General features: G+C 38.9%; 1 protein-coding gene across 4 annotated transcripts; it reads right to left on the bottom strand.

Moving 5' to 3' along the window:
- Positions 1–8,743: 8,743 nt before the first annotated feature.
- Positions 8,744–94,327, bottom strand: NR1H4 (nuclear receptor subfamily 1 group H member 4). 4 transcript variants are annotated; one of them, XM_012469252.2, is made up of 11 exons: positions 94,040–94,327; positions 78,340–78,474; positions 77,324–77,456; positions 58,380–58,745; positions 36,521–36,661; positions 34,419–34,552; positions 32,847–32,945; positions 32,410–32,509; positions 28,623–28,769; positions 10,589–10,702; positions 8,744–9,363 (listed from the first exon to the last, which is right to left on the bottom strand). In XM_012469252.2, exons 3-11 carry the CDS (start codon positions 77,400–77,402, stop codon positions 9,125–9,127), a joined length of 1,419 nt encoding a protein of 472 aa, XP_012324675.1. In that variant the 5' UTR covers positions 77,403–77,456; positions 78,340–78,474; positions 94,040–94,327; the 3' UTR covers positions 8,744–9,124. The 4 variants fall into 4 exon arrangements, with proteins under 4 accessions (XP_012324675.1, XP_012324674.1, XP_012324673.1 ...); XM_012469251.2 differs by having other exon boundaries at positions 36,509–36,661; XM_012469250.2 differs by lacking the exons at positions 77,324–77,456; positions 78,340–78,474; positions 94,040–94,327 and adding an exon at positions 65,893–66,029.
- Between the last annotated feature and the right edge of the window lie 24,992 nt (positions 94,328–119,319).

Below are 119,319 nucleotides of genomic sequence, written 5' to 3' on the forward strand. Positions count from 1 at the left end.
CCAGGAGGGAGGGGTAACTAGGGGTAAGAATTGCTTTCCAGGCAGAGGGAGCAACAAAGACAAGGTTCCAGAGATGTGAGAGCACATGAAATGTTCTGGGAATACTCATTTTGAATGACTAAAATCTGCAGATTGAGAGACAGATCAGGCGGGAGAAGTCGACACCGATGAAAGGCCTGGTAGATGCTGAGGAATTTAGTTTCTTTCCCACAGGCAATTGGGATGATTATAAAGAAGGACTGGTATGAACGGATTTGTGTTTCAGGGGAAAAAATATTTTCAAAGATGTTTGAAAACAGTAGTAAGACAGGTGGCAATCCTTTAAATTAAAAGATGACAGTTACCTAAATTATCTCAGAAGGGTTGGTGAGGAAGAGGTGTCTGGTGTTACCTAAGAAGCTGACTCATCTCATCTTAGTTATTATGTGATTGATGGTGGTGCCGATCTAAAGGATACAAGGAAAACAGGCTGTAGGGGGAAATAATGCATTTTGGTTTGGAGTGTGTTCAGTTTGAAGTGTGAGAGGAATGTGCAGGTAGAGATGTTCATAAGATTGTTGGAAAGTTAGACCTGAAGCTGTTTAAACTGGTCCATGTAGGAGTTGTAGATTTGATGTAAATTCATCAAGTATTATTGAACACATCTTCTGTGTCAGGCTGTATCCTAAGCACAAGAAATCCTACTGTCATGGAGCTTACATTCTGGGGTGGGGTGGATAAGTGAAGAGGGTCAACTGTAAATTGACATTTAAGTGATAAATGAACCTGAAGCCAGATAGTGGTTGCTCCTTTGAAATTGACTCAATAGACCCAACCATAGAAATTGACCGTTCTGGTCTTAAAACTTACCTTTGTTTCATCTGAGTTCTTTCCTTAGGAAAGGCTCTGTAGACCTCTCAAAAAATATCTAAGAACTGAAACTCACAAGTTCATCTCAGCAAGACAATGAAAGCCTGGCCCCTCATGCATCCTGATTGCTTCCTTGCCCCTCCCTAGTTCCTGTTTTCTTACACATTGTTGCATTTCTTCCCTGATATATAAACCCCTAATTTTAGCTATCAGGAAGATGGCTTTGAAACTGATCTCCCATCTTTTCAACTGCAGCAACTGATTGAAACCTGCTGCCTTGGTAGTACTCATGGTCTCAGTCATTGGCTTTCTGGGCTGCAAGCAGCAGGACCTAGACCAAACCGCTGGTGTTTCAATAACACTTTTAATATTACAATCAATCCCAGAACACTTTGCTGCTCACATCACCACAATAGATAGATACTCGCCGGACCTATTGTTCAAATCTGTGTTTCATAGTGTTTCTGTTTAAAGGGCAATTTGTATACCAGCTCATTTAGCCAAATTTTGAGTTGAATTAAAGCATTAATTTTGGATTTGTTGAACCCTAACATCAAAATATGTGCATTTCTCTACAGAAACTTAAGAATAAGTAAAATGTGTTATAAAGATCTTATTGAATGAGTCATTAAATGTCAACTTTTTATTTTTTATTATGTGCATACTATATGCCTAAACATTTGAATAGGATTTATTAAAACTTGAAACTATGCTAATGAGATATGGACACAAAATTTCTCTGCTTCACGCACACACAGACACACACATGAACACACACTACTTAATATTTCTAAACCCTTCACTAAAATCTTGTCAGTGTATTTTTATGATAACTTGCTTTTTATTCTCACTACCTATTTTATAACTTTGTAACTTCTCTTAGTGACTTCTCTACCTTATTAAAGGCATAAGGACAGTATAGTGGCAAGTGAATCCTGCGTCAGGAAATCTGTGCAAAACACTTTTCTCTAAGCCTACATCCTCCACTGATTAAATGTGGGGATTAGGTGAGGAGTTCTCCTCTAAATTATTTTAATTCTTGTTGCTTTTCTCCTCTGTATACTGTGTATATATGTGTGTCTATCTATCTATCTATCTATCCATCTATCTATCATCTATCTCCTCACTTTTACATTAATTCCCAGTCGGTACCCAACTATCTAAGTACATTTACCTTACCTATCTTGATTTTAAAACTATAATTAGTAATTGAGGGTTTCATCTCATGAGCTGCGATCTACTTTCATGTGTAGGCTTTCTAATAGGTGGTTAGGTTAATAGCCATGTTTTAGAGGTCGTATATCTTTACATGAAATTGGCATAGTTATAAAATGCAAAACAAGACTCACCAGTTTGACTTTACAATTGTGGAGATGTGCCACACTTTTAAAGAAAGCACCATGTTTGGAAATCTAAATTTTAAGAGTTATTGCACTAGGAATAATCATTAATCTGCCTTAAAAGCTGTACAGAATACAGAAGTGTCTGTGATAATCAAATAACCATTGGGTTTGAACTATGATTTGGCCTTTTCACAGCTATGCAAGAATGCTTCTATTGTTTAAAATATACTGTAATTATTGAAGACTTTAAAAATTTTTGATTTGTTAGTGCTTTTGTTCTGCATTGTGTTGTTTTAGAAATGTTTTTAATTTTGACATTATTGAATGTCAATCTATGGATTGTGCCTTGTGTAAAGTACTGGATGAAATATTTGAGCAGTAGAGGTATTGATTCATTCACAATTAATTAAACTATCTGCTCAGCTGATAATCTGTTAAGAGCCAAGTATTCTAAAAATAATACTAAGTTCTATCTTAAAAGAATGCTACTGATTTGTATTAACAAACAATATGTACAAATAATTCAATGATATGAAATTTTATAACAAGTTATGGTTAATACTAAAATGCTGTGTTTAATTTATATAGTGGATTGAATAGTGCCCACCCAAAATTCATGTTCATCCAGAACCTCAGAATGTGACCTTATTTGGAAATTGAGTCTTTGCAGGTATAATTAAGGATTGAAATGAGATCATATTGGACTAGAGTGGACCCAAATCCAATGAGACTGTTTTTACAAGAGACAGAAAAGGACACAGAGGGAGAAAGTCCATGTAAAGACAGAGGAAGAACTTTGCTGCCACAGTCAAGCAATGCTAGGAACCATCAGAGGCTGGAAGGGGCAAGGAAAGATTCTCTCCTAGAGCTTTAGGAGAGAGTTTGGTCGGCTGACGCCTTGATTTTAGACTTCTGGTCTCCAGAAACATGAAATAATATAAATGTCAATTGTTTTCAGCTGTCAAATTGGTTATAGTGCCCTTAAGAAACTAATACAATTTCTATCTGGAGAAAGAGAAGTAAAAATCTAACATCCTAGCAAGAATGATTACATTGAGCTATACTCACTAACCCTCCAGTTCATCTATAAAACGTCTTCACAAATATTAACATTGTAGCCATGCCAGGCTCTCACAGAGCACATGTTATTTCTAAATGGCTTACTGTCCAAGTATGATTAAGTTTCTATCACATTTAGTTATATTTGATAGCAAAAAAAATCCTCAAACTCACTTAACAAAAAAGGGCAGGTAATTGGCTCTTGTAATGAAAATCCCAGGATAGAACTCTCTAACTTTAGGCTAACTTGATCTAAGATTTCAGATAATGTCACCAAAATCCAGTCTCTAATGGCTCTGATTTTCATGTTGACTTTATTCTCAGGTTCCTCCTGTTTATATGATGGTTTCCAGAAGCTCTAGTTCTTCATTCTCTTAGGTTTGATTCTAACCGAAAAAAAAAAAAAAAAGTGAATCATTCTACATAGTTCTTAAGTCAGAAAACACAAACCATTGTAGGTGCATCAAAAAGCAGGAACTTAACACAGACTTGGTTTTGCAAAAGAGTTGAGAAGGTAAACAGGAGCAGGTAAAACAACTCAGAGATTAGTAACAGTAGGAAGCCACTGCAATTCTAGGGCCTAGAGTTCAAAAGAGGAGTGTAGAAACCAGGGCCATCAGCACTGGGTTGGGGGTGGGGGGATGTTCCCAGTGGGACTGGGAGCCATGTAGGAGATGCAATCTTTACCAGAGATGCAATCTGAGGCAAAGAGAGTGAGGAAGAAATATCCTGGCTTTTCTCTTCTCCTCATCCTCCAATCTCCCATCAGTACTTTCCATTGATTGAAACTCCCCAAAGCCAGTTAACAGAGAAACCTACAAAATGCAACCCGTCAGGGATTAGCCCTCCCCACCAGATGAACAGAGAAGGGAAAGAAGGGAACAGATCTCAACACAAATAGGATATATTAGCTAGACTTCTGCGGTGATAATGCTATATAACAAACAACTCCAAACTTTCAATGACTTACAGTACTAAAAATTGATTTTTCTTGTTTGTTGATCTGCTTGTTAGCTCATGGTGGAGGGGAGGGATGCTGCTTCAAGCTGTAGGTTGGGTTTAGGTGTACACCTTCTGACTGATTCTGAGACTTGCGACTATCCAGGGCATTCCCTTCTCATGGCAGATAGCAGAAGTGCAAGAGCAGCAGCAGAAACATGTGATGTCTCTTAAGGCCATAGCTCGGAAGTGACATTCTCACTTCCACCCACATTCCATTGCCAAAGCAAGCCACAAGGACAAGCTCAACATCAGTGGATGGGGAAGTATGTTCTGCCTGCTCTCGTGAGAGGCACTGCAAATTCACGAGTCATTCTGATTAGCTATCCTGAGTCACATTTACAACTGGAGGTTGATGTGGAATCAACTCCACTTAAAACATATGGACTAAGAGACGGGAAGACGGTGATTCCCCTGAGGAAATCACAGTACTCTTACAGAAGTAAAGGCAGCGGATTCTGAGTGTCCAAAAATAAGTCAGCTAACACCCAAATGTGATTAGTGTACTGAATTTATTATTTCTTATGATAGGGAAAGAAGAATAAATTGTAATTTTATAAAAATCTGAGGAAAAGTAAAATTCTGCTGCTATTGGATCAATAAGTGAAATCAGTTTCGCATTCTGAACAAAAAAGAAAACAAAATTTCAAAAACAGTTGCTCATATTCAGTATTTGGATTCACTAATAAAATGGTTGTCCACAATATTGGTTATGAACTAGAGAACCACCACCACAAGACTTATGATGAAGCTAGATGCTAGATCAGGTCAAGAGAGAGTACAGTGTAGGGGTCATATTTTCTTTTTATTATTTATTTATTTATTTATTTATTTTGAGACATAGTCTCCCTCTGTTGCCCAGGCAGGAGTGCAGTATCTCAGCTCACTGCAACATCTGCCTCCTGGGTTCAAGCAATTCCTGCCTCAGCTGAGTAGCTGGGATTACAGGCACATGCCACCACACCCGGCTTATTTTTTTATATTTAAGTAGAGACAGGGTTACACACCATGTTGGCCAGGATGGTCTCGATCTCCTGACCTCATGATCCGCCCGCCTTGGCCTCCCAAAGTGCTAGGATCACAGGCGTGGGCCACCGTGCCCAGCCGGGGTCATGTTTTCTTGGGATATCCTATGGTCTGAATATTTGTGTCCTCCCAAAATTCATATGTTGAAATCCTAACCCCTAAATCGATAGTATTAGGAGGTAGGGCCTTTAGGAAGTGATTAGGCCATGAAGGCAAAGCCTCATGACTGGGATTAGTGCCCTTATGAAAGAGACCCCAGAGAGCTAGCTAATGCCTTCCACCATGTGAGGGCGCATTTAGAAGGTGCCATCTAGGAATCAGGAAGCCCTCACCAGACATTGAATATGCCAGTGCCTTCATCTTGGACTTCCCAAAACTGTAAGGAGTCAATTCCTGTTGTTTATAAGCTCCCAGCTTATGGTATATTTTTACAGCAGCCTTAATGAACTAAGACAGGATAGGAGAGAGTGGGGTTTCTCAACCTAAGCACTGTTAACATTTAGGGCCAGATAATCCCTGGGTGGCGGGGGTGCTATTCTGTGCATTGTAGGAAGTTCAGCAGCATCACTAGCTCCCATCCACTAGATTCCAGTAGCACCTCTACCTCCAGGTTATGAAAACCAAAACTGTCTCCAGACATTACCAATTTCCCCCTGAGACACAAAATCACCCCTACTTGGAGCCTGGGGTGAAAGGGAAAAGGAAGAAAACAAGCAAACACCTTTATTTTCCCTTGTCTCTATCCTTTCTTTCTCATTTGGTGTAAGAGAAGATAAACCTCTGGGGGACGCAATTTATTTGGAAGCCTAGAGTATAGCTGAGGCAGGAGACAAAACCTGTAGGATTAGATAGTGGCGGCAGGTGCTGGGTGGGGAAGGGGGTCTCAATAGCCAACTGCTCTCCCAAGGAGCTCCGGGTCTCTGCTGAAGCCAGTGGGAAATCATTAGGTGGGACGGGGAGCCTGTAACCAGATTTGCATTTTAGAACAAAAAAAACACTCTACTAGTGTGGAAAATGACCCATAAAAGTGCATATCAGAGCAAGGGAGATACTCCTCTTTCGTTTGTATTTTATTTCCACCAAGAGATGTTCTTATTACCCCTACCACTCAGGAAATCCCAAGGCTTTTAGAAGCTGTGTCAGAAACCAGGAACAAAAATACCATATGTATTTCTTATTGTTAGGTGCATCGCTCACATAAAGAGACCACTAGGCAGGCTTTGTATGGGCAAGGAGGCCATTTTATTTTGCATTTGTGCAAGCAGGCCAAGTCCAAGGAAGGAGTTAGGTGAGGGGTGTAAAAATGGGGACTGGTTATATTGGGGCAAATGGTCAGTTAAAGGTGGTAATCTATTTTAGGGAGGGGGAGGGCATCATGGGATGCATGGTCACAAGGGTAGGGGTTATCTATTACAATTAGGCATGGTCATGAGGGTGGGAGTTACTGGTTGCAAGTATAGTGAAGGGTGTGGTAGATTACATAGTTACAGGGGTGGGGGCTTGAGAAACCCATTGTCTAGGGGGAAATTTCGCAAGGCTGAGCAGGAACAATGTTCGAATGTTGCAGGAGGAGAGCAATTAGTTGAGGCAGGAACCAGTTGTTTCGTGTGTCTTTGTGGCCATCTGGTTACTTCAGACTTTCTGGCTCCTGGAGACCATCAGGAGGTGTATGTGCAGGTCACCAAGGCTATAATGGCCAGGCTTGGACTTGGAGGCCTGACACTAATAGTATCACTATGAGTTTTCCATGTGATGAACATTATTGTTTGCTATTACAGGGTCTTAACCACTTGAATAAATCCAGACCTATAGGATTAACCTTCTTGCTCTGCCTCCAGTGCCCCACCAGTTCTGGGCTCATTTCTCAGTGCTGTCTGCACAGATGTCATGAGATCTGGAGACACCAAACTGCACTCAGCTCCCATGAACTAGAGCTACCTTTTCAGGCATTCAGAAATTTACTTCTTTTTTCAGTGTCCTTTTCTCACCAACCCTCTTCCTGGTGGACCTGCTACTTCCCACTTACTTTTGATTAATAAGGTAAATCCCCTTAAGCAGTAAGCATTGATCTCTGCATTTTACAATGGTGAGATTGAAATTTAGAAAGAGACTATGCACCCTCCCTCCCCAGATTATGTATGGTCTTTTAATATCTGTATAATTCATCATCTTCTTCCTTTTGCTTCTGCCACCTCTTTCACCTTGAACCCCTTCCCTCCTACCTGGACCCACTGAATTTGGGGCTATCCCTTGAAGCCCAGCAGAAGTACCATCTCCTCTATGAAACTTTTCTGGGTTGCAGGGTAAACCTACAGCAAGTTCCACTGCAGCCTTTTTTTTTTTTTTTGGAAAACGGAGTTGTTCTGTTGCCCAGGCTGGAGTGCAGTGGTGCAATCATGTCACAATGCAGCCTCCAACTCCTGGGCTCAGTTAATCATCTTGCTTCAGCCTCCCAAGTTGCTGGTACCACCACAGGTACAAGCCACTGCACCTGGCTGATTTTATTATTTTTATTTTTTGTAGAGATAGGGTTTCCCTATGTTGCCCAGGCGGGTCTCAAACTCCTGGGCTCAAGCAATCCTCCAATCCTCAAACTCCCAAAGTTCTGAGATTACAGGTGTGAGCCACTGGGCTCAGCCCTGTTACTGGGTCTTAACCATTTTTGTATCATCCATGGAATTTAGCAAATGAATCTTGTATGGGGAACTAAAGACATTTTTGTTGTATCAGAATCCAACTGATGCTAGCTGTAACCCAATCAGTTTTCCACTGACTGGTTATTTTTAGAATTCCAGGGTTGTCCTAGTATTTTGATATCAAAAAAACAAAAAACAAAAAACAAAAAAAAACCCTGTTTGCTAAACATGCTCCACTTTGGCTAACTTTAGGAGAAAGGGAGATATAAGCCCATTACTTATAGAAAGTGTTTTATTGTATTCACCAAAGGATAATGGGGAGAAGAATGCAACAGTGTAACAATGAAGGAAGGAAATGAACTAATTCCTGCTTTGGGGGAAGTATACAGCAGCTGTGCACCCAGCTATAGGAATGTTATCAAAATCAAAAGGAAATAGAAATATGATTAATTGGATACAATGAAGCCAATGGTGAGCACTTTTAAGACAGGAAAGGGAAGGTCCCATCACTGCAGTTATCTGCATACTCTGAATTTGTGAATCCTTTCTCAAGACTATGCCGAAAGGGATTGCTTTAGGGAATATTTTGTGTGAAAATTGTTAACTTTTCTGTATGCTATTCTCTTTGAACTTCAAAGAAAAGAAAATGATCAGAGGGCTGTTACAAATGAATTATTCACCAGGACTTTTCCAGGGATGAGAAAAGTGCCACTGATGTAATGAGAGACAGTATCTTTCTGCAAATTATCCCCTCAGATTCAATAGCTTGTCTTTCAACATTTAAAGAAATGAGTTTGTATATTTATCAAATTTTATTCCCAAAGAAAAGCCTATTGTCATTATGTCTGCTTTATTGCCAAAATTGAATACAACTCTTTAATAAAACATATGCAGTATGGTGAGATGAAGAGCAAAATGAGATTTTCCCTGGTTCAACAGATAGAATTGAAGTAACAATCAATTTAATTAGGCAAACAGGGCTTGCCAATTAGAATGCAGGATTCCCTGGAGCCTTTTAAAACATAATGTAGAGAAAGTTGTTCTACCTAGCCCGGTATTTACAGTTGTGGAAGTTATACATGTAATTACAACATAAATATTCATCAAGATTTCTTGAGTGAAACTGAGTACAAGTGAAATAAAGGAAAGTTATACATCAGGTTAATATTATGAGAGAGAAAAAGGAGCTAGACCCCTCCCCTGTGATGCCCATCACTGCACATCCCAGATTTCACAGAGAAGCGGGGTAAACTTGTGATCGTTTACTCTCCATGACATCAGCATTTCAGCATGGTGATGATTGAATGTCCGTAATTCAGTCAGGCGACCCAAGAGACAGGCAAAGTGTTGAGGATTTTCAGGCTGGTGAATTTTACACAACTTTTGTAGCACATCAAGAAGTGGTTCCTGAAGCTTTTCTACTGCCTCTCTATCCTTTATGTATTGTCTATCTGTTTTGAAGTTTAAAATAAAATGACAAAATTAAAAAGCGGAAAAGCATGAATTTGATATAATTATAGCAACGTCAACTATTTTGAAGTGTATGTTTACAAATGTTGTACACAAAAGGTAAAATTTAAGTGTTCAACCTGACGAATTTTTATGGACACACACATGTAATTATAACGAGATCAAGATGCAACACATGTGATGCTTCCCAGAAGCCTCCCTAATTTCCCTTCCAGTCAAAACCCCTGTGGTGGATGTGAGCATCCTTTCTGGCGAGTATATTCTCAGAAGTGAAATGACTAGGCCATAAAGCATACCCATGCATAACTTTAGTAGGTTCTGCTGAATAGTTTTTTTAGTCACAAATCATCATTTTTATGGTAAATCAAAGTAACAACTAGCTTCTGTCTCAATATAATGTATAAAATGGTCTAAGGCTAACATTGTAATTATGTTTTAGGAATCATGAACATGGCATCATTCGACTCCCAAATTATTAAAGTAACCCAAAAATATAGAAAAAGTTATAGATAGAGGTATTCATCTCAACATTTTTTAGAAAAAAAAAAACCTGGAAATATCCTGAATATACAAACATTTGGTAAAGATTAAGTAAATGATTATATATTCATACAATGGAATATGTTGCACATATTACAACAAACTTTACCAATGTAATTTTTAATGACTTGGGAAATGACTTTTGAAGAAATATAAATTCAGAAAAAAGTTCCCTATTATGTTAAAAAGTATGTAATTTCATTTAGATCTCTGCTCCAATGCTACACACTAAGAAAAGCCTTCTGTGACCATAGATTAAAATACCATTTTCCTGCCACTCTCTTTCTTTATATTGTCATTATATTTTTGTAGCATTTACCACCTTCTGAACTAATATTTTTGTTTTTTCATTTATTATCTTTCTCATCCTACCAGAATGTCAGCTGCATGGAAGCTGTGTCTTGTTGCATCCCCAGTGTTCCACACCATGTTTATTATATAGTAGGTGTTCAATATACATTTATTGAATGAATAAGTGTGATTTTTTTAAAAGAGACTGAGAAGAAGTGCACTGAAAGGTTAATAATGGTTCTATTTGGATAGTAAAATTATAGACCACTTTACTTTTTCTTTACGTTTCTGTGTTTTCCAGACTTTTTTCAATAAAGATTCTTACTAGTATACTGAAAAAATGGCATAAAAATTAAAATGTAACATTGAAATTACCTGGAGAGAGGATGACAATTGCTGTAAGCAGAGCATACTCCTCTTGAGTCATTTTCAGTTCCCCAATACTTTTATAAAAACTAAACATAGGTGTTATGTATTCATCAGAGATACCTATGGGGGAAAGTTGCAGAGTCATCATAAAATTTTTGAGTGACTAAACAGTGTAAAACAAGAAGCACATTATACATATACACACATGCCAATTTTGCAACCAGATGCACACATTCAAATAACTACTGTATATTTATTATATTTATTATATGTCCAAAGGAAGGACATCGCAAAGACAGTCAGTTGACAAAATTCTCAAAATATAGCCAAAGCAATGAGTATATGTCTAATTTTGGCAGTGTCTTTGTTTCAGACACTACTGAATAATCAATGATAATGCTCTTGAATTGCCAAAAGAATCTCAAAAACATCTCCATTTTCCAGGTGGAATTTAGTGAATCTTTTGAATATGACTATCGATAATTAAGGCAAAGATCACCCACATTATTGCCATTGGTTATATGATGGTTTCCAGAAGTTCTACTTCTTCATTCTCTTAGGTTTGAGTCTAACCAAAAGAAAGTGAGTCATTCTATATACTTCTTGAGTCAGAAAACACAAACCACTGTAGGTGCATCAAAAAGCAGGAATTTAGCACAGACTTGGTTTTACCAAAGAGTTGAGAAGGTAAACAGGAGCAGGTAAGTTGTTAGTTAAACAACTCACAAAAAATAGTTGTTCTCCAGTCCGGAAGTATAAACAGCTTCATTTCTAAATGGGCAAGGTTTCTTATCAAAGGGTTCTGATCTCTTGCTGAAGCACCAAGCCTACTTATCCATTGCCTACTAAGCATCAGTACTTGACTGTTCTCTTCAAACCCAGTATGTCCAAAACCAAAGACACCATGTACAGAACTAAGCTCCCCCATATTTCTCCAAATCCATTTCTTTCCTGGCATTCCCATTCTTGGTGAGTGGTATCCTCACCACCCAGCTGCCGAGGCCTGACAACTGAGATTCAGGAACTCAGGCCTGTGGCTTCTCCTGCTCACTCTCACCTAATGCTCTCTCTCCTCTTTACTGCACCTGGCATTGACTTAGTTTAAGTTTCCATTTCTCTTATCTGGATTACTACAGTTGCCTCCTCACTGGCCTTCCTGTCTTTAGTTTGATTCCCTTTGATCCATCTTCTGCTATCCAGGTACTGGAATAACCTTTCTAAAAATCAAATCACACACTTTCTCCTTACTTCTTAAAAAACCTTCTAAACCTCCCCATGGCTTTCGGCATATAGTTTTAATTTTCTTCCTTTTAATGTAGAAGCCTCTGGGACCTGTCCCCTGCCTATCTCACCATTCACAATAACAATATTAATAGTAGGAGTACTCTGTATTGTGCAATATTTTAACCATTTAAGATACCATAATTCATTTAATAGTTCTAAACCCCATGAGGTAGATACAGTAAGATTGTATATGACTAGCCCAAAGACACTCAGCTGAAAGAGGTGGAACTAGGATTCAAACCAAAGCTGGCAGGCTCTAGAGTCCTGGCAGTGGCTGTGGCTAAGCTGCACTACCTCTCTATCACACTGCCTTTCCTCTAGCCACCCCCAGCCACTTGTAGTTTCCTAAACAATTCACATTGCCCAGTTTTTGTACTTGTTATGCTCTCTACTTGAAATGCCCTTTTTCTCTTTTATCTAGCTCACTCCTTTTTGTCATTTAAGACTTCTAACCAGGTGCAGTGGCTCACGCCTATAAGCCCAACACTTAGGGAGGCCAAGGCTGGAAGATTGCTTGAGCTCAGGAGTTTGAGACTAGCCTGGGCAACACAGCAAAACCCCATCTCTACAAAAGCTACAAAAGTTAGCTGAATGAAGTGGCACATGTCTGTGGTCCCAGCTACTCAGGAGGCTAAGGTGGGAGGATCGCTTGAGCCTGGAGGTTGAGGCAGCAGTAAGCTGTGATTGTGCTACCGCACTTCAGTCTGTGTAACAAAGTGAGATGTTGTCCCAAAAAAAAAAAAAAAGACCCAGCACAGTGGCTCACACCTGTAATCCCAGCACTTTGGGAGGCCGAAGTGGGTGGATTACGTGGGGTCAGAAGTTTGAGACCAGTATGACCAACGTAGTAAAACCCCATGTCTGCTAAAAATACAAAAAAAAAAAAAAAAAAAGCCGGGTGTGGTGGCATGCATCTGTAATCTCAGCTATTCGGGAGACTGAGGCAGGGGAATTGCTTGAACCAGGGAGCTGGAGGTTGCAGTAAGCAGAGATTGCACCACTGCACTCCAGCCTGGGTGACAGAGAGAAAGAGAGACACTGTCTCAAAAAAGAAAAAAAAAACCTGCTGGTGCCACTTCCTGCATTCAATAAATATTACTTTGGTGCCTGTTCTGTACATTGCTTTCTTCCACAAGAGCTATTGGATGGGGAATCGTGGTGACAGAAAAATAAAACAGATAAAAAACCTGTGATGTAACTTACGGGTTAATTGAGATAAGGATGTTTCGCAGGATTGGTCCAGATGAGAATAGACCGCTCTATTTCTTCCAAAACCAGATCCAGAGCTAAGAGCTTTGGCTGAGCAAACCAGAATAAACTTGGATTCCAGATGCTAAAGAGTACAATTATCATCTAATGGTATACCCATCAGAAAACCTGAATTCTCACTTTTAGAAGAGTATCAGAAGTGAAATAACTCAGAAGCAGGAAATCATATACTGCGCATTCTCACTAAACAATGGGTACACATGGACATACAAATAGAAATAACAGACATTGGCAACTCCAAAAGGTGGGAGGGTGGGAGGAAGGTGAGGATTGAAGGATTACCTGTTGGGTACAATGTTCACTATTTGGATTATGGATGCTTTCACTAGAAGTCCAAACCACATCATTACACAATATATCCATGTGAAATAGTTTGGATGTTTGTCGCCTCTAAATCTCATGTTGAAATGTAATCCCGAGTGTTGGAGGTGGGGCCTAGTGGGGGATGCTTGGGTCTTTGGGGCAGATCCCTCATGAATGGCTTGGTGCCCTCCTCACGGTAATGAATGAGTTCTTACTCTATTAGTACTGTGAAATATGAACATTTAAAAGAGCCTAGCATCTCTCTTTCTCCCTGTCTCACCATGTGACATGCCTGCTCCCCCTTCACCTTCCATCATGAGTAAAAGCTCCCTGGGGCTTCCCCATAAACTGAGCAGATGCTGGTGTCATGTTTGTATAGCCTGCAGAACCATGAACCAAATAAACCTCTTTTCTTTATGAATCACCCAGTCTTAGGTATTCCTTTATAGCAATGGAAAACAGACTAACATACCATGTAACAAACCTGCACATGTACCTCCTGAATCTAAAATAACATTTAAAAAAATTAAAACGAATACAAAAAGGGAAAACATTACTTCTAACATGCATGGACACAGCTTTCATTTTCTCTACCTTAAAGTGATGCTAATGGTAGTAAAAGATCCCGAAGTACACTAGGATTTCTTCTTTTCAGTAATTACACCGATCTTTTCCTTGGATATAGGATTTCATATTTTTCAAATACATAAATGAATTTAATTCTGTATGAGAATCCTGTGCAGGAAGTACTGATAAGCCAGTATTACTATCCCCATTTCAGACTTGAGAAAATAAGTCTCAGAGAGGGTAAGCTTATTGAATAAGTTTACTAGCATAATAAATGGAAAATCCAAGTCTACATTTTCTGAATCTTGATCCAACACACATTCCCAAATTGCCTTCAGTGAAACATATATACATGCCACGAGACAGGTCTCTCAGGCAGCTGTAATCATGGGTAACCTGCTTTGAGAAAATCTTAGCTATAAACATTCAGATAAAATAAGGGGTAAATAATAAAGGAAGGTGATGAATTATTTTGTACTTTATAAAGAGAGTTACATGATTTATTTAATTTTTTGGATTTATTTAACTTTTGAGCACAATAAATGTTTAAATATATTTTTTAAAAAGAGTCTTCCCAAATTAAATCATTGGCCTTTTCCTCTCTGGTCAAAATACCACCCTTTTCTCCCCTTTGACTTTGATTCTTTAATTGACCCCAGTGGACTCTATTAACAACAATGTCTTTGTTGAACAATTTGGAGATTACGTCATGTGGAAGATCCAGCTGCTACAGAATGAACTAAATACCCATAACCCAACTAGATATAACTTAAAGTTCAGAGGATTGGAGAATGTGAGCCTGGGGAATACCAGTCCCGACTTCCAGCAAATCTAGTGGTTAAGAGGTCATGAGCCAGTTCTGAGTTTGAAATCAAAGTCCACGACTTGGTCTTAGAATATTACTTAAACTCTTTAAGCCTTCCTTTTCTCATCTGTGAAATGTTGTCACGTGTAATATAATGTGCACTCCATATAACAATAGTGTTATATGAGATGTATAGAGAGTGCTTAGCAAAATGCCGGGTTCACAGTAAGTCCTCAATAAATGTCAGAGCAGATAATTTTTATTATCATTATTCAGGAGAAATGAATCAGCGCATTAGCCCATCTTAATCTCAATTCGTCTTAGTCTTAGATTAAATGTGTGAATTTTTTTGTCTTTACAAAGCCATGTTGGTTTTTAAAAAACCAACAAATTCTGCAAATTACTGGGAATAAATACAAACTGGCTGACCAATGATTTGCCTGGATATTTTTCCAGGTATTAAAGCTAAACTAAGTTCTCTATTTTCTTGGTAAGGTTATTCTTTTTCATCTTCAAAAAAATGTTAATCTTTATGCTTTTTTCAGCATTCAGAGACTACACTCATTGGTTACCTAAAATAATACTTTATGTCTATGACATATTAAAATTTTAAAAAAATTTCTTTGATTACCAAATTTCCTATTTCATTTGCCTTTCTAAATCCCCTCACACCCTCCGGAGATGTTACCTCCATTAGCTATCTGATTACAATTTGGTAATATTTGGGGAAAATAAGGTTAAACTTTTAACCTTATTTTTCTAGAAATTTCATCTTGTGCATGTTGTAAAAGCCAAGAGTGAATATAGAGAAAATGTAGAAAACAAACAATAGGAGAGTTAAAAAATAATTTTCCTACAGGATAGGTAAAATATAAATCTACTTTTGGAATTAGAGTCAACCATCACAATTAACCGTGCCAACATAAACAAAGGGCTTGTGAACCGGCAATTTCTAACAGAATAGCTGTAACACTAACGTCATCCTGAAGGGGACAGCCTTTTCCTGTTTTCCTGCTTCCTCCTTCTTCCTGACGACTTGCTTAAAATTTGCTTCATTTTTGCTTGAATGACCAATTAGCTGATTTTTGGTCACAAGGGGGGGCTATTTTCTAACTTAACCACCAAAGACGTTGCCATGGAAAAGTCTGAAAATGCAAAAATAATTTTATGTTTCTGCTCCTGTTTCTTATTTGTTTTCTCTTTCTTAAAAGAAAGAGGTCTGTGATGAATAAATTATGTTAAATAATCAGAAATATTCTTTGAGAGAATAACCATTTGATAGAATTAACAATATACTATTTTAGGTATTTTAAATGTTAAGTCTTTTATTTCCTAATTAGCTTTCTGGTCATAATTGGGAACAAAAACTAAGACAGGTGTGTGTGTGTGTGTGTGTGTGTGTGTGTGCGCGCGCGCGCGTGCGTGCGCGTGTGTGTGTGTGTGTGTATGATTTAGAAGTATACATATTACATAAGACCTATTTCCTGGTATCTTAAGTACCTATATATGACTTTTTCTGATGGTGTCCTCAAGGTGGACTGAGCATCTGGTTAAAAGTGATACTATTTCCTTAAAACCATGTAACTTGAAACTTTTCTAGAAATGACATCACCCATAGCACAGAGGTCAAGGTATAAGCCCCTAACATGACACAAGGCTACATCTGCCTTCTGCTTTCCTTTCAAACTAAGCACTTACCAGCCCAGTAGTATCCCTAGGAACGAATGGCACTGATTCATCTAAGGCTCCTAAAGCTGATTCAGCTTGTTGCCTACACAGCCTCCCTTCCTACTCCCTGCTTCATGGCCATACACTGTGATAGAGGCAAATCCCAGCTCCAGCCCAAGGTCCAGCCACTATTGGTCTCATTTCCCACATCAGAGGTTGATGTAGTTAGGAACAGCAGTGCAATTCAGGCCCATGCGACTAAAGGGGACTCTCCTAGGAAGTTCCCAAGAAAAATTTCCATATTCAGAAAGAGAGCATTTCTTTTTCCTTTGACCAATGTTTTGCCTAGACATAGTGCCTGCAACTGCTGTGGCCATTAGATGACCAGGAAGACAGCCAGTCTGCGGGAAAGTCCAATACATCAAGAATAGCGAAGCAGAAAGATGAGAAGGATCTGTGTTTCCAATGGTGGATTCTACCCCTAAATTAACCAATTCTGCTGTCACCCTTCCTCTGGGTTTCTTGTTTCAGCTAATACATTTTCTTACTTTTTAAGGCCATGATGAGTTTATTTTCTGTAGCTATGAGCCAAGAGCATTCTGACAGCTCCCCTAACAAGTGAGATACACTTTTTATGTCTTCATGCTTTTTGAAATACAAGGCAGGATCCTTGTCAGAATAAGGCACCCCACCTATGTTTCAAGGCCAAGTTCAAATTTTGCTTCCTCTATGGAGCTTTCCTTGTCACAGAGAAGCAGAATCAGTTACTTCCTTTTCTAGATTCACTTATATTGCACCTATCACAATTCATATCTCTCCTTCCCACTGGAGTGTGAAATACAATATACATTTTATACGAGTGGGAATTAATTACTGTATCTCTAGTGCCTGCCTCATGCTGCCTGACCCATAAAGGGTACTCCATAGACTCGTGTGTGTGTGTGTGTGTGTGTGTGTGTGTGTGTGTGTAACAGAATCTGGCTCTGTCACCCAGACTGGCACAATCATGGCTCACTGCAGCCTTGAACTCCTGTGGGGTGCTCAAGAAATTCTCCTGCCTCAGTCTCTTGAGTAGCTAGGACTACAAGTGTGCACCACCACATCCAGATATTTTATTTTTTTGTAGAGATGGGGACTTGCTATGTTTCCCAGGCTTGTCTTGAACTCCTGGTCTCAAGCAATCCCCTCACCTCGGCCTCCTTAAGTGTTGGGATTATGGGAGCAAGCCACTGTGACTAGCCAGATGTTTCTTATTGACCTCTGCATCTCTCTCTAATAACTAGCATCCTTCTGAAGACATGGTAGGAGATTAATAGATGCTTGTTAAATCCGGCAGTAGTATTTAAGAATTAAGTAGTATTTAAGTATTAAGAAAGAACTAGTAGTTCTTTATGATGAAGGTGACATAGTTGTGAGAGGTGATGGGGACAAGTGATGCCATTAAGAAATGGAAATGTTCTTGTGGTGCTAAGAGATTGGACTATGTCCTCTATTTCAACTGCTAAGCTCTTCCCAGGGAGTCATTTGTGCCATACTCTTGGCCCTAAGTAAATAGCTGCCGTCAAACTAGCAATTCAGAAAAGAACTACTTTAAATATAATATTATTTAATTTAAAATACATAATAAATAATATACTTCCCATTAGTCCTAGTGGCTAAAAACTATCTGACCTATGTAGGTCTCACCAGGGCTTAGGAGTTATCAGAGTTTGGACTGTCAAGTTTCAGATTCAGTTCAATGAAATTCACCAATATTTGTATTCCTGCTGTGTGTCAGGCACTATATTAGTGCTGGAAATCTGGGAATGTGAAGTCCTTATGCAGTTAACAGGTTAATGGAAGAAGCAGATACAGACAGCTCTCTGTGTGTTCTGTATCCATGGATTCAACCAACCACAGATCAGAAATATTTGGAAAAAGTATTGCAACTGTAATGAACATGTACAGACTTTTTCTTGTCATTATTCCCTAAACAATACAGTGAAACAACAATTTATATACGATTTACATTGTATTAGGTACTACAAGTAATCTAGAGGTGATTTAGAGTATACAAGAGGATGTACATAGATTATAGACAAAGGCTGTACCATTTTATATCAGGGACTTGAGCAGCCATTGATTTTGGTATCCAAGAGAGGTCTTGGAACCAGTCCTCCATGGATACCAAGGGGCGACTCAACATAAATAAATACATAATATCTAAACCTGAGCAAATACAAAAAGCTTGGCAAATACAGCTTAGGAACAGTGGGTTCTGCCCAGGACCAATGGAAAAATCCTCACTTGTATTTCTTTAATGTTTCCTCTTAATTTGAGGAAGGTTTCTTCCTATAATTTGAGTCTCAAATTTGCCCATGCAGAAGTTATCATGTGACCACTTTCAAAAGCAAAAGTAGAGGTGTTAAGATTTCTAAATTTTAACTTAAGCATTTACCCTTCTTATAAATATTCTATCATTTGTTTCTTTACATTTCCAACCCCTCTCAAAGACAGTATCCAAACTGATAATCATCTTAGATTTGCATCTTTGGAAAATGTAATTCTGGTAACTGTTTTCATTTTGTGCGAGCTGAAAAGGCTAAAGCAGTGAAATCATATAACAAAAATAAGCACAGTATACTTTAGTATGGTACTACTAAAGGCTACAACTTCATCACTCTAACAAGGTTTCTCTGACTTCATTGTCTCTATTCATTTGATCATTGACCTAAAAGCGACTTGAAATTGCTAACTGCTGCTTATACTTCATCTGTCAACTGAAGGGCAGGAGTCATGTTTCACTTTATATTCCCTGCTTGTCAATAAATGCTTGTTAAATCAGGCAGTACTATGTTTTGGTAGTTCTTTATGATGAAGGTGACATAGTCGTGAGATGTGATGGGGACAAGGGATGCCATTAAGACAATGGAAATATTAATTGTCTTGATGACAATGAATAGTTGGGCAGATAGTTGGACAAATACTAGACCTTGGTGAGTGACAGGTGCCACATATAGTAAGAATACTGGGTTCTGAGTTAGAATACCCACCTAATTTCCTAGCACTCTTTTGGTTAGCTGTATGACCTTGGGCAGGTCATCTTGCCTCTCTAAGCCCATTACTACATCTATAAAATAGGAGTGTAACACACCTAGTGAGGGCCATCGGGAGCTGCACTAACAAGATGATGCATGTGAAAAACAAAACATTGCAAAATCACAAGATATATTGTCATACTGGTAAATTCTTACTGAATTGAATATTTTATTTGTATCTCTTGTGCAGATGAAAAAAGGTCCCAAACTACTACAAATGTCAGGGGTTATTTATATTTGAAATGAACAGAACAAGTTGCTTTGATCTCTGAGAAGTTATTGCTAATTTCCTTGATGTTAAAATATAAACTTGGGCCAGGTACAGTGGCTCATGCTTGTAATCCCAGCGTTTTGGGAGGCCAAGGTGCTGGATCACCTGAGGTTAGGAGTTTGAGACCAGCCTGGCCAACATGGTGAAACCCCATCTCTACAAAAAACTACAAAAAATTAGCCAGACATGGTGGCAGGCACCTATAATCCCAGCTACTCGGGAGGCTGAGGCAGGAGACTCGCTTGAACCTAGGAGGTAGAAGTTACAGTGAGCTGAAATTGCACCATTGCACTCCAGCCTGGGTGTTAAGAGTGAAACTTCATCTCAAAAAAAAAAAAAAAAAAAAAAAGTAAACTCATTCAGTGTTAGCAGACCTATTTTAGTCCTATAATATTTTATATCTTATGATTATTCCTGTTTTTACTAACAATTCCAAATTAAACCCCTAGTTTGTATATAATGCTACACTAGGAATAAAATCAATGATACATTAGAATTGTATAGAAACAACTCAACCACAAATTATATCAGATATATGTTCTAAAGTCTCAATTAACATAAATAAACACTTTCATTAAAAGCATCTCAGAGAAAGTTATCTTTGTGTATGTGATTTGAATTTAATAATAGCAAACAAAAGAGTGTGAATTTGAAGAATAAGAAAATAAATTTCACATCATATTCTTTAAAGAGTTCCATAGGCATAAACAAGGTAACTTTGAGACATTATGTTACTCTGGAATTAAATGTACAATAGAAATAAAAATGAATTGTATTAGCATAAGAATAAAAAGTTAGTCTGAAAGGTCATGTTGCAAGATCAGGTTTTTGTATGTTGTGTGGAAGAGGCAATGCTCTGAAAATCCACTGGGAGAAGCAAATTCATAAATATTAATAAATGAAAGCATTATAGATAATAAAATATGCAGCAGCATGTGAGTTTGGATGGTTTTTATTGTCACAATATATGGTTGATATTTGGGGAAAGCATCTTATTATAAACTGGAAACATGCATATTTATTTAAACAGATCATATTCTGAAAAACTTCATTCTCGAACTTTTCTGAAACTTGAAATATCACAAGTTCTGAAACTTATGAAATTACAAGCAAGGTTTTTTTCTTTTTGATTATGTGTATTCTAACTGGCAAGACCATCATCATTTCTCACCTAGTTATTGCATTAGTAGTTCTCTTTACAGGTCTCTTGTCTCAAGGTGCAGTGAAGAAGTTATGTTCTTGCCAATGGAATGCCAGTAGAAGTTATATGTATCACTTCAGGATTATTCACTTACAGGGAGGATGTGCCATTCTTTTTTCCTTTGCCCTCCCTACTTTCTGGAATGTGCTTTTACCAAAATGGTGGGGAGCCATATTGGGCCATGTGGATGAAGTCAACTCTCTGTGGATGGATGAGCATGACATCCATCCATATGGATAGAACGGTGACACAGAGGAACACTATGAAGATTCCCTATTAGTCCCATTCTCCTCTTGCCCAGACTATCATAAGATAGAAATACATTTCCATCTTGTTTAAGACCCCTTTATTTTTTGTTTCTGTTACAGCAGCCAAATCTATGACTTAAATTATGCATAAAATCTGTTGTGATTAATTCTTTTTCATATATATTTCCCCTAGAAGACGAAGTCCTTGAGGATTATGACTTTATCTTATTCATCTCTGTACTGCCAGTAGCCAGTATACTTATCCCATAGAAGTACTCAATAAAAGCTTGTTAAAAAAATAAGTGAACAGATAAATACAGGTCCCAGTGGAAATGATCTTCCATTGCTACTAGACAGTTACCCTAGTGGCAGAATCAAATGAAAATGATAAGATTCAAAGCTGACTTAGGGTCTCATCAAGTGAGAGAAGAGGGGCTAATGAGTCACCACCCTGTGAAATATGAGGAGATATTCTAATGAGAGATAACATGAATCAGAAAGGCTTGCCTGTTCTGAAGGTTTAGGGCATGTAAGTTATCTCTACCCTACAACTGATCGTCAGAAGTAGTCTTTAGGCAAAAAACAAGTGTTTATAAAGTACTTAATTTAATAAAAAGAGAAATAGGACAATTGTTTCTGTTAGAGATAGCTGATTTGTGACAGAGAGGCTCTAGAAATATGTCGTAGCCAGAAATCATGGGAGCCCCAAGGTGTAACCTGCCTGACATTAGTTTTTGAAGCTTTTGTGTCTTCATGGCTAGAACCACACCACTTGCCTCAACAGGCTCAATTCTTGCCCAGACTCAGAAAACTCAGGGGAACTCTGTGAATACCACTTCAGGATTATTCCTTTAAAGGGAGGGCATGTCACTCTTTTTCCCCTTTGCCCTCCCTACTTGCTGGAATTTTACCAAAATGGTAGGGAGCCATATTGGATCATGTGGATGAAGTAAACTCTCAGAAACCTGGGAGCTCTGTGTGCATCTAATTCTAGGAACCTGGTTTCAGCTTTGTTTCTTGTGACAACCCCTGTCTGACACATTGATTAAGTGGGAGGAGTTCATCTTCCTCTAAGCTTGATCACATTTCCCTGAAGCTGGGGTTTGACCATATATCCTTGAGTCCCAACCCCTATGCCATGTCCTTGAAATATACCTTTTCTCAACAAAGTTATAGTTGAGAATTAGTGGGAAGACATGTTGGAAATTTGAAGAGAGAGAAGGTACAAGACAATTTTCTGTAAGAGTAAGAGTGAATTGACTAGGGAAAAGGGATACATGGAAAGTGCTGAGGTCCACTTGAAATGTTTGATCGTTAACTTTGGGTAAGCCAGTCATACTGTTTCAGTTCTCAGGTTCAAGCATACAGTAGGTAAAGAGTTGCATTCAGTCAGGTAGAGGGTTTTCTTAGGTGAAAGAAAGACAAAGAGTTGAAGATATCTGGTGAATGATCCAAGGAAATTATCATATTGATAAACCACAAACACTAAGCCAAGTACTGAGGAAAATGTGGTCAGGCAAAATGGAGTAGAGTCAATGGCTGGAGGGTTAGTGGGTGGAAGGAAGGTCAACAAATGGAAATTATTTTGGAGCAAAGAATCCCTAGAGTCAGGGTACTGGATGGGGGCAAGCTGGAGAGTTAAAGGGTAATATCAGAGGGAACAGATACTTGAGACTGATATTTTGTTATTGGGATTAACAGGGTCTAGGTCTGGCATAGAATTGATAATATCTACCTCAAAGTGCTACAAAGAGTAAACAATATTTTTTTGTGAAGCAGAATGTTAGCCATAGAGATGATCCACTCAGATCACCCTTAAAGAGAGCCCAAAGTGGGGAGTGTGGCTGGCTGATAGCCTCCGGCTGCCACCCTGTGAGTGCTGAAGACACACTTTCACCAGTCATCTCTTAACTGGTGACTGAATATAGTGGGTATGTTAGTGCTGGCTCATTCAGTGGGCAACTTGGACTAAGTCCCTCTCCAGTGGCCTGAGACTTTCTTAGGACTGTGCTGTGATCTAATCCTCTTCATGCCCAGTCATGCCTTCCTGCTCCCCTTTCACAGGTGTCAGATCAGCATGGTGGTATAGAGTCTCCTGGACTCCACCTACCTCCTCTCCCTTTATTCTTTAGAGGCATTTCCCCCAATTAACTTATGACACATTTAGTCCTATAGTGATATCAGCTTCTTGTAGGACCCAAAGCTCACACAAACACTGAGAATACAGCCTGATACACAGTAGGTGCCAAATAATTGTCACCTTTCTGGTGCTATAATTAATAGATCCAGACATTATGCAAATATGCCCCTTTTTTTGAGACAGGGTCTCACTCTGTCACCAGGCTGGAGTGCAGTGGCAGTCTCAGCTCACTGCAACCTCCACCTCCTGGGCTCCAGCTACCCACCCATCTTAGCCTCCAAAGTAGCTGAGATTACAGACCTGTGCCACCATGCCAAGCTAATTTTTTTAACTTTTTTGTAGAGATGGGGTCTTGCTATGTTGCCTAAGCTGTCTCAAATTCCTGGGCTCAAGCAGTCTTCTTGCCTTGCCCTCCCAAACCACTGGGATTATAGGTGTAGGCCATCAAGCTCAGCCTTATATATGCCTTTCTATAAACATAATTTTCCTCTTAGTAGTCTTGTAAACTTTTTTGGAAAACCATTTTCCCCCTCTCAGCTGAACCAGGGTGGAAAGGATTTTCCCCACCTCAACCAGGCTGGGGAAGAAATCTGGTACTAACCCAGTGATCATTATGGAAATGGCAGCAACTGACTTAGCTCAGGACCCAGGAGATCTGATGGAACCAGGGAAAGATTTTTTTTTTTTTAAAGGAAGCTGAGCATCCAGGCGAGAGAAAGAGACATGGAAAGAAAGATAAAACCACCACTGGATAATTCTCTTTCAGATGTCCTCTCATCAAAATATTTCAATTCATATGGCAGACATTTTACCCCTCTTTTTTGTCTGCCACCTGAATCAACTTTAAATGACTCATCTTTGAGTAGGAGGAGGAAAAAGAATACAACAGAAACTTCCATATCCAAACTGTCCTTTTCCTTTTCTTACACTCAAATGTAAAAGAAATATCTGTTCCCCAAACTGACTACTACAGGCAAGATCTAGAAGAATGTTTAACCAACTTTTTGTTGGTTTCTTGTCAGCTTTGGACATAAATAACTCTGATATTTGGGGAAAAACCATCTGAAAAGTAAATAAACAGACCAGTTTTACAGCTCCAGACAAACCTCCATTCATTTTTCCCTTTGTTCCACAGAATTTTATTGAGCACTCTGTCCAAGCCAGGCATGTGCTAGGTGCCTGGGATAACTTACTGACTCAAAAAGGGAAATACCCTGTTGTATTAAGTTTTTATTCTCAGACTTCAGGCAAGACTGCAGAATAAATATTAAAGTTAAACATGATTTCAAAGAGATCAAATTGGTTATGGGTCTATTTCAACAGCTTTAAAAAAATTGGACATGCAGCTAATAAGTAATGGAGCCTATAGTCAAGCCAGAGTCCACAGTCAGTAGTATCCTTAATCACCACTGTCTCTTGATGAATAAACCAAACACACATTGGGTATAGTAGAGACCTGTCTGTAAAATGAATAAATTTTGTCATGAGTCATCATTCCTTTTTATTTTATTAGCTTTGTAAGGATTAGATTAGACTGATGGATTTTCTTTAAGGGAGCACTGCCACAGTCCATGGAAGCCAGAATCAAATATACAGCAAAGCTAAGCTGCTGAGGCCTTGCCCATCACAGGTTAAAGCCACTATAATTTTCTGCATAAAGACAGAACCACCAGTGTATGTTCAATAGCCTAAACCAACAATTATGTCCATACATGTGAAAATTCAGCCTGTCCTTTAATTCTTTCCTAAGCTGAACTGTCAATTATTGACTGTGGCTTTAAATCAGGATAGTTCAGTAGCTGGTTGAGTGACTAGCTAAACCACCCTTCAGGAAAATTGAATTAGTTAAGAGAAGAAAAGCAGTAAGACTTGCAGAACTGAATAGTGCCTTGGAGGTTACCTGATTCAACCTTTTCCCCTTAGGGACACACACACACACACACACACACACACACACACACAGAGAGAGAGAGAGAGAGAGATACATAACACCAAAATCCAAATGTCTTGACAATATAATGTCTTTTGAAGGTTGATCAGCCACATTATATCTTCCAAATCCTTTCTTTTCTTTCCATTTCTCCTGGCAGCAAGCATCACATCTTTGAGACTTCTTGCCTCCTAAGAGGTGACTTGCGTCCGGCTTACCCTAACACTGCTAGAATATTTGTAAAGCTTGATTTTGACATTTTACCTCCTCTGTTCAAAAAATCTTCCATGTCTCCTATTACTTAGGAAATAACAAAATCATTAGCCCAGCATCCAAAGCCCTCAATCATCCAATTCTCTTTCTTTTCTTTCCATTTCCCTTTAATGTAATCCTTAATCCAATCAACTCAGCTACTCACCCTTCTTTGTGTGCATTCCCTGAGTTTTCTTGCCTCTTTCCCTTTGCTCCTGCTGGTCCTTCTCTCCTGCATCTCCACCCTGGGTATCCAAATCAAATCTCATTCAAGTCCCAGCTCAAATGCCAATTAAACTTTTTCAGAGCCCTCTCAACTAGGAGTCATCATCTCTCTGTTTTTCTCTTCCATATTTTATCATAATCATGGACAGTTAATCTCTTCCCACTAGACTGTAAGCTTCTTAGGGGAAGGAACATGCTTAATTTCTCTCTTCACTGCCACCATAGTACCTTGCCCTTAAATATTTGTTAGAATGGTAAATTAATGAATATATTAAAAATAATGCATCTTTTAAGGGGTGTGTGTGTGTGTGTGTGTGTGTGTGTGTGTGTGTGTGTGTGTTTTGAGACAGAGTCTCGCTCTGTCGCCAGGCTGGAGTACAGTGGCGGGATCTCAGCTCACTGCAACCTCTGCCTCCCGGGTTCAGGCAATTCTCCTGCCTCAGCCTCCCAAGTAGCTGGGACTACAGATGTGTACCACCATGCCCAGCTAATTTTTTTTTTTGTATTTTTTTAATAGAGATGGGGTTTCACCATGTTGTCCAGAATGGTCTCCATCTCTTGACCTCGTGATGTTTTTTAAATCTACCAATGATGCTAATTATACCTTTTGTTTTTAACTAGAAAGAAAAAAACATAAATGACTGTGAAAAGACTGCCTTTAAAATAATTTTCAATTTTTAAAATTATTTCACTTATATCACAGATACAGAACGGCCTAAAAACATTCCCTCTAATCTCTATTCTAAAAAATATATATATACATGTGTGTATATATATGTATATGTACATATGTGTGTATATATACACATATATATGTGTGTGTTTATTATATATAATAAACTCCTTTTATTGGTCTTGAACTCCTGTCCTCATGATCCGCCTGCCTCGGCCTCCCAAAGTGCTGGGATTACAGGCGTGAGCCATGATGCCTGGCCCTAAAATATTGGTTATAAAAGTCTTTAAATTTGGCTGGGCATGGTGGCTCACACCTATAATCCCAGCACTTTGGGAGGCTGAGGCAGGTGGATCACAAGGTCAGGAGATTGAGACCATCTTGGCCAACATGGTGAAACCCCATCTCTACTAAAAATACAAAAATTGGCTGGGCATGGTGGCTCGTGCCTGTAATCCCAGCTACTTGGGAGGCTGAGGCAGGAGAATCGCTTGAACCCAGGAGGTGGAGGTGGCAGTAAGCCGAGATCGCACCACTGCACTCCAGCCTGGCAACAAAGCGAGACTCTGCTTCAAAAAAAAAAAAGACAATAATACTTAAGAAAGAAAAGATCTTAAGTAGTCAACTCATTCAATCCATATATAAAATCTCTCAGGAAAATAAGAATTCATCCTATCTTAAGGATCTCCTAAGACAAATTGCACAGAATTCTTGGTATTTCATCTCAGTGTCTCTTGAGCTTCCCTGTCACAGTGTTACTCCATAATAAGTTAAATATTGAGTAACTTGTGCTATTATTTCATCTCTCTTGAGAGGTAGTATCACATAGTGGTTAAGACACAATTCTGGGATTACAGGTATGAGCCACTGCACCCAGCTGACACAAAGTTTCTGAAGTGAGACTTCCTCTCTGCCATTGGGAAAGTTATTTAACCTTTCTTTGTCTCAGCTTCTTCATCTGCAAAAGGGAATGATAATAGTACTTATGCATAGAATATTTGAGAATATTAGATGAAATCATATATATATTTAGAAAAGTGTCTGAAACCAGCTGGGTATGGTGGCTCATGCCTGTAATCCTAGCACTCTGGGAGGCTGAGGTGGATGGATCACTTGAGGCCAGTAGTCCAAGACCAGCCTGGCCAACATGGTGAAACCCTGTCTCTACTAAAAATACAAAAATTAGCTGGGCATGGTGGCACATGCCTATAGTCTCAGCTATTCGAGAAGCTGAGGCACAAAAAATCACTTGAACCCAGGAAGCAGAGGTTGTGGTGAGCCAAGATCACACCACTGCACTCCAGCTTGAGAAACAGAGCAAGATTTTGTCTCCAAAAATGAAAAAAAAAAGTTAACTTTGGTTGGGCATGGTGGTTCAAGCCTATAATCCAGTACTTTGGAAGGCTGAGGCAGGCAGATTGATTGAGACCAGGAGTTTGAGACCAGCCTGGGCAACATGGAGAAACCCTGTCTCTACTAAAAATACAAAAATTAGCTGGGTGTGGTGATGCACACCTGTAATCCCAGCTACTCAGGAGGCTGAGGCACAAGAATTGCTTGTACCCAGAAGATGGAGGCTGCAGTGAGCTGAGATCACACCACTACACTCCAGCCTGGGCAACAGAGAAAGACTCTGTTGCAAAAAAAGAAAGAAAGAAAGAAAAGAAACAAAAAGAAAGGAAGGAAGAAAAGAAAAGAAAGTGTCTGAAACCTAGTAAATGACATATAAATGTTGCTATTAAAATGTTTTCTTATTTTATTTTGATACAGATAGATAATAGCTGGATACTTAGTCTTTCATACATGAAAATTTTAAATAGTCTTTTTCTTGGCTGAAGGATCAATTCCTTTGTGCTATTATTTAATAATCAGATGAACTTTCTAATGTTTACAAAAGTCTTTTGGCTCTTCATCTTAGTGCAGTAAAGAGGGTCATTTTGGTATTTTGTTATTACAACAGATATCTTTGAACCAAGCCTCTAGAAGTCTTATCTATTTAACACCTATCTTCATACTAGGCACAACAGGCATATAACATTGCATAAGATTGGCAAGGGCCCTGCCTTCATGGAGCACACCAGTTTTGCTCATAGAAACAAACTCTTTACCATTAACCAAATCACTTACCACTATTTCGAATTCTTTCTTCCAATAGGTCAGAATGCCCAGATGGAAGTTTCTTATTGAAAATCTCAGCTGAACGAAGGAACATAGCTTCAACTGCAGACCCTTTCAGCAAAGCAATCTGGTCTTCATGGTCCAAAGTTTGAAATCCTAGGTAATGGTGATAACCAAATTGGTATCAAGAAGTAACAATATTTTATGATCACCATCATTGCCATTGATAAAACATTTTCATCAAGTGATTTTGTAGTTGTTTTACAATTGTGTGGTCTAGTTGAGTCCATTTGTACTCGCCAACAAAATACAGGCTTTGTCTTCATTGGGCAGAATTTATTAAACAAATTGAGCAAAGGGAAATGTCAAGTCCAAGCAGATGCTATATTATGGCATAGACAGTCTGATTCAGATGGAGAAACCCTCAGAAACTAGACACAGGCAGATTTTCTTAGAGTCATTATGTTAGTCACATCTGATGTGACAGGGTCAACTCTGCAGATTAGAAGCATCTACAAGCCAGAAAAAAAAACTTTATATGCACCCAGATTGTTTGGCTAGCTCATGAGTCTTTCTTTAGTCAATCTAAAGAATGGGTAGTATTCCCCCTCTACCAAAAAAAGGCCAGTCAAAGTCACGTTGATATATCTGCTCTGAACTCAGTACTGCAAAACACAGTGGAGGAAAATCAGAAAAATATGGGAAGAATTGCCAACCTGATGGAATATAACACTGCCTGGAAAATTCAAATTCCTTATCTAGGCTTATATGGTACAGTCCCATCAGCCTTTCTGAACTCATTTTCTACTCCTCATTCCCTCTACTCTTTGTGTTCCAGCCACACTGACCCCCTGGCCCTGCTGTGAGCGCACAAGACTGTTTTTGCCTCAGAGATGAATGTTCTTCCCAGATATTTCCATGCCCCACGCCCCACTCCCTCCTGCAATCAAGCCTCTGTTCCAGCGTTCCCCAATCTAAAATACACTCCCCAGCACTACTAGTCCCTACCTGCTTTATTTTAGTTTATAGAACTTATCATCACCTGAGATGATATTATAGATTTATTTGCTTATTTGTTAACTGTCTGCCACCTCTACTGGAGTGTACATTTCTTGGGGGCAGAGGCCTTGTTTTGTTTTGTTTACTTTTGTATCCCCAGTTCTGGTACATAATAGGTACCTAAGAACTATGTGTTGGATAATTGACAGACTGAATGAATGAATGGGAAACAAAACACAAGCTCATGTGCATGCTGGCACACACACTCACGTGAATAGAGATAACACCATCAGGGCCTAAATGACTTAGAAAAGAACTAAACAGCAAAGAGCGCATAGAGAAGAGAGTAACACTAAGGATTGAGCCACCATCCTAGAGAATCTAAGAGCTTCTTTGAGGAAACGGACCCTGCCTTATTCCCCTCAGCACCCTGGACAGTGCCTGGCACAAGGTGTGCTCAAGGAATACTGAATGGAATGACTCAATTTAGTTTTTCACAAAATATCCCTTCAGTATTGGTATTATATCACTAATATTACTACTTATAATAATGCTATCTCTGTAATTATTATCATTTTTTCCTTCTCAAGGGTTTTTTGCCTTGTATTTCCTTCCATATTTTAAATTTTTTTCCTTCTGCTTTACTCATTGAATACACTAATTGTACTCTCTCCCTCAGGAACTAGGCTAGGCATTGAGAATTAAGAGATGCTAAGATATTCTTATTGCTTTCAGATAACCTACCTTCTTATGAATAAGGTTTTTATTTGTCTTCAATTATTTCTTGATTCAAGACCAACTGACCATTAGAATTTTAAAAATATTTTCCCATAAATAACCAAAAATACCTCGCCTTTCCAGTTCTTTCCCCTGCAGTTTTTATGCTGATGTAATCCAATTTTTTGATTGAGATTGCCTTCAGCTTAATTAGCATATAGTAAATTAAGTTCCTCTTCATTTTTAATAAAGCAATGAGAGCATATTAGTGTTTCAATGATAGAACCTTCTCCTCACACTTTATGAGTTTTATGCAGGTCTATGCCTATCTGTGACACATTTAATAAAATAATAGCATAATGCTGGCAAAAAGAAGGCAAATTAACATGTTTAATTAAAATCCTATGTCAGAAGTTATCCTTTGTAATTTAATATAACAGTATTATGCTGCTATACAAGGTATTTATTATACTCTTCTAGACCATGGGATTTCAATACACCAATACTTTTATAAACAGTAAAACAACTGAAACCCATTAGCTTAGATAGCATTAATAATGTGGCAAAAGGAATTTGAGGCTGGGATGTAAGAAGACTCCCACATTCTAGTTTCTATACTGACACCATCAGAATGACTGTGGACAAGTAAGCCCCTCTCCCTCAACTTACATATATAGCTGTTCCTCAAGCCCTATCATTTTTTGAATCTTTTTTCCTTTTGTTTCTTCTTCTCTTCCCTATTGCTATTACTTTATTTCAAGCCCTATTGCCGGGACTTGTGCAGTAGCATACTACCTGATCTTCCCTGCCCCAGGCCATTTCCATTCAAATTCATCTTATATAAACCTGATTAAGTCATTTCTGTATACAAAAATTTCATCATTTCCCTCTGTTAAAAAAAAAAAAAACACCAAAATCTCTATACTATCCAGGGGACACAGACTAAATTCCTTAGTTAGGCCTTTGTCAGTCTGGTACCAACTTTACCTTATTGTCTAATCTAGGAGCCCACCACGGACACTATGCTATAACCATACTGAATTTTCTCTTCCATCTCAAATAATCCTATTCTTGTTCATGCCTCAGTGCATTTTAACAAACAGATGTCTCAGCCAGGCATGGTGGCTCAGGCCTGTAATCCTAGCATTTTGGGAGGTCAAGGCAGGCAGATCACCTGAGGTCAGGAGTTCCGAGACCAGTCTGGCCAATATGGTGAAACCCTGTCTCTACTAAAAATACAAAAATTAGCCGGGCATGGTGGCACCTTCCTGTAGTCCCGGCTACTTGGGAGACTGAGGCAGGAGAATTGCTTGAATCTGGGAAGTGGAGGTTGCAATGAGCAGAGATCATGCCATTGCACTTCAGCCTGGGCAACAGAGTGAGACTCCATCTCAAAAAACCAAATCAAAACAAAAACAAAAAAACAAGCAGGTCTCTCAACTTGGAATGCCCCTTCTCCAAGCCAACTGGAAAACTTCTTTTTCTTTTAGACTCAACTCAAATATGACTCTCCCTGAAGTCTCTCCATCTTTTATAGACACAATTAGCAACCAGTTCCCCTCTGTTCATACAGCACTTCATGTGTATGTGTATGTATGTGTATTTACTACCATTATTATTATCACCTTTAACCACTCTCCCTGAAGGTAATAGCTAGGCACTTAGTATGGAGTAGGTATCAATAACTGCTTATTGAAGGAATAAATGGGTGAATGAGACTTTGCAAAGTTTCAATTTTTAATCTATTGATTTGGAAGAACTATTATAAATTATCTTAAGTAACCTTTCCAGTTCTAATATCTTATGTCTATAGTAATTAGACATGTTAATTTAAATCAGATATGAGATGATTTTCATCTTACAAAGAAGAGACCTGCCTGTCTCAATGTCACAAGGCTATTGTAGAGTATAGCAGCGAAATAAGTACATGTGAAAATACTTGGCAAAAAAATACTGAAAAGAGATCTGATCTCACAGGAATGTTTTGAAAATTCAACAAAACACTGTATGTAAAATAGGTAATCTAATCTGTGACACATATTTAAACTCTCAATAAATATTAACTTTTATTAAAAAATACCTGGCAGCTTTTTGGTGAATTCTACAAGAACCTGTACATGATTGGTTGCCATTTCCGTTAAAATGAGAAAATTTTCTTCTGCATTGAATTCTTCTTTTAACTAAATTTTAAGAAAAAAACCACAAATGATTAATAAGTAGATAAGAAAATAATAATATAAAACCATTAGACTAAAGAAAAACTAGATTTAGATGCTAAAATTTGAAAACCCATCTTACTATTTCTCAGATCTTTGGAGAGCAATTACCATTATCAAGAGAGATAGGAGACTTCTTACTCTTGAATTGTTTAATATTCCTAAGAGTTTTAAAGAATTCTCAGCTCTAATCATTTCAAAGTAACATATTCATATTCATATATAAATTGTATCTCCAAGGCAATAAGAGCTCCAGAAAATATTAACTTTAAACCCACATATTTTCAGATATTATACATACAATTTTATTTGTTATTTCCTGAGGCATCCTCTGTTTGCTATATGAATCCATAATATAATGTAGAAGATTCTGTTGATCTGGGGTGAGTTCAGTTTTCTCCTACACTGGCAAGAAAATAAAAGGTGTTAGGGAAGGTGTGAATAAAGCCTTCTTTCTATATGTGCATTCATCAGGAGGGACCTAATAGTAGAAATTATTGAAAAAAATCCATAAATGCAGCAGCAAATATGAGCTTTAATATAGTGTATAATTTCTTTCTCGGAATCCTCAGGGGTGCTATATCACATTTCACTAAATTTTCCTATATGTAAAATAGTGATAATAAAATATTCCACTTGTATATTTCTTAGGAGTAAATAATAGTCTGGATATGAAGACTATTGAGCTCATTTATGTTGAAAGTCACTTAAAGTTCAAGCTTTAATTATAACCAATGAAAGGTTCTCATATAGTATGACTACTATGGATACTACATTCATATAGTATTGTACATGAATTCCATCCAGAGAAGTCATCCAAGAGTATTCATGTAGAGAAGGGATCAATAAACTACAGCCCATGGACCAAATTTATTGGATTTTATAAAGTTTTATTGAAACACAGTTACACTTATTTGTTTGTATATTGTCTATGCTACTTTTGCACTAAAGTGGCAGAGTTGAGTAGTTGTAGAGACTATGTGGCCAAAACCCTTTAAAGAAAAAAGTTTGTCAACCTCTAAAATAGAGAGTCAACAATCTGGACAATTCAGACCCCAAACATCTCTTTCTCCCTCTATTGCATCTTTTGAAGAGTGTGAATAATTTTGTCAACTCTTTGCTTTCTTATACCAAAGTGTTGATAAATCACTATAGCAAAATAATGCTTTTATATTTTTTCTTAAATACAAAATTACATATTTGTAAAACTAAATATGGATAAAGTTTTCTTTGTCAATAATGTAATAAATATTGAGAAGGGTATGGTTTGAACAATCATAGCTTATTGGTTTTTCAGCTAATAGCAGAGTAAAATTCCATCAAATGTTCTGTGCATTATCACAATGTGTTTGTCTAAACATCTTGGAGGCTGTTCCCCTGTTTTGTCCTAAGTTGCTCAATGGATTTCTTGAAAAATTTGTGATCTCAGTGAGTAGGACTTTTCTCTACTGGTCCACAGATGTGTATTGTATTCATTCTGTTTTATACATTTATAAGAACTAATCTACAACCTCTACTGAGACCACATCCTTCCCAGTTTGAGCCTTTCTTCTCAAAGAGAGGGAAACAATGGTCATCAAAACTCAGTTGGAAAAAATCCATTTTATATACCAAATCATTCCTGCTGGAAAATACTAGGTAGTAGGACTGGAATGAAGTCAAAGAGAAGGAAAACTTTCACTTTTTAGTTTATGCAGTGCTATTATTTGAACATTTACATTAAAGCACGTATTCGGAATCCATTTTAATGAACAATTGGACTAGAAGTTTTGCTGTGCCTGTGGCTTTAATTTGAAAGCCTCCTGGCCAGCTCACTATGTACCTAGAAACTCAGTTCCTGCCAGTCTTGGCAGACACCATTGCATATTATTACCCTGCATGACTTTGTCGTTGAGGTCACTTGTCGTAAGTCACGACCTTCACTGTCTTCATTCGTGGTCTGATCTGCATGCTGCTTCACATTTTTTCTCAGTCGTTTAGATTTACACTGAATTTCAGTTAACAAGCCTAAAAAAATAAGCACAGAGACTTCACCAATCACAGAAAGTACTATTGGGTGTGTGGTCACAAAACCACTGATATTACCTGGCCCAGAAGATCCCCTATGCTATGGCATAGAATCGACTCTAGCCCTTTATGCATTTTAAAAAGAGAAGGTGAAGGTTTGAAACTTAACCTTGAATAAGTAGTTTAAACTCTGTGAGTCTCAGTTTCCTCATGTGTAAAATAAGAATAATATCTACCTCATAGAGTTTTGTGTAGATTAAATGCAATCAGGTCATGTTTTTAAATGGGCTTTATGTAAAGAACTTGTGATGTGAAAGCATTGTACAAATGCAAGGTATTCAGTCAATGAAAAGGTGAATGACACTCACTCTGTTCCTGCTCTAGGGGACCTTGAAAGTTTGTGTTTTAAAACATCCCATTAATATTATTTTCAGCCATGTTTACATACTGTACCACAAGAAGGATATTGAATTTCACATTAAACACATATAAATTTATTGAGAAAAACAAATGTTAACATCCTTTAGGGAAAATTTTTAAATCCTGTTAATTTTCAGAACAGTGCCAATTCTTGAGAATATAGTTAAAAATAAAAATAACCCGCTGACTTTAAAAAATGTCTTTGAATGATCATACAATCAACCTCATTGATTTACACTTAAAGAGAGGTATAAAAAATAATGTAAAACAATCTTCCCTTCATCCCATTTAACATCCTTACTCTTCTCTCAATGCCAATAAAACTAAGTTCCAGGAATTTCTTTCTACAGGGAATTTATTTTATAGAACCATAAAATATCTGCATCAGTTACTGTACAAGTTTGTGTCTGTAAATATAGACTGCTACATGTGGCTTCATGCAAAATGTCCTCAGAGTCCCAGTTGGAACAAGTTCATATTTAAGTGATAAGCAATATGAGCTGTGTAGGGTCAGAGTAAGTGTTTCCATTGCAAGATTGGATTCCAGCAGCAGCCCCTATTGCAGGCTCTCATTTCATGTATGCTAAGATGAGATTGTGATCAGCTACTATAAAACATTCATCCACCCAGAGCTGAATTATTTACACAGACCTATTTTCCCCAGACCTGGACACATTATTTCCCTGGGTCCATCCCAGTTGCCTGTACAATTTGGTAACAATAGAATTGGAGTCACCTTATGAAGGCTTTTATTTCATGTGGCATTCCCTGCCTGAATGCTGTTATCCCCTTGGTGACATTTGTTTGTCTATTTGCGTTTTGAGGAGAAACAGGACATATCGCAGAATCTGAGTGGTCTGTAGAATTTTTGCGGAATGAAAAATTAATTATGTTATATACTCGCATGCATTCCAATTTTTGATGAAGATTACAGTTCCTCACAAAGTCAGCAGTTAATACAGTGTCTCGTTATCAGATAGAAGGACAAAATTATATTAAAACTGGGAGTAGTTAATTTCCGGTGTAAACCTATACAAATTGGTTCAAAGCTGCACTAAGAGAAGACAGATTCTTAATAAAATGACTTGGTTTAAAACTCTATTTAGACAATTCAGATGCAGTTATACCTTATAAAGCATTCTTATTTTTTTCCACAGCAGTGAATTTGTATGTTAATTAAGCAATAAATAATAAGTATATTAAAATCAAATTTAGAGGAAATATTTAGACGGTCATTCTTTGTAGCTCATTAAAGCATGTTATTTTAACAGTATGTTAATGCCACTGGGGTCCAAGTATAGTTCACTGCAACAAAGAACAACAACAACAAAAAAAAACAGGCATTTCTTTTGTGTGACTAAAATGCTCTTTAGTTGACAGTTCGGACAATTTCAGTGGTTCATTACCCTTTTCAAGAACTTGGAAGGCTTAGTAGATTCCTTCTTTAATATGTGAAGTAGCACTCTCGTGATGAGTTACCTGACATCTGCCTCCTTAAGAGATTTTTAGTGAAATGTAATTGCTTGAAGTGGATACCTGTATACATACATTCAGCCAACATTCCCATCTCTTTGCATTTCCTTAGTCGACACTCTTGACACTTTCTTCGCATGTACATATCCATCACACAGTTGCCCCCGTTTTTACACTTGTACACAGCGTTTTTGGTAATGCTTCTCCTGAAGAAACCTGTGGGGAAAACACTGAAAAGTATAAAAAGTCCTCTTACAGCTTCTCAGGAAAAAAAGCACGTTTGGATTGGGAGATGCCAGGACATTTTCTCATGAACTGCTAGAGAGCACCCAGGCCATCCTTGAGCACACCAGTGACAAATACTTTATATGACACTGTGTTGTCGAGAAGGCTGCTGTTTTTAATATCTCTCAGAAATAAAGACAAGTTTGAATTATAGCCTCTCTTAAAAAAATGTGAATTTGTTTTCTAAGATAAATTGCTTTCATAGATCTTTACTGGGGGACAATTCAATGCCAATGAGTACTAAGTGTTGACGGCACAAAGGCAAACAAGAGTTTAAAGCCTGGCTGAGGACAAAGACACACAAACAGCTAAACAAGTGAAATTACATGTTGCATGGGCCCTAAAAGCTGCACTGCGGCAAAGCAAACACACAGACTCCTCAGTTTGGGGTGAAGAGGTCAGGATAGCAAGTGAGCATTGAGCTAAGTTTTGGAAGTTGCTGTTAACCAGGCATTCAAGGAGAAAATTGCATTCAAGGTTTCAATTCAGTACTTAATATGCCATCCTGGCCTAGTAATAAAAATGCCAACCTTGAGCTAAAAGCAAACATCTCCCCCGAGAAGTCATAGCAGCCTGTTAACAGGTAAGATGCTGAGAGTGAAGACGGGAGGTAACCGGCTTCAGCTCTGCTTCTGTGTTTCCCCAATTTCTGCTTTTTCCTCCATCTGACTAACCACACTTCCTGACACTTTCAGAGTTGAGGAGGCAGTGTTGAATATTGAGAGGATTGTGAGAGATAAGAGAAGAAATGATAGGAAGGCACTTACTTGCGTAGTATTGCTATAAACTGGTTTGTGCATAGCAAGTTTTCAAAGTTGACTTTTTCTCCATTGGGTTGGGTCCTTTAGAACTTTTTTTTTTTTTTGAGACAGAGTCTTGCTCTGTCGCCCATGCTGGAGTGTAGTGGCACAATCTTGGCTCATGCAGCCTCCACCTCCCAGGTTCAAGTTATATTCTTGCCTCAGCCTCTGGAGCAGCTGGGATGACAGGCGCCACCCACCACGCCCGGCTAATTTTTGTATTTTTAATGGAGATGGGGTTTCACCATGTTGGCCAGGCTCGTCTCAAAGATCCGCCCACCTCAGCCTCCCACAGTACTGGGATTACAGGCGTGAGCCACCGCACTTGGCCTCATCTGAACTTTTTTGATGAGGGCAAATACGTCTCTATTCTAGCCTATGGTATGTGGTCCCCTTCAGCATCTAGTAATTTGGCGATTCACTCCACAGTTTTTACACTGAGGTTCTTTTGACATGGACCTATGATAACCCCATAATGGCTTTCTCTGATCTAACAATCTCTGCGGAGCAGAGAAATCTCTCCCACTTATCCACGAGCAGTCAGCCACCTGGCTTTCTGCCTTTCAACTTCTCAGGTGAAAATCAGACACAAAGTCCCCATGTCTGTCAGCTTCAGGGGATACATGCCAACCTACTCAAGTGATCGTCTTGAAGACTCTTTCATTGGGCTTGGGGCAATAGGACCTCCTTTAGTATGTATTTTGGAAGCAAGAGGAGAAACCATTTTCCAATTCTCACAAAGTTACTACACATTCCAGTGGTGGTCTGAGGGATAGACACTCCCACTTCCAACACTCTCCTTTGCAGTAGGGATGTAAGATTCACACAGCACACTAGTCACATGCTCCAAAATCTTTACAAGACCTCTCTTTAATTTCCAACTCCTGATCTCTTCATTCCCTCAAAATAAGTGAGATGTTTAACTGGTTCTTGAATATTGAATATTCACTGTGAAATTTCTGCCAGGTAGGCTCACTTTGGAATGTAGCCTCTAGTGTCTTCATGCCTCTGTCAAAATTGAGACAAGTCCTTCCTATTTTAACAGACTGTTGGAATAATATCTAATATTTATTAAGCACTTAGTAGCTATTGTTTGAACTACTTTACCTTCATTTACTGATTTAATTCTCATATCAATTTTATGATGAAGATAGCATTATTTGTCCCCATATTATAGATGAAGAAAAAAAGGTACAGAGAGTTTAAGTACCTTGGCCATGATCACATGGTTAGTAGTCGGCTAGGAAGGTTCAAATGCAGGCAGTCGTGCACTAAAGCCTGTACTCTCAACTACTACATTACAAATGCCACCCTTGGATCACAAAAGAGTAAAATAATTCACTGTTAAGTACGAACTATCTGAAAGCTGCATTCTCTGACCTGGGAAATACCAAGATGAATAAGACATTTTTGTCTTTAGAGTTGCATACTTAATTGGAATAAACAAAAGTAAATTTACAGCATAATACAAAATATGAGTGGTAAGATAGTCAAACAAATAATAAATTATTGGAATGTAGAAGTAGGTCCACACCATATCTTTGTAAAGATTGTACCACATTTGAGGAGGAGAGGCAGCAATTGCATTGCACCCACGTAGAGCCGCATATTTCTTATGACAATTTCCCAACAGAGGACACTTAAAAATTGTTCTAACGAGATAAGTATAATGTGATGATTTCCCAACTGCTAGAAGTCAAGCACATTGTATAGACTGGGAGTGATCCTGATTAATTCAGAGTAGCCAGACAGAATCAGGGAAGGGTCTGTGAAGGAAATAGAATTTGATCTGGGCCTTAAAGAATAAGTAAGGTTTTAGAAACATAGCCCATGAGAGAGGAAAGACATTCAGAAAAATGAGCAAACACAGGTGTTATGAAAATTCCAAAAAAGGGTAGCTACTCCATCTTGGTGGTGGTAGGGTAGAGTATGGAGCGAACTAGTGGGAGATGGTAAGCAGTTGTAGTAGGAGCAGAATGTGAGTAAGTGTCCTTGAATGCAAGGCAAAGACGTTGAGTCTTTACCATGTTGAAAGAGAGATGCTATTAAAGGCTTTGACAGGGGAGAGTATGACCTAACCTGTATGTTAGGAAGCTCCTCGGAGCAAGGTGAAGAAAGGTGGAATGGGTATTAGAGACTAGAGACAGGAGACTATTGCCATAATACAACTGAGAGGCAACAAATGCCTGAACTGAAGCAGGATAGAATAGAAAGGAGGAAACAGAGAGAATATCAGGTTTGTTAACTCAAGAAATATGAAAACAGAGGCTTAAGGAAAAGTTAGAGCTGTCAAGGTTAACAAAGTCATGGACTTGCTTGTGAATTTGTCAGCTGGTGTAAATTTCAGTAGAAAGATCTTAACATTTTCCTAAATGTCAAATCCAACCAAATAAAGTCTAAAAAAAGACTTTGTGCTACAGATAAGTGTTGATATTGAGAGAGCAAATACCAAAGCGTGCATTTTAAAAGACTAAAAGCAAAAAGAGGACTGTTTTTTTCCTGATACCAAATCATGACCTCAATGTCCACTTGAGCCTACATGAGTCAGTCTTCCTACTAATAATCTTCTGCCCCTCCCAGGAACGATTTCCTTTAAAACTGTCATAGATACTGACAGACAGCTTAATAGTTAACAGAATAAAACTCTTTCTTCCAAGATGAGTCAAAGGAACGGTGCGTAGAACCATTCTGCAGGGTTTTTTGACTCTGGTATTAACTGAAAAAGAAATCATTATCATCTCAATAGCTGAATTAATTAGCTTTCACTCTGAGATAGCAACACAATATTATCATTATATCATTTAAATATGGGCACATATACTGTATTTATACTTATGCAAATCTATCCATACACATACCTCTGCTTCTGTCTTGCTCTTTCTTGTGCATATTCAACAATGCTCATATCAGAAAAGTCATTTGAAAATGAATGGAAAGGAAATTCACTGAGGAACAGAGACTTGCTGGTAATACAGGATGAGTAGACAGGGTTGGCATTGCCATCTGGGGAATGTGTAGCACCAGTGGGATCCCTGGGGTAGCAAGCAAATAGCTAGAGGATGGTATTTCTACATGCATTATTCAATTCTGCAGAATATTGCACACTCTGCTTTTCTCTTCTTTTTTTTTTTCTGAGTTGAAGTCTCGCTCTGTCACCCAGGCTGAAGTGCAGTGGTACAATCTCAGCTCACTGGGTTCAAGCAATTCTCGTGCTTCTTTATACAGGTGGAAGCCACATACCATACCCTATTCTCAAGTCATACACACGTGTGTACATACACATCCACACACCAGACTCCAGTGACTGATACTGGTAGCCACTGATACTAGGCCACCCATTACTTTGCAATCAATAAAATATTGAGTGATATTGCCAAACTTTAAGGGTCTACGAGCTTTTAAAACAGTAGCAAACACACAGAGGTGAGTAGCTAGAGATCTTTCCATACAAGATGACCTAAAGAGAAATAGTTTCTAGGTCTGTCTCCACTTATATAGCACTTATTTTGTGCCAGACACTGTTCTAAAACGGTAAATGGTAATTCATTTCCTATTCATAACAATCCAATGAGGCAGATACTATTATTATCTCTTTCTTACCAAAGAGGAGACTGAGTTACAAAGAGATTAATTTGCTCAAGGTACTGCAGAGAGCAAATGGTAGAGTTCAGATTTGAACCTTGATGGGCTGACATTCTGTGCTCTTTTTATTTTTTATTTTTTTAGACAAGGTCTTGCTCTGTCGCCCAGGGTGGAATGCACAGTGCAATCATAGCTCACTGCAGCCTGAAACTCCTGGGCTCAAGAGATCTTCTCATCTCAGCCTCCTGAGTAGCTGGGGACTATGGGTGCACACCACTATGCCCAGCTATGAATAATTTTTAAATTTTTTGTAGACACTGGGTCTCACTCTGTTGCCCAGACTCATCTCAAACTTCTGGTCTCAAGCAATCTTCCTGTCTCAGCCTCCCAAAGTGTTGGGATTACAGGCATGAGACACCATGTCCAGCTTTCTCTGTGCTCTTAACCACTGTCTTATCCTGTCTTTTTAGTAGAAAGTTTACATTTAAAAAAAATTTTCTTGAGACATAAATCTCCCCGTGTTTCACACAGCATGGCAAAGTACCCAGCTCACAATAGAATTGTTACCTTCCCCAATTTGAGTTCATTAATGAGTGTTTTGCGATAATTGTAGGAACATTAAGATGAAATAATAACTGATAAAGGTATTTATGTGTGCTTTGTTCCTGTTCCTAATGCTTTTTCATTTTCTTTTCCATCCCAAGAGGGCAGAAACTCTTGTTCACTTGCTGGGACAAAAGCTGCAATTTTTCTGTCTCTCAATAAAGATAACTCTCACATAGGATTTTTGTTTTCAACCTCTAATTTAAAATGTTATATTGGATCATCTCAAAGATATTGGAGGTGGAGATCAATGCTTGTAGAATTGGGGGAACCAGAAGCTTAACTAGAAAGGGGTTTGGAGAACTTTCCCAGAGCCTGGGAATGGGATGCGTCTGATAGGTTCTGTGAATATTGAACCAGCACTGATAAAGAGCCTTTAGAGGGGTGACAGATACAGCTCTGAGATAAGAACCAGGAAGACACTGAGAATCATGGCCTGAAAACCCTGGGATGAGATGTCCGTGCTGGACTGTGCCTAATTTCACTTTCAAGGGATCAATTCAAAGTTGATCAGCTATTATCATTATACCATTTAAATATGGGTATGCTGTATTTATACTTAGGCAACTTAATTTAAATATAAATATGCTATATTTATACTTAGGCAACTTAAGTGTTCACTTTCAAGGGATCGATTCAAAGTTGATCAGCTGTTATCATTATATCATTTAAATATGGGTACATATGCTGTATTTATACTTAGGAAACTTAAGTCGTTCACTTTCAAGGGATCAGTTCAAAGTTGGACACAATCCTGAGGTGTGTGCATGATCCTGGAGGAAGGAGTATTCTCAAATACAGACCAAATGAATTTCACATCAGCCAGGAGAGTTATGAGCTTAGAAGAGATTAAATTTGATTTAGAGAAATATAGGAATATAACATGTCTTACACCTAGTCCTACCAGTTCGAATCACAGAGGATTTCTGAAGGGTTATGCATAATGCAAATAGAAGACATAGAGGTGACTACCTAAAGAACTAACTGAAAATGAACTAAATGGAAATGAAAATACAATTTATCAAAATTTATGGGATGTGTCAAAAGCAGTGTTTACAGAGAAATTTATAGCATTAAAATGCATATATTAATTAAGATCTAAAATCAATAATCCAAGCTTTCAGTTTGGGAAACTAGAAAATAAAAAATTAAATCCAAAATAAGCAAAAAAAAAAAAAAAAAAAAAAAAGGTAAAAATTACAGCAGAGATCAATGAAAGTGAAAGCAGGAAAATGACAGAGAAAAGCCAAAAGCCTGGTTCTTTAAATAGATCAATAAAAATTAATAGATTCAATAAAATATATCTATAAAAGTAATAAATCTCCAGCAAGACTAACCAAGAAAAAAGAGAGAGAGAAGGCACAAATTACCAATATCAGAAATGAAGGAGAGGCGCATTGTTACTAATCCCACGGACATTAAAAGGAAAATAGGGCCAGGTGTGGTGGCTCACACCTGTAATCCCAGCACTTTGGGAAGCTGAGGTGGGCAAATCACGAGGTCAGGAGATCAAGACATACTGGTCAACATGGTGAAACCCCATCTCTACTAAAATACAAAAAATTAGCCGTATGTGGTGGCGTGCACCTATAGTCCCAGCTACTCAGGAGGCTGAGGCAGGGGAATCGCTTGAACCTGGGAGGTGGAGGAGGTTGCGATGAGCCGAGATTGCACCATTGCACTCCAGCCTGGGCAACAAAGTGAGACTCCATCTCAAAAAAACAAAAACAAAAACAAAAATGAACAACTCTAAGCCTGCAAAGTTGATAACTTAGATGAAATTCCTGAAAAGATATACCCTACCAAAACTCAACAGGAGAAATTGATCATCAAAATAGGCCTATACTTAAAGAAGTTGAATCAATAATTAATAACCTAAAACAGAAAGCAAAAGGCCCAGATGGTTTCACTGATTTATTCTGTCCAGCATTTAAAAAAGAAATGATATCAATTCTGTACAATCTCTTTCAGAAAATAGAAGCAGAGGGAACACTTTCTAACTTATTTTAGGAGGCCAGCATTATCCTAATACCAAAACTACACAAAGACATTATGAGAAAGGAAACTTACATATTCATATCTCTTTTTCTCATTTTTCTTTTTAAATTTAGTGTGCTAGTATTTGTTTTTGTTTATTTTTATTTTTTCTCTGGCATTGTGTTTTGATTCCATTGTAAAAATTAGGTCATCAGGTGGACTTTGAAAGTTATATATTTTTTTCTTTTCTTTTTTTTGACGGAGTCTTGCTCTGTCACCAGGCTTGAGGGTAGTGGCACGGTCTTAGTTCACTACGTCCACCTCCTGGGTGCAAACGATTCCCCTGCCTCAGCCTCCTGAATAGCTGGGACTATAGGCACACACCAGCACATTCAGCTAATTTTTTTAATTTTAGTAAACACGGAGTTTCACCATGTTGGCCAGGATGATCTCAATCTCCTGACCTCATGATCCGCCTGTCTCAGCCTCCCAAAGTGCTGGGATTATAGGCGTGAGCCACTGTGCCCAGTCAATTTTCAATAAATTCATGAGATATACGTAGTTTATTTCATGTAATTTCCAGAATATAACTTCCAGCCAGAAGTTATATTCTTTTGAGATGATTTGGACCAAGCTTTTCATCAACTTTTCCCAAATTTGAGTCTACCTTGGAACACCTCAACTCTAAGCCCTATCATCCAAAATACTGCAGGACCTCTCAGACATCTCTGCTGAGGATACCCATATGGACAACTACTGGTTCATCAAGACCATTGACAAGGGTAACTGGGCTACCATGAAGTTGGCCTGACACATCCTACTAGGAAAGAGGTAGCTGTGCAGATAATTGATAAGACCAAATGGAATGCCTTCAGACTCCAGAGACTGTACAAGAACTGCATGTTGCTGTGCATGCAGCCACGGCAGGGCTGAGAGAACTCTATGCAGTGGAAGATGGAGGTATGCAAATTGCTTTAGAGATAGCTCAACCAGTTTCCATTTAAGCATATATCCTGCACCTCCAAGTCTTTTAAAAGCACTGTCTCCAAAAAACTTATGAGTTTAAGCTTTGAAAGGCTGTCAGGAGCCATGTGGGAGACAAGAGGAGGGGCAGCCATCCTCCCCATATCTCCAAGCCTTCCACCTCAACACTCCCTCTTCAAAACTGCAGAGATTGGAGAGGTGTGTCCCCCGGGGCATTCCTTCCGACCAGGCCCTTCTTTTTTTTCTTCCATGTTTGTTGGGAAGGAAGATGGTACTACAGAAATAAATAAAGACTATCCACACAACAAAAAAAGAAACAACAAAATACTAAAAGCAAAGAAAACTGAAGTGGTTCTTAGGGGTTGCCTCTAGGAGCAGGTGGAGAGGGTAGGTGTGGGGCCTTTTTCTAATGACATGCCCTTCTTACTGTTTGACTTTGGAATCATGTACACTCATTGCTTTGACAAAATGCTTATTAAGTGATGAAGGAGTCTAAAGGAGTAGAAAGCAAAAACCCACTGACATCGTCAGACCTACTGGGTGTCTGCTGAGAGGATGAGGACAGGGGTTACGATGCTCTGCTGGAGCTTGACTTTGCATATCTTCAATGACCATTTAAAGTGCCAGGTAGACAAACCCCCAGAAGCTGGTGGCTCACAGTGACCAGCACTTGCTCCCCAGCATATTCCCTGGGGTTCCTTGGGGTGTGCTGGGTTCCTAATAGGTGAATTCCAGCACTGGGAAGTGCCTCCTGCTGATTGTAGCTGCCTGAGCCCAAGTGGATTCGTTTGCTCTGTGGGGTGAAACCCTTCACCTCCAAACTGCTGCTTAAATGACTATTTCCATTTTTTCTTAGGTGTAGATTTGTAACTTTTCTCATTTAGTAATTTATGCTTTAGGAACTTTCTTTTAATCATTACTTATACATATTGCTTATATGTTTACTTTAAACATTTTTTCTTGTTTAAATCTAGTTTTTATCATCTTAGTTTGTCTTGCCTCATCACCTATGTGTTTACCTGAAATATCAGTTAATATCTACCGAAATCATCTTGTTACCATTGCATTTTTCTATATATTCTTTTGAATACTCTTTTATTGATTTTATATTTCTTAATATCTTTGTTTGCTTGACTGTTTTCTCTTTTTATCTGTTTTAGCTCAGTTATAGAGATTGTTTTCCTGCTTTTGCTTCAAATGGTGGCTATGAAGGTAAGAATTTGGTCTGGTTTGCTCACCAAGGCATCTCCTAAGCTTAGAATAGAGCCTGGCATACAAGTTGGTACTTAATAATATTTGCTGAATAAAGAATTGGCCTAATTAATAGGAAGAGGGAGAGTTTTGAAAACAGTGTATGACCCAAACTGGGGAGGCTGGATGAACAGAGGAAAAAAACATAAGAATTCATCAACAAAATAACAACATCTAATGATTACTGAGCACATAAGAGTGCCAGGTACATCATGACTAAAACCCCAAAAGTGAATGCAACAAAAACAAAAATAAATAAATAAGTGGGACCTGATTAATCTAAAAAGCTTCTGCACAGCAAAAGAAATAATCATCACAGTAAACAGACAACCCACAGAATGGGAGAACATATTTGCAAACTATGCATCCGACAAAGTACTAGTATCCAGAATCTATGAGGAACTCAAATAAATCAACAAGGAAAAAAAACAAGTAATCTCATCAATAAGTAGATAAATGACATGAACAGACACAAGAGTTTCGCTCTTGTTACCCAGGCTGGAGTGCAATGGTGCGATCTCAGCTCACCGCAACCTCCGCCTCCTGGGTTCAGGCAATTCTTCTGCCTCAACCTCCTGAGTAGCTGGGATTACAGGCACGTGCCACCATGCCCAGCTAATTTTTATATTTTTAGTAGAGACGGGGTTTCACCATGCTGACCAGGATGGTCTCGATCTCTTGACCTCGTGATCCACCCGCCTCGACCTCCCAAAGTGCTGGGATTACAGGCGTGAGCCACCATGCCCGGCAAACAGACATTTCTTAAAAGAAGATATACAAATGGCCAAAAAACACATGAAAACATGCTCAGTATCACTAATCATCGGGGAAATGCAAATTCATCACAATGAGACACTACCTTCTGCAAGAATGCCCAATTTTTTAAAAAAATCAAAAAATAATAGATGTTGGTATGGATGTAGTGAAAGGGGAATGCTTAGACACTGTTGGTGGGAATGTAAATTAGTACAACCTCTATGGAAAACATAGGGAGATTTTTTCAAGAACTAAAAGTAGATCTACCCTTCGATCCAGCAATCCCATTACTAAATATCTACCCAAAGGAACAAAAAGTCATATGAAAAACACATATGCACATGTATGTTTATTGCAGCCCAATTCACAATTGCAAAGATATGTTACCAACCTAAGTGCCCAATGAGTGGATAAAGAAATCATCGACCAATGAGTGGATAAAGAAAATGTGGTATATATATACCATGGACCGCTATTCAGCCATAAAAAAGAATAAAATAATATCTTTTGTACTAACTTGGGTGAAGCAGAAGGCCATTATTCTGAGTGAAGTAGCTCAAGAATGGGAAACCAAATGTCATATGTTATTATTGGGAGCTAAGCTATGAGTACGCAAAGGTAGACAGAGTGTATAATGGACTTCAGAGATTCAGAAGCAGAGAGGGGAGAGAAGTGTGAATAAAAAGCTACATATTGGATAAAATGTGTACTACTTCAGTGACAGGTACACCAAAATCTCAGAATTCATCACTATACAATTCATTCACATAACAAGAAACCACTTGTACACCTGTACCCCAAAAGCTATTGAAATTTTTAAAAAACACTTTTTAAAAAGAGCGCCAGGTACAGAGCTAGATATTTTAAAAACAATATCCCATTTTTTAAAATTCACAACAACCCAATGATCATAGTAAGAATAGCAGGGAATTATTGAGGATTTACCATTGGGATGAACCGTGTTAAGTCCTTTATACACATCAATTTATGTGACCCTCATGAGAGTCTATAGATACCTGCTTCAAAAGACTGTCCTGAAGATTAAACAAATTAGTACATATAAAGACCCCCAGAACTGTCCCTCACATAGTAATCACTTGATATAGGTTATCTATCAACATGATTATTACTATCATCATCACCACATCACCAACATTGCCATCATCACCATCATCATCACCATCACCATCACCATCATCTCCTCATCCTTATTACCATCTTCATTGTTGTCCTTATCTTACAGTTGAGGAGTCTAAAGCTCCGAAAGGTTAAGTAGTTTAGGACACGTGGGAAGAGAATCAGCTGGGATTGGAATCCATATTGTTTGCCTTAAGGGTCCTTCTCTTCCCATGATTTTCACAACACTTACTGCAAAAGGCTTCCAATGGAGTGAAATAGTTTGGATCCCCATCTTACATCATACTCCAAGATAATTTGACCTCTAGAGTTCATTAGGATCATTATTAAATTGTATAAAATCAGACCTCACTTGATCTTAGTTTATATAAAGATAAGGGCTCTTCAGCTTTCACAAATGTCCATAAACAAAGGATCCTTTGGAAACACTACATCTATTCTATACTGGAATAGTTTCAATAATTTTGGAAGCTTTTTTTAAAACTTCAGAGCCAAGTCTAATGCTGGTTCATGATCTTATACAAAAATATACTCAGAAAGGCATTAGGGTCACTCATTTACGCAGACAGTATCTTTTAAGAATTCTACCATTCTCTCTCTGATATGTGTAGATTCTCTTGGCATTGAAACGTATGTGACAGACACTGACCTATTTGGAAATGTGGCTATTTGAATTTCAGTCAGATGCTGACTGGTTTTGTTAGCTGAGGTTTGAGGTTTGAATAAAAGTTCATTCAGACATTAGCACACTTCCATATGCTGCATTGATAATTGAAGGCGAAAGAAAGCTCTTGATTTAATCTAGTGCTGAGAAAGTGGCAGTCATTGTCACTCTATGTGATGCTCGTGCTCCCAAGTTATTACTTAAAAAAATTGAAAAACATAATTTCTCTCATTGATGCCATAAACACTTATGACAAATAAAAACAGAGAGACAAGTTAAAATATTTTTAATAGAACCAGATAAAGAGACCAATGAAATGAGGAAATTGAACGCTGATCTTTGTTTTGTTTCTAAGGATTATTTTTTAACTTCTCTTGTGTTTTATTTGTTTTAAATATCACAGGTCTGACAGAGCTTCAGTGAAATCCTAAACCAAGAGATCTGGTAAATTCTAAAATACAATGTAAATCTTGTACAATCCACATAAATACCCTGCAAAATAGATAATACCCCCATTTTGTAGATCTCAGGCTCAGAGAAAGTAAGTGTTGTGTAGTCTTAAGGATTAGCTAGCTTTATATCTACTGCACCTCCCTTCTAGTCTAGTGCACATCCTATTAACAAAGAGGCAGGAAAATAGAACATAACCTTGCCCAGACTCCCTTTGCAGCTAACATGGTGGATATGATTTAAGCTCTGCCATAGAGATGCCCTTGTAAGATGTTTGGAAAGGAGAAGCAAGCTGTTCTTCTGTTGTTTCTACTGGTAAGCAGGATTGTGGAGTTTTGCTGTGGCAGCATCCTGGCTTCCAGTTGCTAGCTTTGGGGGTATTGAAAGGCAGGGTGCAGGATATTCATTGTTTGTAGGTGCAGATATGGCAGGCAAGTCCAGGCTCTGGAGTGACTGCAGTAAAGGCAACTTCAGATCCCCAGATGGCAGCTGAGGTGGTGTCTTCCCGGAGCCAGCAGTCCTGAGGTGGCTTCCTGAGTCCCCAACTTCTTGATTGTGTCAGAAGAGCAACCGGCAGGCCAATTCTGCAGTGTGACTCTGAGCATCTCCTAGAAACTTAGCACAGATCCTGCTACTCTGACTCTTCCAACTTCTGTATTAATTCCTTTCTGCTTGAAATGTTGGTTTCTGATTTATTTCATTGAATGCTAACCAGTAAATATTAAGTAACTTGTTTATTCAGCCAAGAAGTATTCAATGTGAGCTTGTCTGCCCCCAAAGCCCATACTCCCTTTGATGGAAAGTTACAGAGTAAAATTCACTTTGCATCTGCTGAGTGCAGACGTCCAAGAGATATGCACAGGGGAAGTGGGTGGCAGGGTGGTCGGGGGAAACCAGGTTGGCTGAGCAGCTCTCACAAGACCTGCAGGTATGAGACATTGGTCCTCTCAATGGGCACTCCACCCTATTCTGTCCTTCCCCTATGGTTTTTCTCACAGCCCTTCCTCACGCCTCCATTCACTAAGCTAGGATAATTTTCATTTGTTTTCACAGGAGAACATATAAAGAACATAAAGGAGCCTATTTTTCACCAAACTTAAGCCCCCAATTCCTAAAGACCAGATACAATTTATTCAAGTTGGGAGGAAGCAAACAACAAAACAGGAAGTCAAAGAACTAAGACATATTAGGTACCTGAGAATGTCCTGAGCTCTGCCCCTCCCAGACAGAATCCTCAGAACCCTCTCCCTATCCTCAGACAGAATCCTAGGATGGGTGGATTGAGAGATGATAGAAACTCCATGTCATTTGGGATCCTAGAAGATGGGGATTCTTGTGCCCTGTCCTGGGTAGAGCTGGAGAAATCCCCAGGGTTCCCTGCAGCCAGCATGACATAGAGCAGATGAAATGGCTACATGGTTTCTCTGGGCAGCCAGGCATCCCAACACAGCACTGAAGTAACATCAAAACCCACCTGCCTGAGTTGAATGAAGGAGACAGACAGGACCAGACGTAATGGAGGAGTGTGCTCAGGACCTAAGGATGATACCACAGAGACCTTTCCTACTGGAGGCTGAAGACCAAATAGAAGAGCACTCCAACAGATTTCAGACTGTGTCAACAGCTGTGGCACCATGCCCCACCCAGCCCCACAGCTGTGGGACCAGAGCACCACTCCCCAGTGCCCAATCCCTCCACAACCCTACCTTAATCCTGGTACTTAGACGAACCCCCAGAAGAATTTTGGTGGGGGTGAATGGAATGATCCTGAATAAAATGAAATAAAGTTTCCACCAGAGCTTGAGACTGAATTAAATATAATTTTACAAAATAAGATTACATTTCTCTCATCGATGAGCTGTGAGCTGAGTCTTGTGCTCACTCACTATACAGCTTCCAGTTAATTCGTATGCTGACTCTTTAGAGTCATTGGTCAAGGCCAGGTGCGGTGGCTCATGCCTGCAATCGCAGCACTTTAGAAGGTCAAGACAAGAGATCACTTGACCTTCTAGGTCAACAAGACAGGAGTTCGAGACCAGCCTAACCAACATGGTGAAACCCTATCTCGACTAAAAATACACAAATTAGCTGGGCATGGTGGCAGGTGCCTGTAATTACAGCTACTTGGTAGGCTAAGGCAGGAGAATTGCTTGAACCCAGGAGGCGGAGGTTGCTGTGAGCAGAAATCACGCCACTGCATTCTAACCCGGGTAACAGAGCAAGAGTCTGTCTCAAAAAAAAAAAAAAAAAAGTCATTGGCAGCAAACTGCAGTCAGCCCACTGCCTGTTTTTTTATTTTATTTTATTTTCCTGCCTATTTTTGTAAGAAAAACTTACTGAAACATAGCTAAGCTCATTTTCTATGTGGCTGCTTTTGCACTCCGGTAGCAGAGTTGATTAGTTGCAGCAGAGGCTGCTGTGGTGTTAAGCCTCAACTTGTTACTGTCAGGATGTTTACAGAAAAAATGTGCCAACCTCTGGTGTAGAACATGGGCCCTGCCTGGCTCCAACCCGTCCTCTTCCTTGCATACTTGTCCTTTTCCTGACACCATGGGGACAAAGTCTCAAATCAAAATCAATGGAAAAATTCTGTCTTTCTCCTTCCTAAACTTCACCAAAGGTTGGCTCTCTTCTGACTACTGTCTCTGTCTCCTTGCCTTCTGTGATCCTGTACTTCCTTGTAGACTTCTATCTGACTTCTTTGATTCTATATCCTTTGTGGGCTTCTCTTCCCCTGGCCACCTTTAAGATAAGTGTATTCTAGGGTTGTCCTTGGACCACTGGTCTCAGTATATTTACCCTGCCATGCCCCAAAACTCTTCTCAGGTGGACCAAGTTTCACTTGGCCATAAGCACAGTTCACAAGACAGAAAGACAAATTCACCTCTAGGTAAGCCATCCAAGGTTAATGACTTTAGGGGTTCATTCCCTTGGCTGAAACAATACTGATACCTTAACATCTAAATGGACTGCTTGGTTTTCTTCCTCTGGCCACTGAATTAGTCAATATCACCACTGAGCAAACAACTGAAGGGTAGAACGATCACTTAGTAAACAACCAATAAAACGCATCATAGCCTAGTGGTCAATCATGCAGGCTCTGGAGTTAGATTACAAGGTATAGTTTTAAAGTTCTTATTAGCTATGAAAACTTGGGTAAGTAGATTAACTTATGCTTCAGCTTCTACTTCCATAAAAATGGGCATAAGGAGCTCAACACTGCTAATCATCAGGGAAATGCAAATCAAAACTATACTGAGAGTGGCCAGGCACGATGGTCACACCTGTAATCGTAGCACTTTGGGAGGCCAAGGCGGGCTGATCACCTGAGGTCGGGAATTCAAGACCAACCTAACCAACATGGAGAAACCCCATCTCTACTAAAAATACAAAATTAGTTGGGCGTGGTAGCACATGCCTGTTATCCTAGCTACTTGGGAGGCTGAAGCAGGAGAATCACTTGAACCAGGGAGGTGGAGCTTGTGGTGAGCAGAAATCCCACTATTGCACTCCAGACTGGGTAACAAGAGCCAGACTCCATTTCAAAAAAAAAAAAAACTATTATGAGATATCATCTTGCTCCATTTAGAATGACTATCAAGAAACCAAAAGAAAACAAGTTTTGGCAAGGATGTAGAGAAAAGTAAACCCTTACTGCTGGTGGGAGTGTAAATTTGTATAGTCATAATGGAAAACGTATGAAGTTTCCTCACAAAATTAAAAATGGAACTACCATATGATCCAGGAATCCTACCACACGGTATACCTCCAAAGGAAATGAAATCAGTATGTCAAAGAGATATCTGCACTCCTATATTTATTGCAGCACTATTCACAATAGCCAAGACAGGGGATCAACTTAAATGTTCATCAGTGAATGAATGGATCAAGAAAATGTGGTATGTATACATAATGGAATACTATTGAGACATAAAAAACAGAATGAAACCCTGCCATTTGTGATAACGTGGTGAGTCCAGAGGAATTACATTAAGTGAAATAAGGCAAGCACAGAAAGACAAATACCACATCATCTCACTTACACATAGACTAAAACATTGTTCTCATGGAAATAGAGAATAGAATAGAAACTATGAGAGGATGAGGAGGATGGAGGGAGAAGAGGACAGTGAGATTAGTCAACGGGTCCAAGGGTACAGTTAAATAGAAGGAATATGTCTGATGTTCTATTGCATAGCAGCGTGACTAGAGTTAACAATAATATACTGTGTATTTCAAAATAAGAAGAAGAGAGGTTTTTTAATATTCTCATAATGAAAATATAATAAATTAAGCTGTTAGATGTGCTAATTACCCTGACTTCATTTTTACACATTTATAAATGTATCAAAATACGTTGTACCCCATAAATATGTAAAATTGGTATGTCAATCATAAATTTAAGAAAATAAAATGGACATAAGGTATCAGAATTAATACATTTATTATTAAAGTATAGTAAACATGACCAAGTGTGGTGGCTAAAGCCTGTAATCCCAGAACTTTGGGAGGTCAAGGCGGGTGGATCACCTGAGGTCAGGAGTTTCAGACCAGTCTGGCCAACATGGTGAAACCCCATCTCTACTAAAAATACAAAAAAAAAAAAAAAAATTATCTGGGCATGGTGATGGGGGCCTGTAATCCCACCTACTCAGGAGACTGAGGCAGGAGAATCACTGGAACCCAGGAGGCTGAGGTTGCAGTGAGCTGAGATAGCATCATTGCACTCCAGCCTGGGCAACAAGAGCAAAACTCCATCTCAGAAAAAAAAAATATAGTAAAACGCATCACACAAGTTATTAGCACTGGCATCCCTAAATCTTAGCTTGTTTTGGGAGTGATATGCTTATTCCTTACTTTAAAATAGGCACAATAATACCAACTTTCCATAGTTGCTGTAAAGTCCAAAGAAAAAGTTTCTAAAATGCCTACCATAAGAATTAGCATGTCATTAGCACTGAAATTTGTAGGTTCAAAAGTATATACATTAAAATTTTTCTTCGAATCAGATTTTCAGAATAAATTATGCATGCTATTTTCTGCTTCTTTCTCTCCTAGCAGGAAAGAAGAGTTAGATTAGACTTTGTGTCTTTCCAGTTCAGCTTTCAAGACTACATTTTATTCTACTGAATTGTGCTTTTGGAGGGAAGCATTCTTTCTGTTCTCTTTTCTCATCACAGTCACAGCATACAACCAAGATGCTTGGCCAGATGAGTGGCCTTAGGTGGCTTTTTGGATATGATTTGTACCCCAGTATTCTCAAACTTTAGCATGTAGTGCTTGTTAAATCACAGATTCTTGGGCCCCTTTTCCAGAAATTCCAATTCAGTAAGTCTGAGGTAAAACCCCAAAATTCTATAAATTCTCTAGTGATCCTGATACTGCTGGTCCAGGTACTATGCTTTTAGTAGCATTGGTCTACACAGACAAGTTGAAGTGGCTGTAGGTAATCTGAATCTATGTCAAATAAATATTGTCAAACAACTCACAATGAATTGGGCATCAACATTTACCAATATAGGCAGAAAATACTCACACTGCCATTACACGATACATAATTCTAGGACCGTAACAATACAAACAACAAACATTTATTGAGTTTTGACTATGTGCCACAATTTTTTCTAAGGCCTTTACGCATGCTAAATTTATTTTTTACATTTTTATTTTATGACAGTATTTAAAAAACTAACAATAGCATTGTCTGGATCATGTCTATGACCATCTTATACTGACATTCAAACTAATCACTCTTAGTTTTGTTTGTAGCCATTAGCAGCAAGAAGTATGATTTGGTTGTCAAGAGCTATGACAGGCTAGGCGCAGTGGCTCATGCCTGTAATCCGAACACTTTGGGAGACCGAGGTGGTGGATCACCTGAGGTCAGGAGTTCAAGACCAGCCTGGCCAACATGATGAAATCCCATCTCTACTAAAAATATAAAAATTAACCAGGTATGGTGGTGGGAACCTGTAATCCCAGCTACTCGGGGAGGCTGAAACAGGATCACTGGAACCCAGGAAGCGGAGGTTGCAGTGAGTGGAGATCGCACCATGACATTCCAGTCTGGGTGATAGAGCAAGACCCTGTCTCCAAAAAAAAAAAAAAAAGCTATGGCAAAATGGCAAAGGTAAACTTCATATGCCCAAGATGTACCCAGCTCAGGGATGGTCAAATGGAGCTCTGTGTGAACAAAGGTTTGGAAGAATCAACTGTTCAAAGAGAGAAAAGCAGTGGAGAATTGAGGCCTCCTATGATACATGGTCTAGGTATACCAAACTCAGAAGAACCTAAGTTGTGTAACATATTGAGCAACAAAATTATATGATCTAATATTATTTTATTGGTTTTGTAGTTTTGTTTGTATGTAATTTTGTAAATTTGTTTTTGTTCTTTTTTGTATAGAAATATTTCAGTGTATAAAAGATGATACACGATATAATATAGCTTATGCTGTAATTGCTTAATAACATAAGTAATTCATTAAAAGTAATTTAAGTCAACATTAGAGGCACCTAAGAAATATTATAGCTTCCCTCAAGAAAGCTCCATGTGTGGCTCAAGTTTGAGAAGCTCTATATTATACTTTTCACTGAATAGTCTCTCAGTGATTCTCAACTGGGGTAATTTTGCCCCCGAGAGGACATTTTTCAACGTCTGTAGACACTTGGTTGTCACAAACTGAGGGTTGCTACTGGGATCTAGTGGATAAAAGCCAGGCTACTGCTAAATATCCCACAATATGTACAAGATATCCCCTCACAACACAGAGTTTTCCAGCCTAAAATCTCAATAGTGTCAAGGTTTAAAAACCGTGGTCTATCTTTCCCTTTCATCAATTCATAGCAATAGGAGGGAGTACATGAATTACAGATACTTTTCAACTTAGGAAATTTACAAACTTGCTTAGAAGAAAAAACAGGCACGAAATAATTAGAATATTATAAAGATGGGTACTACAGATTCAAAGGATTTAAAGAAGGACTTCAGAAGCCAACTAATACTGTGTCCCATATAACATACTAATTTCCTGTAATGGGAGCACCCGAGCCTGTTCATGTAACCTCTTTTTGAATTCCCATAATGATGAGAAGAAGTTCATTACCACCTAAGGCAAAAAGCCAATCTCATTTTTGGGACAATTCATGTTAGTGTTAAAAAATTAACTCTTGAATTAGGCCTCAAAACATGCCATCCTATAAGCTTCAGCTTTTGGTACTAATTTTGCCCTCCAGTGTAAGAGCCCCAGTCACTTTTTGACTAGAGCTACTACAAAGTTTGTTCATTTTCTTTTACGTAGATGAGCAGTTGGTTTCTCAAACCTATCTGTAGAAGTTTTATTTTTGTTTACTTTAGTTCCAGTTTCAGGTCTGTCATTTGGAAACTATTTTATTTTTTCAGATGGAGTCTTGATCTGTCACCCAGGCTGCAATGCAATGGCACGATCTCGGCTCATGGCAACCTCCGCCTCCTGGATTTGAGCAATTCTCCTGCCTCAGCCTCTTCAGTAGCTGGGACTACAGGTGCACATCACCATGCCCAGCTAATTTTTGTGCTTTTAGTAGAGATGGGGTTTCACCACGTTGGCCAGGCTGGTCTTGAACTTTTAACCTCAGGTGATCTTCCCACCTTGGCCTCCAAAAGTACTGGGACTTACATATGTGAGCCACCGCATCTGGCCTATTTTATTTTTCTAACCAATTAGAAATGTTTTCCTGCTTTAATTCCATCCCACTTTAAAATCTATAACATAAGCAGATTTTGATCTCCACAATTCTGTCAGCTCAAAAAGATCTTTCATTTCATATAGGAATTGAAGGTAATATTTACTTTTTATCATTTGGAGATGGGGAAGAATTCAGTATTGTAAAAAAAAATTTGAACGCAGTTTTACAAAGTAGAGACTTATTAAGTACCAGTGATGAACATGGTTTTTCATTGTGTCATTCAAAAGACATTTACTCCACATTTCCTATGTGCCAGGCACTGTGCTAGGTGTCATGAGTAGCAATACAGGTAGAGAAGACGTAATCTATGCATTCAAAGAATGTGTAAGTTCATTTACCTATTCAAACGTGACTCTCCACAAAAAGGTTAAGGACATTCTGAAGGTCATAAATGGGATCTTTTAAGTTTTCTTTATAGATCTGCTTTAGTTTTTAAAGTTGGTGTATTAATGCTTCTTATTTAAAAAAAAATTCTAACAGTGTCATTCCCAGTTTTTAAGAAATGACTAATATGGCTTTACGCAATCTGATCATTTGAACTTTCAAAGGTTTGAAATGTCTTTGAGCCGTTCTTATGTGACTGGGTCCTCTGTTTATTTTCATAGCAACTATCGGCAACTGAGAACCCCAATGTGGCACACCATCCAAAAGATTCTGCTCAAGAGACAGTTTTTATTCAGTGTTCAATGTTCTAGAGGCTAGCAGAGTGCCTAGCTTATGGTGGGTGTGCCCAAATATTTGTTTAATGAATAAATACAACAATAAACAGATGAACCTATTAGCCTATCCTGTTCTTTCCTCTAAAATTTTACAAACTTACTATCTGTGCCATAGTTGAGACAGTAATCACATGGGACTTTACATTGTCATTTTTATATTTCATTTGTTATATTTTATCCATCCTAAATGGATTGCAATTTTCTTATGATTGCTCTACAGCATCTCTCACAAATCTATATTACTGCTAAATAAAAAATATATATATATATATTTTGAGGCAGGGTCTCTCCTGTCACTCAGCCTGGAATGCAGTGGTATGATCATGGCTCACTGTAGCCTCAACCACCCAGGCTCAGGTGATCCTCTCACCTCTGCCTCCCAAGTAGCTGGGGCAACAGGCATGCTCCATCACACCTGGCTAATTTTTGTATTTTTTGTAGAGATGGGATTTTTCCACGTTGCTCTAGCTAGTCTTGAACTCCTGGACTCAAGTGGTCAACCCGCCTCAGCCTCCCAAAGTGTTGGGATTACAGGCATGAGCCACCACCACCAAGCTAAATGAAATGTTTTTTAATATAAGCTATTATTACTTTGCTCTTTCTTTCTTTATCTCTTTCTCAATTAACTAAAGTACATGAAAACGTATTTTTAAATATTTATTGAATAAAGTTGTATTCTTTATCTTAATTTTAAGAGATGAGTTAAACAGTTTCAACACAAAAGCAAACAAAACCTACAACAAGTTAAATTTAATCACAAGTTGTCTTTAGCTTTGTGTGAGGTTTTGAAAAGGAACAATATTACCTCTATCTAAGCTAAATACTCTTAACAGTCTTCCTATAGCTCTATGACTGCCCAACAAAGATGAGGAGGTAGAAGCAGAGGAGGAGAAAATGGGGAGTTGCCTGGGGAAAGAAAAGCATCTAGTCCAAGGGATTTCAACAACCAATATAGTAAAACCTGAAGGAGAAAACTGCCAATCTGGAGAAAACGCTTACCTTTGCATCCCTCACAGGTCAGTGCATTATAGTGGTATCCAGAGGCTCTGTCTCCACAAACAACACACAGCTCATCCCCTTTGATTCTCCCTGCTGATGCGCCCATGCGGGGCTTCTTTGTTACAGGCATCTCTGCTTCCTCAGTCTCTCCCTGGTAGAGAGTCTCAGCTGGCATTCGCCTGAGTTCATACATTCCAGGAGAGTACCACTCTTCAGGCTGCTGGGGGTAGAAACCCAGGTTGGAATAATAGGATGATGAGGAAATCTGTGGTTGAACTTGGGGAAACTGAACATTGCTGTATTGTGAGTATGGCTCCACTTCCAGGTTCTGTCCCAGAGGACCTGCCACTTGTTCTGTTAAAACACCTGAACAAAAGTGACAATAAAACTGGAATGAATGTCATCATTCTGGAAATTAGACAGGCAGTTTAGCATAATGGTTAGGAGTGTGGGCTCTAAGAAAAGACTGAAACATTTAACTACATAAAAATTTACACCTTTTTACAGTATACACATAATATAATTAAATGACAAATTAAAAACTCAGAAAAATATCTGCAACATAGAGGACAGACTCATCATTAATGTATAAAGAGCTCTTGAAAGCCAATAAGAAAATATTTGAGAACCTATGGAAAAAAGGATAAAGGAAAAGAATCGTCAATTTTAAAAATAAAAACATGAGTGTTTTGTAAACAGAACAATGTACTCATCTTTGTCAATAATTAAATTTAAATTGAAACTAAAACACTACAGTTTTCATCTTCAAATGTGAGAGGATTTAAAAAGTTTCATAATACATACTGTTAGGAAAATAAATATTTTGGGGGGAAAATTTGTCAATATTTTCCAGTTTTTTTAAACTTCAGTGTCCTTTTAACCCAGCATAAATTTTCCACTGCTTGAAAATTTATTTCAGAAATATGCTTAAACCTCTATGAAAAAGTGTTTTGTAAAAATATTCACTTGTAGCAAATTTGCAAGAGCCATAAATTAGAAACAATCTAAATATTCATCCATAGGAGTCTACTTAAATAAATTTGTTACATCCATACACTGAAACATTAAGTAGATGTAAAACGATTATTTAGATTTCTATGTGCTGATATGGAAAAGTTTCTACAATATGGTGCTATATGAAAAAAGTAAGCTACAGAACAATGTGTATATTCACTTGGGTATTAAAGAAATGCTGTGTGTGTGTGCACACACACGCACGCATGCACAAAGGCAAATTTCTGCATGATACAAAAGAAAGTAGGTGGTAGTGACTGTGAGAGGTGGCATATTTACATTATATTCTGGAATAGAAGACTGCGTAATTTTTTTAGCGTTTGTAATTTTTGTCATGTGTATATGTATGTATTATTTTAATCATTGTAAAACACAGGAGGAGCTTAAAAAAAAAGAATGCAGTGCCTGCAATCTATCTACTGGATTCAAATTCTTGCTCTGTTACTTACAATCTGTGTGCAGTTGGCAATTCCTTAATGTCTTTAAGTTGCAGTTTTCTCCTAATAAAACAGAGAATAATAGTACCTACCTCACTGGGTTGATGTAAGGATTATATGAGATAATGTGTGCCAAGTGCTTTGCTAAATGTTTGGCGCACAAGAAGTGCTTGATACATTATAGCTGACTTAAAATAGGAATAATAATTATTATTCTTACTACCATCACTTTTAAAGGAGCCCCTTATTTAGAAAACCTCTAGGTAATAGAAAACCATCAGGTTATGAAAATGCTTCTATTTCCTGAAAACATCAACTATGGCTCTTTAGAAAATAGAAATATTTAAATTATGCAAATGCTGAAAAAATATACATAAATAAGAGATAGGAAAGTTTACAAATGTCTCTCACTCTTCAAAGTGTTGTCAGATAATTTTAGACCAAAATTCCAACTCCATCTCTGATGAACCATGGGACTTTGAGCAAATTATACAAACTATTGATAAACCTCAGTTTTCATGGCAGCAGGCTTGGGATGATAACATCAATATCAAGGGATAGGCTGAGGATTGAGTGAGATTATACAGATTCACAGTTCCTTATCTGAAACGCTTGCAGTCATATGTGTTTTAGAATTCAGAATTTTCTGGATTTTAGAACAGAATACAGTGCTATTTATATCCCCCCCAGCGCAGTCTGGAACAGAACCCAGAATCAAATACAGCAATATTTTCCACAGTGAAACTAATGAATATTCACAGTAAGTGCAATACGTAAAGACCATAAATAGTTTCACATTCATTCAGGTCAGGTTCTGTCACCAAAATAAGTGTGTGGCAAACTTTTAGAAAAACATGGTTTTTCGGGGCCTTGGGGATTTAGAATTGGCAATTAGGGATTGTGGACTTATGCATGTATACATGAAGAATGAATGCTCTTTGCTGTGCTCAAAAGATGGTTGAAATGATTACTATAATTATTATGATTACTATATTTTGCAGAAAATTTTTATAGAGTTCTTCCTAGTGGCAGGCACTTGCATATTCTCATTTATTTCTCACAAAACCCTATGAGATAGGTAACATTATTATCCCCTACTTACAAATGAGTACCATGAAGCACAGAGAAGTTAAGCAACTTTACATCTACCTACCTAAATAGATGAGATGTGAGCTCTAGAAGTCTAATCTCAAAGCTCATGCACTGAATTGCTGCTCTCTGGGGGTAATTTCAGGTGTGTGATGCTTCAAAACATGATAGTCAAAGCCTTTTTCTCCTTCCTCCTACTCGCGTTTGTAACCCCCTTCTCGGCCTCTGCTTGCACATAACCTATAACTGGGCCCGCAAGCTTCTGCATGTCCCTACCCTTGCTTTCTTTTCCAGCCACTTTCTGCGTTCTGATGTCTCTCTTTCTTGAATGTGCCTTGATGCTTCCAGACTCAGGACTTCTCCCACTTGCTGCTTCCTGAGCCTGGAATGGTTCTCAACATAGCCAACCCCTCCCAGGGCTTCATCTCACTAATGTCACCTATCTCTAAATTCCCTGTAGGTATTGCTTCTCTTGGGAAGTTTTCCCAATAGAAGAGGTCTCTAGGTCCCTGGGAGTCATGTTCCTGAATCTAGTTATATGGCATTTAAAAACCATTACTTACGCTACCTGGGTCTCCCTCTGTTCATCTGTAAAGAGAAGACTCCATCCTAGATAATCTTCTAGTTCTTTATATCTAAAAGTCTCCATAAGTATGTGACTAATAGCTTATGAACATTAGAATTCAGGGCTTTTCTACACTGGCAAAGTGCAGAATATACATATTACATGTTGAAAAGAACACTTTCTGCATTAACCCAGGAAATGAATGACAGAGCACATGGTACACAGTATCTGTACAAAAATCAATTTCCTTTCCTTCTGTCTGACTTATCCATATAAAAACAACATAAAATGAGTATATCTAGCAGTTAAACATTTTAGAAATGGTTCTTTGTCTTATGACCACAAAATGGAAGGGGAAAAATATGGAATTATTACACAAAAAGAAAAGATAAAATATAAGCAAAATCCTGATCTATTTCATCACCAAATACTATGAAAATTTCTGGAGTGAACAGAATTGGAAATAACTAAAAAGTATTAAAAGCGTTAGTTTCACTTACACCTAGATTTTGTCCTCCAACCTATCTTATTCCCTTAACTCCCCTTCCTCCCTCAGCCCAGTTTCTCTCTGCCACAGGGCTAGTAAGAATTAAGTAATTTGCCCAGGGTCAAAACCCAATAGTATCTGGATTCTGTAGAATCCAAGGAAATGTGTATTTTTTTTCTCCTCACATGATAATTCTAAAGTCTCTAAGCATTATTTCAACAAAACAAATATTTTCATAATCAAGAAACACAATGGAGTCCAACTCAAGTTAGATAATGGTAACACTGTCATATCACTCCTTGGAATGACTTAGATCAAAATGGAGAGCTTTCACAGAGATATAGATAATATTATGCTAAAACAGTAGAACATCAGTAAAAACATGAGAACAGTACACAATAATATTAAATAATACTTCTATTCTTGGCTGAGTGCAGTGGCTCATGCCTATAATCCCAGCATTTTGGGAGGCCAAGGCGTGTGGATTACCCGAGGTAAGGAATTCGAGACCCACCGGACCAACATGACAAAACCTTGTCTCTACTAAAAATACAAAAATTAGCTGGGCATGGTGGTAGGCGCCTGTAACCCAACCGCTCAGGAGGCTGAGTCAGGAAAATCACTTGAACATGGGAGGCAGAGGCTGCACTGAGCCAAGATCATGCCATTGTACTCCAGCCTGGGTGACAGAGCGAGACTCCATCTCAAAAAAAAAACAACAAAAAAAAACACTTCTATTCTCAAAGCACATCCACTTCTAGTATTTCATAGTGTGTCCCCTAAATCTCCACAAATAGAGAGGTAATTACAAAGGCACCTTACAACCAAAGAACCAGCATGGCCAACATATTCCAAAATGGTTGGACTTCCACCATTAACTGACTGTGACATCTTAACTGCCTAAGCTTTTTCTATTTCAGTGTCTTCTGTAAGATGGGACTGTTCCTATCTCAGAAGGTAATTCTGAATATAAAATATGGTTGTTGAGAAGCAGTTTCGGTAAGTTGAGTGTCATTAAAAGACATGTTGTTTTCTAAAGAACCTAGCAAAATCATTTTAGTGATAGTTAATTGATAGTTAATAAGTAATTGTTAACACATAGTCTGTCTTGATGATGTAGTATTAGGATAGTGCTTTCATTACAAATATATATTTATAAACATATGCTCACGCTCTCTCTCTCTCCCTCTTTCTCTCTCTCTCTCTGTGTGTGTGTGTGTGTGTGTGTGTGTGTGTGTGTGTATGATAAAAAACACTTGTTATTCAGCAGTCACTGTGTTAGGGTGTGAGGATATGAAAGTAAAAAAGACACATATAAAGGCTCAGCCTTTCTCTTGTTTGTGTGTTTTGGGAATTGGGGATGTCTAGGGTTGGGACAAAAATGAGTAAACAAGTAAGCAACTACACATTGTCTGACAGAAAATAAGATGTGGAGGGAGTAGAGGCAGTTCGACTTTAGAGTATGCTTTCTGAAAAGGTAAATTTATTTCTATTTTGATACAATTTAAAAGGGAAAACACATATTAAAATTTAGATTTAGGAATTTTTATTTTGGAAATAGTTATGAAAGAGCATGATAATTAGGATTCCTTTGTGACAGTTCTCCATGAGAGTTTAGGGAAGAGTTCTGAAATGAGAACACATGGATGGACTCCAGGGGAATCTGAGAAGCCCTGAGAAGAAAGTAAAATTCTTCTGGATGGACAGTCTCCAGGTTTCAACACCTTCTCTAAAGGAGTGCCATCTGAGGGAGCTTTCTGAGGTGACAGAAACGTTCTATACCTGCCAACATGGGAGCCACTAACCACATAAGGATATTGAACCCTTAGAAAGTGCTAGTGATACTAAGAGGCTGAATGTTAAATTTTATTTAATTCTAAATTAAAATTTAAAGTTGAAGAGCCACATGTGGCATATTAGCCAGTGCAGCTCTAAGGAGTGTGGGACCAGAACCACTGTACCCCCAAATGGGAGATCAGGTTTGCATAATGGCAAGGGCACTCTCCCATAATCTCACAGTGAATTTCTGATGCTCCCAAGAAAGCATCCAGGTTATATCGGGTTTTTCATCCCTGGCACAATGCTGACCATAGTAAATGTTTAATGAACGTCTGGTGAACTGCAATATGTGGAAAAATTGCTTTTTCTGCCTTCCTGTATTTCTTAATCCATGGTTTCTTCACTAAATGGCAGGGCTTTACTTGTGGAGTTGTTTGCTGTTCCTGGCATTGGGCCTTTGTGAAGTTAGTGCCTCTCCCTGCCTTGTCAGCTTATCACCTACTCCTAATCACCTACGCCAGGAGGCCTGCCCCAGTTCCCCCAGGTGGAATTCACCTCTTCTACCTCTGTACACACGTCTAATGTGAAACGTATTGGAAGCCCGTACAATCATTTCTTTTGTTTACAGGCTTATCTTCCATGCTGAGCTTGAGATGGTATGAGATACTACCTAAGAGTGCCCTCTGAGCGAACAAATCTGAATTCAATTCACCCACAACTTGTTAGGTATATGAGCCTGAAAAACACATTGAACTTCTTTAAGCTTCTGTTCCTTCCTTTACAAGAAATAATGCAGTGCCTGCATGAGAGGCTGTAATAAAGATGAACTAAGACAAAGAATGTAAGCTGCTTTGTACCTGACACCACATAAACATTCATACCTTTTTGTGATTGTTGTGGTTAGGCCGTGAACTCTTTGAGGGAAAATACTAGATTGCATTTTCTTCTTTACAATCCTGGCATCTAACACAATGCCTGACACATAGTAAATGTTGATTAAATTGAAGTGAATGGAAAATTTGCTTCCCCAGCCTTCCAACTAATTTCTATTTCTAAATACGGTGTCGGTCACTTTTAAACATCACATTTAAACATCACATTTGAACAAAAACATGTTCACAATTATCATTATTATAAAAATTATTCAAATTTTTTCTTGTTGGAAATTTTTTTTTTTTTTTTTTTTTGAGACGGAGTTTCGCTCTTGTTACCCAGGCTGGAGTGCAATGGCGCGATCTCGGCTCACCGCAACCTCCGCCTCCTGGGTTCAGGCAATTCTCCTGCCTCAGCCTCCTGAGTAGCTGGGATTACAGGCACGCGCCACCGTGCCCAGCTAATTTTTTGTATTAGTAGAGACGGGGTTTCACCATGTTGACCAGGATGGTCTCGATCTCTTGACCTCGTGATCCACCCGCCTCGACCTCCCAAAGTGCTGGGATTACAGGTCTTGTTGGAAATTAAAAGATGAGTTTCTGTTTTAAAAAAATATTGAAATATTCTTTACATTTTACTGTGTTTTAATTATAATCTATGTTGTCATTCAGAGAAAACAAAGAGCTTCGGCCTAAAGCTCAACTCTGTGTTCATCTGATTTTTCATAGACTGTTGGGAGAAACCTGCCGTGAAACTCGTTCATTAGCTTGTGTTTTCCAAACTCTTAAATTTCATGAAATATCACTTTACTTCTTGTGGGGCACTCCGATATTTCTGTTCCATTATGTTCTAATCCAGTTTTTAATGTCAGTCACAAAACACTAAATAGATGTTGTGATCCCCTGGGATCTGAGACTTGCCATTTTAAAAACACTGCATTAAATGATGTATATTAAAATGTTTTTCAAGTGTTCATTGATATTAGTTAGAACTGTCTTAACATTTGGTTTGAAATAATGGTGCTAATTTGACATAATATTCTATGAAAAATTTTAGGGGAAACATCCTTAGATTTTCATCCCCTAAAAATATTTGTTTAGAACCCTTTAAAAATCACCCCAATCCAAACTCCCACACTAGTCTTCTGGGTCTGACTGAGCCACCATCTTTGACAGACATCTGTTGCTGTCATTTCCAATCAAAGTCCCCAGATTTCCTCAGTCCAGTTGCAAGAGCTCGACCTGAGAGCACCTGTGAACGGTGTCCTACCTTTCGCAGGCTTCATACTCATCATTTCTGTGAAAAATCCTGGCGGCGTACAGCTGCAGTGAGGACTAATTTGAATTGGATTTTCTAACCCCTGAAACTGCATTACCATTCTTAGCTTATTCACAGCAACTGAAAATGAGACTAGGTAAGGAGTAAGAGAGAGGCCAGAGGTTGTGTGGTTTACTGATTAACTTCATTACAGAGCACAATATTTGTAAATGTTTATGAGAAAAGTCCTCAATGCCAAATTGCCTAGTAAGCTGGAAACCAGTCTCTTAGATAAACATTTTTGGGGAACATTTTTACAATTTAAGAACTTTTAGAGGGTGGGTTTCTGTTCAGTGGCTCTAAAACTGGACTTGGAGGTCAAGTGCCATGCTCTGGGTCCTGACATTTGTTCCCACCAAAAGGTGGCAGAATGGTATAATTTTATAATATCAGGAAGCATTTTAAAGCATAATGCTTGATATGGTTTGGCTGTGTCCCTACGCAAATCTCATCTTGAATTGTAGCTCCCATAATTCCCGTGTTGTGGGAGGGATAGGTAGGAGAAACTCGAATCATGAGGTTGGTTCCCCCATACTGTTCCTGTGGTAGTAAGTCTCACAAGATCTGATGGTTTTGTAAGGGATTTCTCCTTTCACTTGGCTCTCATTCTCTCTTGCCTGCCACCATATACGATGTGCCTTTTGCCTTACCCCATGATTGTGAGGTCTCCCCAGGCATGTGGAACTGTGAGTCCATTAAACCTCTTTTTCTTCATAGATTACCCAATTTCAGGTATGTTTTTATCAGCAGCATGAAAATGGACTAACACAATGCTTAACAGTGTGATGTGTGCAGGCCAGATGACCCGGCCCACTGTTGTATACAGAGTTACAGGTTGAGTTGTTCCCACCCCCAAATTAATACAGGTGCTTCTTGACTTATGATATGGTTACATCCCAATAAACTCATCATAAGTTGAAAACACCATAATTCAAAAAAGCATTTAATGCACCTACCTACCAAACAGCATAGCTTAGCCTAGCCTAACTTATATGTGCTCAGAACACTTACATTAGCCTATAGTTGAACAAAATCATCCAGCACAAAGCCTTTTTATAATAAAGTACTGAATATCTCATGTAATTTATTGAAAATTGCCAGGTGCAGTGGCTTATGCCTATAATCCCAGCACTTTGGGAGGCTGAGGCAGGCGGATCACAATGTCAGGAGATCAAGACCATCCTGGCTAACATGGTGAAAACCCGTCTCTACTAAAAATACAAAAAATTAGCTGGGCATGGTAGCACATGCCTGTGGTCTCAGCTACTCAAGAGGCTGAGACAAGAGAATCACTTGAACCCTAGAGGCAGAGGTTGCAGTGAGCCAAGATCATGCCATTGCATTCCAGCCTGGGCAAAAGAGCAAGACCTCAAAAAAAAAAAAAAAAAAAAGAGAGAGAGAAAAGAAAAGAAAAAAGAAAACTACGCTGAAAGTGTCTCTTTTACACCACTGAAAAGTCTAAAAATAGTAGGTTGAACCATTGTAAGATGAGGAGGTATATATGTTGAAGCCTTAAACCCCAGTACCTCAGAATGTACTTATTTGGAGATAGGCTCATTACAGAGAAAATCAAATTAAAATGAAAGTCCAATATGACTTTTATCCTTATAAAAATTGGAAATTTGGTTACAGAGACAGAAACACAGAGAGGGAAATTGATGTGAAGACACAGAGAGGAGATGACCATCTGCAAGCCAAGCAGAGGGGCCTGGAGCAGATCTTCCACCCACAGCCTTCAGGAAGAGCCAACCCTGCTGACACTTTGATTTTGGACTTCCAGCCTCCAGAACTGTGAGATAATTTCTGTGACATAAGTTACCCAGTCTATGGTACTTTGTTACAGCAGTCCCAGAAAACTAATACATCCAGGTTCTCTTGGCAATTACTGGCTATGTGGACAATGGAAAAATTCCTGAACCATTTTCTGCCTCAGTTTCCTTGGTTGTAAAATGGGGCTGATAACTATACAACCTCCAAGAATTATATGTGATTATTAACTAAAATAATGTTTATAAAATTCTTAGCACAATGGGTGGCTGCCTATCATCATTATGTTTATGTTATGATTGCTCAGCTTTGGACCCATATTCTACCTTGGGTTGCTTATTGAATAGGAATAATTCTATTTTTGATCCTGCAGCATAACTTTTGGACATCAAGCTTCAGTCTATTGGTTGTGTTTTAGAAATGAGGGCTTTGGACTTTGGGAGGCCGAGGCAGGTGGATCACGAGGTCGAGAGATCGAGACCATCCTGGTCAACATTGTGAAACCCCGTCTCTACTAATACAAAAAAATTAGCTGGGCACGGTGGCGCGTGCCTGTAATCCCAGCTACTCAGGAGGCTGAGGCAGGAGAATTGCCTGAACCCAGGAGGCGGAGGTTGTGGTGAGCCGAGATCGCGCCATTGCACTCCAGCCTGGGTAACAAGAGCGAGACTCCGTCTCAAAAAAAAAAAAAAAAAGGAGGGTTTTGGAAGGAGACTCAGTTGATCCAGGGTGGAACTCGAGCACAATGTAGCCAGATGCACTGTGTAATCTTAGGTGAGTTTCTCAGCTTCTGTGGGCCCCATTTGCCTACATCAATAGATGGTAAAACATAGATAATAATTCCTTCCCTACTTAAGTCTGTTTTGAAGATAAAATGAGATAGTAAATATGAAAGCAGTATTAAAAGGCAAAGGTGAGCTGTACAAGTGGAATAATCGTTCCTAAGACATTTCTATAGCCTTCACAAGTTTACAAAGCGGTTCCATATGCATTATCTCATCAGATCTTCACTTGTACCCTTTGAGGGAGGTATTACTTGTGATATCCACTATCTTTAAGCCTATTTTTAAACTCAGTGAGTTTCAGTAATTTGTCTATAGTCATCCCATTAGTAAGGAATGAAGCTGAGACTTTAACCCAGGTCTTCTGACTCAAAATCCCATGGTTGAAAAACTAAGGTACACTTGCCCTAATTGCCAAAAAAGAGGAAAAGAGTGGTGGTCTATGGGTATATTTCAGTTTGAATTGCTTGATCAAGGGTCACCATCTGCAAAGCCATTTTCAGTCCTCCGTTGTTTACTTCTGACCTCATTCTCCCCTCTTCACAATCCAAGAGCTATCCTTGCCTTGAGAGGATCGTAGGTGAAAGAGCTACCCAAAGGATATGAACCTAGATGAATGATTCTGAATTTTCCATTTCAAGAATTCTCCACTGAGTTTTTCACTGGCCAAAATAAATGGACCTGCCTGTTGCCCTCAGAAACATCCATACTAGATAAGAGCAGGATAATTTAGCTGACCCAGGAAACCCTTGTTGCTGAGTGAAATTCACACAGAATATTCTCATAACAAGACTGATTGGATCCCTTTGCATTTCTCTTAGAGATAATCAACTGCCTCATATTATTTTTCCCTAAAAATAGATTTTTTCCCCTGAATAGCTCTGCTGTCTGAAACAGTAGCCACTAGCTATGTTTGGCTATTTATTAGTCTGTTTTCACACTGCTATAAAGAACTACCCAAGACTAGGTAATTTATGAAGAAAAAAGGTTTAATTGACTCACAGTTCTGCATGGTTAGGGAAGCCTCAGGAAACTTACAATTATGGTGGAAGGTGAGGGGGCAGCAAAGCATGTCTTCAAAAGGCAGCAGGAGAGTGAGAAGGGAGAAGCACCAGACACTTATCAAACAACCAGATCTTGTGGGAACTCACTCACTATCACAAGAAGAGTATGGGGAAACCAACCCCATGATCCAATCACCTCCCACCAGGTTCCTCCCTCAACATGTGGGGATTATAATTTGAGATGAGATTTGGGTGGGGACACAGAGTCAAAGCTTATCAGGCTTTTTAAATCAAGTTGAATTAGAGTCAGTTCCTCAGTGACACTAGTCACATTTTAAGCGTTCAATAACTATATGCAAATAATGGCTACTGTATTGGATGAAGAAGATCTAGAACATTTTCTTCATTACAGAAAGTTCTGACAGCACTGTTCTGTATAGTACTCAAGAGCACCGTGACTGTTGTACCTCTCATGCTGAGTGGGGCACCAGCTATGAAGGCATGAAAAAAGGGAGGTCCCAGAGTAAATGTTGGCAATGCTTTTTTTTTTTTTTTTTTGAGAACATTCTTGAGACCATACATGGTCAGCAGACTTTCAAGTAAGATAATCTTATTGAAAGACCTTCCCAGTTGAGAAGGTGAATAGGAGTATACTCTCTTAGGCTGGAGACTTAAATGTTGAATTTTGTTTCCTTGTCCTGATTATATTTCAATTGCCTACTTACTAATTATGATATGTTAAGCAGATTATTTAACATCACTAAATATTCATTTTCTCACCATAAAAAGGGAATAGTAATGGTATCTACCTTATAGGAGTGTTGTGAGAGTTAATTTTAATGGCAAATAGAGTAGTTGTGATGTGCCAGGCATTCTTCTTATCACCTTATTAAATAAGGCAAGTAACTTGCACAAAGTTAAGGAATTTGCCCAAGACCACAGAGTAGTAGATGGCAGAGACTGGAATCAACCCAGGAAATCTGTTAACAAATCTAAAACGTACTTAGCTTGATATCTGACACATGAGTTTCTATAAAGCACCCAAGAAATAGTAGCTGTTGCAAGTTAATACATTTGCAATACGATTTTATAGTCAATCTTTTTCAACTTGGTGCCCTTAAAAATCTGTTTCTTAGTCTTCAAAGTTGGGAGCTAAGGCCTAGGCTGCAGTGGAATCACCCCCAGCTGGCCAGCTCTCTGACTCATTACACACCTTTTCCAAACTCCATATGCCCTAGCTGAAAGAAGCAGTAACCTGCTTTTGTAATAAGAAAAACCTCATTCAATATTTCTTTCCTTCTGTCATTTCTTTACTCCACTAACAAGAGAACCAGAGCTGTGATTCACTGGGAAAGCAAAAACCAAAGTCACAGTGAATTAAATGCCTTAGAGACTACTCACAGCTATCGGAGAACTGTGGAGAAGAAACAGCAGTGACAAAATATTTCAAGTATGCTAAAACAAAGCTTCATTTTATCTGAGCCAATGTATCTCTCCATCTTTTGGAAACTTTCAACTTTAATTCACCCAAGAAGTCAGAACTACATTCACTTGAGTTGAACTCAGTGAGATGGAAAAATACCTGAAATCAAATGTCAGAAATACTCTACAAAACTGCATCTCGAAAGCTTTAATTGTGTTTTAAAACATCTGACTGATTCTGTAACATCTGGAAGATTCTTTTAATTTAAGCATAAGACATTGGGAAGAACTATATTTCAAAGTGAGTGTCTTCTGATGAAAATAAAGTATGAGGAAGCTAAGGAGGGAGGATTGCTTGAGCCCAATAGTTTGAGGCTGCAGTGAGCTATGATTGTGCCACTGCACTCCAGCTTGGGTGACAGAGCAAGGCTCTATCTCTACGAAAATAAAAATAGCACATAAAAAGAAAGAAGTAAAGTACATCCTGAGAAAATGGGCATACACGGCTGAGTGAAGCATAAGACAATGAGAAATAACCAAAGGAAGTGAAAGATAAGTGAGTGGGTTTGTATAGGATCTACCTCCTGACACTTGATAGGCCTCAATCAGAATAGGACACTGTAAAGACTATTAAATACAATTAAATGCAATACAAGACATGGATTCCAAAGCTGTTGTTAGCAATGTAATAATGCAAACATGAGACAGAACATGTGTTCCCTTCCTTAGGGTATCCAGAAATTTATTTACATTTCTTTTTTTTTTTTGGAGACTGAGTCTCACTCTGTCACCCAGGCTGGAGTGCAATGGCGTGATCCCGGCTCACTGCAATCTCCACCTCCTGGGTTCAAGTGATTCTCCTGCTTCAGCCTCCCGAGTAGCTGGGATTACAGGCATGCGCCACCACGCCCAGCTAATTTTGTATATTTAGTAGAGACGGGGTTTCACCATGTTAGCCAGGCTGATCTCGAACTCCCGTCCTCTGGTGATCTGCCCACCCTGGCCTCCCAAAGTGCTGGGATTACAGGCATGAGTCAACTGCACCCGGCCTTATTTACATATTGTTGATTCTTTCTGGCCCCTTGAAAGTTCTTTGCACTCCACAATGCTGAAATAAACAGTACTTCCTTCTTTTAACGAGTGGAATGGTGTTTATCATTTCAACAATTTAAAATATAACAACTGCATTTCAAACTCTGGATTAATTATAATATTTTAGGATACCTTGCAGCGTACAGAGCACTTTCCCACACAGCCCATTCCTTCCTCCCAACAACATGTGAAGTGTGACATTATTATCCCCATTTTACAGAGGCAAAAACTGAAGTTCAGCGAATCTCCCTTGCCTCTGAGATTTCATTTCCTTCTATTTTATTCCTTATTTCCATTCCCAGTGTCACTGTGCTTAGTGAATCAGGAACCACTGTACCGGGAACATTGAGTGTGGGAGGATAAGACGGTACTTTCTTTTGTTTTTCCTGTCTTATTGTTGGAATGCTTTGTTTCTTAATTTAGTCTTTACGTTTTTGTAATTTTTGAGTTTTTAAACCCTAATTTGCTAAAAGTAAATATAGACTTTAGTTAATATGCCATCTGCTATCTTATTCACTGTGTCAAATAGTGGGAAGCTGTGGACTTTGTCATTATTACTTTTTATTATGCATTAATTGCATAAAACCTTGCCTTCTTCATTCATCAGAGACGCCTTATTTAATCCACTAAATTAATCTTTGACCAAGCTTCCTGGCTTGCAGGATCTCCCAGAGGAAAGGAGACGAATCTCTGTGTGGTAACTGTGTCCTTCCACCCCCAGGCCTCTATGTGGATTCAGTTACTGACAGGCTAGATTCCCATCTGGGTTTGTCAGGGATGTCTGGCCACAGAATAAATTAAAGGACCTCAGAGAGGTGATTCCAGCCCCCATCTCTCTAATTCCATTCTGTCCAAGCTTCTTTTCTTCTTTTTCTGGTGATGCTGTGACATCCCTTCAGCCAGTCTCTGACCTGGGCCATAGATGTGGCAGCTGATCATACGTGAGCTCGGATGATGACCACACGCTGACCGCCTGTCATTTCAAGAGCATGCTGCACATCCCTTTGCTTTCTGCCCAGAACTTCTCTAATCCCACAGGAGACAGCTTGGCCTGAGCTCAAAAACAGTCCAGAAGGGCAGGGAGTTAATGTCCCATGGGGTGACGCTCAACTAACGAGAGCCAGGGGCCAGTTAATATTAATATATGCTCCAGTCCCTGACCCCTCCGCTGACAATTCTCTATGCTACTCCCAGTGGCATCAAGTTGGCCTCACCCACAGCAGGGATCTTGACAACTTACCTCTTTGGTTTTCCCTCCTTCCCTGAGGCATCACCCACTCCCTCGCCTCTGCTCCCCCATCACCTCTCACATAAACTGCTTTCACAGAAGTCCTCATTTGGGCTCTGTTTTTTGGAATAAACATTTACAGGGGTGAAGATATTTCCCCTTCACCTTAAGCATAGCCTGTGAAGAGTGAGGTGCCCATGGTCACCTCTAGAAGAAGCTGCAAGTTATCACTGAAAAGGTCATTAGTGTCTCCAGCACCCAATGGTGAGTGCTTGTCAATATTTGTCTTCAGGTCACCTTCTAAATGCCTTAAAGTTGGAATTGAATTATGACCTTTATAATAACCTGCAGTGAAGAGGGCCATGCCCAGGACAACTTTAAAAGGACTTGTTGAGCCGTGTACCAGGTGAGTACCATTGAATCACCACTTCCTGACATGGACAACTGCAACATTTTTATGGACTCAAATGTTTAACCTAGATGGGGTCCCATCTGATTATCCCAGCCTGATAATTATTTTATTCCCAGCCTGATTATCTACTTTTACCATTTGAACTTGAGGGAGTTGCTCAAGGCTGCACAGCTGGTTAACGGGAAAGAGAACTCTCTGGGAAAGCAGTTGTCTACCCCTAAATAAAAAATGAGTAGAGGCCGGGTGTAGTGGCTCACTCCTGTAATCCCCAGCACTTTGGGAGGTCAAGTAGGGCAAATCAGCTGAGGTTGGGAGTTCAAGACCGGCCTGACCAATGTGGAGAAACCCCGTCTCTACTAAAAATACAAAATTGGCCAGGCATGGTGGTGCGTGCCTGTAACCCCAGCTACTTGGAAGGCTGAGGCAGGAGAATCGTTTGAACCTGGGAGGCAGAGGTTGTGATGAGCTGAGATCGCGCCATTGCACTCCAGCCTGGGCAACAAGAGCGAAACTCCATCTCAAAACAAAGCAAAACGGCAATAACAACAACAACAACAAAAAGAAAAACAAGTAGAAGGCAAGGCCCTTCCAAGTCCGTTTCATACTTTGGGCCTCTATACTTGTTATTGTCTTCTCCTGGAATGTTCTCTCTGGCTTCTTGTCTTTCAGGCTGAGCTCAATTGTGGGCTCCTCAAGGGCCTTTCCTGACCATACCACTTAGAACAGCCCATCCCTCCAGATACTAAGGCATCACCCTGTTTTGCTGCTTTCATAGCACATATCACTACCTTGGGATCTTTAGGTCCAAATAAGTATAAAAATGATATTATTTTGCTTATTGATTTATTTACAAGTTTATCGTGAGTTTGTTCTCCACTAGGATCTTGCCTGTCCTATCCCCTGCTTTATTCCAAGGCCCAGCAAATTGTCAGGGCCCAATATTTGAAGAGAAGAAATGACAGCTATCCATAGACTATTCCACTAACCTCATTTGCTGTTTTGAATACACAGTTAACCACTGGAAAAGAGTCCAGCTTTCTGGGTAGTTGAACCCATGGATTAACCCTTCTGAACCCTTGGCATAGCTTAGACCCAGGAGTACTGAGTTAGGCCTGTGGACTACTCATTCATGGTCCAGTCTTTTTTCTGGTACTTTCCACCCTAAGCACATGAAAGGGTCATAGAAGCCATCAATGTCATCATGACACACAAGACTATAGGGAAGGGAAATAAAGGAATCAAATTTTCTTCGTCCTCCCCTTTGGCGTACCTTTAGCTTGGGTATGTTAAGTGAAGTGAGACCGAGGGCCTGGAGGAAAGAGATTTGAAAATAATGCTTAGCCTGTAATCCCAGCTACTTGGGAGGCTGAGTCAGGAGAATCTCTTGAACCAGGGAGTCAGAGGTTGCAGTGAGCTGAGATCGCCCCACTGCACTCCAGCCTGGTGACAGAGTGAGACTTTGTGACAGAAAGGAAGGAAGGAAGGAAGGAAGGAAGGAAGGAAGGAAGGAAGGAGGGAGGGAGGGAGGGAGGGAGGGAGGGAAAGGGAAGGGAAGGAAGGAAGGAAGGAAAAGGAAGGAAGGAAGGAGGGAGGGAGGGAGGATGGAGGGAGAAAGGGAAGAAGGATGGAGGGAGGAAGGGAGGAAGGATGGAGGGATGAAAGGAGAGAGAAAGAAAAGAAAAGAAAAGAAAAATACCTAGACCTGGCTTTACAGCTTACTGGAGAAGCGGAAAAGGTGTCCTAATGGTCACACATGGTAGATTAGCTTGCCAGAAGAGGGAACCAGATAAAGAGTTGAGGAAGCTGCTCTAGCCAAGAATTATAGCTGTGCATTGCAGCTCATGCAGCTTGTGCTACATATTCTCAGAAACCTCAAATGCAGTGTTAGGAAACAGAATAAGAATGTGGTCTGGCAAAAGAGAGAGCAGAGAACCACACCATAAAAGCAGAAGGCACAGTGCTTCCTTACAATTATTTTTAGATGCTTCTAACCTGACGGCATTGTCATAGCTTTTTCTGTATTTACTGACATCTTTTTCACCTTATGGCTGCTGAAGTCACCTTGAAATCTTGTGTGTTTGCTGAAAATTAGGCTAGCTTGTAAGGAAAACCCTACAATTTTTTCTCTGTATACAAATTGGAGCTGAATAGATTGGTTTAGTAATGATGAAGCCTAAGCTCAGAGATCTCAACCAACAATCATAAAATTTTACAACAGGAAATGGCAGTTTTTATTTGAAAAAAAAAAGTGAAACTATCCTTCATCTATGGTATGTGCCAACAATTCTAATAATTCTGTGAGTTCTGATTGCTAGAAGAAAAATTCATTAAGATATTTATACATTGATTTCCTTCTGAGGAACCATAGAAGGGCCAGCAGTCCAGAAGCAAATGATCAAGTGGGTAGACATGGAGGCAGGGCCTCCCACTGCCCTTGACTGTATCTACAGGGTGAAGATAAGCCAACTGGAAGAAATACGATGCAGCAAGTACTTGGAAGAACTGGCATTTAATAAATAATTACCGCTGCCTTTGGTCTCTCGGAGAGTTACTGATCAACATCTGCTTTTTCCCTAAAGCTCTTTTTCCTTTCCCTTCTATTATTTACTACTGGACTCTTATTTATCAAATGCATACTAAATATGCACTGGATAATAAAAGATTAATGAAATATGGTCACTGTCCTTAAATGCATTTGTACTGTGTGGAGGCAGGTAGACATGTCAATAATTATTACATCCCCATAAATAATGACCCCTTTTTGAAAATGGCCTCATCAACTATCACACACTGAAGTGCTAATGACTAATAGGTAACAGCACAAATTATTAACAGCTCATAGGAATATCAGCAACCAAATAAGGGGTCATGCCTTCATGCATGGAACTTTGAGGAACTTCTAGTGTTTGTGTTTTCACTATTATGGTATATCATAGCCCATATATTAATGTAGGGTGAAAACTGGGAGCATCCCAGGCTCCCGGGAGGGCTACTATGCAGAAGAGAATTATTTTAACACTGGCAGAAAGGCTCCCTGCCCCACCCAAAATATTGCCTTGGCTGACTCTTTGTTAATGTTCTCAGTTGCAACTCTTTATAATGAGATGCTTTTCATAAATGCATAAAGTGGAGCAATATATCATTTTATGGTATCATCTAGTTACAGATCTACTGAAAACAGCTTAGTACAATTTGTCCTCAATCCAGCTTAAATGACTAATCCTGACATTGTGCCATATATCCCCCAGTACTGGAGGAACTGCAAAAGGAAATCTACCACAGCTATAACCTAAGTAAACCCAGCCTTTAATAGGTATCATATTAAGCCATAAGAATCATGATTTCATAGTTTAGTACCTGCTATAATAATATTGGAATTAGCCTTAGAGCGGGAATCACGTTCTACTCCCTGCTCTGTTAATTATCTAGTCTCATGGCCTTGAGCAATCCACAAAGCTCTTGCAGTCCTCATCTATAAAAATGAAGACCATTAGGTCCCATGAATCCAAGGTCCGATCTACCTCTTACTTTGCAGAGCAGCTAATGTTGATTGAATGCTTAGAAGGAACAAAAACTTGTTGTTTACTCTGGGTTGGACTCATCACTAGGCATTTCCTCATGTATTTCCAAATTGTAGTTTGTTTTTATTGACATTCAAATGAACTTGACAACTTACCAAATAAATTTTCAGAAAAAGAAAATTCATCTGTGGCAGGTAAATGGGAGTGTTCAATGAGATTCATTTTTGATCCCATCCAAATTTTTCAATTGAAATGCACTTTCTTTATGGTAGTCTTCAAGAAAAACTCCTGAAAGGAAAATACAGAGTTTGTAATTGTGGAGATGGGAGAAAGGGTTGGTTAGGAGAGGCAGGGAAGAAGAGAGCGAGATAGTTTATAAAAGTACAAATGGCTCCCTTTGAATGCCTTTTACTGTAGCCTTTCTGTGTGTAAAATGCCTTTTACTGTAGCCTTTTCTCAATACTTATCATTTTTATACCTCATTTGGACCTACGAATGCCCAAGATACGTGCTTTCATAAGAGATACTCTCTAATTTATCTGAAAAAAAGATCACGAGGTCAAGAGATCAAGACCATCCTTGCCAACATGGTGAAACCCCATCTCTACTAAAAATACAAATATTAGCCGGGCATGGTAGCACGTGGCTGTGGTCCCAGCTATTCGGGAGGCTGAAGCCAAAGAATCGCTTGAACTCAGGAGGCGGAGGTTGCAGTGAGCCGAGATTGCGCCATTGCACTCCAGCCTGGCGACAGAGCAAGACTCCGTCTCAAAAAAAAACACCATATGTTTTCATTCAAATTTCAGCCCTTGGGAGATTTGGGCAAGATATGATGACATTTTGACTCTGTCTCTATTAGAAAAACGAAACAAATATAAAGGCCTTGATTTAAAACGAGATGAATCCCTGATTTATTATCTTAAACTTTATTATAAAGTTGAATAGGTTTTTATAAACATTAATGGTAATTTAAAGCCACTTCCTGCTGGAATGTTTTTGACTATTTAGGCATTATATCAGCAGATCAGAAAATCAGAGATCCTCTTGATTTATGCCTTTTTGAGGAAATTTCAGGGGCTTTCATTTTCACTGTTGTGATCCACGTTGGTCATGTATTGATCTGGGCTTTTTAAAAAGATACAGTAAAAAGAAAAATAATGGTAAATCTCACCGAAGTTTCTGAAGTTTCATCTTGAGGAAATATCCAGAAGAAATCCAGGAACCCAAGAGAAGCAGTGTTCACTGTGAGCTACGTCTCTAGGTCTTCTTTCCCTCTTTCCTTCCTTCCACGATGTCTTCTACTTCCCTAAGGAAGTAATTTGAAAGGGTAAGTAATGAAAAATGATAATGTGCGCTGTCACAATCTCTTTTCCCAAGCTGTTTTCTGAGTATAATTTTCAAAGGTTTTATTCTGTATCCAACACGAAATTGCTTTATTTATAAAGAAATAGCTATCTGTATTTGCTGCTATGGAAGAGAACATAGAGGGTTTTTTGGGTAAGTTGTATTTCATTAGGATTTCCTTACTGTTCATGTCTCTCTTTCTCTCTCACTCACCAAATGTTCCAGCTCAAATAGAAGTGAGTTTCAGCTGCCCTTGGTTGCTGGGAAGATAGTCCACCAGAAACCTGTTTGCTTCATTCATTCATGTTTCATGCTTGCAACAAACATTCAGTGAGCACTTATTCTGCACTAAACTCTGTGCTAGATATTTGACGATAAAATGGCAAAAGGGAAAAAGAATTCATGATTCATGACATCAAGATTAATGAAGAATAGATATTAAACTAATAATCACACAAATACATAGATGATTATATATTATCATGAAAGCTGTTTACGAACGCAAAGACCAGGATGCTGCAGTCAAGAGGTTTGGGTGTAAAGAGACAGGGAGTCAAGAGATAGGGAAGTAACTGAAGGAGGATGTAGCTTCAAGGGCAAGTTTTAAGATGGGTGATACTAGAGCAATCTGCATTGATGGGAAAGCACCAGAGAGGAAGCAGCTGAAGAAGCAAGTATGAGGGAGAGTCTCCTGAGAAGAGACACAAACTGTGTCCACTGTGGGGTCCAGGCATATCTGGGTCCATCTGGTAAACCAATGGCATAGTCCCATCAAATTCCACCAAGCCTTACTGCCAAACTCTACTATCCATTAATATAAGGGGCTTGTTGGGAGAAAATCCATTCTAAACCTAGGGGGAGCTAGGAACCATGAACTTCACCGCTAAAGAAAAGCCTTAGCCATTATAGACACGTGTAATTTTCAGTGTAGCTGTGTTTGACCAACCCATACTAGATTCAGGAGACCTTCCTACCATCCAGAGGTGAGAAGGAAAGGGTTGTAAATAAAAATGAAGTCTGGAAACATTGAGGTATAAGGCAGATCCTTCCAATTCAACAGGCAAGAGAGAGCTCATTTCAACCTCATCCTCGTCCTCAAACAACTCTGCCACCTATTACAGTGGATCTTTGAACCTAAGAGGGCTCAGAGCCCTTCTAGGGCAACTGTGAAACAGCACTGGCACTGCCATAACCCGTGTAGAAGTGCTCAGCAGAGGAATCAACTACTGGTTGGGCACTGCTCTGCCCCATGGACACAAAATGTGTCTATGGAAGGGACAGTCAGAGAAGACCTAATTAGAAATGTGAAGAGGTCCCAAGGCATTCCTGAAATAATTGGGGAGTTGTGGAGGAGGGAGATTTTGATAGAGAGCTGGAGGTCCTGAAGAATAAGCCAGTAAAAGTTGAGTTGCTGGCTCAACACAACTTTACAGGCTAATGCCTGTAATCCCATCACTTTGGAAGGCCAAGGCAGGAGGATCACTCAGGCCCAAGAGTTTGAGACCAGTCTGGGCAACATGCCAAAACCCCACCTCTACTAAAAATTTAAAAATTATCTGGGCATGGTGGTGCACATCTGTAGTCCCAGCTAAGCTACTCAGGAGGCTGAAGCAGGAGGATCACTTGAGCCTGGGAGGTTGAGGCTGCAGTGAGCTCTGATCATGCCACTGCATTCCAGCCTAGATGACAGAGTTGAAATCTCAAAAAAAATAAAATGTTGAGTTGTTGCTATTAACAGGATCTCATTCATACTCACAAGCTAGCTGAGAACTAGGGAAATTCAAATTTCAGTATGTACATATCAATTGTATAAGGATATATATAATGTGTATATATGAATACATATATGAATCATGATGCTAAATGTGTGTATGTGTCTGTACATTGTATAATAAATGGGCTTAAACACCCCCACTCCTGGTCAAAATTTAGGCAATTATTGTTCTAGAGTTCCTCCTCTCTCTGGAATAGGAAATTCCACAATTTCCTGTAATAATATTTTCCAGGAACCCACAATGTGAACGGTCAGAAAGTTTTTCTAAAATTCAACCCAAACTTATACTCTGTAACTTAAGACCCATTTCCTCTGGTCTTTAAAAACTAGGATATTACAGCTCTGTGACTCTGACTTCAGGTTTCCCTCTGTGCTCTCCTTGTCTCACATCTGTTATTTTTAACCTTGAGCCATGTTCAGCAAGCTCCCCTGTCCTTCCACCGCACATTACAGCTTTTTAATATTTTCCAGGCACACTCATCTTCCGTTTGGATTCCTGTGATATATTTTCTTCAATACATTCATATAAACTTGGCACCTTCAAATCAAGTGCCTGGCATACAATCAGCTCTCAAGGAATGTTAGCTTTATTAAATTATCTGCGTTTATTGTTTTTCTTGCTTAGTTCTGCCAAATTCTATGACATTTGACTTGCTCTTCCTGGAGAAATGGTATAAGCCCTATTGGCACAAAAGCTTAGGACATAATTTATCACTTGCTCTCCCAAATGAAAAGCCCAGTTCCCTTAAGTCTGCACCATTTAAGGTATTATCCCTGACTGGAGAGCCACCATGTGAATGCTCTTAATTAGCTAATGGCAGAACTCTCTAGAATCCAGATAGTTAGCAGGATCCACTCAAGTCAGATTCATTGGGTTTACAATTCTTGAATGGACCTTAAAAAATGGAAACTCTATTTTTGAAATGGTAACACAAGCACAGGGTAAACAATTCAAACAGTATACTGAAAAAAAGTCTTCCCAGCTCAGACACCCATTTCCCTTACCCAAATACAATTACCATGGCCAGTTCCTTGTGTATCCTTCTGGAATATTATTCTCACTCTTCAGTATAAAAGGGCCTTTAAATACCATGTCTAAAACCAGAGGTCATAAACTTGCCTGCAGGCCAAAGCCAATCTGCTGCCTGTTTTTGTGTAGCCTGCAAGCTTAGAATGGTTTCACATTTTCAGATGGTTTAAAACACCAGAAGAAGATTTCATGACACATGGAAATTATATGAAATTCATATTCAGTACCTATAAACAGTTTAATGGTACACAGCCACACCTACTTGTTTATGGAATGTCTATGGCTCTTTTCTCCCCAAAGTAGCAGAGTTGAGTACAGTAGTTGTAACACAAGACTGCACAGTTCAGAAACCCAAAAATACTTGCTGTCTAGCCTTTTACAGAAAAAGTATGTAAATCCCTGCCTTAAATAAATAACAGAAGGGATTCAAACAAAGTAGCATTAGAGGTAAACTATGAATAAATGTAAAGATTACCTTGGGGATATAAACCCACTTAATTAAATATATCTCATAATAGTCAGATTTTCTTTACCTCTTAACAGCTTCTTACTGAATTAGCAGCTTTGGCCTATTTGCCAAGAGTTTCCATATACATTATTTGTCTAATTACAGTTACTTCAGTGCCCTTCTTTCTCTAATACTCTTCACTCTCATGCTGGGGAAGGAACTGCAATAGAAGAAATCCCAGAGACCCTTGACTTTAGCTCTGAAGTCTTTTTTTTTTTCCTTCAAATCCTCATTTCCATATAAGGAGTCATTTTATAGGTTGAGAATAAGTAATGGGTATTCTCTACACTAGAGGTCTTTAAGTACTTTTGCTCATTTACCTTTTGAAAGACCCTTGAAAAACAATATGCTCCTTCAACACAGTTTTTGGGTTGACATCTAATGTCTTTCACTAAAAAATAAAATAGTTGCAAGAAATATAATTTCTGACATATTATGAAAATTGACATTTTTACATGTTGTTGCATTACTTTTAAATAATTTAATTAAATATTAATATCATAGCAACTTTATGCCCTCCCTTATCCTTTTAAGAAATAGATGAAGATATTCTTTAACAACTGGAAACTTTTTAATCATTCCTGTTCTTCCTCAAGTTTACATTTCATTCCATTCCACTTCACTGCAGAATTTTATCCTAAGGTAGCATATTTCTACACTTGAGAGTCCATTATTGATCATTTTATCATATTTTCTGCCACTAAAATAGGTATATAAATTTGAATTTTTTAAATTTATACTGACTTTAAGATTTTAAACATTTTTTAAAATTTCAGGATTGAGTGTATTACTAGGTATTGTGAATACCCATTTAATCAAAACTATGCCTTCTCTATTAGACTGTCTCTACAAATGGAGCAGCTCATTCTCCATGCCAAAGGGCACAAGTAGAGAGGGCAGTCTATTGTGGAGGAGAGAACACCTAATCAGAAAGAGAAACATTATGGCCAGGCACAGTGGCTCATGCCTGTAATCCCAGCACTTTGGGAGGCCAGGGTGGGTGGATTACTTGAGGTCTGGAGTTCAAGACCATCCTGGCCATATGAGGAACCTCCTCTCTACTAAAACTATAAAAATTGGCCAGGCGCAGTGGCTCACACCTGTAATCCCAGCATTTTGGGAAGCTGAGGTGGGCAGATCACAAGGTCAGGAGTTCGAGACCAGCCTGGCCATCATAGTGAAACCCATCTCTACTAAAAATACAAAAATTAGCCAGATATGGTGGCACATGCCTGTAGTCCCAGCTACTTGAGAGGCTGAGGCAGGAGAATCGCCTGAACCCGGGAGACGGAGGTTGCAGTGAGCTGAGATTGCACCACTGCACTCCAGCCTGGGCAACAGCATGAAACTCTGTCCAAAAAAAAAAAAAGCAAGGAGGAAGGAAGGGAGGAAGGGAGGAAAACAGGAAAGATGGGAGGGAGGACAGGAAAACAATATTGTCAGGTGACAGCCATGATCAACAGCTGGCAGAACACATGAAGTGGGGAAGCAAATCTCCTTAGAAATGCAGTTAAAGGCCAGACATAGTGGCTTACACCTGTAATCCCAACACTTTAGGAGGCCGAGGCAGGCAGATCACTTGAGGTCAAGAGTTTGAGACCGGTCTGGTCAACATGGTGAAACCCTGTCTTTACTAAAAGTACAAAAATTAGTCAGGCATAGTGGCTCATGCCTGTAATCCCAGCTACTCAGGAGGCTGAGACAGGAGAATTGCTTGAACCTGGGAGGCAGAGGTTGCAGTGAGCTGAGATCCCACCACTGCACTCCAGCCTGGGTGGCAGACCAAGGCTCTGTCTCAAAAAAGAAAAAGAAAGAGAAAAGAAAAAAAGATTCAGAGTGGGTAAAGAAAAAGAAAATGTTTATTTTACTGTATTTGTAAAATACTGTAACTTAAGTCTTAATTTAAGGACCCAGGAATAATTTCAGAAATGGTATGCACTGTTTGTTTTTATTGTGATAAGACACATAGTTACTGGTAGCGTGGACTCCCACTTTCTGGCTATCAATATTTGCTTATTTAGATACTGTGTGTCAAGGGAAGTTCATGCTGTATGGAGCTCCTCTGATTTAGCATAAACCATTTGCAATCGGAGACCTTGGAAAGACACTGCTGCAATTAAGTAACTTTGACTCTGATTTAGAGGAATCTCAGTTCTTGGAAGATGAAGATAAAAACTGATTACATGTACCGGTTCACTCTGAACTCTACACATCGAGGCACCATCCTTGGTGACATTGTCTCAAATGAACTCAGTTGTTGATAGCAAAGTATACACTTTGTTGGATATCTATGTAATCCATTTTTAAAGGGCAGGAAAAAAAATGAAGGTTTTATAACCATCATAATTTTATGCTCAGGGGAAGCCTTAGATTCTGCCCAAAACCAGCTGGAAATATATTCTTTTATATATATATATGGAGAGAGAGAGAAAGTCTCACTCTGTCACCCAGGCTGGAATGCAGTGGCGTGACCTTGGCTCAGTGCAAACTTCATCTCCCAGGTTCAAGTGATTCTTCTACCTCAGCCTCCAGAGTAGCTGGGATTACAGGCATGCGCCACCACATCCAGCTAATTTTTGTACTTTCAGTAGCGACAGGGTTTTGCCATGTTGGTCAGACTGGTCTCAAACTCCTGACCTCAAGTAATCCACCTGCCTTGGCCTCCCAAAGTGCTAGGATTATAGGCGTGAACCACCACACCTGACCTGGAAATATATTTTTAAGGAAAAAGAGAAAAGAGTTCTAGAAAAAGAAAAAACATTTTATTTTTCCATATATTTGGTCTTCCCAGTAGCACTCAAACTGAAGTTCTTTCCAGGAGAGAAATACAGAGTTAGAATAAACAGATACTTCCCAAAATCCATAGACACCTCAAGGACAATGTATGGCCAACGAGTATGGCTGTGAGCCAATACGGCCACTGGACCACATCATTCTGAAGACAGGGCTCTATAAGAACCAAACAATTTTTATTACTGTCTTAGTAACTACTACATAGTTTTTTTTGGTGATAGATTAAAATAAAATTTAATATTTAAATTAATTTTTAATTAAATTTTTAAAAATAAAATTAAAATAACTTCTATGAGTAGGCAGGTTCTGTATGATGTTATCCGATTTAATCTATCATAGGCTAAGTACCGGCTAATATAAACACTTCATAGATGAGAAAACTGAGGCTCAAAGAGATTAAGCAATCTTTCCAAGGTCATGTTACTAGTAAGAAGCAGAATGGGGATGTAACACGTGTCTAACTCTAAATCCATGCTCTCATGCAGCTCTCCCGATGAGACTACCACCAACCATCCGCAATCCTTAGTGAAGGTCACTGGGCAGTTCTGTAAGGTCACTTCTGCTAAGGCATTCAGCATTAGCTGTTCACATGCACAAATCAATCAGGTAAGCCAGAACAGGGTTTACCCACAGTATTATTTTGTTTCTTCTCAAACTTCTTTTGCTGTTTCTAAAATCTCCATTGAAAGGCATACTTCCTGCAAGTGCTATATACCAAAAATACCTGCATCAACCAGATATCCACAGCTTTTGAAGCTTCTGTGCTCTCTGCAGCTTACACAATGGTGCCCAAACAAGAGCTGACCTTTATTTCCAACTAAACATAGAAGAAGCACCTGGAGTTGAGGCCCCTAGGGTCAGGAACCTGGGAGTAAATGTCTCCTTAAATTTTGCACCCTCAGCTCTGCTTCTCAACTCCTTAACACAAGCTCCAGGAGACTTTCATAGCCCTGGGTACCTCTTCTTTGCAGTGCTGTCACTATTATAATTCAACCTTTGTTTTTGTGGATTTGGTTTTCTGTTTCTCCCATTAAACCAGCAGCTCTGGGAGAGATTACATTGGCTCTCCAATGCCTAGCACACTGCCAGCCAGGTACATCTTAGATGCACAATAAATTTTTGTTAACTGAGTAAATGAATGAATGGTTGGATGAATAAATAAACTAATATAAAAATGAGTGAATGTATACTATACCTTACCAGATAACCACCTTTAGAATCAGTCTTGTTTGGGCCATAGGATGGAAATTAGTGAATAGAGGCATACAAAACAGTACACACAAGAGCCGAAGAAGGACTTTTTTGTCACATTAAAAAACCTAACAACTAAGTCTGTTTCCCCGCAATGTAGACTAATGCATGAATGGTAGCCATTTTTACTGGAAATCTCTTAAGCAATAGGCTTTCCAGTCTCCCCATGGGAACCATTTTATACATTAATTGACCACCCAGGAAATTGTTTTGTTTTGTTTCAGGGTTTTGTTTCAAAGAAACAGGGTCTCTTTCAAAACAACTGGGCTGGAGTACAGTAGTATGATCTTGGCTTACTGCAGCCTCAACCTCCCAGGCTCAAGCGATCCTCATACCTCAGCCTCCCGAGTAGCTGGACTACAGGTGTGCACTACCTGCCCACCTAATTCTTTTATTTTTTGTAGACACAGGATTTTATCATGTTGCCTAGGCTGGTCTAGAACTCCTGAGCTCAAGTAATCTGCCCACCTCAGCCTCCCGAAGTGAGCCACCATGCTGGGCTGGAAATAGTTTTAATAAATCTCCCAAATTTCCCATTGTTAATTTCTCTTAGAAATACCAGGAATAGTTTTGTTGCTGTTGTTGTCTGGTCTTCCTAATGGTCATTCTTCATAATCAGGAAAGTTTATTTTTTCTTTTTCTCCATTATATACATTAGTCAAAATGATCAAGAAGCTATTTGTTTAATGCTTTCTCTGTGACTAACTTGTCATCTTTTTTCAAATACTTCATTGGATCTTCTGAAATAGTATGCCTCTTACTCATGCCTTCTTTCCCACACACTCTTACAATGTGAGTTTGCCACTCCTCCCATCGATGCACAAAGTCTGTTTCCCTAATCCTTGGACCTGAACTAGTCTAATAACTTCCTTGACCAACAGAATGTGGTGGAAGTGAGGTTATGGGATTTCTGAGCCAGGCCTTAAGAAACCTTGCAGCTTCTGTTTTCCACACCTAAGAATGCTGCCCTGAGACTGCTATACTGTTTGCAGGTATCCCAGATTTTAAAATCTCATGGAGAAAGAAGTCCAGCTCTTCCAACTATCCCAGCTGACAGCTACACCAAGACCCCAGACATGAGTGAGGCCATCTCGGTCCTTTCATTCCAGTTGATCTCACATTTGAATGAGCCACATTCATGAACCCAGGCATAACTAGCAGAGAAGCTTCTCAGCCACGCCACAGAACTATGAGAATTAATGGGTCATTTCCGTTTTATGCCACTAAGTTTTGGGATGGTTGTTACAAAGAAATAAACTGGTAGAGAAATCAGTACCTAGAATGAGACGCTGTCTAAAATAACCCTAACACGTATATATGGCCTGGGCTTTGGGATTGGGAGATGACCAGAGGCTAGAAGGATGGCGAGGAGACTGTTAGTGAAAACCGGAAGAGCAATAAGAAAATCCCCATAGGAGGTGGGAAGGCGATGGTTCTGTTTATAATCATGAAACAATTGGCAAACTGTCACCTGTGGTAACTTGGAAGATAGAAATGTTTCTAATAAACTTACAAATCTAAGATTTCCCACTAGTATGGTGGATATGTCAGTTGGTCTCTTTAGCTATGTGTGATAAGGTACTGACTCTTTAAAAATGGCATCTCAACATCAATTTTCCCATTCATTCACTCATTTATTTAGTCAGTGTACGTTTATTGACTCTATGTCAGGCACTGGACATAGTAAAAAATATCGTGATTTTTCAGGAAGCTTAGTAGAAAAGTCAGGCAAGGAAAACCCAGTGATGGTAGTGTGAGGATTGCTACAACAGAGCTAAGCAGAGGTCTCGTCAGAAGCACAAGCAGGGACATTCATTCATCCAGTATTCATTAATTCTTTATTATATACTAAGTTTCAGTCTAGGTTTTAGAAATACAGTGGAAGATAAGACGGAGAGCTTACATTCTGGAGGGATAAGTGAATAATACATAAGTCAACCAATAATAGGATTTCTGATGAGGATAATAAGCAAGTAGAAGAGGTTAGGATAGAGTGGTATAGTTGGACACTATTTTGAAGAGGGTAATGAGAGAAGAGCTCTCTGAAAAGTGGACGTTTGAACTGAGATGTGAAGGGCAAGAAGGAGTAAGCCATGCAAAGAGAAAGTAAGTTCAGGCAGAGCGATCAGCAAAAGCTAAGGGCCTGGGCTTGGAGTGTTGGAAGAACAGCATGAGCTTGGTGAGGCTGGAAAGAGTGAGCCAATGAGGGGCTGTAGGAGTTGAGGTCTAAGAGTAGGCAGCTCTTACATGGCCTGTTGGCCATGATAAGGAGTTTGGATTTTCTTCTAAATGGAAGTCGTTGGTGAGTTTTAAACAAGGGTATAGCAAGAATGAGGGAAATCTTTCTGAGGGTGGAGGTTGATTCTTAAACTTAGTCTTGAAAAAGTAGACATTAGACTAGGAAAATGGCATGCAACAGGGATGGCTATTGGGAGGGACGATAGCATTCTGTGTTCTGAGCAATGCTAAATGGTTGTCTATGCCATAGCTAGTGGATTCAGCTCAAATCAGTGGAAGAAGTGTGACTGATTCAAGAAATTGTGGCCAGAAAATTCAATATGATTTGAGGGTAAAAATAAAGATATCTTTATGCATTGTTCTTGGAAAATACATCACAGATGGATTAAAGACTTTGAGAATTATAAAATTATTGGGAGAAAATATATTTGTGATCTTCATAAATTTGGGGATTGAGAAGGACTTTATTAAATAAGAAGTAAATAGGAAAGAATACATTTGACAACACTGAAATATAAGACAGAAGTTAAGGCATCATAAACAAAGCTAAATATATAAATATAAAAATGGATGAAAATATTTACAACATAAATAACACCAAAAATATTAGTACAAACAATATATAAGTGATTCCTATAAATAAAAACAGAAAGGATAAACAATCCAAGAGAGAAATTGGCAAAGGATACGAAAAGGAAATATACCAAAGTGGAAAAACAAGGGCCAGTAAACACAGAAAACATCTGAAACAATAATTAGAAAAATGAAAATTACTATAACTAAACATCATTTTTGCCTATCAGATTATAAAAAATTTTAACCTTGGTAATATTCAAATTTGGGGAAAGTATATGAAAATATGTATTCTTGCATATTGCTAGTGGGGGCATAGGTTTTAGTCTTTTGGGAGGGCTCTTTAGCAGTGTATGTTAAAATAAAATGCAATTTTAATTCCTAGGTATCTTTCCTGGAGAAATCTTTGTCTGTGTGCACCAGGATATTCACTGCAGCATTGCCTCTAAGGCAGAAAGAGGGCAAATCACCTAAAAATAACCCATCAACATTGTAATGGCTAAATGAACTGTACTCTATGGGATCAAATATTAGGAAGTGGAATTAACATTGAAAGAGTGAAGTAGAGAAGCATGGGGCTAGGGAAGGGGTCAAAAAATATTTTAGACTTAGCTGTAATGTTGTAACTTTTAACACAATGACTACATTAAGATATGTCAGTCTCTTAGGATATCATTTCCTGTTCTCCATTTTGCCAATTATATACTCAGATGCTATAAGCAGGTATATTTAGAGAAGGGTTTTCCTTGTTTTTAAAAATAATTTTAGAATTTTGCAGCATTTTTGAGCTTCAATGAAAATCATAAACCGCTCTCTAAAAAAGACATATATAAAATACACAGACTTTTCTAAATTAATAAATGTTTAAGAGAAGTTTTAGGTTCACTATAAAATTTAACAAAATGTACAGAGAGTCTCCATTTACCCCTTCCCCCACACACATGCACAGCCTCTTCTACTTTCAACAACCAGCACTAGAGTGGCACATTGTTTTTTAACAACTGATGAACCTATGCTGACACATATTTATCACCAAAAGACTATAGTTTACATTAGGGTTCAGTCTTGGTGTTGTGTATTCTACAGGTTTTGACAAGTGTATAATAATATGTACCCACCATTGGTAATATCATATAGAATGATTTCACTGCCCTAAAAATTCTCTGTAAAATGCATACATTTTTAAATAGAGTCTCAAGGGACCCTAGTCCCCTGACACCCAATTATAGCCTCAGATTCAGAGTTGGGATTCTAGGAGAGCAAGGATCTTACACACAATCACTTTGGAATGACATTTCTTTGTCCTGTCTCTGCCCTGCAAATTCTGGATGGCAACCAACTTTTGCTCCTTAAGTCCCAGCTGGTATCAACTTTGCATCTACACTGGCAGCTTCCATAGCTCTCTAGGAAATGGCAGCAAATAGTTCTCTGCTTAGTTAGGAACAGTCTCAGCCCAGAGCAGTGTTTTTGTTTTTTGGTGTTTTTCTCTAACCAGCAACATCCTACAGCAGGACTATCTTCTCCATTCATAAGTATATTATTTACCATGTTTTCCAGATAACCATGTTAAATATATTTACAGGACTTGAAAATGCAAAGCCATGCCATTTCTCCTTTTCTTTACATTAATGACATGAATTAAAGTGGAAGAGACCTAGGTTATCTCATGTTCATTGAGACCTAGAAAAGGCTGTCTAAATCTCTTTAAAATGGGAAGCAAAATCTCAAAGTTTTGTTAGGATTTTATTTTAAAACATAAGAATTAATAAAAATTTATTTTATATTTCTACATATTTATTTTAATCACCAGAACCCTGTTATATTTCTTAGACCTAACAAAGAATAAATCTTATTTTTTTCCTGTGCAATATTTGCAATTTTACTTTGCGATCAAGTTGCATTATATTAGTGTCCTTTTAACACAAATTTACAAAGCAGAGAGAGTAGGAATAGTACATCTTCTTTTATGGCCAAAATTGGAAATGGGCAAACTGAGGGAGAAAATAATTTACTGTGAAGAGCAAAGGGGTTAGGGTATTCTAGAGCAGGGTGAGAGAGGAAAGAGAGAAGAGAGAAGAATGGATATTTTTATGTAATAATTTTTGTCTCCTCATACAGCTTGGTGACTAAGGACACTCATATGGTAATGCCTTTTAGCTACGTTGTCACTGGTAGAAACTACTGTGACAATAAGAAATACCTGGGAGGAAAATTGTTCCTATTTCTTATTTAAAAAAAATTTTTTTTGAGGTGGTGTCTCACTATGTTGCCCAGGCTAGAATACAGTGGCATGATCATAGTTCACTACAGCCTTGAACTCCTGAGCTCAAGCAATCCTCTCACTTCAGCTGCCCGAGCTGCTGGAACCACAGGCACTCATCACTGTGTCTGGCTCATTCCTATTTTTTTATTCCCCTTTATAATCTGTGTTGCTAGAGATTAAGATAAAAATGAGACTGAGAACAAAGAGAAGGGAAATCTCTATCAAGAAAAGAACCTTTTCTGTCTCTTATGCACCCACCTAATGACAATGTGAGCCTTTGAAAATCTATTACATCATGATATGTATTCTCACAGTATTCATAACCCAGAGACTGTGAGCCACAGCAGTTCTGAGCTCCTCTAAGGTGTTCCTAATCACAGGAGCACTGTGGTCTTTAATTAAATGCTGATAACTGAAATGTGCAACCAGCTATCCTGGACTGTTCTCTGGGTTAAAACAAGTAGTGCTCCAAACTTTTCACTATCCCTCCTGATGGTGCAATCACTTGAAAATGCCTATGCAGAAGGTTTAGGAATCATCAAACTAGGGTTTAACAAGTCAGCCCTGTCAAGCTGAAATGCTTGACAGCTGGTCTTCCCCGCTCCCCCATCATTCCTCATTTCGAGTTTTCCCAGCCTCTGCCAATGTCAAGGTAACTAGGAAGAGGCTTTGGAGTCAGAAAGACCAACCCTCAAATTCAGGTCCTGCTACTTCTTAACCATCTGCCTGTGGATGGGTTACTTGTCCTTTTTGAGTCTCAGTTTTCTCATCTGTAAAATGAGTATAAGAACTCCTGGCTGGGTGCAGTGACTCATGACTGTAATCTCACCATTTTGGGAGGCCGAGGCAGGCGGATCACGAGGTCAGGAGATCGAGACCATTCTGGCTAATATGGTGAAACCCTGTCTCTACTAAAAATACAAAAATTTAGCTGAGGCATGGTGATGTGGGCCTGTAGTCCCAGCTACTCGGGAGGCTGAGGCAGGAGAATCACTTGAATCTGGAAAGTGGAGGTTCGGAGAGCCAAGATTGTGCCACTGCACTCCAGCCTGGGCAATAGAGCGAGACTCCTTCTCAAAAAAAAAAAAAAGAAAAAGAAGAAAAGAAGAACTTCTGACTGGGCAGGCACGGTGGCTCACGCCTGTAATCCTAGCACTCTGGGAAGCTGAGGCAGGTAGATCACCTGAGGTCAGGCGTTTGAGACCAACCTGGTTAACCTAGTGAAACCCCATCTCTACTAAAAGTACAAAAATTAGCTGGCGTGGTGGCATGCACCTGTAGTGCCAGCTAGCTATTCAGGAGACTAAGGCAGGAGAATCACTTGAACCTGGGAGGCAGAGGTTATAGGTAAGCCGAGATCATGCCACTGCACTCCAGCCTGGTGACAGAGTGAGACTCTGTCTCAAAAAATAAAAATAAAAAAATAAAGAAAAACTCCCATACAGGGTTGTTGTGAGAAGGAAACAGGCAAATGAAGTAAAGGCTAGGACATGGTAGTAGACATTGAAGAAAAATTAGCTCCATCACACACTCATGCATACACACATTTCTTTTCTTTTCCTTACAGAGTACTGAGGGCCTCATAGCCATTGGGTATTCCATTACAATTGGCCCTATCTCGGAGAGGTGGAAACAAGAGGAAGGACGAGGATTTCATGACTTTGCCTCTCCAGCTGCGGGGAGAGGGCAGAAGTACATGGTGGAAAATTGCTGCAAATCTTGAGGAAGGGTCCCAGGACAAGAGAGCTTTGTCCCTGGCCAAAACTTTATCAGTTAACCAGGAGTTGCATCAGTATTTGTTGCAACATCCTCAGAAAACAGAAAAGTCCATGGTACAAATGGCACAGATCCATAATTTGGAGGACTGGGGGTAAGAAGGTAACACAAGATAAAAGTGTCTATTATTTTATAAAATCATAGCTAGAAACAAAATAGTGGCTCCCTGAACATCTTTCCCTCTCTTCTCCCTTCCTTTTTTTGGAACAGAAAAAGAAAAGTATATATATATTCACAACCACTTTATTGAGGTGTGACTGACATATAAAAGTTGTACCTATTTCATGTATACACTTTGATGAGTAGTCAAAAGTAGCCAAAAGAGTGTATACTTTGATAGGTATATACTCATGAAATCAGCAGCACAATCTATGCCATAAACCTATCCCTCCCCTCTGAAAGTTTCCTCCTGCCTTCTTATTTATCACTAATATTATTTCTAAGGGTCCCTACTCCTCTTGTCAATACTCCTGATGTGGTTTCAAGACAGCACCAGAAACAGTATTAGATTTCTTTAAAGCTCAAAACTCAGGTGTGAGTTCCTTAGAGAAAGAATTCAAGGTGAGTTGCTTGTCATTCCTTCCTGCCCTTCCCTTCTAAATAAAAACCCAATTAAAAGAAGTAAGTCAGGCTCTACAGTTGCCCAATTCACTATATCAGTAAAGAGACATAGAGATCTCTTATCTATAGATTTAGTCCTTGGACAATTTTAATATTAAAGTTCTTCCTCATGCATTTCTATCTTTTAAAAATATTTCCATCTGATATTTCCATTTGATATTAATATTCAAAATGGAAGGCAATAGAAGAGTTTACAAGCAAAGTCAAGAAGGAACACTTTTTCCACCTACTCTTCTCCTAGGGAAAACTTTCATTCAATTAAGCATAGGTTAAATGTTCTATTACTAGTTCCTGAGTCATCTGAAATGAGCAATATTCCCAAACTCACATCAGTATTTGACAAATCACCAAACTATAGCGCACTATATGGGTCAAATTGTCTATGGAATCAAAATGGAAACATTTCTGGAATGTACTGTCTCCAGCGATTCTACTCAGGTGACCACAATGTTAAAAGGATATTTCTAAATAAGTTTTCAATAGATAAGCAACGGTTATACTCATTAACTTCTGCTTCTGCTTCTTTTTGTTTGTGAGCTTCTTTCTTTTTTTAATTTTCAGAACTTTATATCGAACTCTACTAACTTAGAATTCACTTATTGACAAAAATTACTGATGTCAAAGAGAAACTTTCATGTGACTATTTTTCCTCTGTTGCCGTGAGATAGACACCCCACTACCAAAAGAATTAAGTACTTACTTGGATTGTTTAGGGTCAAAGATGAACTTTCGAGACCCTGAGAGGATCCTGAATCCAGTCTTCCTCTCCAGATCCCAGCAATTTTGCTACAAATGCTCAGAATCCAATTTTGCATTAGGATAAGTCGGGGAGACAGTGAGGTGAGGAGGAGGAGAGAGTTCTAGTGTGCTGTGCATGATCACAGGCGGTCTTCCGGGCTAGCAGCAGCATCCCTTCCTTGGCTCTGTGCCTCATGGACACAGATTAGTCATTAACAATCCTTCCCCGCTAAATGATATAAACATAGAAAGGAAATTTGGGAGAGCCTCGAGATTCCCAAGACAAATCCGCAGAGCCCCAGAATGAGGAATGTGACAAAACCAAGGAGCCCTGCAGATTGCCTTTTAAAGCACTTCTCCACTAGCTGTTTTGCAGGCTCCTGGGCACCTGTATTTCTGTAAACATCAACTAACACCAAACTGTCATCTTCCCTCCCTCTCACTCCAATTTCTTTGAATAGCTCTATCACTTCCCAGAGACTGAATGAGAAACTGGAAGCCTTTTTGACTCTTCTGTCTGCCCAGCCGCCCATATCAAATAATAACATATTCAGGTTGATTGCATCTTTGGAATGTCTCTTATTTCCAACCCACGTTGTTCTTCTCCTACTTTGGGCCTATCATAGCTTCCTTTCTGGATGACATTGGTCCTATAACCCCTTTCTCTTCTCTCCCCTTCTGTTTTCCAAATTGCATGGCAGTGTGGAAGCATGGGCTCTGGTTAGATGCCCACTCTTTAGTCACAACCTGAGCAAGACACTTGGCCTCTGTGAGTCTCAGTTTCCTCCTCCGTAGAATGGATGTGGAGAAACCATCTCATGGGCTGTGGTGAGAATTACATGAGTAGTTAAAATGTTTAGAAAAGTGTCTGGCAGATAGCAATCACCCAATAAGTTGTGGCCATTATTATTTCCTTCATTAGTTGAACCATCATTGATTGACTGTCTACCTACTATGTACCCTGCAACTTGCTAGGTGCGCCCCTCATCAAAAATCCCCAATGTATTCTGTATGCCTAAAAAACAAACACAAAATGCATAACATTTAAAACCCCTTCCACCCCTGATGATCTAGCCCTAATGTTGCTAGGATTTTTCTCACATTCTGTCTCTTCAGACAACCTCTGCCAACCTATACCAAGCTCTTCACACCTTTGCACAAGCTCTTCCTTCTACCTCAATTACCTTCTTTTCATGCCCATACGTCTTCCAGGCATAGAACAGAAGCAGAGTTCTCCCTGAAGCCAGCTCCATTCCTCATCTGCCCCTACTCTGCCCACCAAACTACTCTGATCTTTTATTTGTAGTTCCCTTGCTGTCCCTTAACTCCTCTGACCTTATATATTATAGTTTTCTACTATAAAAGAACATTTTACAAAACTCTTTTACAAAAACATAATTTCCAGAGGACCAGGCACGGTAGCAGACTTGTCTTTGTATCTATTCCTTGACTTAGCGCATTTTCTCTCACGGAAAAAGCATTGTGTAACTCTTTGTTAACTCAATGAGTGAGCTGAGAAACAACTTCCCAAAGTAGCATGGCTGCACATGTGTGTGTGTGTAATGTGTGCATTTTCCATCTGTGATGTGTGTCATTTGTTTCCAATCACAAGGTCAGCTAGTGGAAGATCTATAAGCAAACCTGTTAGAAATGTTATATTTTGCTTCTATTATAAAATAGTATTTTTGTAGGTCCTATAGGCTCCCACTTCCTACCTACTTCTGGGGATTCCTAATGTACTATGGTCCATCCTCTAGCCCCTCTAGCCCCATCTAAGCAAAGACCATGATGCTGCTAAACATCCTACAATGAACAGCTTCTCCCTCCACAACCAAGAATTATGCAGGCCCAAATGTCAACAGTGCCAAAGTTGAACAGGCCTGCCTTAGACAATCTGGACAATTGACAATACAATAAATCAGGTCTTGATTTGTAGATTTTTTCCATGGTGTAAATATTCTAATCTTGGCCAATTTCCAACTACCAATGTAATGTCACCTAACAGTGGTCCTGGGGAGCGATACAAAGTGGCACGCATTATATGCCACCACACAGATGCACTAGGCATAAATAACCAAGGGCATAGAAGATCGTAAAATAGTAAAATAATTAGGGCATGATAAATTTTAAGTGTTTATTACTTTTGTTAGTTTTAATGTCTTTAATTATAAGTGTATAAAATTTATTTTTTTTTTTTTTTGAGACAGAGTCTCACTCTGTTGCCAGGCTGGAGTGCAGTGGCACAATCTTGGCTCACTGCAACCTCTGGCTTCCTGGTTCAAGCGATTCTCCTGCCTCAGCCTCCCAAGTAGCTGGGACTACAGGCACCCACCACCACGTCCAGCTAATTTTTTGTATTTTAGTAGAGATGGGGTTTCACCATGTTGGACAGGATGGTCTCGATCTCCTGACCTCATGATCCGCTCACCTCGGCCTCCCAAAGTGCTGGGATTACAGGCATGAGCAACCACACCCCGCCTATAATTTAATTTTTGATAAGGGTTATGTTTAACAACAACCAGCTCAGAACGCCCTGAAAATTTAACAACTGACTCTCATGAACCAGGGTAAGCTGGCTCCAGGATAGTACTGGGAGAACAAAACCTTCTTTCACTTAGTCCATACAAGTTAGCAGCTAGACAGTATTATCTTCCTTTAACAAAGGAGGAGACTAAGCCTGAGATTCAGGCAAAGACACAAAGACTTATGCAAAAGAGACAAAGCAGGGGCTTTAAATACAGGTTTGTTTTCTCCAAAGCTGGTAGACTTTCTCCTATCCTGTACTACACTATCAACCCAGGCAAAGTGAGATCAAAATAATCACTCTGTGAAATGCTTATCAGTACTGGAACATTTTAATTAATTGCTGAATAGAATAGAGCTAGAAGTCCATTAACATATTGTTAGTGATCAACTCCGGTATAATATTAGGAATATAGCAGAAAGGCCATTCTGCCAAAAAAGATTTGCATCTGTAGAAATTATTATTGTTTTTATTAATGTTCTGACTTTCTTACCCTCTCCAGGATTCTCTCTCTTTTAATTAAACATCTGCACTCCTCACCTCGCCCTTCTCAGTGAATTAGTTCATAACAGGTCAGGAACTGTAAGATTCTGAAACAAACAGCAAACAACACATAGGCAAACTTTGAATACTGGTATATCAAGGGCGGGGTCTCTGCTGGACTCTGAGGGCTGGGTGAGCACTACAGTCAGAGTACAGAGTCAGGGCATTCAGCTTCATAAGGGGTGGCCACAAAGGGGGCACTGAAATGAACAAGGAGAGGGAAGGAAAAAGAGCATGGGTAATCCAGCTGGCCTCTGTCCCCACTGGCTTAGGCTTGGCTGTGAGTGTGAGTCTTTGTTTCAACATGGAATCAATCTATTAGAAAGTGCTTGGTGGCTGCAGCTCTGAGTTCTCAGAACCAGACAAAATTTCCAAGACCTAAAGGCAACATGGTAGGGGTTGTGCTGAAAACATGGATGTTAGGGTTGGGAACCTGGATCTGAACTCTGGATCTAAACCAGAGTATGAACTCTGGTCTGATCAAGTGACTTTAGGCAAATCAATCTCTGGGACCTTAGTTTCTTCATACAAATATATATATATATAATAGTAAGGAATGAATTCCTATGTCATAGGGTTATTGTAAGGATCAACCTGAAATATCACATGAAAATGTGTGGTAAAAAACATCAAAGAGAAGAAAATGGCATGCCCTATTAGATATGAAATCTTCCAGAAACTAGTAGCCATACGGGAGCCCCATCCACCCCTGCCGTCAGCTGGGTTTTTTTGTTTGTTTGTTTTTTAGAGACAGTCTTGCTCCTTCACCTAGGCTAGAGTGCAGTGGCACGACCATAGCTCATGGTAATCTCAAACTCCTGGGCTCAAGAAATCTTCCTGCCTCAGCCTCCCAAGTAGCTGTGACTACAGGCATGAGCCACCATGACCGGCTAATTTTTGTTGTTGCTAATTTTTAAATTTTTTGTTGCCCAGGATGGTCTTGAAATTCTGGCCTCAATAGATCTTCCTGCCTCAGGCTCCCAAAGCACTGGGATTACAGGTATGAGCCATCACACCCGCCTGAAATCAAGGTTTTTTAAGTGACTCACTGAAATCCCTGAGTCCAAATTGTGGAGAAACTCTTCTACAGATGGATGAAGAATGAAGCTGAAGCTTCATCAGAGCTTGGACGGCCAGTGCTAATGATTAGAACCCTTAAAAAGAAAATATTCACAAGCTGTTTTATTGAATATGTAACCCAGGAGCTAAAATAGTACTGTATTGTAGTTAGACAGTCCCAAATGAGTTTTTTCACTTATCCTACATCAAATGCATGTTGCTTTCATTATCTTCCCTGCCCTACTCTTCTTTCTGGAGGAGCCCTTTGTTGGTTATTTTTTTTATTACGTAAGTCATTTAAATTTAAACTACACAATGGTCATTGCAGAAAGATTAGAAAATTAAAAAGGAAAGAAAATAAAATTCCCCTATAATCTTACAACCCATAAGCTATAGATTAAATAGTGTCTCCTCAAAATTCACAGGTTGAAGCCCTAATCTCAAATGTGATCATAGTTGGAGACAGGGCCTTTAAGGAGATAATTATGATTCAATTAGGTCATAAGGACTGGACCCTAATACAAATAGGACTGGTGTCTTTATAAGAAGAGGAAGACGAACCGGAAGTATGCATGCACAGAGGAAAGACCATGTGAGGACACAGAAAGAAGGTGGCCATCTTCAAGCCAAGGAGAGAAGCCCCAGGAGAAAACAAACCTGCGAACACCTTGACCTTAAACTACCAGCCTCCAGAACTGTAAGAAATAAATGTCTATTGTTTAAATCACCCGGTCTGTGGTATTTTGTGATGGCAGTCCTACTAGACTAATACACCATAGATTCAGAGAATACACTGTTAATAGTTGATATGTTTTCTTCTAAATGTTTAAATACAAATTTTTTTCTTTTCTTTTCCTTTTTTTTTTTTTTTTTGAGACACAGTATCACTCTGTCACCCAGGCTGGAGTACAGTGGTACAATCTAGGCTCACTGCAACCTCCACCTCCTGGGGTTCAAGTGATTCTCCCACCTCAGCTTCCTGAGTAGCTGGGGCTACAGGCATGTACTACCACACCTTGCTAATTTTTGTGCTTTTAGTAGAGATGGGGTTTCACCATGTTAGCCAGGCTGGTCTGGAACTCCTGACTTCAAGTGTTCCAACCACCTCGGCCTTCCAAAGTGCTGGGATTACAGGTGTAAGCCACTGTGCCTGGCCTTAAATGCATACAGATGTATATAAATCCTTATCTTTTTCATACTGACAGTATCTGTATCTGCTTTCCTCAATTAATATATCATAAATATTTTATCACTAAATCTTCCATTATACATATGACTTAATGGCAGTACATTCAATTCATAGATACGTGGCCTCCTTTAACTAATTCTCTACTGTTGACCATTTAAGTTGTTTCCAGTTTTCCTCTATTATACAAATGATATTGCATTGATCATCCTTTGTAGCTAAGTCTTTGTCTACATCAATGATTATTTCGTTGGCCTGATTTTTAAAGGTGGAATCACTGAGTCAGAGTGATTACATTTTTAAGACTCTACAATAAACTTAACAAACTACTTTTAGAAAGGTTGTGCCAATTTAGATTCCCCTATTAGAGTCCACATGTGTCTATTTCTTGCCCAAATACCAGCACATCTGGGCCTTGGTGGTTCTTTTTCTAGAGGAGACTTTCTGTGAAATGCCCCCAAGCTTCACCTACCACTCTCACAGATAAGCAACATAGACATTCAAGCAGTATTTTTTGAACTGTGTGATATGACACATTAGTGGTTCATAAAATCAATGTAGTGGGTCATGCCTGGCACTTGTTTTCAATGAAATTGTATATAAAAGAATAGCAGAGCAAATATTTGCATTGCAAGTAAAAACATCTATTAATGGAGCTTTTATTTACTTATATATGTGTCTGTTGATGAGACCTAGATTTCAATGTAATGCTGTTGTAAGGTCACACTTTAGAAAGTTTGAAAAGTACTGGTGAGTCAAAAGTTCATTGAATCAGGGCTCAGGAGACTTGGACCCAGGGCATAATTTGAAGGGGAAGGAAGGTACACAAAATTAGCTACTAAAAAACATATACCATAAGTCATGGTTTATAATAGAGGAAATTATAAATTTAAAGGTGTGGAAAATAATATGCACCTCCCTTCTCCGTGTATTTTAGTCACATTACATCTATGACTGCAGAGCTGACTCTGTCTCTCCCCAGCTGTGTTTAATACTCTGTGATCATCAGTTGAAATTGTTAATAATTTTAAACAAGAGGTCCCATGTTTTTATTTGCATTGAGCCCCGCTAATTATGAAGCCACTCTTATCCATGAATTCAGACAACATGCCATGGTCCTGACAGAAAAGTGGAATTCTTTTCTTTAGCAATGCTGAGAGCTGAAGCAAGAACTCTCAGCTTTGGTGGATAAGGTAAGAGCTACTGAGACTTTACGACATACACTGTTGCAAGGAATCAGCTGTGCACTAGACCACACACAAGGCAATCTGAAGCTGTTTAGAACTTTTGTTCTGCCCAAGGCTTGTGTTCAGTTGTTTCAGTCCCAGCTGGAATTTGTCCAAACTGCATTCAACTTTTATAAAAAATAGTCTTAAAATAGGTTGACCCATTTAATACTGTGTGCTGATATACGGGTTAATTGGATGTGAAACATTCACAGCAGGTCCTCAATAAAAGATATAATAGAAAGATGAAGGTTATTGTTGGGCCTGAGTGCTATATTATGTCCAACCAGCATTGAAAACCCAAAGGTTGCTAAATGATTATTAATAGGCAAAACAAAGTACCACATTTGGGAATATGGCCTGTTTTATATTTGGAAAAGCCCCCATCTGTTTGTTAAATTTAGCTGATAGCTCAGTGGTAAACTATCTTTCTTCAACAGCGATAAAGCTACTTATCATCAGAAAGGTGTGAAGTTAGAGCTGTCACAGTAATGGTAATGACATGTTTACACTATTCTTTGCGTGGTTCAGGGGCTGGGAATAGGTGGTAACTATGGAGCAAAATCAGATATGACAACAATCAGAACACTGGCCTCCTTAGAAATGAGTCTGAAGCAGGGAGCCAACCAGACACTTACCCATAGGAGTCAATCAGTCTTTACACACAAAACAAGTATTTATCAAGCATCTACTACTCAAAGGCTTTGAACACCCTTTGCAGAATTCCTTAATCAGACATGGTTCATGCAGATTTTCTCTCCCCTCTGTGCCCACGCTCACCCCTCTCAAAGCACTTTGTATTCGTTGTTAATGTTTGGTTTTTTTTACCTGTCTTCTTCATTAGCCTGCAAGTTCTTCGAAGGTAAATACTGTGTTGTTGTTTTTAATCTCTGTATCCCTATTCCTGGAACAGCACTAAGCCTGCTGTAGGTGCTCGATAAATTTGTATAGTTAAGTCAAGGAACGAATGGCATATGATATATAAAGAGCTCCTACAAATCACTATAAAAAAAGACCAACAACATAAAAGTGAAATGGGTGAAGCATATGAGAAGGCAGTACACAGAAAAGGAAGTGTAAAGGACTGCTAAACACATAAAAAGACATTAAAACTCAAGCATAATATGAACCATAATAAAAGACAAAAAAAATGTGTAAATGACTGTTAAATCTTTTTTTTTTTTTTTTTTTTTTTTTTTGACAGAATCTTGCTCTGTTGTCCAGGCTGTGTGGTGGTACGATTTCAGCTCACTGCAACATCTGCTTCCTGGGTTCAAGTGATTCTCATGCCTCAGCCTCTTGAGTAGTTGGTACTACAGGCGCACACCACCACACCTGGCAAATTTTTTTGTATTTTTAGTAGGGATGAGGTTTCACCATGATGGCCAGGTTGATCTTGAACTCCTGGCCTCAAGCAATCCATCTGCCTTGGCCTGCCAAAGTGCTGGGACTATGGGCATGAACCACTGCGCTCAGCTTAAATGGCTGTTAAATCTATTAAAAAACATTCAAACTCAATCACAGTAAGAGAAATTCAAACCACACTGAGGTATCACTTTTCACCTATTAGATGGGCAAAGATAAAAAGAAGTTCTACTCACATATATTGCTGGAAATGATGCAAATTAGTACAATCTCCAAGGAGGACAAATTGCAAGTGTTCATAATCTTTGACTTAGCAATTCCACTTCCCAGAATTTATTCTAAAAGATATATGAACATATGTATGAAATGAGGTTTGAACACATAGTTAACAACTGCACCGGTTCTGGTATGCTTCAGGACTGCTTGTTAGAATATTGAAATGCTTGGCTCATGCCTGTAATTCCAGCACTTTGGGAGGCCAAGGTGTGTGGATCACCTGAGGTCAGGAATTCAAGACCAGCCTGGACAACATGGTGAAACCCCGTCTCTACTAAAAATACAAAAATTAGCTGGGCGTGGTGGTGTATGCCTGTAATCCCAGCTACTTGGAAAGCTGAGGCAGGAGAATCGCTTGAACCTGAGAGGCGGAGGTTGCAGTGAGCCAAGGGTGTGCCACTGTACTCCAGCCTGGGTGACAGAGCGAGACTCTGTCTCAAAAAAAAGAAGCTTACTTATTGTTGAATAAATGCTGCTGTCCTGCTATTACAATCCCTCCCCAAGAACTCCCAGCCTGTGCTGCAACCCAGCAAATCAAGATGTAAATGCTTCAGCACTATGGCCAGCATCATTCTGATTCATCAGTGCCCATGCTGTAATAGTTGTCAAATATTTGCGTATCACTCCTATGTTCAAGGTTATTTACTACAGCACAGAATGCAATAGCAAAACTTGGGAAATAACCCAATCAATAGCTAACATTTACTGGAGCTTACTATGGCATTCTCTTTTCTACGTACCTGACACTGATTAACATATTTAATCCTCACCACAACCCTAAGCAGAGGTACTATTTTAATTGCCAGTTTACAGGTGAGAAAACTGAGGCACAGAGAAGTTAAGCAAGTTGTCCAAGATCATATAGCTAACATGTCATCAAGCCAGAATTCTATCAAGGTAGTCTGATTCCAAAGTCCTTCAGGAGGGATTGATGACATAAATTAGGGTTTATCCATGGAACAGAGTATTATGCAGCCATAAAGAAGATGGAGAAGTGCTTTATAAACATGATGGAATACTCACTACTATCACTATTAGCTAAATACTAACTGAAAATAAAGCACAGAGAAATGTGTGCGGTAGATATTCAATGCGTGGATAATACATAATCTATATGGATACATATGTATGTGTATATCTATCAAAAAATTGGATATGTATCACATATAAATGTGTGTGTATGTATATGTAAAATCACAAGATATCTGATAAGTTGGATATGTCTGGAATGATATACAAAAAACTGGTAACACTAGTCACATGACTCTGGGTGACAAGGCATTAGGAAAAATGCTTGCTGTGTGTGCCTTTTGTACCTTTTGAATTTTATACCATGCAAAAGATTTGCCTGTCTTAAAAGTTAAACTATGAATTGATCATAAAAAAAAACGATGTGACACATACATAAAAACTCTGAGGCAGAAAATAAAAAGAGCTTAGAGGGAAATAGAAAAAGGCATGCAGCTAGCCAAGGGTGGGCGAGATTCCAAGCTCCTGGTCATTAGGAATTGCTGAGCCCTTGAGCAGAGGATTTCAAGGGTATCTGGAGAGTGGGGGAAGGGCATCCTCAGAGGAGAGGCTGAGTTAGGAGACTGTGACAAATTTTAACAATAGTGATCCACAAATGAGGTGAAGGTCCCTGGAGGCACCCGTGCCCTGTACAATTGCAAGTGGATGTGTGGAAGCTAAGATCTGTGTGCACAGGGGGTCTAAGGGGCTGTCAGGGCCCCCAGTGACTGAATGAGATTAGAAGCCAGGGAAATTCAGAGGGATAGAAACTAGAAGTGCCCAAACCTCATCCTGCCCCCATATCCAGTGCTGACAAAGGAGCGAAGCTGTGGAACTATCCCCAAGAAACTGAGCAAAAAACAAAGAAGTAATTGAAGGGTTAGGAGAAACTAGGGCCAAGGAAAAATGGTTCAAGAAGCTGGGATTTTTGATTCTGAAGGAGGAAAATCACTGTCCCCTACTTGACGACACATCGTTGTCAGTGGGACAGTGACCAGCTGTTCTTGGCTGCCACGAAGGAGACAGAGGGAAAGGGCTTCAACTGCAGCGTGAGCACTTTTAAGTTAGACCCAGAGAAAATCTTTCTGTCAGCAAAAAACTAAGTTGCTCAGCACCAAGAGGACAGATTCTCAGGGAAGATGTGGTATCGATATCCCTCCCTCCAGATCAGACTTGGGGATGTGGATGTCAACCGAGTCTGAATTCTCCTTCTGCTGGACAAGTCAGCCACCTTGCCTGTTTCCCAGTGTCTTCATCTTAAACTGTGGGAAATAATACCAGCCTCATACAGTTGTCATAAGGACTAAGAGATCCTGTAGACAAAGCCTTTAGAACAGGGTCTTACATATAGTAAATTGTCATTAAATAGCAACTAGTGCCCTTTAGGGTAAAAGAGACAGTGGCTATCAGCCATGGTTTTAAGCAATTAAGACAGTTACTTGGGATGGTCCAAGGGTCTCTTTGATTCAAGAAAATATCCCAAGCACATCATCAATAATTTTATGTATGGTTTTATAACGAAATCTTGAATTTTCTGGAATAAATATTTATTTTATTTTTTAGAGACAGAGTCTTGCTCTGTCACCCAGTCTGGAGTGCAGTGCCACGACCAAGGCTAACTGTAGCCTAGAATACATGGCCTCAAGGGATCCTCTCATTTCAGCCTCCTGAGTAGCTAAGATTAGAATAAATATTAAAACATTCATTTCATCTGATTTTGTTGTAAGTTCTGGTGTCAGTCATTTTCCAAAAATTGCATTTCTAACAACCTTACTCTCTGGATGAGTATCATACAGAGCAGAGGTTTTCAAAAATTTGGACTGTGACTTACAGTGATAACTTTCATATCACAGCATGGTGACACACACATTTGTATACATGTAACTGAAATGAAAGCTTACGAGAAAATACTTAGGCTTTCTATGTGTCACCTATTTTGACATTTTTCTATTTTATTTTACTCCTTTAAAAAAAACAAAAAACACTTTTCCTGACCCAGTTGATTGATTTCATGAAACAATATTTATCCATATCAGTAAAAGAAGTACAATTACATTCAAAGTTTTCCTTTTGATCAATATTACAATTTTGTTTCATTTATTCTTAAAAGTTTCTTTTAAAAGCTTCTGTGTGTGTTTGTATACGTGTGCACCCCTGCCGGGTAAGTGCCCTGTTTTATTCTTCCTTTGAGCTTATCTACCACTTAGAGATTAAGAGGAAAGATATTCCTAAGACTGGGAAGTGGAACTAGGTTAGTGAGAATGGTACTCCGCTTTGCCTTGGGTAGGGGGAGGACCTCCAAGGAATAGCTATGTGGGGCTTCTAGAAAGTTTGGGCTCTAGTTCCAGGGATTCCAAGACCTGCTAAGTATCTGGGCACCCCAAGTGTGGTGCAGAAACCACTGAACTGCAGGGTCCCATGCAGACTGGGACAATGGGTAGTCCAATTGTGAACACTATGGATGGTGACTGGTGGTGGGCAAAGTTTGACTACAGGTAAAATCTTGACACAACTCTGGAGCAGAGTCTTAAATGATGATCAAGATTTATTTTCTAGCCAACTTGACAAGACAGAAAACAGGTTTATTTTTTTCCTAGACTTGAGGTTCTGGTCTGAGGTTTAAACCTGCTCACTCCTGGACCTTGGTGGTACTTCTGCAGTTCTGGCTGAAATCTTCCTTCCTGGACCATGCAGACTGTGGCCTATGAGTGCACTGTTTTTGCCATATCAAAGAAATTTCTCCCCTGGTCTAGCCCAGCCAATCAGACTCTACCCCTTGGGTATATGCTCCCAAGTTGGTGTCTTACAAGCAGGACTGGGACAATAGGCAAAAGATTTACACCAATCTCTGGGGTTTTATGTTTTCGAAATAAACTCATCCTCCTACTACAACAATCCATCATCATCCATCATATTGGGAAGATATAAGACGCGATAATACTGTGGGGAGACACATCTCACTGCAGGATGATGAATTATTTCAGACATAAGACGTTGTCAGCCCAGCCCTCTCTTTCCAGTCTCAAGGCAAAGGAAGTAAGTGTGTCTCTTATCAGGCTTGAAGATCAGATATTGTGGATGAAACTGAGAAGAGTGAATGCTTTGTTATTTTGTCAAAGCTCATTTTCAAAGTTTATGCCTTCCTGCTACTGTGTTATCAAAGTGAATCAGATTATCATCAGAACAAGACCAGGCATTATTTTATATGTAAAAAAAAAGCTAGATCATTACTCATTGGGTTTTAATTATTGGGTTTAATTTTGTCGATGCCTACTTTAATTTTCTACTTCTGAAGAAAACTTGTACTTTTCTTCCTCAGTAAAATCCCTTCTGTTGTTATTATTACATATTTGTGAGTACATTTCTGGGTTATTAACATTTTTTCTTAATTGATTTTTAAAATTCAGTTCCAAACACTAGTCTCTAAGAATCACTTTGGTGCCTATAATCCCAGCACTTTAGGAGGCCGAGGCAGGTGGATCATGAGGTCAAGAGATCAAGACCATCCTGGTTAACACGGTGAAACCCCGTCTCTACTAAAAATACAAAAAATTAGCTGGGCATGGTGGCGCGTGCCTGTAATCCCAGCTACTCAGGAGGCTGAGGCAGGAGAATTGCCTGAACCCAGGAGGCAGAGGTTGCAGTGAGCCGAGATCGCGCCATTGCACTCCAGCCTGGGTAACAAGAGTGAAACTCCATCTCAAAAAAAAAAAAAAGAATCACTTTGGTAATATCTTCTCTGCGAGTCCACAGCCAAAGATAAAATACAACTAACCGTGGAAGTTTCCATTAATGGCCAATTGATTACAGTATTGCTCTTATAACATAACATTAAATCATCTATCATCAAATGTGAGTTCCCTGGACTTGATTGCTGAATGCACAATATTGAAAGCAAAGATATTACCTACATGGTAAAATGAGCAAATGTGTCTGTAGCAACCACATATGAAGTCTAAAGTTATTACCAGACCTGGATTTCATTGTTTCCCTCCTAAGGTATAAAAAGAAGTAAGATGGACAAGAGGATTACAAAAATCAAACCAATCTTCAGAAATAGCAGAAAAAGGAATATGTGAGTATCAGTCAGGCCAGTGAGGGGTAGGGGGTGTTCAAATCCTTCAACCCCTTCAAAATCAGAAGATATCTTCTGGTACGATGTAATATGAGAAGGACTATACTTTCCACATCAGAAACCTTGATGCATAGTGTAATGAGGATGAGCATAGTTACGGCACAAGCACCCCCTACTTTGCCCTAATTCATGCATTAATTCAGTAATTCAATACATATTTATTGAGTCCTGTGCTAGGTCAGCCACTGGTCACACAACACAAGGCTGACCCATTTTCTATCTTCATGAAGCATATTATCTAGCAAACTCTAAACCTACTTCACATTTAAAAAATGGGAAAAAAATGTATAAAAGTAAAAAGCAACTGAAGATAATTGAGGTAAATTTTAATATAAACCTCCATGACTGCAAATAGAAGAATCAAAGAAAATTAGATAATCATCATACTTGTCATGTATTGACCTGCCATTTTTCATGTAACTAATACTTATACAAACTTTCCAAAGTAGATCCTGTTTTCTTCTGTACAGCCAAGGAAACTGAAGCTTGCTATGGAGCTTGCCGAAAGCCAAGGGCAAGAAAGTCCAAATAGTGGAGTGTAAACCAAGGCCCATCAGTCTTCCAACACTTATACTCTTTCCCTATACAGGGGACCCTCTGGACAGAGGACTTTTCCTTCAGTAAGAATCAGAGGGATTTGGGAGTATCTGCTGGACATGAAAACATGGCTATTCTAGCAGTTAAGGCACCGAAAACCACAACAAACACACAGAACAGAGAAAGAAATATTCCCACCTTCTCACAACACAGCTACTCACAACGCTGCACACTCAGGCGTGCAGTCAGTAGATTCCAGTTAGTAGAGGCATCTACCAGTAGATGCCAATTGGTAGAGGAATCTACTGACTCCACACCTGAGGGGCTCTGATCTCATTCTCCCTGCTCACATGCCTGGAAGGAAAGCCTTAGTGGTAGCTGTGTTGTGAGAAGGTGGAAATATTTCATTCTGTATTAGGCAGCCGAAAAGAATATAAGCTCCTCAAGTGCAAAGCCCACTCTTATTGATCTTGGTATCTATCCTTCAGCTTACCATCAGGTTTTGCACACATCCCAGGTGCTCAATAAATGTAAGATGAGAGGGTGAAAGAAGAAAAGAGCAAAGGCAAATGGAAGTGGGAGTCGGTCTGGCCTTTGGTCATCTAGTCCCTATTCTCTGAGTTTCTCACAGCTGATGCCATCACAGTTTGTCAGGTGTTCAGGGGTCTCTATTTTCCATCAAACACAGTCTTATAATCCTACAGTCTCTAAGCTCAAGTATTGCATCATGTTGACATAATTGAAGGAGACATACCTAGAGCACATTAGCTTAGCTCCTCATAGTAATGTTTTGTAAGGATTTGCCATCTGTTTTTTTAGAGACCACTGGACAAACAACTTTTATCTGTGAATCATTTTTGTTTCTTCCGAAATACAACAGTTGAAGACATGGTCACTTATGTTACCCTCATTATTAAAGTCCATGCAATAAATTGTTTTGCTAAGCTTATATGCTTTCTTATGTTAGGTATGTAATTCATTGTGTTTCTACTTTTTGCTCTAGCTTCTAGAAACTTCCAAGTTTGAACCATCTAACTGTAGTTTAACTCATTTATTTATTCATTCAGTGAACATTTATGGAAAATGATTGTTAGTTTCATTATCTTGTCTCTGCCTCATAGAGCTTTGATTTCCTTTTTATCATTATTGTAACTGCTTTTCTATTATACGTTTAGTACAGTGTATTTTTATTACATGTGTCTTTTGGAAGTAGCCATGAGAGTATAAATGTAAATAATAAATAACTAAAATAGTTTTATTGTAAAATCAATAAGTCCTGGGACGTACTATAGCATAGGAGCTAAGCACTCAGGGCTTGGAATCCCATAGCCCCTAGAGTCAAATCTCAGTTCTGCCCCAGTAGCAGTATAAACTGAGACAAACTATGCTTTCTGAACCTCAGTTTGCCCACCTGCACAACGGGTCTAAGAATTCCCACATGAGACGTTCATGAAGATTAAATAAGATAATGTATAAAAAGCACCTAGCATGGCGTGGCACATGGTAAATGTTTAATAGTCACTACTTGTGTTAAAGCAGGTAAACATACAACAAATAATTCTATCCATAAATACCTTGTCTCTGAGGTGGGTTGAGATTGGTTTCCATGAAAAATAAATGGGCATTTTTAAAACCTCAAATTTTAAATTAATTTTATACTGTTTTCTTTTGGTCCTCTCCAAAATTCTCGGCCTTGTTCCATCACCCCTTGTTGTTGAGCCCTCTTGTCTAATTATAAACTAAATTCTGGCTTGTTAGCAAGAAAGATTTTTCTCAGGCTCTGTTCTATAAACAATACCAGAGAAATCACAGATGCTTTGAAAACCAGAAGGCTCTCCCAGTCTGCAATTTTTTTTTAATCTTAAAGAACCACAAATGACTTTGACTTTAAAAGTTGTGTATTTGCTATCAACAAGCCCAGCACATTAAGCCTTTGTCTTCTATAGCACACGTTATACTGTCTTATAATTGTTTATTTCCATGGCTGCTTCATCCATAAACTTCTTGAAGGCTGGCAGCCCATCTCATTCCCCATTCATCTTCTGTTCCTAGCCCAGTAGCAAGCATATAGTAGGTGCTCAATAAATATTTGCTGAATCATTGAATGAACCAATCAATTAATGAAAAACCACGTGAAGACAAGGACCATACCTAAGGTAGTTTGTTATCTTCTGTAGCGCTTATCATAGTGAATGAGCAAATGAGTATCTTTTAACTGAGTCCACTTGAGATACAAAAAACTTTTCAAATAAGAACAATTTAAACATGATTTTTTTACTGTCAGCCGCAAAACAAGAACTTTTTAAAATCTCAAAGTCAATTTTTAGTGAACTTTCAAGGCCTTGCCCAGTGTTTAAGAGATTGACTATTTTCTTCATGATTATTTTCACCAAATTCTCAAACATTACTACTAACACAAAATTATCAAGTTCACATAATATTCTGATATGGAATCTTGGTGTTGTACTTTGTCCTTAGTGACAGGAGAAGCTTGGGCACAGAGGGGCAGAAGGACCCCCACCCAAGATGGAAATCAAGTCTATCAGGGCCCACAGCTGGACCCTAGGTTGAGTTCTTCCTAGGACTTGGCACAGCTGGAAGACTGGTTAAGGAAGCCGGCCAGGAGTTCATTTAGTATGGAAACACAGGAGACCCTAGGGAAATCACTCTTATAAAATTGGATTCAAAGGCAAGAAGCCAGTGTAAAGCTGAGGGATGGTTCTACATCTTTCAAATTGTGCACTCATCACTTCATCAAGTGCTCTCCCTGTCATTCACAATCCTGGCACACACATGAGCCTCAGCTCCTTTCCTGGATTTTCACACACACACTCGTACATAAAACACAATGTCACAAGGCCTATCTTTGTGTGGCAGACAAAAAACTTTGGGGAGTTGAGGAGTCCAGACTTCTGTCAAGTAAGTTGGTACCCCTTCCTTGCTTCTCTTTGTAGAAAAAAAATTAAAATATCTTCATTTACTTATACAGAGAAACATCCAAACTCCTTTTATTCTACCTTCTCTCTCTAGTCTTTGCCCCAATGCTTGTATTCTCACACACAACGGGCTCTTTAAGATATATTCCTAAACAAAGGCATTTCCTTCCCTAAGATGAATCTCATACAAGCTATTATAGAATTATTTTTGTCACCTCAACAGAGATTCCTAATAGTTTCTCAATATTCATTCTTACTGTATTCACTCAGAGCCCTTGAATTTTAGCTGGGTATATGGACACCCAGAATATTGTCTTTTTCAGCCTCTCTTGCAGCTAGAAGTAGCCATGGAATATGAGCAGACCACATGTGAGCAACTTACTAGTCATGGAGTACATCCTCCACTTCCTTTTATCTCATTCCTGTTGGATGAAATGTGGACGTGATGGTGAAGGCTGGAGCAGCCATCTTGGACTATAAGTGAATGGTATGTGTTGAAAATGACAGAGCAAAAAGATAGAAGGAGCTTTGATCCCTAGCACTACAGAGCTGCTGTTCCTGTCCTGGACTATTTATTCTCAGACTATTATGTGAGACCAAAATAGACTTTTCCCTTGTTTAAGCTTTTACTTTGGTTCGTGGTGACAGCCACTAATACTGTATCCTGCCAAATACACCTCTTTTTCCAGATATTGGCAAACATTAGCAGCATCAATAGATATGTGACAGGCATTCTAATCAGATTATCCAATAGAGTGAGCCCTGCTCATTTCTTTTGCTTTATTATTTTCTTCTTTCTTGTAGAATCATTCTGCAGACTCTTATCAAGCTAACAGACCTCTATTGTTTTTGGTTATAAATTTAAAATGTTAGCATTTTATAAGCTCTGGGGTGGGACTTTTCTCAACCAATTCCAATTAATCTTGCATGTTGCTGAATTTAACTTTAGTTTACATTGAAGTTCAATTTAAAATGTCTATGTAGATTTTTTTAAGCTTATGACTTATTTCTTTCAGATTTTTTGAAAACACAAATAGTCTTCAAATGTTCAGGAAAAAAACAGAATTTTTTAACCCTAAGAAATCACTAGCAATCAAATTCAAGAAATCTTAGGATTTTGTCAGATTTGTTTCCATTCTTTATTTGAAAGAAATAAAACCTTATGTATAGTTGGAAAATCACTAGCAAATTCAAGAAACCTTAAGATTTTTTCAGATTTGTTTCAGTTTTTTATTTGAAAGAAATAAAACCTTTCATGTAGTTGGAAGCCCTGTGGGCCCTCCCGGATCCCATTCTCATTCCATTTTCCCTTAAGGTAGCCACTCTCATGAGCTTTGCGTGTTATCATTCCTACATATATATTTACACTTTTACTATCTACCTAATATTAAGCCACTTATAGTACTCTTCTGTATATTTTCAAATTTTAAATAAATAAATTATAAACATATCATTCTGCAACTTGCTTTTTTACTCAGCATTCGATTCTGGTTCATTAATTTTCATTCTATTTTATAATTATTCTGCAGTGTATTCATTCTTCCATTAATGAATATTAAGGTTGTTTTTACTTTTTCACTATTTCAACCAATGCTTCAATGAACTTTCTAATTCCAGATGCAAAGGCTCATTTTCTAGAATGTGTGCTTAGAAATGAAATGGTAGTGTTATAGTGTCTGCATTTTTTTAATTTTAATAAACTTTGCTAAATTGCTCTTGCTCTACCAATGTATACTCTCATTCCTCTATAGCTTTACTAGTACATGATATTGTCTGATTTTTTTACTTTTTGCCAATACAATGGGTATTCAATGGTATCTCATTATCATTTTAATTGACGTTTCTTTGATTACTGGCTATGTTTACTCACCATTTAGTTTTTCTACTGTGATTTGCCTCTTTGCCTATTCTACTATTGAGTTATTTGGCTGTTCTGTTCACTTGTAACTATTCTTTATATTTTGAGAATCTTAACCTTTTTTAGTTATATGCATTGCAAATATTATCTTCTCCCAAGCTATAAGCTGTCTTTTAATTTTGATGTACCTAATTTAAACATTTTTATGTTAATTCTTTCTATGAATTGTGCTTTTGTCTTCTGATGAAGAATCCTCTCCTACCTGAAATCACATTTTAAGCTAATAATTTTAAAGTTTTATTTTTCAAATACAGATCTTTAATTCATGGAGAAGTAAATATAATTTTGAATTTAAACGTTTTAATTCTAGGAATGCCAATTTATGAGTCTTGTGACATTTGAGGGATTGGTGAAAGGAACCAAAAGGAACCAGATTTTTAAAAAGTAGAAATAACATTCCAACGTATCCAGAAAAATGTCATAAGTAGCTGACAGAATTCTGTCATATGTGGGGTGGGGAGGGGTCAAATTTTAAGTATGTTTAGGATCTTCTCATTAGTTTCTCATGCAGTGTGTAATCCTTGGTTTAAACTCTAAGCTCAGTGGGTGCACCACTCCAGATCTGCTCATCCTCACACACTCTCCAGCCTTGGCCACCTGTCTTTCTTCCCAGGCTGGAACAACCCCAAAGATGGCTCATATCCCAACTCTGCCACCATCATCTCATATCCTAATGTCTCCAATTTTCTTAGCCTCCTCAGGGACAAGGACTGGGCTTAGGCATGGAGCCACAGCAGGTTCTGTGCACAGGTTCAACCTGACTAAACCCCACAGAGTCTCTGGTTTTCCCAGCTCACAGTTGCCCAGAGGGACTGGTAATACAACTGGCAAATGAATGCGACTCAATGCCCTGAAGAGCTGGCCTTCACCAATGAGGCACACAATTAAAACAAACTTACAAATAAATTTCTTGCCCTTATTCTTCCACAGCATACTGTTCTGAGAATCAGTGACTCCATGTGACCACTCTGGAGAAGTCCCACATTAGTCAGTGATGTTTTCCTGAGAAGCCATGACTAAGCTTGGCAACATACCAACTTGTATTGCTTTCCCTCCTTATTTGTCCTTTTCCCTCTCTTTGTCTTCTGTAGAATTGCATCCCTCTCCTCAATAAGCAATAGCGTGTACATTTTGTTTCATACTCTCCTTCTAGGGACTCTAGACTAAGAGAATTGGCTTAAATTTTTTTAAAAAACATGTCATTTATCAGTAACTAAAATTCAAAATGTTCGTTAAAGCTGATAAAAAGTTATATTAAAGATACTAAAAGTATGATCAATAAACTTTGTAAATACTGTATAAATGAGTTGGTTCACTGGCAAGTCAAGCATTTGGTGAATTGACTTGCTTCTGTGGAAGGGAAGGTGAGAAGTCCAGCAATCTGAGTGCTATTTAGAAGATACATCGGATAGGAATATGTTATGGACTCAATGTGAAGGCTAAGGGATGGGTGATGTTAAGGATTATACCTAGGTTTCTGTTTTGGGCACCTGAATGAATGTCAAGGCCATTCACTTTGCTAAAGCAGAAGGAGGAGGTTTGCAGGTGTGTTAGGGCTGAAGACTGTCAGGGAAGGCTGAAGACTGTCAGGGAAGATGATGGGTTCATGGAATCTGAGGGGTCTGAGATATTTTATATGCATTTGCATAAATGGGTCTAAACTTCATGTAGATCTGAGTTGGAGTCGTTGATTTTTGAGTGCTATGATGAACACTGCTAATTAACTAACAACCTCTTCTCCCATCTTCCTTGCTAACAGAACCCCAGTTTTGCTCAGGCAGTGATTTACTCAGTTTATGTGATAAAAATTGATGAAGCCAATCATAGTAACCCCATTTCTCTTTGTCACTGATTGTTGAGGGTGCATATGTAATCCATTTCTAAGGCAAGGGAAGTCTACTGGGGAACTTATAGGAAAGATCTTCCTCCCTGATAAAACAGCATGAGAAGCAATCTCACTTCCACCTTCAAAACCCCCTGCCTTCTCAGTTTAAATATGTTATGTGAGAATCTAAAGCTTGGAGTTCCAGCCACCATCTTGAAACCATGAGACAGCTCTATGAATGGCAGTGCTGAAAGGCCAAAACAGCCCAGGTATCTGATGACACCTCTGAGCCTCTGAGCCAACCCTGGAACAGATTATCTCCAGACTTATTGTTCTCTGAGACACTTAAATATCATCATTGTTAGGCCATTATCGGGGACGCTGACATTTGGAGCCAGTTTCCCTAAGTAACACAGATATCTTCTGCATACCCTTGATAAATGGAGCTATAGGAGTAGATGAGGCCAGCAGAGAAGATTTTGGATAGAAATTTTAAAAATGCCAATGTCAAAAGGACATAGAAGAATCTGCCAAGGGGTATGAGACGAACGAGCCCAAGAGATGTTAACCATCCCATATCACAAAGCTTACAGTACCATAATCTAGCAGTACCACAAGGAAATAAATGTTTTTAAATGTAACTCTGAAAATACTTTGATTCTATAATAGTGGACACAAATCATTATGCATTTATCCAAACTCACAGAATATACAACACCAAGAGTGAACCCTAATGTAAACTATAGTCTTTGAATGATAAAGATGTGTCAGTGTAGGTTCACTAATTGTAAAAAATGCAGCACTCTGGTGCTGGGTGTTGCTAGTAGGAACGGCTACGCATTTGCGGAGCAGGGGTATGTGGAAACTCTGTACCTTCTGTTCAGTTTTGCTGTGGACCTAAAACTCCTCTAAAAAATAAAGTCTTAAAAAAATGTAACTCAAAAAGATCCATTTGGCTCTGTAATTGCAAATCTGTTCAAATATTTAGCCAAAGATAAGGTGAAAAACAGAAACCATAGGTTTTTAACATCTAAATAAAGATTTTTAAATTTCTGTGACCTTCATTCTCTGCTTCACCCCATTATTCCAAATCAAGAATTAGTTTGGAGTCATTTGTTGATAAAGTGAACATCTTTAAATTCCATGCTTAAGAGTTTTCTATGGGTTTGGGTCATGAAATTCACTTGGCCCTGGAGAAATAATTGCTTGTCAGCATGAAGCCAAGCTGATGAATAATTTTGACAGCATCATGCACCAAATTAGTGAACTGGCCAACTTCAAATTTCTCTCCTAGCTACTGTTTTTGCCAAGTGTTTAATTGTGAATGGATGTGATAAGTTATCCTTCTTCCTTCACTTAGAATAAATATTTGTAGACTCACTGACATTACACTAACCTTATAATGCATTTATTCTTTCATTGTGCTAGTAATAGTTTAAGGGCATAATAGTCTGCTGGACCATAGCATAAAAGATGAGGTCAGAGAATACTTTATGTGAGATAATAGTGCAATTTTAGAAATGTTCAAGGTAAACTAATTTAGCACAAGGAAGTGAAAAGGGCATGGGAAAGAGCTCTGAAGTTATACAGAGTTGGTATTGAATGTTGGCCTCACCACTTAGAAACTATGAGAAATTAAGCAAGTTTCTTATACTTTCTGAGTGTCTGTTTTTCATCTGCCAGATGGAGATAATAATATCAACTCCATAGGGTAGTTCTGAGAACTAGATCATGTCTGGAAAGAGCTAGCACAGTGCCTGGCTCATAGTACATTGTTAATAAATAACTAAAAGTCCTAAATCCATACATTTATAGATTTAACACTGGAAAAGTTTCTTGGGGCTAAATATTTGTTAACTGTGTTGCAAAAATATTCTTCCCAATATGTCACATGTTTCTCTTCTTTCTCTTGAGACGGAGTCTTGCTCTGTCACTGTCACCCAGGTGGCATGGATCATGGCTCACTGCAGCCTTGACCTTCAGGGCTCAAGCAATCTTCCCACCTAGGCTTCCCAAGTAGCTAGGACTACAGGTGAGTGTTACCATGCCTGGCTATTTTATGTTATTATTTTTGTAGAGACGGGATTTCACCATGTTGCCTAGGCTGGTCTCAAACTCCTGGCCTCGAATGATCCTTCTACCTTGGCTTTCCAAAGTGTTGCGATTACAGGCATGAGCCACCATACCCAGCCAGTCATACATTTCTTAGCTTTGTCTATAGTGTATTTCTTTGGGCAAAAAAAAAGAGTCTCATTTTTATGCAAATGATTTGCTTAAGATTTTTCATCCATTTGTAAGTGGGATGGACATAAACTTCCTTCTGAGTGTGCTTGCTGCATCCCCTGTTCCTTGATTGTCTCTCAGTTCCAAGCCTACCCTTCCAGGCTTTAATCTGTGATGCTGGAGCTGGAACTCTGCAAACTGCATTGCTACCTTGCCAGCTGGCTTCTTGTTAGACTAACAAAGGAGACTGCAGGGCTAAAAGAGGAAGAAAGGATTTACTCCTGACAGCTTGCTATGCTCTTCTGTCTGCTGCCTTTTCCTGTGTGCGGTAGCCCAGCAATGCTTCTTTATCCATACAGTGGCTTTTCCCATAGCAACAACTGAATCCAGTTCGGGGTTTTCCAATACTTGCAGAACCAGCCTCATCATGCCCCTCCCCTCAGAGACACCAGTACAGGCAGGGCAGCAACCCCTCCTCAGAGATCTGAGTTTCAGTTCATGGGGCTCCTCCTCCGAACTTCTATATACTAATAAAAACAACTTATTCTCTTTATTCTTTCACCCCTTGAAGTGGAAGCTGCTTTCTGCAGCTGCTAAAACTGTGGTAACTAAGAGTTCTCTTTCTGTCTTTTCAGTCACCTGAAAAGCACCTGAGTAACAGTTTTATATCTAGTTATCTATTTTTTTCCTTTATTTTACCATTTTTTGATAACTGGCAAGCTTTCCCTTTCCCAAATAGACCTTCACAGTCAATTACCCCTGTCTGACTAGTAACAGAGTCTGGCTGGTAACTTATTTTATTTATTTATGTATTGTCTTTAGACAGAGTTTCACTCTTGTCGCCCAGGCTGAAGTGCAATGGTACAATCTTGGCTCACTGCAACCTCCACCTCCTGGGTTCAAGTGATTCTCCTGCCTCAGCCTTCAAAGTAGCTGGGATTACAGACACTCTCCACCACACCTGGCTAATTTTTGTATTTTTGGTAGAGATGGGGTTTCACCATGTTGGCCAGACTGGTTATGAACTCCTGACTTTAAGTAATCTGCCTACCCCAGCCTCCCAAAGTGCTGGGATTACAGGTGTGAGCCACCGCACCTGGCCATGGTAGCCTCTTTGAATGAGTTACAAAGCTTTCCATATTTTGTCATCTGTTCCTTGAAATTCAATAAAACTCTCCTACAGATACTTCTGGTCTTAGTACCTCTTTAATAGGTGTGTTTTGAAATTAATTTTCAATTTCCTATATGAATGTAGGTCTATTCAATTTTTCTATATCTTCTTGAGTCTGTTTTGGTAATTTGTATTTTCCAAGAAAATTATCCATTTTAACTTTATTTTCAAATTTGTTGCTGTTAAGCTGTTCACAATATTCTCTTGCAATCCTACTGCCAGTCGTATTCTAATTTGCCTGGTTACGGAATTTTACATTCCAAATTGAATTCCCTCAGGCTTTTGAAAATTTGACCCACTGTATTTTAGTGTTCCACCAACAAGAAGTCTATTACTAGTCAGCTTCTATTCCTTTCGTAGAGAAAGCTTCCCTTTCTCTTTTCTTTTTTCCTCTGTAGACATTCTCTATTTTGTTTTATTTTATCTTTTTAGAGTTCAGAATTTAACCAGGTGGATTTTTGTTGCATTGATTCTGCCTGGAATTTTCTGGGTACTTTCAATCTAAGAACATGTCTCTATTCATATCTGGAATATTTTCTCTTGCTTTGCTAATCTTTGATTATTTCCTCTCTGTGTCTGGAATCTTAGGTGAATGTTGAACCAACTTCCACTTCTAACCATGACTGAGTAACAGGGTAAAGCTTTATGCTGTTTCCCTAAACAACCAGAAAACTAGACAAAATATGTGAAATGATGGCTTTTAGATACTGGCTAATAGGATATAGGGCTATCAGCTTGAGAAAAGTGAAACAAATGAGGTGAGCCTTATGATTGCCCCAGCTTACTTCCTGGAGGCAGTTTCCAGACCCCAGTGCATGAAGGGTTATCCAAATAAAACTCACTTGGCAATCTTGCCAAATTGAGGGGACAGAAGTCAGAGTTTGAAGAGGTACCATTTCTTAGCTGACAAAAATTGGAGAGTATGACCACACTTTCTGTTGGCAAGACTATGGGGAAACATACATTGCTGGTGGGAATGCACACTGGTAAAACAATCCTGGAAGGAAATTTGGCAATGCATTACAAAACTACATTTGCACTTGCCTTTTAAACCAGCAATCCCACTAAAAATACATCTCCAACATATATATGTAATATATATAATATTATTTATTGCATCATTGTTTGTAGCTGAAAAATATTGAACAACCTAAACACCCATATTTATGACCCTGATTGGATAAATTATGATGTATCTACACAATGGAGTATTATGCTGCTGTAAAAAATAATGGGAAATGTTTCCACGAGCCGAAAGGGTGTACTCTCCAGGCTATATTGCAAAATGAAAAAAGGCAAAATGAAAAAGA

The sequence above is a fragment of the Aotus nancymaae genome, unplaced genomic scaffold (genome assembly GCF_030222135.1).
Source record: "Aotus nancymaae isolate 86718 unplaced genomic scaffold, 86718_ANA_hifiasm-v0.15.2.pri h1tg000016l, whole genome shotgun sequence".
Taxonomy (NCBI): Eukaryota; Metazoa; Chordata; class Mammalia; order Primates; family Aotidae; genus Aotus; species Aotus nancymaae.

Coding starts and splice junctions, on each gene's coding strand:
- NR1H4 (XM_012469249.2), bottom strand. CDS start 66,001: ATGGTAATGCAGTTTCAGGGGTTAGAAAATCCAATTCAAATTAGTCCT. Junction 58,746..65,892: donor GAGTATGAAGCCTGCGAAAG/GTAGGACACCGT, acceptor ACTTTTGTTCAG/GTGTTTTAACAGAACAAGTG. Junction 34,553..36,508: donor GGCTGAATGTATGTATACAG/GTATCCACTTCA, acceptor TTATTTTTTTAG/GCTTGTTAACTGAAATTCAG.